The 112,321-nt window shown below is 44.5% G+C and overlaps 1 protein-coding gene across 3 annotated transcripts; it reads left to right on the forward strand.

Annotated features, from left to right (window-relative positions):
• Positions 1-2,031: 2,031 nt before the first annotated feature.
• LOC140386687 (NADPH--cytochrome P450 reductase-like) lies at positions 2,032-92,681 on the forward strand. 3 transcript variants are annotated; one of them, XM_072469244.1, is made up of 15 exons: positions 2,032-2,233; positions 21,710-21,758; positions 31,961-32,089; positions 38,153-38,302; positions 58,874-58,998; positions 65,859-65,948; positions 66,296-66,394; positions 69,387-69,503; positions 76,643-76,761; positions 77,805-77,986; positions 78,728-78,877; positions 80,124-80,391; positions 85,361-85,506; positions 89,325-89,410; positions 92,107-92,681. In XM_072469244.1, the coding sequence occupies exons 1-15, from the start codon at positions 2,040-2,042 to the stop codon at positions 92,249-92,251; spliced, it is 2,049 nt and encodes a 682-aa protein (XP_072325345.1). In that variant the 5' UTR covers positions 2,032-2,039; the 3' UTR covers positions 92,252-92,681. The 3 variants fall into 3 exon arrangements, with proteins under 3 accessions (XP_072325345.1, XP_072325347.1, XP_072325346.1); XM_072469246.1 differs by lacking the exon at positions 2,032-2,233 and adding an exon at positions 9,008-9,169; XM_072469245.1 differs by lacking the exon at positions 2,032-2,233 and adding an exon at positions 20,515-20,588.
• The last annotated feature ends 19,640 nt before the right edge of the window (positions 92,682-112,321 follow it).

Below are 112,321 nucleotides of genomic sequence, written 5' to 3' on the forward strand. Positions count from 1 at the left end.
GGGAGGGGAGCGGAAAGACAACTGTTCAATATTTCCAGACAGTGTCCCATAACAATTAAATAGAATTGTTGAATTAATCTGCATCTGCAGGGTAATGTTCAGACTTTGTGGGCATGCATCCAAATCTGAGATCTGAATGCTTTGGGCAGCTGAATTTTGTTAGTCAGTAAAACTGCCCATCAGGCAATGACTCAGCGATATATTCTTGAAGAAATGCAGAAGAGGGCAAACAAGTGGAGGTTCAATTCCGCCTTCTGTTACTCTATACCGAGCTACGTCAGCAGCAGTTGCAGCCTTCCCACCCTGAAGGACGATAGCTTATTCTTGTGGAAGTAGGAGGGATTGCTGTAAAGAACAAAGCAGACAAACTACATTGCAGACACAACATTTATGTTTGAAAGCTCCCTGGGTGATCAGTGTAAGAGTTTAGCCTAAACATAACGTGCATGCGTTGTCCACGCTGGCCCTTCTGATTTTACATACCAGCTCCAGATAACTGACATCCTGAGGTATGTTGATAACTATGTAAAGTAATCCCAATATCACAATCTCGTAATGGTTTACTACAGAGCACACTCCAGCTGAGCTGCTGTTTTTGGTTTTTATAGAACTGCCGCTCTTTTTAAGCTTGATACCTCCGCAGGTCAGAGTTTTATTTCACAGCCTGTCAGCTGTGTCTCAGTAGGTTAGCTCACTCTGATCAAACCCCACTCCAGCGATGAAGTACATAATCTAGGTTCGCACTTCAGTGAGGGGGAGAGCTGCACTGTCAGAGGTGCGCCCATTCCCCATTCCGATGAGGCGTTCAAGCGAGGCCCCGTCTGCTTTTTCAGGTAGACGTGAAAGATCCATAAGGGGAATTAAAAAGAAAGAAAAATACTGTGCAGAAACTATTGTCATGTTTCTCATAGTTCATTCAACAAAAATACTCTGTTGGCTGTGAAGCACTTTGGGCTGTACTGAGGTTATGAAAGGTTTGTTATGAATGGAAGACCCTGCCCTGCTTGCCAGGTCTCTGCTTGTGTATCTGTGTTCTGAGTAGGATTTGAGTTAGCAGCAGTGCAGTGCATTACTCCAAATATGCTGCAACCTCTGATATAAAAGTGCAAAGCTGTTTCCAAACCAGTGTCCTTGGCATTCAAGATTTGACAGCATTATATGGGGAATTCAAGTGGTATTGTTTTGTCTTTTCATGCCAAAATGCGGTGTCTAAATTTTGTCCTTGTATTGAAGGCATTAAAAAAAAACCTTGCCACCATCTCGCACATCTTTGGGGTTTTGGGGGTGAGGCCCATGCAGGCACGGGAAGAGTGTGCAAACTTCACACTGTCAGTGACGCGGGGCCAGAATCAAACCCGGGCCCTCAGTGCCGTGGGGCAGCTGTGCTAACCCCTGTGCCACCCTGGAAACAATTATTTATGGTTGAGCTTTTTTGTAATGGCTTTGAGTTTAAGTGAAAGGACAATTCCCTAATGACATTGCCAAGCTGTTTATGAATAAACCTGTTTTTAATTGTGGCATGGGTTCATTGCCCAACTCTGCCAACCTCGCAGCAGGAGTCTGAGATTCATTGATCTCTGGTTTGGTATCAATGTAATCCTTGTAGTTTCACCTCTTCGATTCTCAAAATCAAATATAGTGATGAAAGACAGCATTTCTTTCTGCTCCTTTCTTCCTCATGCTTATCCAGCAGCCCCTTCTGTCCTGTTCGCCTGGGCCTCTACTCGTCTAGCAGGTTCCACAATCTAACCACTGTTTGGGTGAAGAATTTTCTCCTGAATTTCATATTTATCTTGTATTAATAATTCCTAGTTTTTGGTCTCCCTGACAAATGGAAGTATTGTATTCAATCCTTCCCCTGCCCCCATATCTCACTGAATGAGACATCCGGATTTTGTCTCTTCTAATGTTATGTGGCACAAGTCTTTTGCCAATGAAGACCGTTTTGGAAAAGGAAGTTTGTTGGGGAAAATTTAAAAGCAGAAATCGGCTTTTCCCAAAAGTGACCTTTTTTTCCCCTTGTTTTGGCAGCTTCAATCATGGATTCTTCTGAAGTGGAGCCTGGGACATCAACAGCAGACAGTGCTGCCGAGTCTTCTCTGGTGGTGGAAGAATCGTTCTTTAGTACGCTGGACATCTTTCTATTCTCCCTTATTGCTGGGTTTGCAATTTATTGGTTTGTCTTCAGAAAGAAAAAGGTGGAAATCCCAGACTACAAAACACTCCAGCCACAGTAAGTGTTTAAACAAGAATGCCTGGACAGTATTTTGCAGGAACTCATTGACGTCTTTCGGAGAACTCCACAAAAATAATGTAGCTTTGTAGTTTATTTTCTTCCTGTCCATGACAGCTATCTGGAACTCGACCCAGATTTATTTTTTACAACTCAATGCCAAATTTGATCGCGCGGATCCGCTCCATCACCGAGACTGTCGTATTCAAACTCCTTAACATATCCTGACTTTGTCTCTCCCTTTGTTACTTCCAGACTTGATTATTCCAAAGTATTTGTGGCCAAACTCCCATCTTTCAACCTCCATAAATTTGACCTACTCTGAAACACTGCTGAACTGACAGTAAATCTCATTTTGCCCTGTCCTTGCTGACCTACATTAGCTCCCAGTTGAGCCATACTTCAGTCTCAAAATTCTCTTCTTGTTTTCAAATCCTTCCATGGCCTCTTCCCTCGTCCCTCCATATCTCTGCAGTCTCCTCCAGCCCTACAACTCATCTTTGCTCCTCCAATTCTGCCCTCTTGCACATTGTCAAATTTAATTGCTCTACTCTTGGTGACTGTGCCTTCAACTGCTCAGACATCAAGCACTGTGATTCCCTCTCCATTTAAGGTACCACTTAAACCTCTTTGACCAAGCATTTGACCATCGGTCCTATATCTCCTTGTGTTGCTTGATGTCAAATTTTGTGACATAACAATCCTGTGAAGTGCCTTATGGACATTTTACTACATTAAAGACACTATAAACTACACATTTTTGTTGTACTTTCTCTCCTTTCTTTAAGTATTTTATTCAGGCATTTTCATAAAAACAAACTGAAGCAGAATTCTACAACATTATAAATAACCAATACCCACTCTTTTTTTTTCTCCCCCTCTTTTTTGTTTTGCTGACTCCTCCATCCTCCTTAAAGAAGTCAATAAACGGCTTGCACCTCCAAGCGAACCCATCAACCGACCCCCTCAGGACTTGACTTTCTCCAGCCTCGGGAATTCTGCCAAGCCGCTGACCCACACCCCCACTTTCGGAAGCTTAGTCCCTCCATCCAAGTAAGATCCATCTCTGGGCTAACAGACGCAAAGACCAAGACATCCCCCTCTCGCACCCCCTGGACTCCTGGGTCTTCCAGCACTCTGAATATCGCTATCCCTGGACTCGGGGTCACCTTCACCCTCAGCACCTTGGTCCGCGAACCTCTGCCAGAACCCCTTTAGCTTCGGACATGCCCAGAACATGTGGACATGATTCGCGAGCCTCCCTGCGCACCACCCACACCTATCCTCCACCCCCTCAAAAAATCTGCTCATCCGCGTTACTGTCATATGTGCCCTATGAATTACTTTAAACTGAATGACAAGGACGCATTCATCCTCCGTAGGGCCTGAGCCCACGTCCCGGTCTTCACCACCCCTCCCAGCTACTCCTCCCACTTATGCTTTATATCCCCTGCCGGGGCCCCCTCCCAATACATCAGCTCCTTGTAGACATCAGACACCTTCTCCTACCTCCTCCTTCGGCAGCACCAAGGGCGGTGACCCAGGAAAAGACGCCACCTCTCTTCACAAATTGCCACGCCTGCAGGTACCTGAAACCATTCCCCCTGGGCAGCTCATACTCTTCCTTCAGATTCTCCAATTTTGTGGAAACTGCCCACTAGAAACAGGTCGCTGAATCGCTGAATCCCTGCCTGCCTCCACTCCCTGAAACCGAATGTAGCCCCCAGCCCCGGTACAAACCTATGGTTGTCACAAATTGGTGCCCACACAGAGGCACTCTCCAGTCCCAAATGCTGCCTCCACTGCCCATATCCTCGAGGACAACACCACCACTGGGCTCAAGGAGTGCCTGACCTGTGAGAACGGCAGAGGGGCTGTTAACAATGCTCTTAAGCTCGTTTCCCTACTAGAAGCCGCCCCCACCCCCACTTACCCATTTCCTAATCATGGTGATGTTCGCCACTGAGGAGTAGTTCATTATATTCGGCCATGCCAGCCCTCTCACTCTCTCCCCTGCTCCAAAAAAGCCCTCTTGACCTGCAGCGTCTTCCCTGCCCAAACAAACCCAGAGATCAGCACATTAACCTTTTTTTAAAGAACGACCTCGGGACAAAGATTGGGAGGTACAGAAATACGAACAGGAACTTTGGCAGCACCGTCATCTTTACTGTCTGCACCCGTCACGCCAGCAACAATGGTAGCACATCCTCTTGAAGTCCCCCTTCATCTGCTCCACCAGCCGAGTCAAATTCAACTTTGCAACTGCATCAGACCCGGTGTATCTGAATGCCCAGGTATCTAAAACTCGGCCCCATTGGGTTAAACAGCAGCTCTCCTAACCTTCACGCGTGCCCTCTGGCCTCAATCGGGAATACCTCGCTCTTTCCCATGTTTAATTTGTACCCAGAGAGCCAGCCAAAGTTTTCCAAAATCCCCATAATGCCCCCAATGCCACCTAATGGGTCTGAAATACATAACAACAGGTTTTACGCATATAGTGAAACCCTGTGCTTGATGCCAGTGGCTCTATTGCCAAGGCAAAGAGCAACAGGGAGAACAGGCACTCCTGCCGTGCCCCCGATGCAGCCCAAAATATCCCGAACTCACCCGGTTCGTCTGCATACTTGTGACGGCTGTCTTGTACAGTAACCGGACCCAGTCCACAAATCCCTGTCTGAAGCCGGACCGCCCCAGCACCTCCCACAAATATTCCCACCCCACCCACTCAAAAGCTTTCTCCACGTCCATCGCCACTACCATCTTCACACCTGCCTCTCCAGAGGCACCATAACTACATTGAGCAGCCCCCTCGCATTCGTCAACAGCTGTCTCCCTTACATGAACCCCGTTTGGTCCTCACCTATCACCCCCGGAACGCAGCCCTTAATTGTCGAAGCCAACCCCTTCACCAGAAACTAGGCGTCTACATTCAATAGCGATATTGGGTGGTACGACCCACACTGCTTCTGGTCCCTTTCCTTTTTCGATCTCAGAGATGGATGCCTTGTGATCGTGTAGGGGGGAGCTCCCCCTTCGCCCTAGCCTCGTTGTATGCCCTCACCAACAGTGACCCCTGGTCCCCCCCAAACTTAAAACCCCACGGGAACTCATCCTTCCCAGTGTCTTCCTTACCTGCATCGCCTCCATACTCTCCATCACCCGTTTAGCAGGGAGTTGCAGGCACTGAGAACGATGCCACCATTTATGGCTCTTCGCTGTTTTTTTTTTGGCCTCAGCGAGGAATGCCCCGCCGAGGCTGCACTTAGTTCATTTTCCTGCATGAGTAAAAATGGCGCCCCTATCTTTCCATCCCTGCCACAGCCTCCGGACCCAACCCCCCCCCCACCCACTGCACCTCATTTGCCTCAAGGGTGCTTGAGCCGCCCCCCCCCCAGCCTTTCCTCCACCCCTTAAGGGACTGACCCTGGCACAAACAAACCAGCACCTTGGTACTTCCCTTTGTCCATTTTTTATAATTATTATAAAATAAAATAATTTTACAAAGTAGCCAGGTTGATGTATATTTTCCTCCTGTCTTCTGGACGGGACACTTGTTTGAACATCTTCTGGTGTTTCTAAGTTTCATTATTGCTGCACTCCATTGTTATCTTTCAGCTTAATGTTTGTATGCAATAGGATAGCAGCCCGATAGGCAAGTTAATACAGAGCTAAGAGGCTCAGACCCAGGAGGGGTTAAGCTCTTTAGCAATATTTCAAGTTAACTGGGGCCTGGCTGCCTTTGTGATGTATGGGAATGGGTATCTGGCAAGATTTAAATGAATGTTAGGATCTGGCAGCACTGGGACAGTGATATTATCCAGTCCTGGGAAGGAAACGTGGAGCCCTCCACTTGATGAGAGGCAAGAGGATATGGCTCAAAATCATTGGAATCTTAAGATATGTGTCTCCAAAATGGTCGACCCCTTTTCCTGAGACTGGGACCCACAGTTAGAAACTCACCAGCCAGTGGAAAAGTCCTTCCAGCATCTACCTTTGTCCACTCCTCTCTCAATAATCTCACAATAATCAAAGACCCCTCCCACCCGGGTTATCCTCCCTCCCACCGGGAACGAGATACAAAAGTCTGAGAACACAAACTAACGGATTCAAAAACCGCTTCTTCCTGCTGTTACCAGCCTCCTGAATGACCCTGTTATGGACTGAATTGATCTCTTCTCACATCTTCTCTGCTGAGCAGTACTGCAGCGTATCCTCACCTGATGCCTGTGTCAATGTATTTACATTGTGTATTTATGTATGTCCTTTGTTTTTTCATGTATGGAATGATCTGTCTGGACTGTACGCAGAACAATACTTTTCACTGTACCTCGGTACATGTGACAAATGAAATCCAATGTCTCAATGAGATCACTTCTCATTTTTTTCAACTCCTTAGGAGTTTAGGCCCATCCCACTGTCCTCGGGACAGTCCCCTCATCCTTGAAATCAATCTTGAGAACCTTTGTTTCATCCCCTCTGAGGCAACGTAGAAATTTGGAGCAGAATTAGATGACTCGGCCCCTCAAGCATCCTCTGCCATTCAATAAGATCATGCGTGATCTGATTTGTAACCTCAAATCCACATTCCCACCCCTTGCTTATCAAGAATTTGTCTAAATCTGCCTTAGAAATATTCAAAAACTGTTTCCGCCACCTTTTGAGGAAGGGAGTTCCAAAGACTCCTGAACCTCTGGGAGAAAATTTTTCTTTCTCTTGTTTATTAAATAAAGTTGTTTATTCCTAGTTGGTGCTTTTTAAAAAAGATTTAAGAGTACCCAATGAATTTTTTCCAATTAAGGGGCAATTTAGTGTGGCCAATCCACCTCACCTGCACATCTTTGGGTTCTGGGGGTTAACTATTTGGCGCTTCTAAAGGAAATTAGAGATAGTATCAGATTCAAAGAGGAGGCATACAAATTAGTTAGAAAAAGCAATAGACCTGATAATTGGGAACAGTTTAAAATTCAGCGAAGGTAGACCAAGGGGTTGATTAAGAAAGGGAATACAATGTGAAAGTAAGCTAGCAGGGAACATAAAAACTGACTGTAAAAGTTTCTGTAGGTATGTAAAAAGAAGATTGATTGAAAACTAATGTAGGCCTCCTACAGTCAGAAACAGCGGAATTCATAACGGGGAACAAGGAAATGGCTGAGGACCATTTCAGTGAAAATAAAGTCAGGAAACACTGGAATACTCTTATTGAAGGGTATTGACCTGAAATGACCTCTTTCTCTCTCCTCAGATATTGCCAGAGCTGCTGAGTATTTGCAGCATTTTCTGCCTTTGTTTCAGATTTCCAGCAGCCACAGCATTTTGCTGAAGAGGAGGCCCATCTCCTCCCTACCCCCCCCCCCCCCCCCCCCCACAAACACTGGTAGTGGAAATCTGGAATTATTTCCTGCTAAAGGCTGTGGATTCTGGAAACTTTTAGGACTGGATGATAGATTTTTGTTGGGTGGTGATACCAAGGGATATGGAGCTATGTTGGGTAAATGGTGTTGAGGTAAAGATCTGACACGGTTTCAATTGAATTATTGAGCAGAGGTTTGAGTTTTGAATGGCTACTGCTGCTCCTATTTTCCTGGAGCCAGACTGATGATATTAATCCATATCCCCTCCATGCTGGTCGAGACTATCCAAATATATTTTCACACTGGATCTCCAAAGACTAGCCGGCTTACATTGCAACTGACTGGTTTGGATCTTGATGATGAAAGACGTGTGTCGAATCCATTGAGCTGTTCATTCCACCAGACGATGTTGCTCATTGACACAAACGCCTCACGGCATTGCTGTGCCAGGATCCCTCTTCCCGAGCACGTCCTGGACGAGGGAATTACCTTGTGGCGGAGGCAACTTGAACCTTTTGGTAAATGTAGAAGTTTAAGCTAAAGGCTCCGATGCGGTTTCTTGTTCAAATTCCTCCATTGCAGTGCTGCCCCGCCCACTCGGGATGAAAACAAGTCGCTTGCAATTTGCCTCCAGATTATCATGGATCTTTGTTAGCGCAGTCTGGTTTAAGTTCAGTCCCCGAACAGGCGCCGGAATGTGGCGACTAGGGGCTTTTCACAGTAACTTCATTGAAGCCTACTTGTGACAATAAGCGATTATTATATAAAGTGATCATGGTAGGAGGAGGGGAAAGCTGCTGTTCACATGCGATTGAGATGACCAGAACGTATGTACGTCCTTTGAAAACACGTATCATTGTACAATTAGCTCAGCAAGGACCATTTGTAAAATAAGTCCCAGAGAAACAACCCCCTTTTAAAATTTTTGCACATAGGTTAGCCAGGGCAGTGGAGTACTTAGATTCAAGTGTGATTGTCGCCTGACATTTTTGTTTTCTGTGATCGTCTGATGTGATGCATCATTCGTTGGGGCAGTGAAAAGAATGGGAGAGATGTCATGAGTGGGAATCTTTTATGATGGATTAGAGGTAACCATAGCAGCAGGCCTCCACTGTTCAATTCTGAAACAGCTGCCTTTCAGCTCAGTTATTTTCCTCGGGAAGTCATTGGATGTGATGTGGCTGTTGCTATGGGAGACACAAGTGCAGAAGCAGGGCATATTGCAAAAAGATTTCTACATCGATGGACAGGGCTGCCAGCGACTAGAATTTAATTATTTGTTAATGCAGCCACTCGAGTGTCAGTGGATCTTGGCAGGCGTGCAGTATCCCTGCAAATATGGATCACGAATCAGTTCGGCTGACATGAGGGATTCCATTGGGGAGTTGGAGGTTCTCACTGTTGTATTCAAGGATCTTGATTCCGCTAGGATGAGTGGTCTGTAACATCGGAATAGCGGAAAAGCTTGGCATATATACTGGGGTGTTCTGCCCAGACCGTAACTTGCGTGATAGGCTGAGAAACCTGTAACTGGAACTATGGGCTGCATATTCTCTGTTCGGCAGCAGGAAGCAGATCCAAGCAGGTTGGTGTTTTCTAATTCATGCTAAAGATAGCACCGCTGTAATAATTTGCTGCTTTGTGTTGACTGTGCGCTAGTGTAGTGAATGTTCAAATTGAGTTTTGTTTCATTCGTTCATGGAATGTGAGCATTGGAGCCCATCCCTAATTCCATCTCTAAGTGAGTGTGAGTCGTCTTCTTGAGCTACTGCAGTCCTTGATGTGTAGGTACATCCACGGTGCTGCTAGGGAAGTGACTCCAGGCCTTTGGACTCAGCGACAGTGAAGGAATGGTTGATAGTTCCAAGTCAGGATGGTGTGTGGCTTGGAGGGGAACTTGGTGATATTCCCATGTTCCCGCTGTCCTTTCCCTTCGAGATGGTAGAGGTAATGGGTTTGGAAGGTGTTGTCAAAGGAGGCTTAATGAGTTATTATAGCGCACCTTGTATATGGTACGCACTGCTGCAACTCTGCGTCAGTGATGGAGGGAGTGCATGTTTTAAGATGGTGGATGGGGTGCCAATCAAGGGGACTGCTTTGTTCTGGATAGTGCCGAGCTTCTTGATTGTTGTTTGAGCTGCACACATCTCGGTGAATAGGGAGTATTCCATCACTACCAGCTTGTGCCTTGTAGATGGTGAACAGGGTTTGGAGAGTCGAGAGGTAGGTTACTGCCCAACGTCTGACCTGCCCTTGTAGTCGCAGTATTTATGTAAGTGGTCCAGTTAAGGTTCTGGTCAGTAGTAACCCCCTCAGGGTGGTGATGGTGGAGAATTCAGCGATGGTAATATTATTGAATGTCAAGGGGAGATTATTTAGATTCTGTCTTGTGGCAGTCAAGAACCATCTCCAACATGTGGGGCACGAATGTTGTGTGCCACTTAGCCCAAGCCCAAATGTTGTCCAGCTCTTGCTGTTTGTGGGCACTGACTGTTTCAATATCTGAGATGTACTTGCTTGGTGCACCTAATAAGGTAGTTTTGCTCTCTGTCTCCAGACAGTGTGATGTTTGCCAACTTCCAACCAGAAGCTGCCCTTTGGGTTTGACCATGAAAGGTTTAGCACTCTGCTAGCAGTGGGATTTTCACATTGCAGTTGACCCTATAAGATTCCTATAAGATTTCAAAGTGCAAAGTTTCAGGCGCAAGATCTTGAACAGTGGCGCATGTGCAAAATACAACTGATCATTGCAGAGAAAGCTGTGACATAGAATCGCATTCCTGAAGTGGGTTGATTATTCTGACGTGCATATGAGGGACAAGCCAGTATGAAGTTGATCACAGTCAAAACTGCAGAATCTGCATTTATTATCTCTCTCTCTCTCTCTCTCTCTCTCTCTCTCTCTCTCTCTCTCTCAGACATGTGTGTGTGTGTGTCTCTATCTGTCTCTCTCTGGATGTTGCCCCTGCGACAAGGAAGGAACAGCAATATATTTCCAAGTCAGGGTGGTGAGTGACTTGGGGGGAACCTCCAGGTGGTGGGGTTCCCAGGTATCTGCTGCTCTTGTCCTTCTAGATGTAGTGGTCGTGGGTTTGGAAGGTGCTATCTAAGGAACCTTATGCAGTGAATCTTGTGGATGGTACACAAGGCTGCCACTGTTCATTGGTGGTGGAGGGTTTGAATGTTTGTGGAAGGGGGAGCAATCAAGCGGGCTGCTTTGTCCTGGATGGTGTCGAGCTTCTTGAATGTTGTTGGAGTTGCACTCATCCAGGCAAGTGGAGAGTATTCCATTACACTCCTGACTTGTGCCTTGTAGATGGTGGACAGGCTTTGGGGGCGTTAGGAGGTGAGTTACTCACCGTAGAATTCCGAGCCTTTGACCTACCCTGGTAGCCACAGTATTAATATGGCTAGTCCTGTTCAGTTTCTGATCAATGGTAACCCACAAAATGTTGATTGTGGGGGATTCCGTGATGGTAATGCCATTGGATGTCAAGGGGCGGTGGCTACTTCCTCTTTTGTAGGAGGTGGTCATTGCCTGGCACTTGTGTGGCGCCAATGTAACTTGCCACTTGTCAGCGCAAGCCTGGATATTTTGCTCCAGGTTTTGCTGTATTATCTGAGAAGTCGCGAGTGGTGCTGAACATTGTGCAGTCATCTGCAAACATCCCCACTTCTGACCTTATGATGGAAGGGAGGTCATTGATGAAGCAGCTGAAGATGGTTGGTCCCAGGACACCCTGAGGAATTCCTGCAGTGATGTCCTAGAGCTGAGATGATTGACCTCCAACCACCGCAACCACCTTCCTTTGTGCCAACTATGACTCCAGCCAATGGAGAGTTTCCCCCCTGATTCCCATTGACTCCAGTTTAGCTAGGGCTCCTTAATGCCATACGTGATCAAATGCTGCTGTGATGTCAAGGACACTCTCTCCTCCCCTCTGGAATTCAGCTCTTCTGTCCATGTTTGAACCAAGGCTGTTACGAGGGCAGGAGATGAGTGACCCTGATGGAACAATATATATATTATACATGATGTGAGCGTCGCAGGCTAGACTGACTCCTTAACTGCCTCTAATGCGCAACAGTGGCAGCACCTCCTGTAAATATGTTTGATTTTATATTTCCTACATTTTTATTCTGAAGCAAAGAATTATGTTCTTAAGTCTTGAATTACAATTTTATTGGAATACAATGATTCAATCTCCAGGGTGCTCTGAGAGGAACTTGTATGGTTGAATGCTTTCTCTTGAGCTTTTCCATCACTTCCCTTTTCTCGCCACACACCCAAATGGTGCAGATTTGGACATCTTTATATTGCGTTGTTTTTTTTCCCAAAGAAAACTGTGGTGTTCTTCATCATGTGGAGACAAACTTATTTAACTCTTAATCAGTGCTTTTTACGTTGATTTCAGCACTTCACTGCAGCTGCATGAGCCATGAGTTCAAGGTTGGACGTAGTGGGGAATGAGTCATCGTGATTAGTACACACGGGTACATTATTCTCACACTCCGTGACGAGAGAAACATCTAGTCTCTCCCCTGAGATACTAACCGCATGATGTTCTGATCTTGGGATTTATCCATCAACTATGTGGCAGTGCTTTCCAAACCTTGCAGATATCCACAAGTCAAACAGGCCAAACCAGCAGCAATATACACGTGTTGTCAGGACTTGGTTGCCCAGATTGTAAAACTAGAAAGCCAGAAAAGGCTGTAATTTTAATAGGCTTTTAAGGCTAAACAAGCAGCTATAAATCATAACTGACTTGAATTAAGAGCTGCTGATCATTGCAGAGAAAGCTGTGACATAGAATCGCATTCCTGAAGTGGGTTGATTATTCTGACGTGCATATGATGGACAAGCCTGTATGAAGTTGATCACAGTCAAAACTGCAGAATCTGCATTTATTATCTCTCTCTCTCTCTCTCTCTCTTTATCAGACGTGTGTGTGTCTCTATCTGTCTCTGGATGTTGCCCCAGCGACACACAGGATTTTCCTGTTTATATAATGAGTCAATGGATGCGATCAAATTACCTCACCACGCCTGACTCAGTTACACGACAAGGCCATTGAATCTCGCAAGAGCTAACCACTGTGCTACCGTGCTGCCATCTAAAACATCTATGGTTGTCAAGATGAGCAGTAAAACAATAAAGAGCTTAACGAAGTGCAAAGAACAATGTTGATCCAGGGAACTGGGAGAGATGTAAAGAGAAAACAGAAAATATAGTAACAGCTGAAAAATGTAATCTGAAAAGAAACTTAAGGGAACTTAACACTGGTGTATATTAGAAAAGAGGTGATTGTGGGTAATGTGGGCCCTTTAAAGACAGATGCAGATAATGTTGTAAATTAAAATGAGAAAATGGCCGACTGAAGTAGTGGGTCTTGATGCATGCACAGAGTCAGTCAGTCTTTGTTGTCATGTCACCTGACACCCAGTATATCTACTGCATATAAACACTACTTCATTCAGAAGCACAAAAATGTTGAAATGCACTTGCCTTACGCAGCAAGCTGCCATTGCCTTTGATTCTGTGATCCCATCTCTCTCCACGGTCAGAGCTGAGGTGCTGAGTCACTTAATGGGTGCCAACCTGCTCCCACTTTGCTAGTTCTGTTGTCCTAATTTGAGTACCACAGCGCATGAAATGTGGCCTAATGCAGCTCTCTGGTTGTGCCAGTTGGCTCGGCTTGTTTAGGGAAGGAGTTAACAGTGTGGGGATGCAATAGTTACAGGGGATTCAAAGGTAAAGGGAATAGATGGGCATTTCTGTGGCCGCAAACCCGACTCCAGGATGGTATGGTGAGTCCTTGGTGCGAGGGCCAAGGAAGTCTCAGAGCGGCTTTATGACATCCTGGAGGAGGAGGGTGATGGTACACATTAGTAGAAATGACTTTAAAACAAGGGATGAGGTCCTAAAAACAGAATGTAGGGAGTTAAGCAAGTTTAAAAAGTAGGACCACAAAGATAGTGATCTCAGGATTTTGTTTTTTATTTCAAAAATATACTTTATTCATAAAACCTCTTTAAAAAAATTACAAAATATTTCAAATTGTCATAGCAGTAAAGCGCGATAATACTGACATTTTCTCCAGAGGTCCAGATTTACTTGAGTTTCTTCAATTCAATAATGATGACATTACACACATTTCGATGTTTACATTACAATTCTTTTCAAAATATTGATCTCAGGATTACTAAAGTGCCACGTGCCAGTCAGAGCAGAAATAGCAGGATATATCAGATGCATATGTGGCTGAAGAGACGGTGCGAGGTGGAGGGTTTCTGATTACTGCGATATTGGGACCGGTTCTACGGGAGGTGGGGCCAGTACAGCTCAGCAGGACCAGGAATGATATCCATGGGGAAGTATTTGCTAGAGTGGTTGGGGAGGGTCTAAACAAAAATAACAAGGAGATTGGAAGCTAAGCAAGGAGTCCGAGGAGGGGGGAAACAAAGACAAGAACAAAAGACATTTAATGGATGAATTAATCACGCAAATAGATGTAAACTGGTCTGATATAATCGGGAAAATGGAGACATGGCTGCAGGGTGACTAAGGGTATTCCATATTTAGGAAAGACTGGCAGAAAGGAAAAGGGTTGCATTGCTGATTAAAGAGAAATTTAACACAAAAGTGAGAAAGGATTGGCTCTGATGATGTGGAATCTCTGGGTAACGCTGAGACCCAAGGTGCAAAAAACATTAGTGAGGATAGGATAAAAAAGTAGTGGTGGTGTTGGAAATGGCATTAAACAGGAAATTAGAAATGCATGCAATAAAAGAACATCTGTAATTATGGGTGACTTTGATCTGCATATAGATTAGGCAAATCAAATTAGTAACAATACCATAGAGGACGAAGTCCTGGAGTGTGTACAAGATGGTTGAGGAACCAACTAGAGAACAGGCCATCCTATACTGGGTATTGTATAATGAGAAAGGAATCATTGGCAATCTAGCTGTGCAAGGCCCCTTGGGGATTGAGTGGCCATAATATGATAGAATTCTTTATCACAATGGAGAATGACGTGGTTGATTCTGAGACTAGGGTCTAATCTGAATAAAGGAAACTATGATGGTATGATGCGTGAGATGGCTATGATGGATTGTGGAACGTTAAAAGTGATGACGGAGGATCGGCAATGGCAAACCTTTAGAGCGCATAGGTGAACTGCAACAATTGTTCATTCTTGTCTGGTGCAAAAATTAAACTGAACAGGTGGTAAAACCATGGCTTACAAGGGAAATTAGGGATAGTATTAGATCCAAGGAAGAGGCATACAAATTGGTGAAAGAAAACAGCAGGCCTGAGGATTGGGAGCAGTTTAGAATTCAGCAAAGGAGGACAAAGGGATTAATTAAGAAGAGGAAAATAGAGTAAGCTTGCATTAAACATAAAAACTGACTGTAAAAGCTTCTATAGATGCATGAAGAGAAAAAGATTGGTGAAGACAAATGTAAGTCCCTTACAGTCAAAACAGGGGAATTTATACTGGGGAGCAAAGAAATGACTGACTGACTAATACATTTGGTTCTGTCTTCACAAAGGAGGACACAAATATTGTACCAGAAATGTTGGGGAACACCGGCTATAGTGAGAGGGAGGAACTGGTGGTAATCAGTATTAGTAGGGAAATTATGTTGGGGAAATTGATGGGATTGAAGGCTGATAAATACGCAGGGCCTGATAATCTACATCCCAGAGTACTTCTGGAAGTGGTCCGAGGAATAGTGGATGCATTGCCGGTCATCTTCCATGAATCTACAGACTCGGGAACACTTTTTGACAAATCTATTGGCATTCTTTGATGATGTAACTAGGAGAATTGACAGGGGGGAGCCAGTCGACGTGTTATATATTTGGTATTTCAGAAAGTGTTTGACAAAGTCCCGCATAAGAGATTATAATGCAAGATTAAAGTGCATGGGATTGGGGGATGTGTATTGAGATGAATAGAAAACTAGTTGGCAGAAAGGAAACAGTAGGGATTAATGGGTCCTTTTCAAATTGTCAGGCAGTAACTAGTGGGGTGCCACAGGGATCGGTGCTGGGACCCCAGCTATTCACAATATATATTAATGATTTGGATGAAGGAACAAAATGCAACATCTCAAAAGTTTACAAATGATACCAAGTTGGGTGGGAAGATGAACTGTGACGAGGATGCAGGGATCCTTCAGCATGATCTGGACAGGTTGGGTGAGTGGGCAAATCAATGGCAGATGGAGTAAAATTTGGATAAATGTGAGGCTATTCACTTTGGAATCAAAAACAAGAAGGTGCATTACTACCTGAATGGCTGTAAATTGGGAGTGGGGAGTGTGCAGCGGGGCCTGGGTGTCCTTATGCACTAGTCGCTGAAGGTAAGCATGCAGGTGCAACAGGCGGTAAAGAAGGCAAATGGTATGTTGGCCTTCATTGCGAGAGGTTTTGAGTACAGGAGCAGGGATGTGTTGTTGCAATTATACAGGGCCTTGGTGAGGCCACACCTAGAATATTGTGTGCAGTCTTGGTCTCCTTTTCTGAGGAAGGATGTTCTTGCTCTTGAGAGTGCAGCGAAGGTTTACGCGACTAATTCCTGAGGAGATTGACTAATTTAGGATTGTTCTCGCTGGAATTCAGAAGAATGAGGGGGTATCTCATAGAGACTTATAAAATTCTAACAGGACTAGATGGTGGGTGTGTCCAGAACCAGGGTTCATATTCTGAGGATTCGGGGTGGACCATTTATGACCGAGCTGAGGAGACAGTTCTTCACCCAAAGAGTGGTGAGCCTGTGGAATTCATTACCACAGGAAGTAGTTGAGGATAAGATATTGAATACATTCAAGAGGCAGCTAGATATGGCACTTGAAGTGAATGGGATCAAGGTTTACGGGGAGAAAGCAGGATTAGGCTATTGAGTTGGACAATCAGCCATGATAGTAATGAATGGCAGAGCAGGCCCGAAGAATCGAATGGGCTCCTCTTGCTCCTATTTTCTATGTTTCTATATTTCTATAAACCCCACTATTTTAAAATGGGAGGTAAAGAATGTGATATTTCCCGTTTATCAGTTATGTAAATAAACGTTGCAATTGTTATTTACCTGTAACTACAATGCAGAGGCTTGCAGCCTCGAAGACAGCTTCCAGAGTCAAACTGATACAGAAACTTGCGCTAGTTGGGGTTATCTCCCACCCTGGTCCCCTTGGCAGATCACCCCACAAAGGGGACAAACACCACAGAGGCTAAACAGAATTATATGCTCCTGGAAGATAGGAGCAGGAGAAGGCCATTTGGCCTGATGTTGGTAGTGGGGAAAATGCTGGAGTCCATTATAAAAGATTTAATAGCAAAGCACTGGCAAAACGGTGACAGGATCGGACAGTCAGCATGGATTTATGAAAGGGAAATCATGCTTGACAAATTTCCAAGGATGTAACTAGAGTTGATGAGGGGAGCCAGTGGATGTGGTTTATTTGGACTTTCAAAAGACTTTGGACAAAGTCCCCCAGAAGAGACTAGCGTGAAAAATTAAAGTGCATGGGGTTGGGGGTAGTGTATTCAGATGGCTAGAAAATTGGCAGACAGGAAACAGAGAGTTGGAATAAACTACTCTTTTTCCAAATGGCAGTCAGTGACTAATGGGGTATTGTGAGGATCAGTGCTAGGATCTCAGCAATTCACAATATATATTAATGACTTATCTGAAGGAACTAAATGTAAATCTCCAAATTTGCCGATGACACAAAGCTGAGTGGGAGGATGAACTGTGAGGAAGATGCTCATTGTGATTTGAACAAGTTGAGTGAGTGGGCAAATGCATAGCAGATGCAGTATAATCTGGATAAATGTGAGGTTATTCATTTTGGTAAAAAAATACAAAGGCAAGTTATTATCTGAATGGCTATTGGGCTGGGTTCTCCAGGCCCGCCTGCTCACTGCAAGAACGCCACAGGCGAGCCGCGTACAATGTAGACCTCCATTGACCTCGGGCGGGATTATCTGGTCACCAAGCGGACGGGGACGAAGAATCCCGCCCATAGATTGAAAGAGGGGAATGTGCAACGAGACCTGGGTGTCCTTGTACACCAGTCGCTGAAAGTAAGCATGCAAGTACAGCAGACGGAAAAGAAGGGAAATGGTATGTTGGCCTTCATAGTGATGAGGATCCAATTACAGGAGCTGCTATTGTGCACAGCCTTGCTGAGACCACACCTGGAATATTGTTTGCAGTTTTGGCCTCCTTATCTGAGGAAGGATGTTCTTGCAGCAAGGGATTGCAGCGATGGTTTACCAGACTGATTCCTGGGGTGGCAGTACTGACTTGTGAAGAATCGGTTAGGATTATATTTACTGGAGTTTAGAAGAAATGAGGAGGAAATTTCATAAAAACCTAGAAATTCTAACCAAGCAAATGCAGGAAGGATGTTCCCAATGGCGAACGGACTCCAGAACCAGGAGTCACAGTCTACGGATACGGGATAAACCATTTAGGACTGAGTTGAGGAGGAATTTCTTCACCAAGAAAGGGGTGAGTCTGTGGAATTAGTTACCACCGAAAAAAGTTGAGGCAAAAAAATTGTATACATTTGCAGTTCAATATAGCTCTTTGGGCTAACGGGATGAAAGGATATGGGTAGGTTACTGAGTTGGGTGATTTGCATGATCATAACGAATGGCGGAGCAGGCTCAGGGCTGAATGACCTACTCCTACTCCCATTTTGGATGTTTCAGTGATCTGTCTTTATCAGCAGCAACAGTTTCGGCAGGGGAGGAATTGAATGCCAGTTTCTGTTGTCTGTAGATATATTGTCTTAGGAATGTTCCGTTACCATTGACACTTTGATGAAATTCTTGCATGTTGCACACACCTGTTGAACATTGTCTGTTGTTTAATCTGGCTACATTTGCCTAATTTCTCACACTTCTAATTGGCCTAATCATGCTCTGTAACTCCCTCTAAGCTTGGTTCCTATAACCTCTTCGCCCCAAATCAGCTAGACGCACTCCTACCCCCCACTCCTAATTGACTGCCTGAATTACATAGATAGTTTCCAATCTGCATTTCTGCTTTCTACAAGCATCTTCTTCACCTCTGCTCAAATTTAAGTCATCAGCTGCTCTACCCACTTGGTATCTAAATGTTCTCCTCTTCTCCCTCTGACCTTCCTGACTGGTTGACTGCTCCATTGAGCCATATGCCTGGCTCCAACATCAGGTTTCTGAACCCTTTTTTTTCATTTTGAACAAACTTAAATCCTCACTGTTCAATGGCTTTGGTGAAGGGGAAAGAGTAGGTAAGTGGATGGTGGAGTGTGACATCGCTCTTTCACATTCCTGTGGTATAAGGGGAAGTTAGTTCAAGGTATTCACTAATGGGACTTTCCCCATCTGAACAAGATCATATACTGTGCCGCGATCAATTGGGAATAAACAGGGTTTTGTGTTATTATGCAGTCAGTTGATTACTGTTTTTTGTAAATATAGTTTTTTGTAAATATAGTTTTTTCGCTCCAAAGTGACAGCTATTTTAAAAATCAACACATAATTAATACTCTAATGATTAAGTGATGAAATCATTAAGCTATATCAACACTTGTTTTTAAAAAAACCTGTTTGTAGGATTTCAATAAGGCGGGATGTGATTTCTGCATTATCCTCTGCTAAATATTTTCTACAGTTTTTCCCACTTTTTTCAATTCTGTTTTTGGAAACAACACTGTCTGTGTCTTTTTGTGGTCATTGTAGTCAAGAATGTTTCCCTTTTCTGGGGCCCCTTGTGACACTTGCAGGTGGTGACTGAAAAGTAAAATACTTTTGTTACTGGCTGTAAATGAGGCCATGCCATCAGCTATCAAAGGCATATTTTAGTATTAATGTCAAATTGAACTTCATTTGCCAAATGTTCTGATTTTGGGCTCAACTCGGTACAGTGGGTAGCATGGTGGTTAGCACAATTACTTCACAGCTCCAGGGTCCCAGGTTTGACTCCCAGCTTGGGTCACTGTCTGTGCGGAGTCTGCACGTTCTCCCCATGTGTGCGTGGGTCTGCTCCGGTTTCCTCCCACGGTCCAAAGATGTGCAGGTTAGGTGGATTGGCCATGCGAAATTGCCCTTGGTGTCCAAAGTTGCCCTTAGTGTTGAGTGGGTTATGGGGATAGGGTGGAGGTGTAAGCTTGGGTAGGGTGCTCTTTCCAAGAGCCGGAGCAGACCCGATGGGCTGAATGGCCTCCTCCTGCACTGTAAGTTCTATGATTCTATGAGTGTTGCCTCATCCATATAAACCGGGCATGGGTGTTTGGGAATCGTTTGCTCAAGTAGGCTTCTTGGAGAGGCATGGTTGTTTTAATTGGCCATTTTCTGTGGCCTTGCGTAGTTACATTTTACTCCCATATGTTGGTTGGATTTGCTGTGTTGCCTGCCGTTTTCCTAGGTTTTTCTTTCCTATCTGTCCTCTGCTAACCTCATGAGAAACCTCCGAAAAGCAAAGGATTATGCTCATTTAAAAAAACTGGGTCATGACTGCCAAACCCATTTCACAATTCCATTACAACCAGCAGTCTTTCAACCCATTGCCCTGTATTGGTTTCAACTCCAGGCCATTGAGAAAATACTTTGAGCAGTACACTTGATGAAGCACTGGTAGTTAGTGGGTGCTAACTTTGAAATGAGGCAGTAGGATGAGTTTTGCATACATAGGCCAAATGGCTTACTTCTGAGGTAATAACCTTTGTGCTATGAATTTAACATATTACTGAAGAAGCATATTGGCACAAGGCAAGTTTTCTGGTGCATGTGACTCTTCCTATAGTGTATTTGTACGAGTGCACTAGATAACCATAATGGTTGCTCACAAAGTCATTGAGTGGAAAATCATGACTTTTCGTTGCTTTTCGGAGGTTTCTCACAAATTTGATTGTGTTTTTGTGAAGGGGTAACCAAGAAGGTAGATGAGAGCAGTACAGTCGACGTTGTCTACATGGACTCTAGCAAGGCCTTTGACAAGGTACCGTATGGTAGATTGTTGCATAAGGTTAAATCTCACGGGATCCAGGGTGAAGTAGCCAATTGGATACAAAATTGGCTTGACAACAGAAGACAAAGGGTGGTTATAGAGGGTCGTTTTTCAAACTGAAGACCTGTGACCAGCAGTGTGCCTCAGGGATCTGTGCTGGGTCCACTGTTTTGTTATTATATTAATGATTTGGATGAGAATTTAGGAGGCATGGTTAGTAAGTTTGCAGGTGACACCAAGATTGGTGGCATAGTGGATAGTGAAGAAGGTTATATAAGATTGCAACAGGAACTTCACCAATTGGGCCAGTGGGCCAATGAATGGCAGATGCAGTTTTATTTAGATAAATGTGAGGTGATGCATTTTGGTAGATCGAATTGAGGCAGGACCTACTCAGTTAATGATAGGGTGTTAGGGAGAGTTACAGAACAGAGATTTAGGAGTACAGGTTCATAGCTCCTTGAAAGTGGAGTCACAGGTGGTGAAGAAGTCATTCGGCATGCTTGATTTCATTGGTCAGAACATTGAATACAGGAGTTGGGATGTTTTGTTAAAGTTGTCCAAGACATTAGTAAGGCCACACTTGGAATACTGTGTACAGTTCTGCTCACCCTATTATAGAAAGGATACGATTAAACTAGAAAGAGTGCAGAAAAGATTTACTAGGAGGCTACCTGAACTTGATGGTTTGAATTATAAGGAGAGGCTGGATAGACTGGGACGTTAGGAGGCTTAGGGATGATCTATTAGAGTTCGATAAAATAATGAGGGGCATAGATAAAATAGATAGTCAACATATTTTCCCAAAGGTAGGGAGTCTAAAACTAGAGGGCATAGGTTTAAGGTGAGAGGGGTGAGATACAAAAGTGTCCAGATGGGCAATTCTTTTCACACGGTGGGTGGTGAGTGTCTGGAACGAGCTGCCAAAGGCAGTAGTAGAGGCAGGTTCAATTTAAGGGCCTGTTTCCATGCTGTAAACCTCTATGACCTCTAATCACTGAGCTGTTTTAAGATGTGCAGCAGCATGACATTTATGGACCATATGGTGCAGAACAGCGCTGAAGAAATCTCCATTATCTTGTCTGAGTTATCGGTTTATTTTGTGTTTACAGGGTACAAACAATACGAGAAACCAGTTTCATTGAAAAAATGAAGAAAACAGTAAGTACATTGTACTTGTGATATTCTGGCATGGGCATAACCACTTAGTGATGAGAGAATCAATTTCCTCCATTTTTTAAATCTTCCCCAGTTTCTCTCTCTCTCTCTCTCTCTCTCTCTCTCTTCCCCCCCCCCCCCCCCCCCCATAATTCCTGTGATACTTTGGATTGTGTTTCACTGCATCCCTTCTCGGGTTTACAAATGTGGAATCATGGAAACTTGCAGAACAGAAGGGGACCATTCAGTTTACAGTGCCTAAATTGGTTCTTTGAAAGTCTATCATGCACATTCCCACCTCCCCACTTTTTATCTGTAATCCCATAGTTTCTCATCCTCCAGCATCTGTCAAATTTCCTTTTTTTTTTTAAACAAAAGGTAATATCTGCTTCAAACTCCTTTTTTCCAGTCGAACATTTCAGATCCTGACCACTTTGAATAGGGGAAAGAAAACAATTCTCTCTTTTCCTCAAGATCTTTTGACTGATTTTGACCTCCAGCTATTAGTTCGTTCGTAAGAGGAAGTATTTTTTCTCTATCTACTCTTAAGAAATCATCTCGTCTTGAAAACCTCTATCGTGTCATCAATTAATCTTCTCTCTGCCAAGAACGGTCCTAACTTTTGCAATCTTTCCTCCAAACTGACTTCTCTCATCACTGGTGATATACTGGTCAACCTCTTCCGTATACTTTCTCTGTCCGTTTACACCTTTCCTGAAGTGTGATTGTCTGCAATACTCCAGTTTAAGTAAAAGCAGTGATTTACAAAGTTCTAGCAAGATCACATAGCTTTCCATATCAGTACTTCTAAAATGTGTCATTTCAAATTCACTATCTACATTGAATTCCGTCTTCTATGCTTCTACCCATTTTTGACATCCAGAAGCTTATAACTTTCCTTATCAAGTTTGATAAACGTTTGGACTTGTTTTTTTCTAAAAAGTGAAAAGAGTACTGGACCCAAAGCTGACTCTGGGAGAACACTGCTGCAAACTACCTTCCAGTCTGAAAACCATTCATCACCAGCACCTTTTGCTTCCTGTCTCTTTCCCCTTCATTCCCTTCGATACTCCTTTTCTTCTTTCTGTTCAATGTTCCTTAAGCCACTAAGACTTGGGAGTTAAGATTCCATTTGCATCCTCTGTTGAATCCCAAATTTCTTTATCCGTCAGTCTGGCCTCAATAAAAGTCGAGATGGATTTGCAAGTATAACATTAGTTATTTTATTCAGCTGGCAAGCTAAACTTAGTCCACAGTGATACAGATAACATGTTGCTCTCTGCAGCTCCGGGACTAAGTGAATGTCCCAGACAAAGAGATCAGTACTAATACATTCAAATGGCATCAAGTTTCACATACTCGACACCCATAGGTCATCCTATGTCCCTCCTGACTTGTTTGATCTATTCTGATTGGCTCACTTCCAATCCCTTTCTCCGGCCCCTATCAATTCAGCATCACTCTCATAGACACACCTCTTCCTGCTTTTTTCCATGCGGTCTAAGATCCTTTGTCTCTACTTGCCAGAATCAAAGTGGCTTATTTCTACATTACATTAACTAATATCTCTAAAGTAACAATTTTATATCACATTCGTCATTCCCTCCTTTTATCATTCCATGATAACCGGACTATCCAATCCATAGCTACGGTTCCCCATCTAAAAAGATCCGTCGCTGCATTTCCAATTCCTGTCTTAGCCCCCCTTCATCTGCTTCACCCTCATGGATTTTAACAGTTAAATTTTTGGGGGCGGTGATCTGATCCAGTGCACCCCGCATTCTACCCATCACACATTTAAGGATGGCCAGGCCCACAAAGATGCAGCCAATAGCTACCACTAGATACATGGCCATATTTATCAACCAGTCCTTCCAACCTCCAAATCCCCAGTTACCCCAAGAGCCAGGATCCTGCATCCCGTCCAAGTGATCCCGTATGCGATCCATAAATTTAGTGATGTTAGCGGTCAAGTCTTGAACTCCCATGATACACTTGCCCTGCACTATGGCGCATACCCCACCCTCACGGGCCAGAAGATAGTCAAGAGCATACCGCTTCTGCATTGCAAACAACCGTAGCTGAGACAACTCCTTGGTTATTGCCCCGAGGGCTCCCAAGGTTTACTACCCGGGTTTTCCTCAGTTTGGCCTTTAATTAACTTAAGTGTATCACCCGGTAACCTACGTTCTAGCTGTACTTCCCTTCTCATACGCCCCATCCTCTCTCTAGTCCCTTTCACTTTCTCATAGCCTCTTCCTACGCTCTTCTGACAGCCTGATTTTACCTTTATTGCACCACTCTTAACACATCCAAAATCGAATTTACATGTATTCCAAAAACAAGGCAATGTCCATATAATGTTCCCTTCCCATCGCCGGGACCGGTGCAACTGCTTCATGATTCCTGCATTCTCCTTAACTTTGATGACCTTCCATGAGTCGATACCATGTCCTCGTATATGGGGGCAGTGAAGAACATCACCTTTGCAGAGGTGATGTATCCTTGTAGATTGGTTGGGGCTACACAGATACATAATATTCCCCTTTTCCATGTCCATCGCCAATAACACGCCAAGCGGAGTGAGGCCAAATATCATACAGACGATGCGGAGCCACTCCATCATGCTCCACACCTGTAAAATAGCACTGGAGAAGGGAGGCAGGTTAGTATCCGACCTTTTGGAAATCTTTGGATCCAAGCTGTCTTCAGGGGATGTCCCGGAGGACTGGAGAATAGCCAATGTTGTTCCTCTGTTTAAGAAGGGTAGCAAGGATAATCCCGGGAACTACAGGCCGGTGAGCCTTACTTCAGTGGTAGGGAAATTACTGGAGAGAATTCTTCGAGACAGGATCTACTCCCATTTGGAAGCAAATGGACGTATTAGTGAGAGGCAGCACGGTTTTGTGAAGGGGAGGTCGTGTCTCACTAACTTGATAGAGTTTTTCGAGGAGGTCACTAAGATGATTGATGCAGGTAGGGCAGTAGATGTTGTCTATATGGACTTCAGTAAGGCCTTTGACAAGGTCCCTCATGGTAGACTAGTACAAAAGGTGAAGTCACACGGGATCAGGGGTGAACTGGCAAGGTGGATACAGAACTGGCTAGGCCATAGAAGGCAGAGGGTAGCAATGGAGGGATGCTTTTCTAATTGGAGGGCTGTGACCAGTGGTGTTCCACAGGGATCAGTGCTGGGACCTTTGCTCTTTGTAGTATATATAAATGATTTGGAGGAAAATGTAACTGGTCTGATTAGTAAGTTTGCAGACGACACAAAGGTTGGTGGAATTGCGGATAGCGATGAGGACTGTCTGAGGATACAGCAGGATTTAGATTGTCTGGAGACTTGGGCGGAGAGATGGCAGATGGAGTTTAATCCGGACAAATGTGAGGTAATGCATTTTGGAAGGGCTAATGCAGGTAGGGAATATACAGTTAATGGTAGAACCCTCAAGAGTATTGAAAGTCAAAGAGATCTAGGAGTACAGGTCCACAGGTCATTGAAAGGAGCAACACAGGTGGAGAAGGTAGTCAAGAAGGCATACGGCATGCTTGCCTTCATTGGCCGGGGCATTGAGTATAAGAATTGGCAAGTCATGTTGCAGCTGTATAGAACCTTAGTTAGGCCACACTTGGAGTATAGTGTTCAATTCTGGTCGCCACACTACCAGAAGGATGTGGAGGCTTTAGAGAGGGTGCAGAAGAGATTTACCAGAATGTTGCCTGGTATGGAGGGCATAAGCTATGAGGAGCGATTGAATAAACTCGGTTTGTTCTCACTGGAACGAAGGAGGTTGAGGGGCGACCTGATAGAGGTATACAAAATTATGAGGGGCATAGACAGAGTGGATAGTCAGAGGCTTTTCCCCAGGGTAGAGGGGTCAATTACTAGGGGGCATAGGTTTAAGGTGAGAGGGGCAAGGTTTAGAGTAGATGTGCGAGGCAAGTTTTTTACGCAGAGGGTAGTGGGTGCCTGGAACTCACTACCGGAGGAGGTAGTGGAAGCAGGGACGATAGGGACATTTAAGGGGCATCTTGACAAATATATGAATAGGATGGGAATAGAAGGATACGGACCCAGGAAGTGTAGAAGATTGTAGTTTAGTCGGGCAGTATGGTCGGCACGGGCTTGGAGGGCCGAAGGGCCTGTTCCTGTGCTGTACATTTCTTTGTTCTTTGTTCTTTGTTCTTTTACAGTAGTGGAGATGGACTCAATTTACAGTGATGTAGGTGGACCCAAGCACTTCGCCCCTCCACTTTAACTGCTGTGGGGGTGGTAAGGAGAACTTGGAAGGGCCCGTCCCATCGCGGCTCCGACCCCTTCCTAGTCCAATTTTTTGACCATGACATAACTACCGGGCTGGACTGAAAGTGAGCTAGGTACTGGGGGCGATGACTGGTGAGCCGCGCGGACCTGGCCATGGAGTTCCTTGAGCACTTGCGTGAGGGCTAGAACATAGGTGGTCATCTCTTCAGTCATCTGATGAAACTGAACCAGTCTGGGAACCTGCAGGCTCCAGGGAGTTCTAAGAGGCCTGCCATAAAGAATCTCGGCGGGAGAGAGCCGGGCCGGTCCCGCAGGTGTAACCCGCAGCTGGAAGAGGGCAACGGGGAGCAACTTAAGCCATGTCAGTCCCGTGTCTGCTCTTAATTTAGCCAATTTAGTTTTGAGGGTCTGATTGTGTCTCTCAACCAACCCGGCCGCCTGCGGTCTGTAAGCACAGTGTAACTGCTGGCGTATGCCCAACTGGAAGCAAAACTCCTTGTTAATTTGTCCAATAAAATGAGGCCCATTATCAGAACTTAACTGAGCTGGTATACCGTACCGGGGAATGATTTCCCTCATCAAGACTTTAACCACAGTAGCAGCTTTATTAATGTAATCCATTTGGAGCGTCTCAAAGGGACCACTGGGCGACGGGGTTTGCCCCATCCCACAAGGGATACCTTTTCCGGTGTTATATTGCTGACAAATCAAACACCGATTACTGATACTTTGGGCCAACCCCTGCATTTTAGGGTGCCACCAAGTGTCCAGCAACAAATCACTAGTCCCTCGAGCCCCACAATGAGTTGCAAAGTGTACACATTCAATGACCCATAAAGCCAGCATATCAGACATACAAGTCTGATGTGTAGGCGTGGTCCATAAAGAGGAAACAGAATCATATGTACAACCTAACCGTTTCCACATTTGTTTATCACTCTCAGGAGCGTCCTCCTGTAACCTTATGACGTCTTGGATGGTTGGCATTGACTTGTCAGAAGCAGACATATTTATAGTAGATCGTTTAGTCTGACTTAACATCTTAGGCACCATCACTTGCTGAATTTGCGCGGCTGTTCGAGCTGCACAATCTGCTCGTTCATTACCAACGTCAACTGGGGTTGTACCATTCGTGTGGGCAGCACATTTAATAACGGAAATCTGCGCGGGCATAAGGAGGGCCTGCAGTAGGTCATTAACTAAACCCCGGTGGAATATTTGACCACACATAATCATGTCAGGTTGTTCTGACGAAATGTCACTCAAATCGCCCCTTATTGTGGTAGTTTCCTGAATCAAGGCTAAACAGTCGTGGCCAGGTGCGTCTTCATGGACAGGGGGACCACTAAGAAAACAGGCTGGATTGATAGTGGTACAGTGGTTAAATGTCAGACGTGAATTGTTCAAAAGGTATATCTCATACCTATTCTGACGAGCTGCGGTATGATGCTGAGTCTGCAGTTGCCTCAGTAGTGCGATGACCGAGTGGGAGCTATACGCCGTAATATCCTGTTGGAGGGTGAGAGCATGTAACGGCTATGCGATGGCATTGATTGAACGTAAATCCTGTACTAATCGGTACTGGTCTGGTTTGGCTGGTTTAGGCACAGCAAGTATGGGGGTGTTACATTCTGATTGGCAAGGGACCAAAATACCCTGTTTCAACAGCTCTTGAATTAATTTATCTATTGATGGAGCAGCTTGAGATTTCAGGGGGTATTGTCAAATGGAAGGTAGCTTTACATGATCCTTAATCATCACCTTAATAGGTGTAACATTTGTCTTTCCCACTTGTGATGGGTATTCCGCCCAGACCTGTGGATTGACATATTCCAACACATCATGTCCCCTGTGATGCTGCAGTCGAGTGTTAATTGTTTCAGGGACCTCAACATTTTTTTTGGTAGTGCCGTCCGGCATGACTTGAAGTGCGTACTCTGTTGGATCCAAATGATCCACTGCCCTCCTGACCATTCACCCCATATCCCTGGCATGGTACTGGTCATGGACCTGACGTGTAATATGAGGGCTTACCGAAGCTGACTGTGGCCATAAATGTGGTGATATTGTAACAAAATCGGCTGTACCTTCTTTTCCCGTGACTGTGGCTGTAACCTTGACTGGCCATTCGGTCTCAAGTAATGGCCGGCATTTGTCCTCCAACTCCCTGTTTCGTCCAGTTCTGTCATAGGCCAGGGTAACGTGATGCAGTGACTGTTCAACGTCTAACGTCCACCACTGGGGGGTGATAGAAATATAGCACTGTTGTCTCATCCTCCATGATGTAACCGTTACCCCCTCATCTCCACATTCTAGCTGTAGCTGGAAGATACACAGTAAATCTCGGGCCAACAAGTTACAGTCCAATCCAGTAGTCACTACAAACTGATGCTCTGCAGACTTATTCTCGTAAGTGACTGTCACAGGTTCAGAAATAGGATACTCACACACCTGCCCTTGGAACCCTGACAATTGCTGCGTGTGGTCGGATAATGGTAATTTAAGTGCTGATTGCACAGAAGACATGGCTGCCCCGGTGTCGATTACAAATGAGTGATGTTGATCTCCTATCTGCAGAGAGATAATAGGTTCCCTGTCCGATTGGAGAGTCCTTATGGCTAAATTAGCTAGTCAATCCTGTGTTGGGAAAGGGTTTTCCTGGGAGAAGTCAGTGTATCTCGTCTGTCCTCCCCTTGGTGGGTACCCTCTCCTTTGGGTCAGATAATCTTCTTCTACTGCCTGTCTTTTAAAGGGGCATTCCTGTTGCCAGTGATCTACACGGCCGCAATTAAAACATGCATTGCTCCCTCTATTTCTGCCCCGTCCTCTTCTTCCAGTAGACCAATGGCCCCTCAGAGGGGGCTGCGGTTGTAGAGCTGTTGATTCGTTCGGTGTGCCATAAAAAGGGGGTGAGGGTCCCTTTGGGTGGGTTTGGTATCATCCTCCTCGCTACTCCACCCACCCAAAGTCACAATATTGGGGCTCCTGCTGATAAACTACCATTTCTGCCGCTTTTGGGATCGCCAATCATCCTTTTTCATTACATACTCAGTCTTAACCTTTGTAACTGAGCCTCCTTCTTGGCCTACACCCTCCTTCCAATAAAATCTGCCTGCCCTTGCCATCTGGGAAGGGTCGTTCTCTGTCCAATTCATGTTATTACATTTCACAGCAGTAACCACAGAAGGTGGTAGGCAATGCATTAACATAGCACAATATTGAGGGGAATTCTGACCATTTTGATACAGCAAATCGCCTGACTGCCCCCGGTAGATTTCATTAAAACGCTCCAGAAATTCCTCTGGCTCTTCAGTCTTCTTAGGTTTTAGGTCTAAGATAACAGAAAGATTTATGGGCCTTTGAAATGTGCTATTCAACGCATTCAAGATCTGTGTCCTTCTATCGTCGTCTAACGCATAGGCCTGCTGAAGTGCGGCATGACTTGCATAATTCAAGTGGTTAAGATAATTGCGGTACTCTGCTGGGGTTAAAATCTGCTGGACTAGGGCCCAGAGGTCCCTTAAATCAGCTTGATAAATTGAGATGGTAGTCCTCAAGGAATCCATGAAGGCAGCAGGAGATTTTTTTCTATCTGGGATTGTAGCCATAATAGCCATCATCTCACTGGGTGTCCATGGGAAGTAAACGTCTATCGTGGGGTTCGCTCCCGCAGTCACTGCGTCGGGGTTTCGCATCTTCCTAATCGGTAACTGTCTCCGAATGTCACCAGGGGGCACTCTAGCTATTTCCCCTGGTTGTTCCAAGACTTCAACGTCTCTCCCTGTCACTAGGGGGAGTTCTTTCTCTTCAAAAGAAGTTGTTTCAGCTTCCTTTGTTCCCGAATCTTGTGGTTTCTCCTTAGTTTGGAGAGACTTAGGTGATATGCTTAATTGTTTCTGGTGAGGGTCAAGCCCCTCTCTCGCTGTCCGAGATCTTGTCCTAGAGCTAACTGGGCTTGTGGGACAGAGTTCCGTTTGCTCTTCTGGTCGTGAAGTTGGTAACTCAGGACCCACACTATCATCCAAAAGGGCTTGAGTTTCTGGCATATTTGGAATCTGGGGAGCAATGACTGGGTATATATTATTGTGCTCTGGTGATTCTGGAATGAGCGCAGACCATGCTATGGGTGCAGACGGAACTTTTACTGACTTTTCCAAATTATTGAATTTTTCTTTTTCTGTCAATTCAAGGCCAGCCATTGAACTACGTAGCTCATCTCTTGTTTGATCCGTGTCTTTCCTGTCTGTACTTGCGCTTTTTTTTTAAACTTAAAAATGTTTGAAAATTCAAATTGAATTACTGCAACTTGCAAGCTTAGCTCTGATCTCAACTCAGAACCAAATTTACAATTTGCTTAACACAAACTTGTATAACATTTGCAACTTAATTATTTCTTTATCTTAACAATTTTTCTTTTAACAAGTTTTTTTTTTTTTCCTTTTACATTCACATAAGTGTTGCCAAAATCAACTATCATCTCCAGATTTACACTTTTTTTTTTAAATGCTGTCCGTGACCTCCTTTAAGTTTCTATTAATCTGATAAAATGAGATAAACATTATTTCAAGTAAGTAAAACTTAAGATTCTGGCAATTTCAATCAATTGCTTTCGAAAATAATAACTTTTATCAAAGAGGTGGAGAAACCCACTGGTTTCCTTTAATTAATTCAAAACGTAACTTTGCTGGTGTTCACTGACTCAAAGGAAAGGTATCCGATTACACTACAGGCTGCTGCTGTTATCTCAAAGCCTGAGTGAGAAGCACTGTCTGTCTTTTGATTTTGCCTGCTGCTATTAACCCTTTGAGAGACTTCTGCTTCAACCAATATGCAGCATTCCCCACAATCTCAACTAGTCCTCGGAACTGCGTTTTTCGCCAATACAGTCCAAGGAGACAATTTTAGCTTAATCAACTATATATTTAAAACACACATAGAGTTGAACCATCTTCAGATTTAAAAACAGTTATACTGGACTGAACCTTCACTACTGAAGTCCCATCAGCCCCTGAACCCATATAATAGACTGAACCTTCACTACTGAAGTCCCATCAGCCTCTGAACCCTTATACTTGGAATTGAATCATCATTTGAGATGTCACATCAACCCAAAACCCTAACCCAAGCCGAATCAACAATATGAAATCCCATCAATTAAATTGCTAATCCCCAGACTGACCTGTGATTTCGTCGAGGCGGTCTTTCTGTGCCAACCGCGAGTGACCAGACTAATCAAACGATAAGAAGAGGGGAACAATCAATGCGCGGTCATTTTCCAGTTCTACATTGAGGGCCCCTTGTTCCCCATCCTCCTGTTCATAATCAGTCTAATTCTGATTTTGCAGTTGGACCAGGATCGCCCTGAGAAATCCCGGTTTTCGGCACCAAATGTTGAATCCCAAATTTCTTTATCCGTCAGTCTGGCCTCAATAAAAGTCGAGATGGATTTGCAAGTATAACATTAGTTATTTTATTCAGCTTGCAAGCTAAACTTAGTCCACAGTGATACAGATAACATGTTGCTCTCTGCAGCTCCGGGACTAAGTGAATGTCCCAGACAAAGAGATCAGTACTGATACATTCAAATGGCATCAAGTTTCACATACTCGACACCCATAGGTCATCCTATGTCCCTCCTGACTTGTTTGATCTATTCTGATTGGCTCACTTCCAATCCCTTTCTCCGGCCCCTATCAATTCAGCATCACTCTCATAGACACACCTCTTCCTGCTTTTTTCCATGCGGTCTAAGATCCTTTGTCTCTACTTGCCAGAATCAAAGTGGCTTATTTCTACATTACATTAACTAATATCTCTAAAGTAACTATTTTATATCACATTCGTCACCTCCAGCCCCTTGTTGAAATGACTAACTGTTCCCACATGAGTATCTTTATTCTGAAGTGTTGTTTTGTGCTTTTTATACTGCTCCTTCCAGGGAAAAAACATAGTTGTGTTTTACGGCTCTCAAACAGGAACAGCGGAAGAGTTTGCCAACCGGCTGTCGAAAGATGCTCAGCGGTATGGAATGCGAGGCATGGCTACCGATCCAGAGGAATATGATATGGTTGGTACCACATTTCGATGACCATAAAGAATTCTTAGGAGAGCTGAACCAAAATTGCTCATGGATATGTATGCCTAAATCATAAATGGGGATTTCTCATGGCATTGCTTAAATTTAATAAGTTCTGTTTCTCTTCCAACAATGACTCTCGTTATCTCCTGTTCTCTCTGCACCCTTTGCTCCATATTATTCTTGCGTCTCAGTCCAGCACAGTGTTTTTCAAACTATTTTTCCCGGGACCCACATTTGCCAACTGGCCGACCTTCGGGACCCACGCCGGCCGACCTTCGGGATCCACGCCACATTCGCTTTCCCAGTCTATCTTGAGTCAAGGCAGTGTTTAGGACATTAAGGTTTCCTTGCCATACATAGGAAAGGAAAACTGTCTAGTTTTTCTGTTCATAATCACAATGCAGTAGCTCCTGGTGCATTGAATTTATGTCAGCTTTGAATTTATGTCAGCATTGAGTGAGGACAGGATCAGTCATGCACCCTGGTGATTGATGTTTTCCAGTCCATGAAAATTCACTGTCCAGGGCCACACATGAGATACTGGAGGTATTTCGCTTTAATGAGTGATTAAACCTTGGGGGAAGGACGTTTTGTATATGTTCAATGAATGGTCTATTTTCACTGGGTTTTCTTTGTCTTGGCCACCAAGTATTTAGATCATCTTTTGTAGGTAACAGCTGATGATTCCCATGAAGCAGAGAAACAGCCGCAGCTTCTTGCTGCGTATTTTCTCCATTGAGAACTTGACTGCCTTGCCTGACACCTGCGACTCCACCGCAACAACCTTGGCTGCTCCCATCAACCCCCGCGCCCATCAGGACCCCGTTACTGTGAACGCGCATCATTTTATTCCAATGGTTGCAAGTGAAGCATGTTTTTAAAAAATAAAATAAAAATTGCTGATGAAATCAAGTGGGTCCCCCGACTGGCCTTTGAATTTGTTATTCGGTCTCAGTTTCAAGGACAAGGAAATTGAATGAAAGATCTTTCTACCTGTACAGCAAAAATGCAACACCTAAGGATTGTTGCTGTACTAACTGGTGGGGGGAGGTTGCTGTTGGGATGAAAACAGATTTTAAACGCACCATTCATGTGGCAGCTATAGCTGGAGCTGGGCGGTCGCTGAGAGACATCTTTGTAGCTTGTTGGGGTAGCTTGATGCAAGGGCACATGTACGGGAGTGTTGGCGTGCGTGGGAGTGCTGAAAGCCGCGACACATCTTTACCCTTCTGTGGTGTTACCCCTGAGCTTCAGATTGAGTTAAATTGTTAAATTCTTGCTCTTACAGGGCAGCGGCTTCTCCCTTTAAATAAAGAATTGTTACCGGCCATGGGTGTCACACCCGCCCACGACCCACCTGCGGTTCACGACCCACACTTTGAAAGCCCCTGCTCTAGCCCTTTCTCTGTCTTCCACTTCACTCAGGAGAGCCAATATACAGGTCTACCCAAAAAAGGTTAATTATTCAGTAGATTTAATTAGTGTTGTTGAATACTGTCACTTATTAAATGGCATAAGTTAGCATTAAAAGCACTTAGCAATCAGCTTCATTAACTATAAAGAAGAAAAAGATGTTGATGAAGTAGCATTTATAACTGCAACACTTGAACAATATTTAACACATGCCATAAATGACCTATTTCAAAATAAAATTCATTTGACAAACCCTGAGGTCTTGACAAGCCGGCAGGGCACCAGGCCATTCCAGTAGCTTAGGTATATCCGAAATGTTTTAAATTAATTAATTGTTCCCACTCTATAATATAGCTTCTTTTTCTCGCAATGTTGCGTTTAAAGAGTCAAGCGACTGCTTCCTTCCTGGGCTCCTATCAGCTGTTTCTGGTAGGTGACTAATTTATTTAATAAACCCCCATCCTCTGCAGTCCGCTCAGCGCTCACTTGTGAACTCCGAACCGTGAAACCTGAAGCAATTAATCTGTTCTCCAATCCGTGCATTTACAGCTGCCACTTGCTGCGGCCCATTCTTCAATTAATGTAGACTGATTCTCACTCTGTTTGATCAGAGAAATTCACCTAAAAGTCTTGAATCCAGGTGGTTTCCTCCAGGTGACTTTCCTCCCCTTGCACGAAGGACATTTTGAGTTGGATTCTGCAGCTAACAATCAACTGCCTGGTGCTTTCTCCGGGTAGTCATAATGCATCGAGCCAAAATCATGCCGGCGGGTTGTTCAGCCATGGGGACTTCACCTCTGAATTTGAACATATCCAGCTGTGATCACTGCTACCAATCCAAGACATGTAAAATGTTCCACTACCACTGCATTAGCTGATATCCTCTCACTCAATACAGAATAGGAATGGAACACTGCAACCTTTTTGGTCTGTGTTGCAGGGCATCTCCAGTGAACACATTTATTGATGTATAGAATTGCTATTTTGTTTGGTTCCTGTTTAAGGGCACAAAAAATAGAAACGCAGGTAACCCATTAAACCTCTTGGGTTTCCCTATATTTAATATCATGGTTGATCCTCTACCTCACCACCACCATACTGGCATCCCTATACCACTCGATAAAATTTGCAATTGTTTTGTCAGTACTCCAAATCTAAATTGACAGGAGTGGGAAGTTGTAAACATCTCAACCACCTGGATTAAATTCCGAATTTGCTCGATTGTGATATTTGGTCCAGGAACAACAAACCTCTATCCCTGCCAGGACTTCCAAAGAGGCGGACTCATTCTTGAGGTGAGCATCTACCTAAAACTGATGATGAGAAGAAATTTAATAGATTAGTCGGATATATTTCCCATAATTTAGAATGAGAGCTGACGTCACTGAAACAAACTTTGACAGGGGGGATAATGTGAAGATATTTCCCTGGCTGGAGAGTCTATTTCTGGTTGTCACAATCTCTGAATAAAGGAATTTAGGGCTGAGATAAGTTTATTCAAAGAGTTGAATCTTTGGCATTTTATCCCAGCGAACTCTAGATGCTCAGCCATTTAGGATATTCAAGATAGAGATAGCTTTTCAGCTAGGAAAGGGGATTAGAGAATTTAAGGACGTGGTGGATGGTGGCTCGAGGTGGAAAATCGACAAGATCTTATGTTCAGCAAGGTTGTTAATTTTTTTAAAAATTAGAGTACCCAATTCATTTTTTCCAATTAAGGGGCAATTTAGCATAGCCAATCCACCTACCTTGCACATCTTTGGTTTGTGGGGGCGAAACCCGCGCAAACACAGGGAGAATATGCAAACTCCACATGGACTGTGATCCAGGGCCGGGATTGAACCTGGGACCCTGGCACCGTGAGGCAGCGGTGCTAACCACTGCACCACTGTGCTGCCCTACCAAGGTTGTTATAATTTTATAAGACTTCTTTACTCTCCACATATTTCATCTGACCTGCTTTTGTCCACTGATTTAACCTGCTTATATCCCCTCACAACCTTTTTGTACCCTCATCGCAGCTTACTTTCCCACCTAACCTTGTATTGTCAGCACAATTGGATACTTGGCCCCCTCATTGTTATTGATATAGATTGTAAAGAGCTGAAGCTGAAGCATTGATCATTCTGAAACAGTACAACCAGCCAAATGACCTATGCTCGAGATATTACGTTAATGTATGAATGTGATGAGACTGACCAGTGGTGCATGAAAACTTTGTCGAGTACACATGTTGTAGCTCATGAAATAAAAGGGACAGTAGAAATGCAAAAACAAAATTCGCTGAATAATAGGAAGCAGAGTGACATTCCTATTTTTTTTGTTGGGGGGGTGGTATTGGTACCCTTGCTTTTCCTGATATGATCTAAGTCTTGGTGTACAGGGAACAATATCAAAGTTTAGGATGATACAAAACATGGAAGTATTGTAAACTGTGAAGAGGACAGTGTGGAACTTCAAAAGGAAATAGACAAGTTGGTGGAATGGGCAGATGCATGGCACATGAGTTTCAAGGCAGAGAAGTGCGAGGTGATGCATTTTGGTAGGAAAGGCATGGGAGAGGCAAAATAAAATAAGGGCCAAAATTCTAAACTGGGTGCAGGAGCAGAGGTACCTGGATGTATATGCACATAGATCAATGAAGGTAGCAGAACAGGGGGGAGAGGGCAGTTAATAAAGCATACGTTATCCTGAGCTTTATTAATACTGGCATAGAGTTAGAAAAGCAAGGAGGTTATGCTAAACTTGTACAAGACACTAGTTAGTCTTCAGCTGGAATATTGTGTATAGTTCTGGGCACCACTGAGTGTAGAAAAGGTTTACAAGAATGGTTCCAGGGATGAGAAACTTCAGTTCTGAGGATAGATTGGAGAGGTTGGGACTGTTCTCCTTGGAGAGAAGAAGGCCAAGAGGAGATTTGATAGAGATGTTCAAAATCATGAGGGGGCTGGACAGAGTAGATAGGGAGAAACTGTTCCCGCTTGTATAAAAGGATCAAGAACAGGAAGGCATAGATTTTAAAGTGATTTACAATAGAAGCAAATGTGATGTGAAAAAAATGTTTTCACACAACAAGTGGACTGGTCTGGAATGCATCGCCTGAAGTATGGTGAAGGCAGGTTCAAGGCATTCAAGAGGGTATTAGATTATTGTTTGTAATTAAGTAATGTGCAGGGTTATGGGGAAAAGGCAGGGGAATGGCACTAGGTCATGATGCTCGTTTGGAGAGCTGGTGAAGACACAGTGGGCCAAATAGCAACCTCCTGAACCATAACAATTCTGTATAAACCTACTTTGCACTGTGCAAAAGTCTTGTCATGGCTATCACAATATTACAGTCTCAAATGTGTATTGCACAGGTTGCACTCTTCGGTATACGATCCAAATAGAAAGCAGTGAGTGATGTCCTGTAACATTAGGTGGGGAAATATACAAAGAACAAATGTCCACAATCGTTGCACCTGCATGTGGTGAAGCTGGGGTTTTGTTGAAACGAGATAGTCACTAGTAAGACATATACTGTCCACTGTGTCCCCAAAAAAGGAGTTCCTTGTACGTTTTGACCTTTCATGGTCAGTGACCGTCAGAAGCTGTATGACCCTGTTAGCACTGCTGCCTCATGGCGCTGAGGACCCAGGTTCGATCCCAGCCCCGGGCCACTCTTGTGTAGAGTTTGCACATTCTCCCTGTGTCTGCATGGGTCTTGCCCTCACAACCCAAAATGATATGCAGGAAATGCGGATTGGCCAGGCTAAATTGACCTTTAATTGGGGGGGGGGGGAAAAGAATTGGGTACTCTAAATTGAGTTTTGTGAAAGTTGCATGACCCTGGCAGCAGATAGTAGGATTGAAACAAGTACATGACAGTTCCCAGTTGTGTGACAGGCAGAAATCTGTTATTGGACTGTTGGCAGCATCATGTTAGTCGTAGCTACTACATAATAGCAGTGTGAAATGGCTTGCTTAACCTGTTGTTCAAATGTTTGAGATACTTGCCTTTCCAGGATAATTTGGGGTAGACTGCACTCTTCTGTTCTGAACGTTGTGGTCACGCATGTGGCATTTTCCACTGGCTGGATGCTGCCGTCAGTCCAAAGAGATATTCTGCCGACCTCACATTGGAATTTATACATAACGCTGCTCAATTTCAGTGCCGCTGTGAAAATCAGCCGAGCTCGTAATGTGGCTCATTTAACCTTGCCAGAAGTGACATACATTCATATGCAGCAAGCAACCTGTCCTCTGCAAATAAAATATATATGTTCAAGCCTTGCACGTTTTTGAATGGAAGCCTATAGTTCCCTGTTGCTTTCTCCATGGCAATGCACTAGACTTGCCAACCAATCAGCGTTCTCTTCTCATGAAATATTAATTGTTGCGGTGATTTGAAATTCTTGTGATTGTTATGATGAGTACAAGACAAAAAGCTTTGGCAACATGTGTCTTTTCAGCAATATCCCAAAACTGATATCTGATTGTGTTTTATTTATGTAACTTGGCTGCAATGCTTAACTATCTCACAAAAGTAATCCATTTCTTGTTGAGCACTTCACAATGGCCTGAGGATGTGATGAGGTACAATTCCAATTATTGTATTTTACGCTTGACTGAGCTCGGTGTAATTTTCTATTCTTTCAGTCTGAACTAAACCGACTTACAGAAATAGAAAACACACTGGCAATTTTCTGCATGGCTACATATGGAGAAGGTGATCCCACTGACAACGCACAGGACTTCTATGACTGGATGCAAGAGACTGATCTAGATCTGACAGGTGTGAAATATGCAGTAAGTATTAAAGAAAATAAACAGGATTTCTGAGTTTATATTGTCAGGTGGATGTACCTTTTAAGAAATGGGAGTTCATCAAATATATGCATGATGTCAGTGTGTGGGTGGAGCTGGGCTCTGCTCTGCTATTTACTTTTGTTTTGTGCTGAAAGCTGGTTTTGGCTCTTTTTTGTTTTGCTTTGAATTGGAGTGCTGCATGTGAACCAAGCAGATGTGTGTTTTGATCGTTCTCTCTACAAGCTCAAGAATGTCTTCAGCTCAATGATGATTTCAAAGTAATATCTGTTTCTGTAGCGAATCTACTCCTGTTGTCTTTGTTTAAAAAGGGTTTAACTTATTGATGTTGTTAGGGAAGTTACTAAGGGTTACCTATAGAGTACTGTATCTTTTTTGGGGGTTATCAGGGCTGGTAGTTGATAAACTGTTTACTGTGTGTTTATAAAACGTTAACTGGATTCATAGAATAAACATTGTTTTTGTTTTAAAATACTTTTAGTTCTCTGTTGCATCACACCTGTAAAGTGGGCCCTTGTGCTCCCATAACCAAAATCTATTAAAAGTTGTGGGTCAGGTGAACTCCATGATATACTTTGGGGTTCTCTAAACCCTGGCCCATAACAAATTGGGGGCTCGTGGGATAAAAGTCTATCTTTCGTGATTGGGTTGGCTTCGTGAACTTAAAGACAGTGAGGGGTGAGCATATTTGTGTTTGCTTTTCAGGTGTGGTATTGTAGTTTAAGTAGGGAGTGTGTTGTGGACAATGGCTCTTTCAGAGGCTCGGAGCTTTTTGGGGGTGGAGAAGGTCACACGCAGTACTTTACGACCAGAGACTAAAAAAAGGCTTTTAGATTTGGCAAAAACATTGCAGTTAGCGTTACCTGACAGCACACGAAACAAAGAGGTACTTTTACGTCGCTAGCTGAGCATTTAAAATTGCCTGATATACAGTCTGACTCATTAGAAATGGCAAAAATTCAGTTACAGATTAAACAACTGGAACATGAAAAAGAATTAAAGCAGCTTAAATACGAAATGAGGGGAAAAGAAAGAATAGCAGAACAACAAGAAAAAGAGAGAGGAAAGGGAATTTGAGAGAGAGAGAAAAGAGAATTTGAGAGAGAGGAAAGGGAAAAAGAGAGAGAGGAAAGGGAAAAAGAGAGAGAGGAAAGGGAAAAAGAGAGAGAGGAAAGGGAAAAAGAGAGAGAGGAAAGGGGAAAGAGAGTGAGGAAAGGGGAAAAGAGAATTTGAGAGAGAGGAAAGGGAAAAAGAGAGAGAGTTTAAATTTCAGAAAATGGCCATGAAACATGACAGTCAGTTAAAATTGGCAGAGGTCAAGGGAAACGTACAGTGATAAGGATAAAGAGAAAGAGCGCATAGTTGAAGGCTTGTTGGGGATCTATTTAAATATGGCCAAGGTTTGATGAGAAGGAGGTAGAAAGAAGCCTTTTTCATTTCTTTTGAGAAGGTGGCTAAACAAATGAAATGGCCACAGGGTATTCGGGCAGCACGGTAGCACAAGTGATTAGCACTGTGGCTTCACAGCGCCAGGGTCCCAGGTTCGATTCCCTGCTGGGTCACTGTCTGTGCGGAGTTTGCACGTTCTCCCCGTGTCCGCGTGGGTTTCCTCCGGGTGCTCCGGTTTCCTCCCACAGTCCAAAGACGTGCAGGTTAGGTGGATTGGCCATGCTAAATTACCCGTAGTGTCCATAAGGGTTGGGAGGGGTTATTGGGTTGCGGGGATAAGGTGGAAGTGAGGGATTAATGTGGGTCGGTGCAGACTCGATGGGCCGAATGGCCTCCTTCTGCACTGTATGTTCTATGTAATCTATGTATTACTGATTCAAACAAAGCTGGTAGGTAGGGCTAATGAACTGTTTGCATCACTATCAGAGGAGGTATCTGGAACGTATGAGGAGGGGAAAAAATCCATCTTAGGTGCATATGAACTAGTGCAAAGGTTTAGAAATTTAAGGAACGAACCTAGTCAAACATATATGGAGTTTGAAAGGATCAAATAGAGTAATTTTGATAGGTGGATAAGGGCTTTGAAAATAGACCAAACGTATGAAGCTGTGAGGCAGGAGTGCTAACCACTGCCACCATGCCGCCCTTCCCTGGGAAACCCTAGAGTGCCATTCCGTCTAGTCCCGTTGTGGAGACCAGTACTGAACGGTGCTTGCCCAAGATCTCCAAGGCGAGGGGTTTAGATCCCATTGCCTTGGGTAGATCATAGGAATGCATATTAGAATAAGACTAGCTGTCTCACTCTAATATGCAGATTTGCCAAAAAATGATCCACCTACAATAGGTGTGATTCACATCACGACGTCTAGCGAGATCTTGTTAGATCTCGCGAGTCGTTGGGGTAGCATGGTGGTGCAGTGGTTAGCACTGCTGCCTCACAGCGTGGAGGACCAGGGTTCGATCCCAGCCCTGGGTCACTGTCCATGTGGAGTTTGCACATTCTCCCCACGTCTGCGTGGGTCTCACCCCCACAGGCCAAAAAGATGTGTAGGGTAGGTGACATTACCCTTTAATTGGAAAAAGAATTGGGTACTCCAAATTTATATTAAAAACAAGATCTCGCAACGCGTGGTGAGCCGGGTAGATCCCAGAAGAGGGATCACCCAGCATCTTGTGGTCACTTTGTGCTGCACTGCCTTTCGGGCGTAACACGGTCCTGCAGGTCACGTCCCTAATCTTTCAAATGTTCATTGCGAGTATAGAAAATAACTTGAAAAATAATGCATTATAAACCAACTTAATGTACATAGTAATGATTTGGTTTCCTGGGGTTTCTATAGTTCTAAAAAATAGACTTCATAAAAGCAGCTTGGAACACGATGGGATTTTCGGCCATGACATGTGGTGGGTGTTGCATGTTCAGGGTTGGGGACGAGGAACAGAGTCTGTTGTAAAGATTCATTGCTTTGAATAACTATCATCAAGAATTGCTGATTACCAGTTGCCAGAGTAATGGAAGGTGAACCAGGTGGACTTTGGTCTTTCTACTTGTAGTAATTCCTTTGTTCCAATCGTACTTTCCAAGACCAGGACTGGTCCCAGTAGAGTCTCAGGCGCCAGTATTTATGGAGAGGCGAGGCAGGTGCAGAGGAATGCGGACAAAATCCAGATACATAAGAGCATACATAACAAACAGGTGAATTAGGAGCAGGAATAGGCTGCTCGGCCCGTTGATCCTGCTCAGCCATTCGATAAGATCATGGTTGCTCTGTCTGCAACCTCCCACTGTCCCTGATACCCTTTCACCATCTTGTTTATCAAGAATCCATCTACCAGGAGATCGAAGAGGGGACGTGGGCAGATGCCCTAGGGAGGGTGAACTCTTCCTCTTCATGCGCGAGGCTCAGCCTCATACAGTTTAAGGTGCTGCACAGGGCACACATGACCGGGACAAGGATGAGCAGGTTCTTTGGGGGTGAGGACAGGTGTGTTAGGTGCTCAGGGAGCCCAGCAAACCACACCCATATGTTCTGGGCATGCGCAGCGCTGGAGGAATTTTGGAAGGGCGTAGCGAGGACGGTGTTGAGGGTGGTAGGATCCAGGGTCAAACCGGGCTGGGGGCTCGCAATATTTGGGGTGGCAGAGGAGCCGGGAGTGCAGGAGGCGAAAGAGGCCGGAATTCTGGCCTTTGCGTCCCTGGTAGCCTGGCGAAGGATTCTCCTTCAGTGGAAAGATACGAGGCCCCCAAGCGTGGAATCCCGGATCAGCGATATGGCAGGGTTCATTAAATTGGAGAGGGTGAAATTCGCTTTGAGAGGGTCGGTACAAGGGTTCTTTAGGCGGTGGCAACCGTTCTTAGACTTTCTGGCAGAACAATAGACATTGGTCAATGGCAGCAGCAGCTCGGTGGGTGGGGGTTTACTTTATTTTTGTTTATGTTATTTACACTGGAAGGGTCTGAGGGGGTGTATACACCTGTTGTCTTAAGTCGGGGTGTTAATGTTAATTTATTATTTAGGTACGGGGGGAGGGGTTTGGGGGGTTGCTTTTTTAGATTGTGTTTTGTACTTAACCCTGTTGGGTTCTTTTTTCTTTCTCATTTTGTTATTGATATTTTATGAAAACCTTTAATAAAAATTATTTTTTTTAAAAAGAATCCATCTACCTCTGCCTTGAAAACATCCAAAGGCTCTGCTTCAACTTCCTTTCAAGGAAGAGCGTTTCAAAGATGCTATCCTTTGAGAATAAAATTCTCCTCATCTGTCTTGAATGGGAGACCCCTTATTTTTGAACAGTGACCCCCTCGTTCTAGAGTCTCTCACAAGAGGAAACCTCCTCTCCACATCTACCATGTCAACGAAAGAGAAAATGCTGGAAAATCTCAGCAGGTCTGGCAGCATCTGTAGGGAGAGAAAAGAGCTAACGTTTCGAGTCCGATGACTCTTTGCCAAAGCTAACAGATAGAGAAAGTGGGGAATATTTACACTAGAGTGAGAATGAAAGGTGAGTCATAGCCACAGAAACCCAGGGAAACCGGGAGCTAATGGCCACAGAAACCAAGGGGAAAGAGTGCTAATGGCATTCCCCAGAGAGAACAAAAGATGTGAAGGGTCAAACAGCAGAGAAACTAACATCAGAGGATGAACTGTAGATGTGGGGGTCGGGGAAGGGGGAAGCAAAGAGGAGAAGGAAAGATGGATAAGATTGGGGGGGAGGGGTAATTAAATATATATTAAGAAAGAAAGAAATGGTAAAAGATAGTTAAAATGAAATGAAAACAAATGGCTCGAGGTTGGGTAGAGCTGATCATCTGAAGTTGTTGAATTTGATGTTCAGGGCGGAAGGCTGTAGCGTGCCTAACCAGAAGATGAGATGTTGTTTCTCCAGTTTGCGTTGAGCTTCTCTGGAACATTGCAGCAGGCCAAGAACAGACATGTGGGCATGGGAGCAGGGTCTTTTGTTAAAATGGCAAGCAATAGGAAGGTCAGGGACCTGAATGCGCACAGACCGAAGATGCTCAGCAAACGATCACCCAGTCTGCGTTTGGTCTCTCCGATATAGAGGAGACCACATTGGGAGCAGCGAATGCAGTGGACCAAATTGGAAGAGATGCAAGTAAAACGCTGCTTAACCTGGAATGAGTGTTTTGGGCCTGGGATGTTAAGCATGGAAGATGTAAAGGGGCAGGTGTTACACCTTCTGCGATTGCATGGGAAGGTGCCATGAGTGATGGGCGAGGTACTGGGTATGGTGGAGGAGTGGACTAGATTGTCTCGGAGGGAACAGTCTCTGAGGAATGCTGACAGAGGGAGTGAAGGGAAGATGTGTTTGGTGGTGGCATCACGCTGGAGTTGGCAAAAATGGCGGAGGATTATGCTTTGCATATGGAGGCTGGTGGGATGAAATGTGAGAATGAGGGGGACTCTATCCTTGTTCTGGGAGGGAGTGGAGGGGGCGAGGGTAGTGGCGCGGGAGATGGACAGCACACTGTTGAGGGCCCTGTCCACAACTGTAGGTGGGAAATCACGGTTGAGGAAGAAGGAACACATTTTCGAAGCACCATTTTGGAAAATGGCATCATCGGAACAAATGCGACGGAGGCGAAGGAGTTGAGAGAAAGGAATGGAGTCCTTACGTGGTGTAGGATGCGAAGAGCTGTAGTCCAGATAGCTGTGGGAGTCAGTGGACTTGTAGTGGATGTTAGTGGATAGTCTATTGCCGGAAATGGAGACAGAAAGATCAAGGAAGGGAAGGGAAGTGTCTGAAATGGACCAGGTGAAAGTGATGGAGGGGTGGAAACCGGAAGTGAAGTTGATGAATTTTTCCAAGTCCGGGCGAGAGAATGACGCGGCACCAAAATAGTCATCAATGTATCGGTAAAGGAGTTGTGGGAGGGGGCCCGGATAGGCCTGGAACAAGGAATGTCCCACATACCCCATAAAAACGCAAGCGTACGAGGACCCATGCGGGTACCCATTGCTACACCTTTGATTTGGGGAAAGTGAGATGAGTTAAAGGAGAAGTTGTTGAGAGATAGAACAAGTTCAGCCAGGCGGAGGAGAGTGGTGGTGGATTGGTATTGTCCGGGCCTCTTTTCGAGAAAGAAGCAATCCTGGTGTGGGATGGAGGTGTAGAGGGATTGCACATCCATGGTGAATAAAATGCGGTTAGGGCCCGTGAACAGGAAGCTGTCAATATGACGCAGGGCATCAGAGGAATCCCGGATGTAGATGGGGAGGGAATGGACCAGAGGAGCGAGGATGGAGTCAAGACAAGAGGAAATAAGTTCAGTGGGGCAAGAGCATGCTGACACAATGGGCCTGCCGAGACAGTCGTTTTTGTGGATTTTGGGAAGTAGGTAAAAGTGGGCTGTCCGGGGTTGGAGACTGAGGTTGGAAGCCGTAGGGGGGGAAGGCATCCGGAGGAAATGAGATCGCTAGCGGTGTTGGAGATAATGGCTTGATGTTCAGTGGTCTGGTCATGGTCCAGGGGGCGGTAAGAGGAAATATCTGAGAGTTGGCGCTCAGCCTCGGCGAGGTAGAGGTCAGTGCGCCAGACGACAACAGCACCCCCTTTGTCGGCAGGTTTGATGGCAAAGTCGGGGCTAGACCTGACGGAGTGAAGAGCAGAAAGTTCAGAAGGAGAGCGGTTGGAATGGGTGAGGGGGGCAGAAAAATTAAGACGGCCAATGTCCCGTCGACACTTCTCAATGAGAAGATCAAGGGCAGGTAATTATCCCGGCGGGGGGACATTTACCATGTCAATACTCCTCAGGATATTTCAATCAAGTTGCTGCTTGTTCTTCTAAACTCCAGAGGATGCAAGCCTAGCCTGTTGGTCTTTCCTCCTACAACAATCTGTCCATTCCTGGTATTGGTCGCGTGAACCTTCTCTAAACTCCTCGTGCATTTGCATCCGTCGTTCAATAAAGAGACCAATGCTCTACCCAGCACTCTAGATGTGGTCTCACCAGTGTCCTGCTCAATTGAAGCATAACTTCCCTACTTTTATATACTGTCATGTGAGAGTACCTTTAAGAAATGGGTGTGTATATAAATATCTATAGTGAGAGTACCTTTAAGAAATGGGTGTTTGCTACTGCAGTGATGGCAGAGAGTGGGTGGAGCTGGGCCATCTGTCAGCTTTTTACTTTCATTTTAGCCTGTTTGCTGCAGGGTGTGTTTTAGTTTCATTTTCAGTGTTGGAGTTGAAGCCAGACAGAGCAGGTGTACTATTGATCTCTCTGCCATGAAAAGACTATCTCTTGATCATTTGGTGAATTCAGAATTATAAATGTTCTCGGTAGTGAATGTAAACCTAATGTGCTTCTGTTAAAAGGGGTTTCTTAAGTCTTCAGCATGTTAAAAGGACAGCTAATGGATTACTTAGTGTTGTACTCTCTGGGGCTTGCATTTGAATTGATGGTTGCTAAGATGTTCACTGTATGTTTTAAAAAGGTGAACTTGAGTTCATAGAATAAACGAGTTCATAGAATAAACAATGTTTTGCTTTAAAAATACTTTTCCATTTCTGCTGTACCACACCTGTAGAGTGGGCCGTGTGCTCCCCATACCACAATCTATTAAAAGTTGTGGGTCAGGTTGTTGAATCCCAAATTTCTTTATCCGTCAGTCTGGCCTCAATAAAAGTCGAGATGGATTTGCAGGTATAACATTAGTTATTTTATTCAGCTTGCAAGCTACCTAGTCCACAGTGATACAGATAACATGTTGCTCTCTGCAGCCCCGGGAACTAAGTGAATGTCCTAGACAAATAGATCAGTACTGATACATTCAAATGGCATCAAGTTTCACATACTCGACACCCATAGGTCATCCTATGTCCCTCCTGACTTGTTTGATCTATTCTGATTGGCTCACTTCCAATCCCTTTCTCTGGCCCCTATCAATTCAGCATCACTCTCATAGACACACCTCTTCCTGCTTTTTTCCATGCGGTCTAAAATCCTTTGTCTCTACTTGCCAGAATCAAAGTGGCTTATTTCTACATTACATTAACTAATATCTCTAAAGTAACTATTTTATATCACATTCGTCATTCCCTCCTTTTATCATTCCATGATAACCGAACTATCCAATCCATAGCTACGGTTCCTCATCTAAAAAGATCCGTCGCTGCATTTCCAATTCCTGTCTTAGCCCCCCTTCATCTGCTTCACCCTCATGGATTTTAACAGATACATTTTTGGGGGCGGTGATCTGATCCTGTGCACCCCGCATTCTACCCATCACACATTTAAGGATGGCCAGGCCCACAAAGATGCAGCCGATAGCTAGCACTAGATACATGGCCATATTTATCAACCAGTCCTTCCAACCTCCAAATCCCCAGTTACCCCAAGAGCCAGGATCCTGCATCCCGTCCAAGTGATCCCGTATACGATCCATAAATTTAGTGATGTTAGCGGTCAAGTCTTGAACTCCCATGATACACTTGCCCTGCACTATGGCACATACCCCACCCTCACGGGCCAGAAGATAGTCAAGAGCATACCGGTTCTGCATTGCAAACAACCGTAGCTGAGACAACTCCTTGGTTATTGCCCCGAGGGCTCCCAAGGTTTCATTTCCCAAGATGGTAAGGCCGCAAATAAAATAATTCCGATCACTGACAGCCAAGGAACCCCCCACACCTCCCAGTGTCAATACGCTCAGAATGCCCCACCCGGCTGAGTGGCCCCGGTTGGGTGCAAGAACCTGAGGTTTTTTCCAGTTCTCGCAAAATTCAGCAGAGACTGCCCGGCGTGCTAACTGATCATGCAGGTTCCACGCCGAAGGGCAGGGGACTGTGGTAGGGACTAGAGTCCCGATAGCAATTCGGCGGGGAAATGGGGGTGACAAAACGTTGTTGCTGTACCATTAAATAAAAAGTAGTATCCTTGCTCCGTGTGCAGGCGAGCATCACAATCAGCATATCGGTTGCGTAAGGACCCCCCAGTAGCCCAGTTTATCCAACTTTGAAATGCCCATTCGGGCCGCCCAGCAATGCGGAAAGCCCTAGTCCCAACAGTGATATGAGAGACATTCGCCCAGCCACAAAGGAGCTGGAGGCCGGCGTTCAATGGAACGCAAGTGGTGTTGTAACAAACGCATTGGCCAGACGCCTGGGTGATATGGCACCTCCTGTCCGTACAGGTGGGAAACAGACATGTTATATTTGTGTCCACCTCTACCAGCAAACAGCCGTATCCTTCACTGCTGAAGCAATTCTCACACGACCGGGAATCCCTATTGGGAGTGAAGTGGCTAGGTATGTACGTCCTCCACCGTCGCAGCCTATCGTACTGTGAATGGGAATTATCCCGAGGAAGGGGAAGGCAAATAGCCGGTGGTGCTGAACCCGGATCGTAAGGAAGAGTGACCTGATCGGGCAGTGGCTCGGAATGCTGACAATGAACCACCGTTTGGGGAGTGCCCCAAAGCGGTGAAACAGAAAATAACCTAGACACCGCTGCGGGGTTTGGGTAGCAGACAACCCGTCCCTGGCCATACAAGCGGTGGTAAATCTGGTAGAAGAGATTCATACTACCCGGGTTTTCCTCAGTTTGGCCTTTAATTAACTTAAGTGTATCTCCCGGTAACCTACGTTCTAGCTGTACTTCCCTTCTCATACGCCCCATCCTCTCTCTAGTCTCTTTCACTTTCTCATAGCCTCTTCCTACGCTCTTCTGACGGCCTGATTTTACCTTTATTGCACCACTCTTAACACATCCAAAATCAAATTTACATGTATTCCAAAAACAAGGCAATGTCCATATAATGTTCCCTTCCCATTGCCGGGACCGGTGCAACTGCTTCATGACTCCTGCATTCTCCTTAACTTTGATGACCTTCCATGAGTCAATACCATGTCCTCGTATATGGGGGCAGCGAAGAACATCACCTTTGCATAGGTGATGTATCCTTGTAGATTGGTTGGGGCTACACAGATACATAATATTCCCCTTTTCCATGTCCATCGCCAATAACACGCCAAGCGAAGTGAGGCCAAATATCATACAGACGATGCGTAGCCACTCCATCATGCTCCACACCTGTAAAATAGCACTGGAGAAGGGAGGCAGGTTAGTATCCGACCTTTTACAGTAGTGGAGATGGACTCAATTTACAGTGATGTAGGTGGACCCAAGCACTTCGCCCCTCCACTTTAACTGCTGTGGGGGTGGTAAGGAGAACTTGGAAGGGCCCGTCCCATCGCGGTTCCGACCCCTTCCTAGTCCAATTTTTGACCATGACATAACTACCGGGCTGGACTGAAAGTGAGCTAGGTACTGGGGGCGATGGCTGGTGAGCCGCGCGGACCTGGCCATGGAGTTCCTTGAGCACTTGCGTGAGGGCTAGAACATAGGTGGTCATCTCTTCAGTCATCTGATGAAACTGAACCAGTCTGGGAACCTGCAAGCTCCAGGGAGTTCTAAGAGGCCTGCCACAAAGAATCTCGGCAGGAGAGAGCCGGGCCGGTCCCGCAGGTGTAACCCGCAGCTGGAAGAGGGCAACGGGGAGCAACTTAAGCCATGTCAGTCCCGTGTCTGCTCTTAATTTAGCCAATTTAGTTTTGAGGGTCTGATTGTGTCTCAACCAACCCGGCCGCCTGCGGTCTTTAAGCACAGTGTAACTGCTGACGTATGCCCAACTGGGAGCAAAGCTCCTTGTTAATTTGTCCAATAAAATGAGGCCCATTATCAGAACTTAACTGAGCTGGTATACCGTACCGGGGAATGATTTCCCTCATCAAGACTTTAACCACAGTAGCAGCTTTATTATCGATAGTCGGATACGCCTCGACCCATCTGCTGAACACATCCACAATGACCAAAACATATTTATAACATTGACACCTTTCCAACTCAATGTAATCCATTTGGAGCGTCTCAAAGGGACCACTGGGCAACGGGGTTTGCCCCATCCCACAAGGGATACCTTTTCCGGTGTTATATTGCTGACAAATCAAACACCGATTACTGATACTTTGGGCTAACCCCTGCATTTTAGGGTGCCACCAAGTGTCCAGCAACAAATCACTAGTCCCTCGAGCCCCACAATGAGTTGCAAAGTGTACACATTCAATGACCCATAAAGCCAGCATATCAGACATACAAGTCTGATGTGTAGGCGTGGTCCATAAAGAGGAAACAGAATCATATGTGCAACCTAACCGTTTCCACATTTGTTTATCACTCTCAGGAGTGTCCTCCTGTAAACCTATGACGTCTTGGATGGTTGGCATTGACTTGTCAGAAGCAGACATATTTATAGTAGATCGTTTAGTCTGACTTAACATCTTAGGCACCATCACTTGCTGAATTTGCGCGGCTGTTCGCGCTGCACAATCTGCTCGTTCATTACCAACGTCAACTGGGGTTGTACCATTCGTGTGGGCAGCGCATTTAATAACGGAAATCTGCGCGGGCATAAGGAGGGCCTGCAGTAGGTCATTAACTAAACCCCGGTTGGATATTTCTGTCCCTGCCGAGGTAAGGAATCACCTATTCTTCCAGAGTTGTCCGAAGTTATGAACTACCCCGAAAGCATATCGGGAGTCAGTGTAGATATTTACCCGGCGATCTCCCCCATGTATACATGCACGGGTGAGGGCAAAAGGTTTGGCTTGTTGTGCTGAGTAAGGGGTCTGGAAAGCTGCCGCTTCTAGAATCAGACCATCCTGATCTATGATTGCATAACCGGACAGTCTCCGGCCAGTGGGGCTTACTAATGCACTGCCATCAACATACATAATCATGTCAGGTTGTTCTAACGGAATATCACTCAGATCGTCCCTTATTGTTGTAGTTTCCTGAATCAAGGCTAAACAGTCGTGACCAGGCACGTCCTCATTGACAGGGGGACCGCTAAGAAAACAGGCTGGATTGATAGTGGTGCAGTATTTAAATGTCAGACGTGGATTGTTCAAAAGGTATATCTCATACCTATTCTGACGAGCTGCGGTAAGATGCTGAGTCTGCAGTTGCCCCAATAGTGCGATTACCGAGTGGGAGCTATACACCATAATATCCTGTTGGAGAGTGATGTTGGCAGCAGCCGGCAAACTATTGTATATCGCTGCCAAGATCTGGGTGCAAACAGGGTGGCCCAACGCCACTGGGTCGAGTTTGGAAGAGTAATATGCTCCGGGCCAGTGCTTGTCCCCATGTTGCTGGGTGAGTACCGCTGTTGAACATCCTTCCAGAACAGTACAGTATATCTGGAATGGTCGGTCGTATAGGGGCCTACCGAGGGCCGGTGCTTGTAGCAAGGCCTGCTTCAGGCAACGGAAGGCCTCGAGTGCCTCGGTGGTGAGAATAAAGTTTCCCTCTTTACTAGTGTAAGGCGTCAGCAGCTTTGTATAGACAGCGATGTTTGGTATCCACTGCCGACAATAATTCATCATACCCAGCCAATGACTAACCTCCTTGGCTATTGTAGGGGCGGGGAATTGGCATATTGGTTCAATCCTACTGGGTTCGAGACTTCTTTCTGTGGCTGTAAGTAAAACTCCTAAGAACTTAACTTTTCTCTGAGCCACCAAGACCTTTGCTTGTGAAACAACATAACCCAACGAGGATAGGTGGTTCAATAATTGGATCACATCATCCCTATTACTGGGCTCGTCAGGACTTGCCACCAATATGTCATCTACATACTGCACCAGAGTGGAACCATGCTCCAATGTCAAGGCCTGGAGTTGGGTCTGCAGACATCTGGAGAAGAGCGTAGGTGAATTGACGAACCCCTGTGGCAGTCGGGTCCAGGTATACTGCTGTCCATTGTAAGTGAAGGCAAACAAATATTGACTTTCAGTCGCAAGTGGGAGGGCAAAGAAGGCGTGCTGAAGGTCAATTGCGGCGAAGACCCGGGCTTGAGCTGGAATTTGAGGCAGTATGTGGGCAGGGTTAGGGACGAGAGCATGTAACGGCTGTGCGATGGCATTAATTGAACGTAAATCCTGTACTAATCGGTACTGGTCTGGTTTGGCTGGTTTAGGCACAGCAAGTATGGGGGTGTTACATTCTGATTGGCAAGGGACCAAAATACCCTGTTTCAACAGCTCTTGAATTAATTTATCCATTTATGGAGCAGCTTGAGATTTCAGGGGGTATTGTCGAATGGAAGGTAGCTTTACATGATCCTTAATCATCACCTTAATAGGTGTAACATTTGTCTTTCCCACTTGTGATGGGTATTCCGCCCAGACCTGTGGATTGACATATTCCAACACATCATGTCCCCTGTGATGCTCTACAGACTGATGCTCTACAGACTTATTCTCGTAAGTGACTGTCACAGGTTCAGAAATAGGATACTCACACACCTGTCCTTGGAACCCTGACAATTGCTGCGTGTGGTCGGATAATGGTAATTTAAGTGCTGATTGCACAGAAGACATGGCTGCCCCGGTGTCGATTACAAATGAGTGATGTTGATCTCCTATCTGCAGAGAGATAATAGGTTCCCTGTCCGATTGGAGAGTCCTTATGGCTAAATTAGCTAGTCAATCCTGTGTTGGGAAAGGGTTTTCCTGGGAGAAGTCAGTGTATCTCGTCTGTCCTCCCCTTGGTGGGTACCCTCTCCTTTGGGTCGGATAATCTCCTTCTACTGCCTGTCTTTTAAAGGGGCATTCCTGTTGCCAGTGATCTATACGGCCGCAATTAAAACATGCATTGCTCCCTCTATTTCTGCCCCGTCCTCTTCTTCCAGTAGACCAATGGCCCCTCAGAGGGGGCTGCGGTTGTAGAGCTGTTGATTCGTTCGGTGGGCCATAAAAAGGGGGTGAGGGTCCCTTTGGGTGGGTTTGGTATCCTCCTCTTCGCTGATCCACCCACCCAAAGTCACAATATTGGGGCTCCTGCTGGTAAACTACCATTTCTGCCGCTTGTTGGGATCGCCAATCATCCTTTTTCATTACATACTCAGTCTTAACCTTTGTAACTGAGCCTCCTTCTTGGCCTACACCCTCCTTCCAATAAATTCTGACTGCCCTTGCCATCTGGGAAGGGTCGTTCTCTGTCCAATTCATGTTATTACATTTCACAGCAGTAACCACAGAAGGTGGTAGGCAATGCATTAACATAGCACAATATTGAGGGGAATTCTGACCATTTTGATACAGCAAATCGCCTGACTGCCCCGGTAGATTTCATTAAAACGCTCCAGAAATTCCTTTGGCTCTTCAGTCTTCTTAGGTTTTAGGTCTAAGATAACAGAAAGATTTATGGGCCTTTGAAATGTGCTATTCAACGCATTCAAGATCTGTGTCCTTCTATCGTCGTCTAACGCATAGGCCTGCTGAAGTGCGGCATGACTAGCATAATTCAGGTGGTTAAGATAATTGCGGTACTCTGCTGGGGTTAAAATCTGCTGGACTAGGGCCCAAAGGTCCCTTGAATCAGCTTGATAAATTGAGATGGTAGTTCTCAAGGAATCCACGAAGGCAGCAGGAGATTTTTTTCTATCTGGGATTGTAGCCATAATAGCCATCATCTCACTGGGTGTCCATGGAAAGTAAACGTCTATCGTGGGGTTCGCTCCCGCAGTCACTGCGTCGGGGTTTCGCATCTTCCTAATCGGTAACTGTCTCCGAATGTCACCAGGGGGCACTCTAGCTATTTCCCCTGGTTGTTCCAAGACTTCAACGTCTCTCCCTGTCACTAGGGGGAGTTCTTTCTCTTCAAAAGAAGTTGTTTCAGCTTCCTTTGTTCCCGAATCTTGTGGTTTCTCCTTAGTTTGGAGAGACTTAGGTGATATGCTTAATTGTTTCTGGTGAGGATCAAGCCCCTCTCTCGCTGTCCGAGATCTTGTCCTAGAGCTAACTGGGCTTGTGGGACAGAGTTCCTTTTGCTCTTCTGGTCATGAAGTTGGTAAATCAGGACCCACACTATCACCCACACTATCATCCAAAAGGGCTTGAGTTTCTGGCATATTTGGAATCTGGGGAGCAATGACTGGGTATATATTATTGTACTCTGGTGGTTCTGGAATGAGCGCAGACCATGCTATGGGTGCAGACGGAACTTTTACTGACTTTTCCAAATTATTGAATTTTTCTTTTTCTGTCAATTCAAGGCCAGCCATTGAACTACGCAGCTCATCTCTTGTTTGACCCGCGTCTTTCCTGTCTCTACTTGCTTTTTTTTAAATGCACATTCCTTTTTCAAGATCTGTAATGTTTTTAGGTTACCCTGTTCACTAATTGGAATCCCCATTTTAAGGGCATTGTCCTGCCAGCTAGACAACATAATCTTATCTCTTTCCTCTTGACAATATTGCCTCCATAATCCAATTAATTCTTTAGCTTTCATACTTTGATTTTTTCTCCAAATCTCCAAATTTGTCCCTGGATTTTCTTAACCATTTCTAGGTCTTTGGTGCCCCCTAGTGGCCATTCATCTCCCATTTTAGTTCTTAACTGTGCTGACAATTTTCTAAAATCCTTCGCTTTGTCCGGATACTTATCACATAATATTTGCAGTGGCACGCCTGGATCATTTGTGCCATCCAAGGAATTCCCCATAATCTCAACTAGTCCTCGGAACTGCGTCTTTCGCCACTACAGTCCAAGGAGACAATTTTAGCTTAATCAACTATATTTTTAACACATACACACATGGAGGTGAACCATTTTCAATTTCAAATGTCGCATCGACGTCCCATAACCTAACCCAACCGAATTAACTCACAAATGAAGTTGAACCATTTATAGTTTTAAATGTCCCATCAACAATATTGCCTACCCCAGCCAAATTAACTCACAAATGAAGTTGAACCATTTATAGTTTTAAATGCCCCATCAACAATATAGCCTACCCCAGCCGAATTAACTCTCAAATGAAGTTCCATCAATTAAAATGCTAATCCCCAGACTGACCTGTGATTTCGTCGAGGCGGTCTTTCTGTGCCAACCGCGAGTGACCAGACTAATCAAACGTTAAGAAGAGGGGAACAATCAATGCGCGGTCATTTTCCAGTTCTACATTGAGGGCCCCTTGTTCCTCATCCTCCTGTTCATAATCAGTCTAATTCTGATTTCGCAGTTGGACCAGGATCGCCCTGAGAAATCCCGGGTTTCGGCACCAAATGTTGAATCCCAAATTTCTTTATCCGTCAGTCTGGCCTCCATAAAAGTCGAGATGGATTTGCAGGTATAACATTAGTTATTTTATTCAGCTTGCAAGCTACCTAGTCCACAGTGATACAGATAACATGTTGCTCTCTGCAGCCCCGGGAACTAAGTGAATGTCCTAGACAAATAGATCAGTACTGATACATTCAAATGGCATCAAGTTTCACATACTCGACACCCATAGGTCATCCTATGTCCCTCCTGACTTGTTTGATCTATTCTGATTGGCTCACTTCCAATCCCTTTCTCCGGCCCCTATCAATTCAGCATCACTCTCATAGACACACCTCTTCCTGCTTTTTTCCATGCGGTCTAAAATCCTTTGTCTCTACTTGCCAGAATCAAAGTGGCTTATTTCTACATTACATTAACTAATATCTCTAAAGTAACTATTTTATATCACATTCGTCAAGGTGATCTCCATGATACACTTTGGGGTTCTCTAAACCCTGGCCCATAACAAATTGGGGGCTCGTCCGGGATAAAAGTCTATCTATTGGATTGTCTTTGTGAACTTAAAGACAGCGAGGGGTGAGCATATTGTGGTTGCTTTTCAGGTGTGGTATTGTAGTTTAAGTAGGGAGTGTGTTGTGGACAATGGCTCTTTCAGAGGCTCAGACATTTTTGGTGGTGGAGACGGTCACATGCAGTAACTTACAGACCGAGACTAAAAGCAGATTGTTAGATTTGGCAAAAACAGAGCAGCACGGTGGCGCAGTGGTAGCACTGCAGTCTCACGGCGCCAAGGTCCCAGGTTCGATCCCGGCTCTGGGTCACTGTCCGTGTGGAGTTTGCACATTCGCCCCGTGTTTGCGTGGGTTTCGCCCCACAACCCAAAGATGTGCAAGGTAAGTGGATTGAGCACGCAAAATTGCCCCTTAATTTCGAAAAAATGAATTGTGTACTCTAAATTTAAAGACAAAAAAGATTTGGCAAAAACATTGCAGTTAACATTACCTGACAAAATGCAAAAAGGTGAGGTCATTATGGCGGTGGCTAAGCATTTAAAGTTTACTGAGATACAGTTTGACTCATTGGAAATGGCAAAAATTCAGTTACAAATTCAATAAATGGAACATGAGAAAGAATTAAAGCAGCTTGAATACGAGAAAGAGGAAAAAGAAAGAGAGAGAGAAAGAGAGAGAGAGGAAAAAGAAAGAGAGAGAGGAAAAAGAAAAGGAGAGAGAACAAAGGAGAATAGAAAGAATAGCCCTAGCAGAACAAAAAAAAGATAAAGGGAGATACAGATCAGGGAAAAAGATAAAGAGAGAGAGTTTGAACTTCAGAAAATGGCCATGAAACATGACAGTCAGTTAAAATTTGCAGACGTAAAGGGAAATGTACAGTTGGATGATAGTGATGAGGATAGTGAGAAAGAGCGTCATAGTCGAAGGCTTGGTGGGGATCTATTTAAATATGTCCAAGCATTGCCAAGATTTGGTGAGAAGGAGGTAAAAGCCTATTTCATTTCATTTGTAAAGGTAGCTAAACAAATGAAATGGCGTCAGGACATGTGGGTATTACTGATTCAAACAAAGCTGATAGGTAGGACTAGTGAAGTGTTTGCATCACTACCGGAGGAGGTATCTGAGACGTATGAGGAGGTGAAAAAAATCCATCTTGGGTGCATATGAACTAGTGCCTGATGCCTACAGACAAAGGTTTAGAAATTTAAGGAAAGAATTTGGTCAAACATACATGGAGTTTCAAAGGATCAAACAGAGTAATTTTGATAGGTGGATAAGGGCTTGAAAATAGACCAAATGTATGAAGCTCTCAGAGAAATTATGCTTTTGGAGGAGTTTAAAAATTCAATTCCTGATGTAGTGAGACCTCATGTGGAAGAGCAGAGGGTTAAAGCTGCGAGATTAGCAGCAGAAATAGCAGATGATTATGAATTAGTTCATAAATCGAAGCTTGGTTTCCGACATCAGTTTCAGCCTGTGAGGGATAGAAACTGGGGACATGAGAAATACTCAAGTGGTAAAAGTAAAGGCGATCTGATGGGAGATAATAAGGAGAGTGTACCTCAGATTAAAAAAGAAATCCAGGAAGGTGGAAGAGACATGAAAAGTTTCAAATGTTTTCACTGTAATAAACTGGGCCATGTAAAGTCACAATGTTGGTGGTGGAAGAAAAGCACTGGGAAGGCTGATGTGGTAAAACAGGATAAGACAGTGGGGTTTGTTAAAGTGGTAAAGGAAAGCCCAAGTGAAGCGAAGGAGGTGCAAAAGATTGTACAGCCTGATCAAGAGGTGATTGATAAGAAGGTGCCAGATCTCTTTGAAGAATTTACTTGTGTGGGTAAGGTTTACTCGTGTATCAGGAGGAGCAGGTAAAGAAGTCGCAATTTTAAGAGATATGGGAGCTAGTCAATCTTTAATGGTAAGAGATGAGGAGTTATGTAGTTTGGGAAGAATGTTGCCAGAAAAGGTGGTAATATGTGGAATTCAGGGTGAGAAGAGTAGTGTTCCATTATATAAGGTAAGGTTGGAAAGTCCGGTGAAGAGTGGTGAAGTGGTAGTAGGAGAAAAAAATAAACTATCTAGTCCAGGAATACAGTTTATCTTGGGTAATGATATAGCTGGATCGCAGGTGGGAGTGATGCCGACTGTGGTTGATAAGCCAGTGGAAAATCAGACAACTGAAGTGTTGAAGGACGAATATCCTGGGACTTTCCCTGATTGTGTAGTAACAAGGCCGCAAAGTCACAGGTTAAGACGAGGAGAAATCAGAGAGTGAAGTTGAAGTGCAATTATCAGAAACGATTTTTGATTAGATGGTTGAAAGAACAAGAACAGGTGGAGGATGAGGTGGATATTTTTAGTTCCGGAAAATTGGCGGAGTAACAACAGAAATATGTAGGAATAAAACAGATATATCAGAAAGCATATACGGAAGAGGAATCTGAGAGTATACCAGAGTGTTATTACCATAAAAGTGATGTCTTGATGAGAAAATGGAGACCTTTACATATGCAGGCGGATGAAAAGTGGGCAGAAGTTCATCAAGTAGTATTGTCGGTAGGGTATAGAAAGGAGGAGTTGCGAGTTGCACATGAGGTACTAGTGAGAGGTCATTTGGGAATAAGGAAAACTCAAGCTAAAATCCAGAAACATTTTTATTGGCCTGGACTACATAAAGATGTAGTTAAATTTTGTCAATCATGTCACACATGTCAAGTGATACGGAAACCTCAAGCAGTGATAAAACCAACACCCTTAATACCCATTGCAACATTTGAGGAACCTCTTCCAAGGGTCCTATTAATTGCATAGGACCGCTTCCTAAAACAAAGTGGGAATCAATATCTTTTGATGATGATGGATGTGTCTACTAGGTTTCCAGAGGCCATTCCAGTACGTAATATTACAGCTAAAAAGATTGTGGAGGAGTTACTTAAATTCTTTACTAGATATGGACTACCCACAGAAATGCAATCGGATCAAGGATTAAATTTTACCTCTAGGTTATTCAAAGAAGTTCTGGATAGCTTAGGAATAAAACAATTTAAATCAACTGCGTACCATCCAGAATCGCAGGGACTTTTAGAAAGGGGCATCAGACATTAAAGACAATGTTGAGGGCTTATTGTCAAGATTTTCCAGGGGATTGGGATAAAGGAATTCCATTCGTACTGTTTGCAATTAAGGATGCACCTAATGAGTCAACCAAATTCAGTCCTTTTGAACTAATTTTTGGTCATGAGGTAAGAGGACCACTTAAATTGATTAAGGAAAAATTGGTGAGTGAGAAATCAGAACTTACATTATTGGATTACGTGATAAATTTTAAGGAACGATTAAATAGAGCAGGTGAATTGGCTAGACAACATTTAAAAGTTTCACAAAATGTGATGAAACCGGTAGCGGACAAGAAATCCGAAGTTTATAGTTTTGCCAGTGGAGATCAAGTTTTAGTAATGTTACCAGTGGTAGGTGAACCTTTAAAAGCTATGTTTTGTGGACCTTATCAGATTGAATGGAAATTAAGTGAGGTGATGAGAGGGTGGCCACGAATGAAATGATTTAATCTGAAACAAGGAGAGGGCTACAAAAATTAACCTTTTACAGAGTGACGGAGAGTTTAAGGGGCATCTTGACAAATACATGAATAGGATGGGAATAGAGGGATACGGACCCAGGAAGTGTAGAAGATTTTAGTTTAGACGGGCAGCATGGTCGGCACAGGCTTGGAGGGCCGAAGGGCCTGTTCCTGTGCTGTGCTTTTCTTTGTTCTTTTGTTGTTCTTTGAAACTAACCAGCTGCCGTGATCTGAATTTTCAACTGTATACTACCCTTGATAACTAGTCACCCAGGGTGACAGAAACCCATTGAATACTTATTGTAGGGGTCAAACGTCCTCTGCATTGGTTCAAAATGTGTAAACTCTGCACCTGACTCATCCCAAAACAAAAAAAGGTTGTGCAAAATCTGATAAAATAATTTAGAATTTTATTTCTTCTAGGTCTTTGGGCTTGGAAATAAAACTTATGAACATTTTAATGCAATGGGAAAGTATGTAAACAAAAGACTGGAGCAGCTGGGAGCAGAAAGGATCTTTGAACTTGGACTGGGAGATGATGATGGCAAGTAAGTGCTTTTATAGGTCAAGTTTCTATAAACATGGTACTGGTAGAAAATGCTCTAGCCTTCAAGGTTTCCTAGCTGTGATGCAAAGATTAAAGGTTGTTTTAAATTACAGCTACTAAAAATTAGGCCAGATTGAGTGCTTTTTCAATGTTACGAATGTTAAAAAATAATCTTTGTCTTGCCTTGCAGTTTAAAATATAAAGCGTGCAGTGAGTTGACATCAGAGCTTCCATTTCTGAGTAAGGTGCTGGTGCTTTCTCAGTTAATGCTTTGGTTCATTACTTTCAGTGAACCAGTGGCAAAATACTGAGAGCAGAGGCTAATTGCTGAAAACTGAAGTGCCAAGCTTAACTGCCGTACCTTGGAGATTGGCAACAAGAGCATTTATGAGAGAGGGCAGCCAAACATTCTTTTGAACACACAAGTTACACCTCTAAATGTTGATACTAAGCAGAAGTTGCACATATACTTGAGGGGACAACCCAGCATTTTCTGTTATTACAGAGGGGCAACTGCAACTTCATTAGGCGGCACGGTAGCACAGTGGTTAGCATTGTTGCTTCATAGCACCAAGATCCCAGGTTCGATTCCTGGGTTGGGTCACTGTCTGTGCGGAGTCTCCCCGTGTCTGCGTGGGTTTCCTCCGGGCACTCCAATCTCCAAGTCCCGAAAGATGTGCTGTTGAGTGAATTGGATATTCTAAATTCTCCCTCTGTGTACCCGAATAGGTGCTGGAATGTGGCTACTAGGGGCTTTTCACGTAACTTCATTGCAGTGTTAATGTAAGCCTACTTGTGACAATAAAGATTATTATTAACTTTCTCTTTCCAATGGTTTATCCAAAAATAATGGAAGTTGGTCATATCTCAAATAAAAAAAGGCTAAGTCCTTGATGATACAGTAATAAAACTTCCCTTTCTCCTGCCAAGTAAGCCTGTATTTAACTTTGACCAGTCACTGGAAAAAGCTCCGGAGCTGCCTTTGAACATACGGTAATCCTCAAGTCCTTTTCAAGACAAAGGGCAGGATATGATTGCCATAGGATTACGCGTTTAACACCCTGTGTTCCTTTGTTTAATCTGCTTCTCAAAATGGTATTGGCAGTTTTAGAATTATAGAATTCCTACAGTGCAGAAGGAGGCCATTCAGCCCATCCAGTCTGCACCGATCCTCCGAAAGGGCATCCCACCAAGGCCCACTTCCACCACGCTATCCCAGTAATCCCTCCTAGCCTTTGAACACTAAGGGGCAATTTAGCATGGTCAATCCACCTAACTTGCACAGCTTTGGACTATGGGAGGAAAGAGGAGCACCCAGAGGAAACCCACGCAGACACTGGGTGGGGGGGTCGAGAGTGCAAACTCCGCACTGACAGTCACCCAAGGCCAGAATCAAACCTGGGTCCCTGGTGCTGTGAGGCAGCAGTACTATCCACTGTGCTACCAAGTTCTACCACAAACTATGAGATACGTTGGGCTTAGTGAGATATTAGCCATCTATTGTATCGCTTGGACCTTTTCCGATTTCATGAGATTATGTTTCATACCTCCAACCTTGCAAGCTACTGACTTCCCTTTCCTCTTCAAAATCCTTGATTGTGTTGTTACTTCCTAAATCTCTGCCCGTCTTTCTGGAGCTCCATGCTTGAGTACCTTCAATGAAATTTCCGCCTGTGCAACAATACCGAAACAGCCCTCCTCAAATGCGCAATTGATGTCCAAGTGACTGTGGCAAAGGCAACCATATTCTCTTCCTTCTCTAGGCTGACACCCTGGTGCAGTATCAAGGGAGTGCTGTTTCTTGGACGAAATGTTAAGCAGATGCCCCATCTGCCCCCACAGGTAGATGTCAAAGGTCTCATGACACTATTACAAAGAAGAACAGAGTTATCCCCAGTGTTCTGGCCAATATTTATCCCTCCAATCAACACCACCAAAACAGACCTGATGTTTATCGCATCGTTGTTTGTGGGAGCTTTCAATGTGCAAATTGACTATAGAGTTTCCTACATTACAACAGTGAATACACTTCAGAAGTCCTCAATTGGCTGTGCACAATAATCTTTACTAGTGTCACAGTAGGCTTATATTAACACTGCAGTCACATTACTGTGAAAATCCCCTAGTCGCCACACTCTGGCGCCTGTTCGGGTACACTGAGGGAGAATTCAGAATGTCCAATTCCCCTAACTAGAACGTCTTTCAGGACTTGTGGGAGCACCCGGAGGAAACCCACACAAACACGGGGAGAACGTGCAGACGTTGCACAGACAATACCCCAAGCCGGGAATCAAACCCGGATCCCTGGCGCTGTGAAGCAACAGAAAGCCACCTTGACGTGTCCTGAGGTCACGCAACGCACTATATAAATACAAGTCTTGTTTTCACAGAATCCCTACAGTGCCGAAAGAGGCAATTCGGCCCATCGAATCTGGACTGACCATTCACAAGACCTCCCTACACAGGCCCACTCCTGTAACCCCTACCTAACCTTTGAACACTTAGGGACAAGTTACCATAGCCAATCCACCTAATCTGCACATCTTTGAACTGTGGGAGGAAACCAGAGCACCTGGCGAAAACTCACGCAGACTCCGAGAACGTGCAAGTGCAAACTCCACATAACTGTGACCCGAGGTCAGAATTGAACCCGGGTCCCTGGCACTGTGGGGCAGCGGTGCTAGCCACTGTGCCACCCACTTTCTCTACCTCTCTGCTGACTTTGATGTAGTTGATCTCTCCATCCTCTTCCAATGCCTTTCAAACGTCATTGAGCTGGATGGAACTCCATTCACCTGGTTTAATTTTTCCATTTTTATCTTATCAACTCAGTGACTCCCACGTTGGTGCCCGCACCCCCCCCAAGGATCTCTCCTTTGTCTCCACTTATTACTCATCTATGTGCTACTTCTCAGTGACATCATCGGAAGCACATCAGTTTCCTTGCATACTGATGATTTCACGCTCTACCTCTTCATCAACTCGCTCAACCCTTCATTGTCTCTATGGTCACCTGACCTGTTCAACATCCCATGCTGGACCAGCAGAAATTTCCTCCAACTGTATATTGGGAAGACTGAAACAATTGTCTTCAGTCCCCACCACAGACTTTGCTCCCTGGCCAGCAGAGATGTCCGTCTGTCTGAATCTGAACCAGACTGCTTGTAAACCCGATGTCATATTTGACCCCAAGATGAATTACTGAGCACGGGTTCATGCCACCACTAAGACCGCCTATTTTCACCATAACTCTGACCTGTCTCAGCTCCTTGCTGCTGTAACCCTCATCCATGCCTTTGTTACCTTCAGACAATTCCACCGCACTCTAGGCTAACCACATTCTACCATCTGTAAATTTGGTCATCCAAAACCCTGCTCCTTGCGAGCTAACTGATACCAAATACTATTCGCCCATCACCCATGTGTGCTGGTTGATCTACGTAGCTCCTGGTTAGCACCTCCATTTTAAGCACACGGTATCACAGTGGTTAGCACTGTTGCTTCTCGGCGTCAGGGTCCCAGGTTCGATTCCTGGGTTGGGTCACTGTGCGGAGTCTGCAGGTTCTCCCCGTGACAGCGTGGGTTTCCTCCGGGTGCTCCGGTTTCCTCCCACAAGTCCCCAAAGACGTGCTGTTAGGTAATTTGGACATTTTGAATTCTCCCTCTGTACCCGAACAGGCAGCGGAATGTGGTGACTAGGGGCTGTTCACAGTAACTTCATTGCAGTGTTAATGTAAGTTTACTTGTGACAATAAAGATTATTAATTAAAATTCATCTTCAAATCCTCCATGACATCTCTTTCTATCTCTGCAATTTCCTTCAGTCCCATAACTCTGATTCACAATATCTGTGCTCCTCTAATTCCAGTCCTCTTGAGCAACCTCAATTTTATTCTTTCACCATTGAGAACTGTGCTCAGTTGCATAGGATTCAAGTTGGAGATGACTCCTAAATCTCTCTAACTCTACCTCACTTAACCTCTTTTGAGGTATTCCTTAAAATCTGCCTCTTTGGTTGGGTTTTGGTCAACTGCCCTATGAGCGCCTTACGTGATTCTATCATATTTGTTTCATGAAGTTCCCGTGTAGTGTTTTGAAGTGTTCTTATTGCATTAAAGATGTTATAAATCCAAGCTGTTGGTAGTTTGGGGGATGTTTCTGTTGATATCAAATATAAGTTATTGCATTTTTTAAGATTACCTTGTGAAGTTTGGCTGGAAAACTGAATTAGGATGGTAAACTTACAAGATAATGAATGGCTTAGATAGGGTGGACGTAGGGAAGTTGTTTCCATTAGCAGGGGAGACTAGGACCCGGGGGCACAGCCTTAGAATAAAAGGGAGTCACTTTAGAACAGAGATGAGGAGAAATTTCTTCAGCCAGAGAGTGGTGGGTCTGTGGAATTCATTGCCACAGAGGGCGGTGGAGGCCGGGACGTTGAGTGTCTTTAAGACAGAAGTTGATAAATTCTTGATTTCTCGAGGAATTAAGGGCTATGGAGAGAGAGCGGGTAAATGGAGTTGAAATCAGCCATAATTGAATGGTGGAGTGGACTCGATGGGCCGAATGGCCTTACTTCCGCTCCTATGTCTTATGGTCTAAATAGATAAGAATAGGGATTGGCTGTAGTTTAACAGTTCATTTCTGAATTCTGAGATTGATTTTTCAATGAATGGGTGTGAGCATTGCTGGCAAGTGGTGAGCTACCTTATTTAACTGCCACAGCCCATGTGGTGTAGGTACGCCCCTACAGTGCTATTAGGTAGTGTTCCAGGATTATGAACCAGTGACAATGAAGGAACGGCCAAGTCACGACCATGTGCAGTTTGGAGGAGAGGTTGGAGATGGTGGTGTTCCATTGTTTCTGTTGCCCTTGTCTTTCGAGGCGGTAGACGTTTCAGATTTGGAAGGTGCTGCCGGAGGAGCCTTGGCAAGTTGCTACAGTGCATTTGTAGATGTTACACACTGCTGCCGATGTGCGTCGATGGTAGAAGGAGTGAATGTTATACCACCACCCCCCCGGATGTTGATGGCGGGGATTCAGCAATGGTAATGCCATTGAATGTCATGGGGCACTAATTCTCTCTTGTTGGAAATGATCATTGCCTGGCATTAGTGTGACGTGAATGTTACTTACCAGCTGATATCTGAATGTTGTGCAAATCTTGCTGCAACTGAGCATGAACCACTTCAGTACCTGAGGTGTCATTGACCACTGCAATCATCAACGAGCATCCTTGCTCCTGACGTTAAGGGAATGTTATTGACGATGTGACTGAAGATGGTTGGGCCTACAGAACTACTCTGACGTCCTGGGGCTGAGATGATTGACCTCCAACAACCATCTTCCTTTGTGCTAGATATGACTCCATCTAGCGGAGAGCTTTCCCCGATTACCACTGATTTCAATGTTTCTTGATGTCACTCTCAATCAAGTGGCGTCTTGATATCGAGAGCAAGCTGATCTCACTTCATCTCTCGGTCTATATATCGAGGGGGAGTTGCTCTCCCATCATCTCGCGGACAAAATACCTGAATTACAATTTTCATTAAGTCTAATGAAGTCTGGAACCAGGTTGCCCTGACCGAACACAAACTGAGCATTGTTCAGAAGGTTACTGGTGAGTAAATGCCACTTGATAACACTGCCAATGACACCTTTCATTACTTGCTGACGATTGAGAGTAGACCGATGGGGCTGAATTTTCCAGATTGGATTTGCCTTGCTTTTTGTCGCTAAGACAGACCTGCTTTTTGTGGATAAGACATACCTGGAAAACCTTTCACATTGTCTGGTGGATGCCAGTGTTGTAGCTGCACTGAAACGGTTTGACTGGGGGCCTGGCTAATTCTGGAACACAAGTTACAGCAGTCAGGACACAAAGCCTTGGGTGTAGTCACTGTTGTAATGTAGTTATTTAGGTGTTGCTTTGATTCCATACAACTAAATGTATGCTGAAGTGAGAAAGAAATGGTATTGCCAATACTGTGTAATTGTGAAGGACTTATCCTCTGGTGCTTTGAGGTTATAAAGATTTGATTATTTCAAGAGATTTTTAATTTTATGCCAATTAATTATGAGCAAATATTTTGGTTGCATTAGCCTTTGTAAGCTGGGCTCTGATATTGTTATTTCACCTCTTCAAAGAAACTGCCACCATGGTGCGAGTCTGTATTTAATCCAACACACAGGTCACTTGAATTGGAGAATTGATCATTTTTGTGGCTTATGAATGTCTGCAAATGAGTAAAAAGGTGCCTACTTCTGGATTATAGGATCTAAGGTTTGCTTTGAGGAGGCTAAAGTCATTCACTTTATTATTTTTTTTTAAAAAAACTTTTTTAACCAAGGGAATGCTTCTCACACCCGCCTTCCCACCACCTCCCTTTTTAAGGGATGCATCTTCTGCCCACGAGCCAGTACAAGCTAGGTATTATCCTGACAATAGAAAGAATGTAATTCCAGAGCGGCAGCCAGTTCTGTTTCTGTGACCTGGTGCTCAGGCTGTGGTTAGATTTGAACAGTGTCCCTTCACTGTTATAGATAGCTGACACGATATGGAGTGTGGCATTTGTTCAGAATACAACCGGCCAGAATGTTCTGCCTGTTCAGATTCTCTGCACCTGCCGGCAGCACATCCCTGCCTGCATGTTTCCCGATGGCGTGGAGTGGCTTCAATGGGAAATTCCATTGACCAAGTGGCGGAAGTAGAGAATCCTGCCATCGAGCCATGAGGCTGGGGGACTGGAGAATGCCGCCCACCATGTCATCTGATTTAATGCAAGCCTGAAATCATAATCCATGGTCACTGATGGGAGTTTGCAGTTCAATTAAATCTGAGATGTTTTTATACCCATTAGCCTGGAGGAGGATTTCATCATGTGGCGGGAGCAGTTCTGGCCAGCAGTATGTGAGCACTTTGGTGTGGAAGCCACTGGCGATGATTCCAGGTGAGTGCCGCTTTTATGAATGGTGTTGGTAATGTTACATTAACCCGGGTAATTTCTTTAATTGGTCAATCACTTTGAAACTGCAGAACAGTAGCGAATAATATCAAACTGATCTCAATCAGCACAGGGAAAGAATTTTGCATCCAAATCAATTCATGTGAACCAATTTATATATTTTTTAAAAGTCCCAGGGCATCAGCTGCGTTCCTGGTCAGATTGTTTGTCACTATCGTTTCCACTGTGGAAGCTTGCAGCGGCTCCCTTAATGACTTGATAGCCAAGATTAGTTTATCTTGCACCAAGCGTACAGGCTGTTTGCAAGTAACATTGTGCTTACTGCTTTGCAGCATCCGTCAATATGAGCTTGTGATGCATAACGACATGAACATGAATAAAGTCTATACTGGAGAGATGGGACGTCTGAAAGCTTACGAAATTCAAAAACCGTAAGTGAATTTTTGCAATGTTCTCTCAATTGTCACTGGTTTGCATTGCAAAACAGCTGACCATATAATTTAACAAAGAATAATTGAAATTCCAATGCACACTGTCTGTACTCTGATTACTCCATTTATTGATGCTGATTAATTTATTTGGCCAAGAACCTCAGTTGTCTTGTCAGACAGTTGTTGAGTTTGCAACGCAACCAGTGCCGCAATCAGTTTGCGAAGATAAGGATCCTTAAGCCTGTATTCATCTTTCTGAAAAGAATGTTGTCATCTTTTTTGTGAAATCACGAGTTTTTAAAACATTTTAATTTACATTTTTTCAAATCCCATTCTTAAAGTTACAAAGCCAATGCTTGCTCCAAAAAACAATTCAAATTGAAGCCAATTCATGGTCTCCACAAGAGAGACATACAAGATTAAAGCTAACAAGAAAAGGCCTTGCACCCCATCGTTTGGGCGTGATCTGCCGCTTGATCTTGGCCAAACGCCTGCGAAGCGATATGAAAATCCCTGAGTTAATGCATTTGTTGAAAGGTGCCAAATAACAACATGCAGGTTGAGCCGGACTCTGACTTTGTGTAACACATCTTACTCCTTCAGCGTTCTCAATTCAACATAAAACTGTACTTCTCGGAAGGTAATTCCAATCTAAAGTACTTCAACTTTCCAAATACTTCAATAAAGTTGCTCACCGTTTCCCTTGAATAAATCTCTGAACCATCAACAACACAATGAGGCAGGCTGTTACAGATTCCTCCTGTAATGGATAATTTGATATTTTATAATTTCTGAACTGGCAGGACTCCAGATTCTCAAAACTAGGGAAAGAATAGCTCAAGAGTATTAGAATTCCCAGCAGGAATTGGAAGACTGTTTTGCTGTATGTGTAAAACATGTCTTATCGAGTATTAGTTTGGGATCAATACCCAAACTTGGGTTTGGCGTAGAGAACTTGGTTGTGTTCCAGTTAAAACAGTTAGACTAAAACTATTACAAAATAAGCCAGTTGAGAAACAAAGCCAGCTGATTCTGCCCATCTTCAGCTTCAGTACGGAAGTACTTAGATTTTCACAAAACATCCACTCTGAGCTGCTTTTCCAAAAAGCAGTTCAGTTGGAAATATCTTTACATACTGAACTCTCAAAACACCAAATATAACAAAGCCCAACTCAGCAGGAGAGAGTCTCCCCATATCCTTTGTTACTTTTTAATTGGAGGTGAATTATTTGATCAAAGGGAGAAGACAGTTTTGGTGTAATGGCCTTTTGTGTTCTTAAAAAATGCATACCGATACTACTGCAGATAACAAACATGTGACCTCTTGAGCACAGTGCTCCATATACATTTTAATTGGATGCAAGGAGTTTGCAGCTATTACCTATAGTTTGCTGCATGTGGAGGGATCCAACCACTGCCGTTTTGCTTTATGGATACCAGCAGCTGGCTATTTCCCGAGAGGAAAGTTATGAGACGATAGATAGACTTTGGGCATACCATTCTCACCAGGCGCATTAGCTGTGAAGATACAATTGCTATTCAGAACTCCACTACATACATCCTAGCTTGCCCCATTACGCTTGCCGAACTGTATTTGGCTCCTGGTACAGCAGCACCGACTGGGAGGAGGCACATGTGGAGTATGGACCAGTTGAGGTGAATGACCTGTTTCTGTACTGTATGTTCTATGTATTTGTACTTGCGTCTTATGGCTGCATTTGATTTCCTGTTTCCATTGCAACAGTGCACTGTTCTACGTTCATAGAACATCTATTTACATATCGTAGCCTGAATAGGGGTACTATGGAAACAGCTGAACTGATCTCTGCTCACCATATTAAATAGCTGCAACGGCATTCCTGAGTGGAAAGGATAGGGTCTGTTCACTACTGTCTGTCTCAGTCTGGCCTGCTCCATACTCTATATTTTAAATATGAGCAGGCATTGAAATGTCCTTGCATCAAATGGTTAGTCTGATAGATCAGTCTTGTTTAAATAGTTTGCTAACCAATTTCAGAACCATCAACAACAATTCCCTTCCAAGCTGTTTGTGCTGCTGCGCCACCGTAAGGTCACCAGATGTCTCAGGAAATTCCCTTCCTGGATTAATCATCTGTAAATATTCACGAGCATGTAATTGGACATTCTGAATTTTCCCTTCTTATACCCGGACAGGCGCCGTAGCGTGGCGACTAGTGTATTTTCACAGTAACTTCATTGCATTGTTAATGTAAGCCTACTTGTTATTAGATGTTGGACCGAGACCAAGTTGGTTATTAAACTGAAGAAGATGCTATGATTGTGAGCGACCCCATGGGTGGTTACTGATGGGATGTGGGGGTCCAGGTGAGGCTGAGCTGGGACAGGGAGGTGGGAGAGTAGATGGGGGGGGGGGCATCTCGCGCAAGAGGCAGAGAAGGCAATGAAACTATCAAGAGAAATATTTCCTCTTAAGGTACACGAATGTATGCCCATGCATCAATCAGATATATACCATGCATTGGGATAAATGGGCCACGCAACATCATGAAAGCAAAGTGTAAATAGCCCATGGACACGATAGACGTAATTCACCCAGTACAATTAAAAAGTAGTGGAAAGTTGCTGGAGAGTGGGACAAATTGGTTAAATATTTATAGACCTGGTACCAGCACGATGGCCTGAATGGTCTCCTCCTGGTTTTATGATTCTAAGACCCACAGTATCAAGGTTGGAGTAGCAGAGAAGATGAGGTAAGTTGAGAAATCATGGGCTGTAATGTGTGAAGTTAAATTTTAAGTGCTAAAATGTAAGAAAGAAATGAGTGGTGGGCTTAATAATCCTACCACTAAATTTAAATGATTGCTTGGATGATGCATTCTGAAAACTACTCATCCTCCCTGGCTTTCTATTTTTCTTATCTTCTGATGCAGATATTGAGTAGTGTTAACTTTTGTTTGATGTGAGCATCGCTCTAAGGTTTGTTTAAAAAATGCTGTTGTTTCCAATTCAGGCCTTTTGATGCAAAGAACCCATTTTTGGCATCTGTAACAGCGAACCGGAAATTGAATAGAGGAGGAGAAAGGCACCTCATGCACCTGGAGCTGGACATCAGCGGTTCAAAGATTAGGTAAGGGAGGACTGACTTAACTACTTGGACACTCCTAATAATGGGTCTTTTGTTGAGTGTGAATTAATTTCATGAATATAGCCGGGAGAAACATAGAGTCGTAAATGTTTACAGCATGGAAACAGGCCCTTCAGCCCAGCTTGTCCATGCCGCTCAGTTTCTTATCACTAAGCTAGTCCCACTTGCCCGAATTTTGGCCCATATCCCTCTATTCCCACCCTGCCATTGTAACTGTCTAACTACTTTTTAAAAGACAAAATCGTACCCGCATCTACCACTACCTCTGGCAGCCCGTTCCAGATGCTCACCACTCTGTGAAGAAATTTCCTCTCTGGTTGTAATGATATCTATATTGACTGGGATGTAAAGAGTTAACACATTAATGACATTGCTTCTTACCACTAGAGAGAACTACAGAGCTCACCACCCTCTGTGTGAAGAACGTTCCCCTCTGGTTGTAATGATATGTATATTGACTGCGATGTAAAGAGTTAACAAGTTAATGATAATGCTTCTTACCACTAGAGGGAACCACAGAACAGTCATATAAATATTATGTAACTAGGGGATTCTGGGATTAGGTTAGTAGATGATTAGGCGTTAGGAGAGAGCTAGAAGAGTGTCAGGCATAGAGAGCAGTTGTATTCTTGAGAGTTCGGTAAGTTAGAGATAGCATTTATACAATAACCTAACATGTTCAGTACTTCAACGAAAAGGTGATGAGAACCATTTAAAAAAAAAAAAAAATTTAAAAAAATCTCTGGGCTTGGGTGGCGCAGTAGTTAGCATTGCTGCCTCACGGCGCTGAAGACCCAGGTTCGATCCAGGCCCCGGGTCACTGTCCTTGTGGTGTTTGCACATTCTCCCCGTGTCTGCGTGGGTCTCACCTTTATAACACAAAGATGCGCAGAGTAGGTGGATTGGCCATGCTAAATTGCCCCTTAATTGGAAAAAAAAATAATTGGGTACTCCAATTTTTTTTTTTTTAAACTCTGGGCTTGAAACCAAGGATGAGCACAAGATGATTAATATTCAGAATTGTTATTTCCTCCATGCTGCTAAAAGGAAAGTCATGAGTAAAATGCCACCAAGCTAAAATAATCTTTATCTTAAAAACATTTAATGAAGGAGCCTCTACTGCTCCACTGGGCAAGGAATTCCATAGATTCACAACCCTTTGGGTGAAGAAGTTCCTCCTAAACTCAGTCCTAAATCTACTTCCCCTTATTTTGAGGCTATGCCCCCTCGTTCTGCTTTCACCCGCCAGTGGAAACAACCTGCCCGCATCTATCCTATCTATTCCCTTCATAATTTCATATGTTTCTATAAGATCCCCCCTCATCCTTCTAAATTCCAACGAGTACAGTCCCAGTCTACTCAACTTCTCCTCGTAATCCAACCCCTTCAGCTTTGGGATTAACCTAGTGAATCTCCTCTGCACACCCTCCAGCGCCAGTACGTCCTTTCTCAAGTAAAGAGACCAAAACTGAACACAATACTCCAGGTGTGGCCTCACTAACGCCTTATACAATTGCAGCATAACCTCCCCAGTCTTAAACTCCATCCCTCTAGCAATGAAGGACAAAACTCCATTTGCCTTCTTAATCACCTGTAAACCAACTTTTTGCGACTCATGCACTAGCACACCTAGGTCTCTCTGCACAGCAGCATGTTTTGATATTTTATCATTTAAATAATAATCCCTTTTGCTGTTACTCCTACCAAAATGGATAACCTCGCATTTGTCAACATTGTATTCTATCTGCCAGGCCCTAGCCCATTTACTTAACCTATCCAAATCCCGCTGCAGACTTCCGGTATCCTCTGCACTTTTTGCTTTACCATTCATCTTAGTGTCGTCTGCAAACTTGGACACATTGCACTTGGTCCCCAACTCCAAATCATGTAAATTGTGAACAATTGTGGGCCCAACACTGATCCCTGAGGGACACCACTAGCTACCGATTTGCCAACCAGAGAAACACCCATTAATCCCCACTCTTTGCTTTCTATTAATTAACCAATCCTCTATCCATGCTACTAATTTCCCCATAATGCTATGCATCTTTATCTTATGCAGCAACCTTTTGTGTGGCACCTTGTCAAAAGTTTTCTGGAAATCCAGATATACCACATCCATTGGCTCCCCGTTATCTACCGCACTGGTAATATCCTCAAAAAATTCCACTAAATTAGTTAGGCACGACCTACCCTTTATGAACCCATGCTGCGTCTGCCCAATGGGAGAATTTCCATCCAGATACCTCACTATTTCTTCCTTGATGATAGATTCCAGCATCTTCCCTACTACCGAAAGTTAAGCCCACTGGCCTATAATTACCCGCTTTCTGCCTACCTCCTTTTATAAACAGTGGTGTCGCGTTTGCTAATTTCCAATCCGCTGGGACCACCCCGGAGTCCAGTGAAGTTTGGTAAATTCTCACTAGTGCATTTGCAATTTCCCTAGGCATCTCTTTTAGCACTCTGGGATGCATTCCATCAGGGCCAGAGGACTTGTCTACCTTTAGTCCCATTAGCTTGCCTATCACTACCTCCTTAGTGATAACAATCATCTCAAGGTCCTCACCTGTCATAGCCTCATTTCCATCAGTCACTGGCATGTTATTTGTGTCTTCCACTGTGAAGACCGACCCAAAAAACCTGTTCAGCTCCTCAACCATTTCCTCATCTCCCATATTAAATCTCCCTTCTCATCCTCTAAAGGACCAATATTTACCGTACTCATTTGTTTTATATATTTACTCTTTTTGTTTTATATATTTGTATAAACTTTTACTATCGGTTTTAATATTCTGAGCACGTTTACTCTCATAAACTATCTTACTCTTTATAGCTTTTTTAGTAGCTTTCTGTTGCCCCGTAAAGATTTCCCAGTCCTCTAGTCTTCCACTAATCTTTGCCACTTTGGATGCTTTTTCCTTCAATTTGATGCTCTCCCTTATTTCCTCAGATATCCACGGCCTATTTTCCCTCTTTCTACCGCCCTTCCTTTTTGTTGGTATAAACCTTTGCTGAGCACTGTGAAAAATCGCTTGGAAGGTTCTCCACTGTTCCTCAACTGTTTCACTATAAAGTCTTTGGTCCCAGTCTACCTTAGCTAGCTCTTCTCTCATCCCATTGTAATCTCCTATGTTCAAGCACAAAACATGGTGTTTGACTTTACCTTCTCACCCTCCATCTGTATTTTAAATTCCACCATATTGTGATCGCTCCTTCCGAGAGGATCCCTAACAATGAGATAATTAATCAATCCTGTCTCATTACACAGGACCTCTAGGACCGCTTGTTCCCTCGTAGGTTCCATTACATACTGTTCTAGGAAACTATCGCAGATATATTCTATAAATTTTCCTCAAGGCTGCCTTGACCGACCATAGTTTTCTTCATGAATTCTGTGTCGTCCGGTTTGGAGCATACACGTTTACAAGGACCAAGGATCTGGGGCTGTTTAGCACAGGGCTAAATCGCTGGCTTTGAAAGCAGACCGTGGCAGGCCAGCAGCACGGTTTGATTCCCGTAACAGCCTCCCCGAACAGGCGCCGGAATGTGGCGACTAGGAGCTTTTCACAGTAACTTCATTTGAAGCCTACTTGTGACAATAAGCGATTTTCATTTTTTCATTCATTCATTCACCACTGGTGCCTCTTCCAGAATGCCACTAACCATGACCCCCTTGTTCCATAACCGTCCTCGTCGCTGTAAATGTCCTCTTATTGAGCAGTATAACCACCCCCTAGCCCTCGTTCCTTAGCACGATTGGTACGTCTGTCCCACCCAGCCCTTTCTTACCTGCCATCGGTCCTTCTGCCTCAGGTGAGTCTCCTGAAGGAAGGCTATGTCGGATCTCAAACTTTTCAAACCCCACCCCCTCCCCCTTCCTGCAGGGTCAACTATATTTGCCTTGTGCATGCCCCCCTGCACTCTGGGATTTCACTTTGTTTGGGAGCCATCCAAGATTGCCGGTGTCGCCACATCCACCATCTGGCTGCGCCCCTGCACTACGGGGTTTCCTTTTGTCCAGGAGCCAACCAAGATGGCCACCATTGTTGTAAATGCCATATGGATATGCCTCTGCACACTGGGGTCTCCCTTTGTTTGGGGCCGCCAAGATGGCTGTTTGCAGCACCATTGTTGCTGTGTGGGACCTGTCGTAGTCAGCATTCTACCCCCCCGCCCCCACTTCTGTCAGGCACTGTCTCCTCATTGGGAATTGTGCCGTGCCCCCTCAGGAGCGATCTTTACCTTCCCCTACCTGTTGCGTTTCCCCCTCGACATTCCTTTCTGTACCTTTTCCGCTCTCACCGCCTCCTTCCTGAGATTCATAGTCAGACTGAAGACTAGGCTGATCTATCCCATGAAAATAGTCTCTTTTTAAACAGAGGATACAAGAGTTAGAATTTACTGCTGGTGCAGCTGCCTTTCCAGCCGTGTCTGCGCCTCAATTTGTCCGCTTCTGCCTGTGTGATAAAGTAGAATCCCCTTACCCTGGAAAGTCACCCAGAGATTGGTGGGGTACAGCATCCCAAACCGCATCGGACTTTTATATTGGGCCGCCTTGGCTGCGTTGAATTCAGCCCGGCGCTTGGCCAGGTCTACTCCAATGTCCTGGTACACATGGATCATGTGTCCCTCCCACCATGTGCCTTGCCCAATTCAAAATCTTTTCCCGGTCTTGGTACCGGTGCAGTGGCTACTCCCCAGCTTTGGGCCTTGGGTGGAGTGACCTATGGGGGCTTCAGGAAGCTTTTCCCTCCAACCAGCTTGCTCCGCATCTGGGACACGTACTCTGTAGGGTTCCTGTCCTCTGTGTCCTCCGGTAGACCCACAATACAGAGGTTTTGACGGCTCGACTGGTTCTACTGGTCCTTGACCTTCCCCATCAGCGTCCCTTGTGTCGCCACCAACCTTGCCATCTCCGTCTCCAGTGAGGCGCTTTGGTCACTCTGAAGAGGCTGGTTTAGCACAGTGGGCTAAACCGCTGGCTTGTAAAGCAGAACGAGGCCCGTTCAATTCCTGTACCAGCCTCCCCGATCAGGCGCCGGAATGTGGCAACCAGGGGCTTTTCACAGTAACTTCACTTGAAGCCTACTTGTGACAATAAGCGATTTTCATTTTCATTTCATTTAAAGAGTTGCGGCCTTCTGCAGCTCCCTGATTGTCACCTCCTGTGTCTCCAGTTGCCGCTCTGCCTTTTCTAGAGCCACTTGAAAGGTGACCAGTGCCCCCGCTACCCTCACATGCAATCATTTCTAATTTGATGGTGTTTCTGTGCAATTTAGCCTCCTGTGTGAGGAGGTCCATCCATTAATTTATTGGGAGATAGCCCCGTGTGTTCGATGTTGCCTCATTCTTCCTTCCCAGGCTTTTAATTCTGCCGTCCTTTAGGCTCCTCAAATTGTTGCCTGGCATTTCTTGTTGGTGTGGTGATGTTGGAGGAGGATTTGGGGGCCTTTTTTTCTCCGGGTCTAGTAGCCTATCTTTGGGCTAAAAGTGCCTAATTTCAAGTTTCCAGGAGGAGAGCCACCTTTCCCACGTCCGCTCAGTGCGTTCCCGTCACCGGAAACAAGTTAGAACTTAAATATCCCAGTTGACTTGGCCTAGAAATTCATAGATGCAAATGGTTCCAAATTCATGCAAAATTGTTCCTGAATGCACATTTTACAGACCAAGCCCAAATTCTGGTTGGCAATGCACAATGCAGGGATGTGACTTGGGGGCATTGTTACACAGCTCAGTGCAGTATTTCCATAGAATCCCTACAGCACAGAAGGAGGCCATTCAGCCCATCAAGTCTGCTCCGACCCTCCAAAAGAGTGCCCCATCCCCGTAACACCACCTAACCTGCACATCTTTGGACTGTGGGAGGAAACCGGAGCACCTGGAGGAAACCCACGCAGACACTGGGGAACATGCAAACTCCAACAGCATTAAAACGGAAACTTTGCATCATAAGAGCCTTTCATGATCTGGGACTGTCCCAAAGCACTTTACCTTGAATTATATGCTTTTTAAAAATATTGTAATGTAGGAAACACGTGGCAAGGTCCCACAAACAGCTTTGACATAAATGACCAGATTATCTGTTTTGGAAAAAAGCAAATTACTGTGGACGCTGGAATCCGAAACAAAAACATGATACTGGACAATCTCAGCCGGTCTGACAGCGTCTGTGGAGAGAAAAAAGTGCTAATGTTTCGAGTCTGGGTGACTCTTTGTCAAAGCTGCTGAGAATGTCTAGTATTTTCTGTTATCTGTTTTGGATACTGGTTGACGAATAACTGTGGGCCAGGATACTGGGAAAAATTGCCAGCTGCGCATTGTGCTTTGGAATCTTTTGCATGCATCTGAGGGGGAAGGCGGAACTTCACTTTGTAATTCCTCATCCATAGGATGGCACCCCCGATAGTTGTAATACACCCTCAGAGATGCTGTACTTCCTCGGTATTGCATTAATAATAATAGTCTTTATTATTGTCACAAGTAGGTTTACATTAACGCTGCAATGAAGTTATTGTGAAAATCTCCTAATTGCAACACTCCGGCTCCTGTTCGGGAGAATTCAGAATGTCCAATTCACCTAATAGCACATCTTTCGGGACTTGGGTGTCAGACTGGATTATGTGATTGAACTCTTAAAAACGGACAAACAAAATCTTAGGGTGTATATAACGGGATTGAATCTGTCCCAGAAGTAACTGTTCTCTGGATGGGCTGAACTCCATCTGGGTAGTTCAGTCACTGTACTACAAAGGAGTGGGGGAGTCGCCTAGAAAACTACTAAAGTGATGGAAAGGGATTTGGTACTCTAATTTTAAAGAAATTGATGATATTATTGCTGGAGGAAAGTATGCATTATAGAGGAGTTCACAATATTAAAAAGTTGAAACCATTCAATGTAACCGAGAACTCAAACTGAGGCGAAGAAAGGTGAACAGAACAGACTTGCTTCATAGTGTATAAGAGACGTTTACCCCGTGGAGACAGTGTCATGAGATTAATGTGGCATTGATATTGTCTCAGCAACCAAAGCGATCATGGGGGGTATGGGATTGTATGATTTTTGACACCAAGGAATAGCGGTGTTGTAAATATATTGTTTGGTGTTTCATCTTTTGCAGGTACGAGAGTGGAGATCATGTGGCTGTGTTCCCCATCAATGATTCAACAATCGTCTGTGAGATTGGCAAAATACTAAACTCGGACTTGGATGTAATATTTTCATTAAAAAATCTTGATGGTGAGTGACGAGCAGGCGTCCTCATTCAATAAACATTGCAAATAGGAAAAATAGATGAAGTAATGTCTAATGCTAACTTGATCAAGTAGAATAATAAACACTTGGCTCCCATTTAAAGTGAAACCTCTGGCATTTGTGATATGGGAAAGGGATTAGTAACAACCAAGGTCTGATATGTGACATGGTTAAAACTGATATGCTCCTGACTGCCAGTTAGTGAAGGAAGAATCCAAAGCCAGTCTTTACATGGGATAAATTTATTCGCTACAAAACAGGTATATATCTCCTGACTCCATTTTGCTCCTGTCCTAATGTCTCTGTATGTACTCGAGTAGCCATCCAACCAATGCCCTCCACCTATATATATTTGATTTCAAATCGTACAATTGACAACTTCCAGCACTACATGTTGTGAAGATCATTCAACGCCATTAAATTGTCATTTTATTATTAATCACATCACTGGGGGAACATGTAATATGGAAAGAATAATTATAATACCCCTGAAGTTTAGTCCATTGCATATTTAATTTCAGTATTTCTATTCAACAGTGATGGCACTGAGCTTCCAGCCTTTTATTTATTATCTGATAAAAGATCCATTCTCAATTCAGATTATATACAAACCAATTGAAGTAAACAACTGGAGTTCAGAAGAGAAGTGACCTCTCCTGAATCTGGTCAGAAGCACTGAAATCAGCATATCCAGTTGTGATAAGAGATGCTAGACCATCATTTGGGAGTTGATGTTTAGACACAACTTAGATAAATAAAGATCCTGCAGGCTGTCTCTGGGCTCATGCTAATTAGGGTAGGTTAATGAGCTTTGATTAAAGTAAGAGGATACACCGAGCTTGGCCTCCATTTGGAGAAATCTAATAATTTACTCGAGTGGATCTCGTTTTGCTTTGTTTGAGATCAGTTATCCTTCAAGTGCATCAAATGCATATCTTTACCATTTCCATGACAATAGAAGTACTGAAAAAGTGTGCACTCTCGTGTGTTGTTAATTCATCCTTTGTTGTGTTTATGTGTTTCTCTAGAGGAGTCCAATAAGAAACACCCATTCCCCTGCCCGACCACATACCGAACAGCTTTGTCACATTATCTAGATATCACCAATCCTCCTCGCACTAATGTTCTCTATGAACTTGCACAGTATGCATCAGATGCCAAAGAGCAGGAATTCCTCCGGAAAATGGCTTCATCCTCTCCTGAAGGAAAGGTAAGTACACCAGTGTTTACTGAGAGCCTAGTAAAATAAATCTTGTTCAGACACTAATTCAACATCCACTTGCATGATTCAGTTGTGCTCTCTCTCTCTCTCTCTCTCTTTTTCTCTCTCACTTTCTTTCTCTCTCTCACTTTCTTTCTCTCTCGTGTTGTTGCCCACTCTCGCTGTCTCCCATTTTGTTCATCCTTAACTACACATTTAAGAACAAAATTTGCCTTCAACAGTCTGTCTTCATCCATCTCACATTTAAGCTCCCCGAATTCTGGAATTCTCTCACTAAACCTCTGCCTCACCTTCCTTCTCTACTTTAAGGAACTCCTTAAAGCCTATATCTGACCATGCATTTGGTAATCTGTCACAATACGTGGCTGTGTTAAATTGTCTGATGCCACTCCAGTCAAGCGCCTTGAGATGTTTTATGCGTTGTCAGGATATTTGTCTATGTGCGTAGCTTGTTCTCCTATCTAGATGAAGTTTAATTCTAGTAATTAACAATGGTTATTGGTGTGATTTGGTACTTGCGTTCAATAAAATGTACCTAATTTTATTGCTTATGTGCTCATTGTCCAGTGCAACACAGAAGGAGGCCATTAAGTTTGTACTGGCTCCTTCGAATTTGTTGAGTAGTATATTCTGCTGTCCCAGAATGAAGAAATTAATGCTCTTAAATGCTACAATTTGAGGTTATATCTTCAATTTTTGTAATAAGAATGTCTGTATATTGTGTTTCAGTCGCAATACCTGAAATGGGTGGTGGAAGACAGGAGAAATATTCTGGCTATTTTGCAAGACCTGCAGTCTCTCCGCCCACCAATCGATCATCTGTGTGAGTTGTTGCCACGGCTACAGGCTCGCTATTATTCCATAGCTTCATCTTCAAAGGTGAGACTTGCTGAGAAGCACTGCCAAATGACCATTGTAGAAATGGAACGCCTGTATAAACCACTAGCAATAAGGTATTGATTGCAGTGTTAACAAACCCACTGGGAATTTAAAAATTTTGGATCAAAAAACTGACATTTATTCAGTTGATCGTTCTTGATTTTTGGTGAATTCATATAGCATGGTGGTCACTGGTTTCAAAGTGAAACCTTTTAATTCAACTTGGGATGTGAGCTTCGCTGGCTAAACCAGCATTTATTACCTGTCCCTAATTGTCCTTTAGAGGATGGTGGTTAGATGCCCTCTTGAACCGCTGGAGTCCACACTGTATAGGTACACCCTCCGTGCTGTTGGGGAGGGGGTTCCAGGATTTTGACCAACGGCAGTGAAGGAACGTTGTCAAGGGGCTTGGAGGAGTACTTCCCGGAGCTGGTCTTCCCATGCCCTTCTAGATGATAGAGTTTGAGAGTTTGGAAGGTGCTGTCTAAGGTGTCTTGGTGAGTTCCTGCAGTGTATCTTGTAGATGGTAAACACAGCTGTGTCGGTGGAGGAGTTTGTGGTTGGGGTAGCAATCAAGTGGGCCCTTTTGTCCTGACCATGTTTTATTGCAGACTGGGATAACGCAATATGCCTCCAGCAAAAAGTAGGAGTTTGAGAGTCCCAGCCAGAGGTGGTGTCGGTATCAGCTGCACCTCTTTATTGCAGCAGGATCTTTAACAAAACCGAAGCAAGTTGGAAGTCAAAACCATTTGATGAGCCTGGCTCTGTGGAAACATAAAGAAAGAGTGCTTGCTGAGCACTTATTGATTGCACAAAACAATCAGTCTTTGAATTTTATTGGCTGAAGGGGTGGGGATTTGCCTTGTCCCAGGGGCCACGTGAGGAATTGAGGAAGGAAAACCTTCTTTGGGCTTCCAACTCTAACCATGCCATTTTGAATCAGACAGGGAACAGAATCTATGCCCATAAGCAGTTTGCATGAATTAGCAATTAGCTCTTATGTAGCATTCCATCAGCATTGTTGGCTTGAGGTCAATTTTAACTACAGCCTGTATCCCCATATTATTGCAAGGATCTGGCTGCAGATTGTATAGAAACAAATCACTTGGGACATTAATGCTTCTGTACCAACTTGTATTTTCATATTTAGCGATGATATCTTGCATAGCACTAGGGAAAGTTAATTTACCTAGCAGCGATTTAGTGTTGCATGATTTGACAATAGCTTTGTAATCTGTTTCTTTAGGTTCACTCTGACTCAATTCATATCTGTGCGGTTGTGGTGGAGTACACATCCAAAGCAGGCCGCATCAACAGGGGCGTGGCAACAACCTGGTTACGCAACAAAGTGCCAACTGGTAATGATCACAAGTCCGTTGTCCCAATGTATGTGCGGAAGTCTCAGTTCCGGCTGCCCTACAAACCCAGTACTCCTGTTCTCATGGTCGGACCTGGCACCGGTATCGCTCCCTTCGTTGGCTTTATTCAGGAGCGGGCTTGGCTGAAGCAACAAGGTACAGGAGCAAAACTATATCCTCCTAACGTTTACAGCGACCTGACCATTCCTCCTTTGGGTGGTTCTGTCTGTTATCAATGTGTATTTATCAGGACTTTTTCCTTCTCCATTTTAGCTCTCTTGAAATGTTGCTTTCCATTCTTTCCCTTTCTCTCCATCGTTGTTCCACGTCTATATTAAATCCTGATTCCATCACAATTAATGTAAATCGGGATCCTCGAGATTCGCCTGTGGAGCACGTTCTTGGTGATTCTGGTTAAATGAACTGCAATGCTTTGAAACCAGCCTTCAATAACATGCACATTTTTGAATATGTTAATTTCTAGGTTTTTTAAAAGAACGATTGTTTGTGACAGCTTGGCCGAGTTGGTAGCTTTTGTTCCTGAATCAAGGGCTTTGCATACAAGCCACAACCCCCATTATTTAAATTGGAGCAGTTGATCTAGACTGAGACTCTACTGCAAGATTGAGAGACTACTGCATTGTCGAAGTGACCTTCCTTGGTTTAAACATGGACAAAAGGGCAGAATTCCATTGACCGAAGTGTGACGTCAAGAAACCATAGCAGAGTTGAAGCAACCCACCTGACAACTTTCTACTGGCTGAAGTCATACCCAGCCCAAGACAAGATAGTTGTGGTTCTTGAAGGTCAATCATCTCTGCCCCAGAACATTGTTGCAGAAGTTCCTCATGAAACTGCATGAGGCCTAACCATCTTCAGCTGTTTCAGCACCAATCTTGCTTCCAACATATGGTTGGAAGCGGGGATGTTCAGAATTTAGGAAAATTTGAACAAAATTCAGATTTGAGCTGTTAGCAAGTTAACTTTGCATGCCATGTCAGTGTCAGGCAATAACCATCTCTGATGAGAAAGTCCAATCATCTCCCTTGCCACTGTCGAAGTGCCCACCTCCAATATTGACCAGAAACTTAACTGGACCAGCTACATAAATACTGTGGCAACAAGAGCTGGGAATTGTGCAAAGAGTAACTCACTTCCTGACGGCCCAAAAGCCTTTCTGCCATCTTCCAGGCGCAAGTCAGGAGTAAGATGAATACTCCCCACGTGCCTGAATGAATGCATCTCCAGTGATAGTCAATACTCGCCGCTAACCAGTTTAAACCAGCCCACCTGCTGGCAATCTGTTCAAGAGTAGGAAGGTTATGCTTCATTTATACAGGGCCATTGGTATGATCACATCTGGAGTTCTGTGTACAGTATTTGTCTCCTTTAAGGAAGAATATAAATGCAATGGTGACACTTCACAGAAGGTTTACAAGACTAATACCAGGAATGGATGGGTTGCCTTAAGGCTTGTATCCACTGGCGTTTAGAGGAAGAGACTCTTGATTGAAACCTGTAAGATCCTGAGGGGTCTTAGTAGGGTGCATGTGGAAAGAGAGAATCTAGAACTATGGTTCGCTGCTTAAAAATAAGGGATTGTCCATTTAAGAGAGAAATAAGGAAAACAAACGTTCTGAGGGTTAAGAGGAATTGGAATTCCCTTCTCCAAAAGGTGATGGAGGCAGAGGGCATGATTTACCAACTTCATCGCGCCCGACTTGGTGGCACCATAAGGCTGTTTAGTCTTGCGAGAGGCCTCTCGTGAGATTCGCGCTAGACGTCTCGTGAGATTCGTCCGAACCTCTCGAAAGACGTTGCGATCTAGATCTTGCCCTCGCTGCGCAAGATCCAGATCAGTGAAATTAGCTCATTGCAAAATGCATGCGCTGGATTCTCCCGCCACCTGGGAATTAATGGCCTCCCCAGCAAGACCTTGTCAGGGCACTGTTTAGTACTGGTCCACACAAACATGGACCAGGCGTAACGGCAACTGGGAGGTTCCCAGACCATTTGAGATGCCTGGATGATCTGGGACAGGGAAGGGTAGCACCAGGGGTCAGGCCAGGGATGCCTTGCCCATAAGAGGTGGGGTGAGGGCAGCTCTAGGACCCTAGAAAACCTAAGTTGGGTGAAGTGGGGGGGGGGAGGCTGGAGACCGCCACGGGGTCGCTCAAAGGAATTGAAAGATTGGGGCTGAGCCCTGAGCCTTTGACTAATTTTAAGGAAAAGGTAAATAGATTCTTGATAAGCAAGGGGGTGTAAGGTTACTGGGGGAAGACAGGAATGTGGAGTTGAGGTTAAAATCGGGTCAGTCATGATCTTATTGAATGATGGTGCAGGCTCGAAGGGCCAAATGGCCTAATCTTGCTCCTAATCTGTATGTTTGTATGAACTATATTGCTGTTCCTTCATTGTCAGTGGGCTATGTCAAATCTTGGAACTCCCTAACACCACTGTGGGTGTGCCTATACTACATGGTCTGCTCCAGTTGCAGAAGGCAGCTCACCACCTTCTCAAGGGCATTTAGGGATGGGCAATAGATATTAACTTTGCTGTTCTTTTGCCATATGTTCATTGTGCTTCAGTATTTGAACAGCCAAAGATTCAGATTTGCTTTAACATCCTGAGCTTAAAGAACAGGTAACTCCTCTAAATCCACCAATCATAAGACAGCCGAGCATAGACCAGAACCCCAAGGTGGAGAGGGGGGTGGGTACATTCTGATTCCTCATATCAGAATCGATCCTGTTTCATCTGCTTAAACTGGCATTGTCTCACAGCAGGTGGGCTTTGCAAAGTCCATGGTGCCACAAAAGACAAATGCCTGAATGACGTTATGAATAGTCGAAGCTACAAACAGTTGGTTTCCCTCAATCCAAACTCCATTTTTTGGAGCTTCACACCAACCAAAGAAGACCTGCAATTCTGGTTTGCACTAGGGTTCAGGATTTAAAGATTGCCAGGAAAACTAAAATCAATTTCTCACAAGTTGCCCAGCTGAACTAAGTGACTCTTGTTTAGTGTTAACCAAGCAGCTGTGCAAAGCCACTTCGCGGCCTTAGAATCAAGACTAGTCACTTTTCTAGTGCAGTGTTTTTCAAAGTGGGGGTCGTTTGATGATGTGAAATGGGTTGGCAGAAGGTCTGCAAAAATGATCCACGAGGATCGCCTGACCTTGTGTCCCATTTTATCCCTGGGTGAATTCTGGCTGCAGTACAGTGTGTGGCCACATGAGGCTGATATATAGGCCAGTGCCGTGGACTTTCTGCGTTCCTGGGTCACTGTTATAGTCACCGCCACCGATACAGCCTCCAGCAGCCACTCCTGTTTCTGCAGCAGCTGATCATCCAGGTTAGTCAGCACCTGAACATACAAGCGAAGAGTTTAAAAGAAAAAAATCAATTATCTTTACATTTATTTCCTGCAGATATTCCTCCTACACAGAGTTACTTTCCAGCAGTACGTCATGCTCTTTTTTTCCCAGGTCAGCATCTCCCACTCAACCAAGTGACTGCTGACTGGAATATGTTTCCACAAGTACCCCAGTCAGTAACTTGTAACTGGAGCACTGCCATATACAGGATTTCACAGAGAATTTTTGTGTAGCCAGTGGGGATCTCCCCACTTTTCAATTGGTCCATTGTCACAACGTTGATTTATGTTTTCCCCATTCTCGGCTCTGGGGCTACAGGTGTGGGTTTGGGAACTCCAAACATCCCAGTGAGGGGGGAAGTGCATCTGTTCAGGTACAGCTCACACAAAGGGACGGACTTCAGGGTTAACATTCTGAATTGGATGTATGTTTAATGTCTGCCACTGTTACCATTGTCAATTAATCTTGAATTTCTGTTACCATTAACATTGTCAGTGCTAGTTTAATTTCTGCGACAGTTAATCTTTTTGATGTTTGTTGAGTTTCGTAACCTTGTCAATCAGATCTATGTTTAAAGTTGTGTTATGTGTGCACAAGGGGTTTGATGTATATTTTAACTGGGGGCTGCTTTCCGCTCACTTTCTGAGATCAGTCGCTCTCTCAGTGAGACTGACTTCGCGATCAATGGTGAGTCTCCACCCTTCCCCATCAGCTCAAAATCCAGGCGTGTTTCCAAGAAATTCCTAATTTCCCTTTCAAACACCTCAGGACTCTGCGATCAATAGACTCGCACACTGATCTGTGCAGAGATTTTTATTACAAGTTATTTAACCCTCCAAATAACAACAAAAAATAGAAAATATATTTGTATTTACATTTTTTTACATTCAACAATACAGACCAATGAGTGTGATGTTTGAAGAAGTAACTATGGAGATTCTATGGTGAATGTGGTGTAGGTCGCAAGAGGCGGCCATTTTGTAAAAATAGGTCACCGGAAAAAAAGTTTGAAAAACACTGTTCTAGTGCACAGGATGCCACAACACAGACAGTGGCGCTGTTACATTTCCCTGTGTGCTCAATTCTGCCCACACTGATGGGGTGAATATCTCCAGGAGAAATGGGAGTCCCAGAATATTGCACCACACAGACAGTGAGTGGCGCTGTTACATTTCCCTGTGGGCTCAATTCTGCCCACACTGATGGGGTGAATATCTCCAGGAGAGCTGGGAGTCCCAGAGTATTGCACCACAGAAAAGGCCCATTCTGCCCATTAAGACTGTGTCTTTAACCAGAGGCCTCTTAGTCAAATTGCATGTTCCTGCTGTATACTTGCCCCTTTTAATATTCCTCTTTTTCAATCTAATTTCCTGACCGCAATGCTTTGTCCATATCCAAACTCTCCAGGCAATTAAACTCCTTGACTTCCTCTAATGAGCAGGCTTTTAATGGTAAGTTTGATGTGACCTAATTAGTATTACTTTATTTTCTCATTTATCTTGCTCTTCAACCTCTGGGCGCCATTAATTTAGAGCCTTGTTTCTTCACCTGGGTTTCTAGTTGTGATTTACTGGCTGTTGTAACCGTAGAATATTGTTTGATGAAAAAGCCTCTTCCACAGTTTGGACTCCCCAAGATTGTGTTTTTCCTGCCACCTCCTTCCACCCTGAAAAATTCCAAACTAACCTTTGAGATGTACATGCAGAGCTGGATGTGCGCAGAGAAAGACCATTGCGCTTTGTTTTACAGGGAAGGAGGTTGGAGAGACTGTGCTGTATTACGGCTGTCGTCATAAGAATGAGGACTATCTGTATCAAGAAGAGCTGGCGCAGTTTGAGAAGGACGGTGTCCTTACTCAACTTAATGTAGCGTACTCCAGAGACCAAGCTGAAAAGGTGAGTATTGTGTTCAGTTTTGGTCGCCTTGCTGTAGGAAAGATGTTATTAAACTGGAGAGAGTGCAGAAGAGATTTACAAGGATGTTGCCAGGACTCAAAGGACTGAGTTACAGGGAGATATTGGACAGACGCGGACTTTATTCTTTGGAGCATAGGAGACTGAGGGTGATCTAATAGAGGTTTATCAGATAATGAGAGGCATGGATAGGGTGAATGCACTCAGTCTTTTTCCCAGGGTTGGGGAATCGCGAAGTAGAGGGCATAGGTTAGGTTAAGAAGGGAAAGAATTAATGGGAACCCGAGGAGCAACTTTTTTTACACAAGAGGATGGTACGTATATGGAATGAGCTACCGGGGAAAGTGGTTGAGGGAGGGACATTAACAACATTTAAAAGGCATTTGGACAGACACGTGGATAGGAAACATTTAAAGGGATATTGGCCAAATGTAGGCAAATGGGATTAGCTTAAATGGGCTTTTGGCTGGCATGGCCCAGTTTGGGCCGAAGAGCCTGTCTCCATACGGTAGATTCTATGAGAGGCTAGCTGAGTGAGGGTCACGAGATACGGCCTACACAACTTCCGATCTCTTGCATTAAGAAAAACACTGAAATTGCATAATTATAACTTAATGAGCTCCACGCAGTGCCAAGCTTGAAAACTGACTTTTTAGGGGTTTGAATTTATACTGATAAGATAAATGAGGAACATAGACATATTTTAAAATTCTTGATGAAGTCCTTCATCTTTAACTGAAACACTTAACTAACAGTGATGATCAAAGTTAAATCTCTGAGGTTGGTTCTACTCATTATCTCTCAGGGATTGGTGCTGGAGCTCAACAGTATCTAATGCGAGCCACATTCAGAAGCCCAATGCAAATTGGTCCAATCTTATGACCAATGAGGCCGCATTCTCTTAAATACTATCCGCTGATGTCTCCCTTGTTGGGATACCCAATGATGTAGTGTATCTAGACTTCAATAAATTCCACGTGAAAACCCTGAGGCAATGGGTATCTGAGATGAAAACTAGCTGATGGATAAAGAATTAATTTTTGAGCAAGAGATCGTTGGATACTATTTAAAGGAATGATGTTTGACTGATCCCATCTCAGATTTGACTAATTTGCATTGGGCTTCTGAATGTAGAAACCATCGGGCCCCACTACCAGATCCCTGGGGGCATTGAGTAGTAGAAGTGTAGCTCCTATTTCCAACATGTGTTTGCAAACTTTCCAACATATATTCGCAAACTACATTCAGAAGGGATGAGTGTGAGTCTAATAAAACAGCCAAGGAACTCCAAAAGAACCTAAATACAGTTTACAACTTGAAGGCAATGACAGTTAAAACTCAGTGCAAATTAATTCAAGATGTTGCCCATTGGAAGAACAACAAAATGGGAGACATATTTGGTGCAAAGTGTTTATCTAGCTTGAGGAGCAGTGTAGAGATCTGGGAGTGAAACACAATGGATATGATTTTATAGATGGTATTGTTTTCTATTTCCCTGAATTGTGAGGAAGTAGGGTAGCACAGTGGTTAGCACTGTTGCCTCACGTTGCCGAGGTCCCAGATTCGATCCCGGCCCTGAGTCACTGTCCGTGTGGAGTTTGCACATTCTCCCTGTGTTTGCGTGGGTTTCACTCCCACAATGCAAAAATGTGCAGGGTAGGTGGATTGGCCAAGCTAAATTGCCCCTTAATTGGAAAAAGTGATTTGGGTACTCTAAATTTATTGTTTTTAATTGTGAGGAAGTCCCACCTTGGAGCTGCCAGCCAAATTAGCTTTGTCCCAGCAGCACCATTCGCAGCAGAGGGCACTGCTGGGAACACAGGCATTCCCCAGATTCTAAGTGCTGGGAGAGTGGCTAAACTGTGGGGCTTCCTCCACCCTCTCCCGCCCCTGACTACCACTACATATTTCGATCAGGAGGGCAGCGGGGCCCTTACATAGCCATGAATTGACCATCCAAGTGGCTTAACTGGCGTGAGGGTGTGTGAGCAGTCCTAGACCTTTCCCACCTCCCACACAAAATCTCAGGCATATCTGGGACTGGTGGACAAGGGGACCATGCGGTGTTACGAATCCCTGGGCTAGTGCATGGCCAATTACAGCCCCACGTGCCCCAGAGTCACAACACATGTGAATTAGCCAATAATTCTTACAAAAATATCCAAAGTTTTTGGCCCTTTGTTCCATAATCACAGTCACCAGGTTTGCAAATGTAACCACGATTACTGTTTATTTATAACCACCATCATGAAATATGCAGTAAATGCAAATGGTTAATTATCATTTATCTAGGGCAGCACGGTGGCATAGTGGTTAGCACTGGGACTACTGTGCATTCATTTGGGTATCTGTGGTTTCAAGAATGCAGTACTCGCAGCTTTCTGAAGAGAGTTATATTTCTCTCAGCCTTTCCTGAAGAGGTACCTTATTCACGTCACACTTTGCTTTCAGTTTGTGGTTTGCCTTCAGGCCTCTGTAGTTCCAGGGAAGAGCACACAGAGACTTTCTGGAGTGTGAGTCAACCTTTACAGTGGCCTTCTGGAGAAAGTTAGTTGGATCTCTTCACATGGCTGCCTGAATCAAAAACTGGAACCTGGGGACTCTAAAAAGCATTCCAGTGAAAAAATATCCAATCACCACCTGTTAACAGGCAGGCACAGCCTTATGGGCCCATTCTTAAGCCAGCAGCCAATCAATCAAACTGACTACCCAACGCATCTCACTGATGCCGGCCAGTCTGCAGCTTCTGTTTAAGCCAGCACAGCCTTCCAGATTCTTCCTGCTTGAATTAAAGAAACTGGCTTCTTGCCTTAAAGACGTGTCCAATAATCATCCATGGATCAAAAATGTAACGGCAAAAATAAAAGAAAGGGGAAATCAGGGAATAAACAGGAAGGACCCTTACTGTGGGGAATTTTACAAACTACCCACTCCCCCAATTGCCCAGCAGGGGCTAGTACAATTGTGTCTGGTGTTGTCCCTGTCACCACAGTAATTTAAAAATGCTTGTTGTACTGCCAAAGCAATAGAGCACATCTTGAGGCCATCATGCTGAAGCAATCTAGTTCTCTGGGTAGGACACATTTTGAGCTCAATTCTGGTAACTGAGGCACAAAGAGAAAATATCAACTTCTGGAAGTGGTGTGGAGCTAGGCTTTGAGGAGAGTCCCTAGTGTGAGAGGATCGAGCCATGGCACAGAGATTAGAAAGCCATTGACTCTTCAGCTGCAAAGGTGAGGGGACGTTTATGGAGGGATGTAAGGTAACAAGTGGAACAGAATCTGAACATCATCCCTCATTAAACCTTGGCTGTAGGATAGTGGGTGGTGGGGAGTTTAACGGAAGTTAATTAAAAGAGCAAGTTCAGGATAATGGGAAGAGCTTCACTGTGTTATTAATAGCTGTAAACCTCTCCACCTCTCATCCGTTTTAAGGCCCTCCTTAAAACTTTCACCAAGTTTCTATCCCTAGTCCTAATATCACCTGTTTTGGTTCAGTGTTTAATTTTAATTTTTAATAATGCTCTAGTTAAGTGACTTGGGATGTTTTGCTACTTGGATGTCAGTTGTTGGAAAGGCCTTGCAGATAAAAAAGTGGAAGAAAAAGTTGCATCATTAAATACATGAATTGGATGGGAATAGAGGGAGTTTCAACGGCTGAAGGGCCTGTTCCTCCTGTGCTGTACTTTTCTTTGTATTCAATGTGTAGAGGAGAGTTAATGGGTCGGTGGCCTTGTCAATTGTTTTAGGATTTCAGGTGATTAATGTCTCTGCTTTTTGCTGTCTCGTATCAACCCTCAGGTATATGTCCAGCATTTGCTAAAGAAAAATAAAGAGCACTTGTGGAATCTGATCCAGAAGGAGGGTGCACATATCTACATCTGTGGGTAAGTGAAGATCACGTAGGAAATGCAACTCTTCATTTGTGTTGCACAGAGCTGCACTGCTCCTTGATCGGTTTCAGTTGGAGAAATAGTGAATGTGATCACTGCTAGAACATCTGACTGCTCTTTAAACAAAGCTCCGGAAAAGCTAGAAATGCAAATGTCAGTCAGCTATGGGGAGGGCAAAAAACAGGACACTGACCAGCCGAACGTCTGCACACTTCCACTTTCACCCCCAACAATTTCCAAGCCTCCCCTGTTGATTTCTTGAGTACTGCTCTTGTCAGAGAAAGGTGCAACTATCCCCAGGAAACATTTACTTTTGACTTAAGTTGTAATGTGAAGATTTGGATATAGTCAGAAAGCTGTCCTCTAGATTGGAAGTTTAGCATTAGTGTTCATTGGTGACTCGGTGATTCTCTCACAGTGGGTAAAGAAATTCCTGTGCTCCTTCATGCTCATAACTTTTAACTGAAGTCCTTAAATGGCCTTCACATTTCATACTTGTCAATTCTTCCTTTCTTGTTATGTTCTTCACCTTGTGAAATTCAAACCCAACCAGCAAAGGTTTGCACCTCCCCTCAATAGGGAAAATCAGCCCAAATTGTAATACTCTACTGGAAACTTACATTTAATACCCCTTTCTCCTGATGTTATTGACCACAGCTGTCAGGTATACTCTGGTTCTTCACTGAAACACCATTCATCATTGGCAGGCCCAGACAGTAACTATCAGTGGGCTTTTTAACCATTGAAGGGCATCACATTGAAACCTGCATCTGTCTTCAGCTGATCTCTACAGGGAAGCACAATAATAATGAGCAAGAGGAAATCTCATCGCCTCATTTCTTTACCCTCAACCCATGCTACTGAGGTTATTTGCAGCTCCCCACTTGCCACCTTGTTTGAGACTAGCAAACTCTAAACTTTTGAGTTCACAGCACCTCCCATTAGTGGTTCCCCTCCTTCCTTTGACTGCTCTTTACCAGTTGCATGGAGATAAAGACAAATCATTGGGCTGAGTGCCTCTTGCACACCCTCTTTGATTGCTGGTCATCACGTCTTAACAGCCTGCCTGAGATAAGACTTCACAAACTGGGAAAAATTACTTTCCATCTTGGCAGTAACACTTATCGTGAAACCTTTATCTAAGTTGGACTGGTGGAAAGAAACTCCAGCTGCATGACAATGTTGTGCACAGGAGGATAGGCTCAACAAGCCAATATAAAGGTTTTTGGAAGTAGCAATCAGACTTCCAAGGACTGCTGGAACCACAAACAACACTCTGCCCGAGTTTCCCTGACTCCACGAATGAAAAAAGTCCAATCATCTGTATGAATTTTATGTATTGACCTGAATTTGGGAGTTGGTGCTGAATGAGTGGCACTTGCCATTCAGTACACTGATGCCCACAGGTTTTTCATAGGCTTTTGAATGGCGACTTCTAGTTCTCGGGTGCCTTAAACTGTGAGCCCTTGACAAGGAATCTAGAACCTGTGTGTAAGCGGCAGCAGTTATGTGTCTCTTAAAACCATATGTGTCTCTTTTTTAAAAAATTTAGAATACCCAATTCATTTTTTCCAATTAAGGGGCAATTTAGCGTGGCCAATCCACCTAGCCTGCACATTTTTGGGTTGTGGGGGCGAAACCCACGCAAACAAGGGGAGAATGTGCAAACTGCACACGGACAGTGACCCAGAGCTGGGATCGAACCTGGGAACTCAGCGCCGTGAGGCCGCAGTGCGAACCCACTGTGCCACCGTGCTGTCCTACCATATGTGTCTCAAAAAAAACAGTCAGATTGAATAATACTTCTGTGACATGAAGAGCCCCATTTTATCTCTGCAACTGGGTGTGTTTTGAATGAGTTAAAATTTCGACCTCAGGCTACATCAGGAAGTGTTTTCAATATTTAATTCAATATAAAATCATTTCCAAAAAGATGAGATAGCGAGAAGTAAGAGACAAAGTTTAACCTTTGACAATTGTGGAGTCTCATTTCTTATTGTTGAAGTAAATTTTTAGTGCCAGAGAGGTTGATAGTAATGAAGATTTATCACGCTGTGATAAATTTAATTTGAGCATTTGAATGGATAAGCCGTAACTTTTTCTGTTATGTTTAGTAGGCAAAAATTGCAGATTTGTGATCCTGCATGTATTTTAATGCCAAGTCTATTAGCGAGATGCCGAAGCACCACATTTTGTGAAGGAACAGGGCAAATTGGATAACTTCCTGATTTTGTGTTTAATTGCACTTGTGTGGTTACCAGAAGTGGTGTCCAATTTAGAGTGACTGGTAATGACCCAGAACTCACCGCCTACGAGAGTGGTGGAAGTGGAGGCGGTCAGTAATTTCAAACAGAAATTGGATGGGCACTTGAAGTAAATAAAGTTGTAGGGCTATGAAGATAGATGGTTCTATGAGTCTAAAGCGACTATTGGTGCTGACTATTTTAATGCAAAATCCAAGCCATTCAGAGCAGGGAATTTCGCCCTGATGTCCTGGACAATTGTTATTGTCCTGTATCATTAAGACAGATTGCTGACTGTGGAATCTTGCTATGTGCAAATCAGCTGCTACGTTTCCTACGTCACAACAGTAACTACACTTCCCAAACAAAAGTATTTAATTGGCTTTGCGAATTCCTGAGGCAACGAAAGGAGCCATATAAATGCAAATCTTTGTGCCTTTCTTTCAGTGACGCAAAGAATATGGCAAGAGACGTCCAGAACACATTCTACGAAATTGTTGCTGAACTCGGAGAAATGACACACACGGAGGCTATTGATTATGTCAAGAAACTGATGACAAAAGGCCGTTACTCTTCTGACGTCTGGAGTTAAAATGGGAATGGGAGCAGTAAGCTTCCAGAATTGAAGAGTGAAAGAATTGTCAGTGGATCCTAGCTGATGAACTCCACCAGTCAAACCAAGAGATCTATAAAGTTAAGAGCAATGAGGCAATGATTCTTTTTATATATAAAACAAAAAATTCTAAAATGTCCTAGACACTTCATGGAGAAATAACGGTTTGCTTTACTAAATATTGTACTCCATCAGAATTGATACTTTACTAGAGATTTTCCATAGCTGTCTTTTTAAACGTTACTCTGTTATAAATCCCCATGATCAGAAGAATTCTTTACATATAATATTTGTTTAATATGGTGCTGCAGCACACCATAGTAAAACTTCCAAACCTATGGAATGGGACCTTTCCCATTATTTGTCTTGGTAACTTTTGAAAAATAAAACATTAACCGTATTACAGGAAGACATTGGGTTGTAACTTTGAAATCAATACCAGGTTTTACATGGAATAATCTCATGATTTGATAGTTTTTTTAAATTTATGCAATTTATAATTACCATCTTTATATCTTTTGATACACAATGTTTAATCTTGTGAGGAAAGAGTGCTGGGCAAACCTGTGTGCCTGAAGGTATCGGAATGCATTAAACCCGGCGTCTGCTCTAATCCTTTTGAGTTCAAGATTCATACTGGTTTCGTAGATAGTCGACAAAGATTTTATTTGACTTTTTTTTAAAATAAGCAAAACTCCTACAGCTGTAAGATGTTAAGTCACGCTGTACTTGCACCTCGCAACTTTAATCTAGCTCCTAGTTTCCAGACAGGAATGTGAAAATGTTGCCTCTAACGAACTCTTCCCTGTTGAATCTCCTCTGTGCTGGATTAAGGTTTCGGAAAGGTTGTTTTAAGGACTTCAAGACTGGCTTGAGTCTTTAATACAAGAGTTTGTAAATCAAACAGTAGCAAAGTCTGTGACAAATGCAATATACGATCCAAACGTTAAAATAGAGCCCCTGTATCAGGGAATGTAAATTCCGCCACCTGTTGGGACAGGTGAGCAGAAGCAAAGATTGGTTGTTCTGAATCTCTCAACATCAGTCCACACTGTTAGGTTAAAATGTTACAGGGTAACTTAATGGGCTGTTGGCAGGTAGCGACATTTTAATCATGGAATTTTCTGCTCAGCAGTACGGTACTGAAACAGATCTCTGCGGCATTGTTTTCAGAGAACATCTTAGTACCAAGTCTGCACCTTTGGATTAAAAGGAAATTAATTGAAAACCAAACAGGTTGGAAACATACAGCAACATCTGAAACTTTTGTGTAAACACCATTTTACTAAAGTCCTGAAGCCTGTTCTTTCTCACCACAGATGCTGACAGTCCTGCTGCATGTTTTCAGAATTTTCTGGGTTTTATTTTAAATTTCCTTTTTATGTTCTGTGTTCATTACAGCTCAGTGCATTCACAGAGATAATAAGCTAAAATTTTACAATTAGTTTTCATTACACCAGAGCCTTTCCAAAGACTTGGGCGCGATTCAACGGAAACATTTTCAAGTGTCATTTTGAACAAATTTGGCGGGGTGTTCCTCGACGGCCGCATTGCCGAGATCGCGGCTCGTATTCAATGGCTCGTAGTGCCGAAAATGAGACTCCACATGAGTCTTGCCATTACTGGCTGTCTCGCAGTCTGATTTGCGAGAGTGGTGCCTCAGCGTCTCATCGCTAACTAGATGGGGAGCTGCTTTTAAACGCTCCCTCAGCACTCACGCCCAATCAACAGATACATGGCAGCACGCTGATCTGCTCCTCACTTTGGCGATAGCAAACTGGTGAGTATTCTCAAAGCTGTGGATGTGAGACTGGACATGCTGTAACACCACGGAGGGTCAAAGGTCCAGCAACAGGGTCAGCAATAGCACCTGGAAGGCAGTGGCAGTGGCTATCAGTGTGGGCAGCATGATCAGGGCGTCCATCTTCCAATGTCGGAAGAAGACCAATGACCTACATCGAGCTGGAATGGTAAATTACCACCTCCTCCACCTGCAACCCTTCAAATTCGGAAGAGAGCTCCAAGGAGAACACCAGCAAACCATCATAACTATCACCCCATATTCCACCAGCACAGAGATGCGCACCTCAGTGGGTGATATTAGTGGACCAGCTTCTGGGGCACAATCAGTGGTGAGCACCACACAGTTGCTGATACACCAAGTGGAGGCAAGAACATCCAAGGGAGACAGTAGTCAGAGGTCTGCTAGATCCCAGGACTCAGTTGGGTCCCAGTCAAATGCCGAGCCTCTGGACAAAGTTCTGCCAGATCTGATCCAGGTGATAGGACACAGCCGTGACACTCCGGATGTCTGGTACATTCCAGCGACTGCATAGCTGATTGGAAGAGTCACAAAGGCTTTGGTCATAGGAGATGTTGCCAACCATGTTAGGTACAGAGGTCAACATTGATAGGATGGCGACCACAGTGGAAAACCTGGAGCACGATGTCCAGGTCTTGAGTGGTCAGCATGACTCAGTCTGTGAGTACCATGGCCGAGGGCCTTGTCATCATATCCCAGTCACTGATGTACGTAGTCCACATGCAGGTGGACATTGCTGAGGCACTCCATAGCGTTGCCCAGTCTCAGAGGAGCATCACTGAGGGCGTCAACACCATGATGTAGACAATGGGGAGCCAATAGACCTAGCAAAACCAGATGACTGAGGCCGCTGTAGCTCATTCCAACTGCCCCCTTCCCCCTCCCCCTCTACCTCCCGGGAACACCGGTGCATCTGGAGGGCAGTGGGCAGACCAGGATGACACGTCTAGTAAGTTGGCTGGGGGACCCTCCGGCTCCAGACTCTCCAGAGGACATCTGCCAGGGGCATCAAAGGCCATAGGGCGCAGAAAGCAGCAGGCTACCTCTACCTCTGATGTGCACCTTGGGGACACACCTAGACATAGCAGTGGATAGGGGGGGGAGATCCACTAGCTGGAGTTAATGGAAACTGTTCACTGTTAAAATATGTTACACATCATACATGTGATGTCTCTGTCACGTTAATCTTCACAGTAAGCCTGCCTGCAGCCCCCCCCCCCCTCCCAAGTCACAGTGGTCCAAGATAAAACACCCCGATGCCGACCCTGTACAGAGGATGGGTGTGAGCGCCCTGTCAGCAGAAAGACAGGAGTCAGACTTTGGCATAAACTCAGGAGCACCAGAGCTTACCTCGCAGCGCGTGATCATCATTCTCCTGCCTTGTATAGTGATCCGCAGACAGTGCCAACACAGGCCCAATTTCACACTGGAGTGATGTAACACAATATTTGGTGGGTAGAATACAGTGGTTGAGGGTGGGATGGTGTAACGGGGGGGGGAGGGGATTGTGTGGCAGGGAGCAAAGAGGGGGGAGGGGGGAGAAAGGGTTGAGTTGACAGACATGGCCTTATCCTATGTGAATCTTGTGTGGATGAGGGCTTTCTCGGTTCTCCAGGCATGCTGGGCCCTTGCCGCTGCCTGTCTTCCATCCTGCGGCTCCTCCCGGGGGGATCCTCCAGGCTCTTGGCCTGGTGGATCCTCAGACGAGGGGGCACAGCAGATTACCAAACAGCAGGAGACCCTCTGCATTTTCAGCAGTCCGATGCACTACGCATGCATGATGCAGAAGCTGTGGTCATATGCAATCTGAACATTCAGGGAGAGGAGCCCCTTCCTATTAATGAAGCAAACGTCATGATGTCTGGGTGCACACAAGGTGACATGCATGCCATCTATTGCCCCTTGGACCTGGGGCATCCTGGCGATAGCAGAGAATCCTACCTGGGTATCTTGGTGGGTTTGGCACAGGTTGAAGGTGATGCAGTTGGATGCCTGGACATGCAGGGCATCCGTGACCTCCCAGATGCACCTGTGGGCTGTAGCTTAGAAAATGCCACACAGGTCCCTGCTTAACTCCAGAATGATCCCATTGCATAGACATTCAGGGTTGCGGTGACCTTCATGGCCACAGGGTGTGGGTGTCCTCTACGGGGTGCCAAGACCACAAGGATGGGACACAGATGCATCACTGTCTTTTTTTTGAGACGGGGTCTCCTGCAGCACATGCTGTCCATCATCTCATTGAAAGACCAACAACGCCTGTACACCTTGGGCTGTCTCTGGTCTTCCCCTCTGGGTACCTCCTCCGTCTGCTGGGCAGCCAGGTCTTCAAGGTGTGCCTGCAGTCTGCATCATCCATGCTGCCGCCTTCTCTGGCTCCGCCGGATCCACACCAGCAAACATTTTTATAATCTGGAAGGAATTGGAGAAGGAGAGGGATCAACCATCAGGACCCTCAAAATCCCACAAGCCCCCCGCCCCCCGGCCACATCAAGCATCCCTAGACCCCTGACATCTGCCAGGAACATTAGGGAGGCTATGTTCTGGTGCCCTCCCCTGTTGCACAGGCATAGCTTTTGGTCAGAAGAGGATTCGCAGTGCTGATTGTTGGCAGCTGCCTCTATAGTGCTGACACTTAGTTCAGGCATGGTGTTCAGGCTTCAAAGTTTCCTTGAGATGCTATGCACTGTTCATCCTTCTGGAGCACATGGCACAAGCACACTGGAATAGCCACAAGTTGAGATTTTCTTTTTTATTAAACGGTCAACAGTAACAAAGATTTGAAAATCAACTGCATAATATTCCACATATCACACTAACCATTAAACAACAAGGAAACATTGCCATTCCATATTGGTACCAACACAAAGCTGTATCACCTCTCATGCGTTCCTCAACAGAAATTGGATTTGATTTGATTTATTGTCACATGTACCAAGTTACAGCGAAAAATATTGTTCTGCGTACAGTCCAGACAGATCATAGAATCTACAGTGTAGAAGGAGGCCATTCAGGCCTTCGAGTCTGCACCGGCTCTTGGAAAGAGCTCCCCACCTAAGCCCACACCTCCACCCTATCCCCTTAACCTTGTAACCCCACCTAACCTTTTTGAACACTTAAGGGCAATTTAGCAAGGCCAATCCATCTAACCTTCACATCTGTGGGAGGAAGCTGGAGCACCCGGAGGAAACACATGCAGACACGGGGAGAACGTGCCGACTCTGCACAGACAGTGACCCAAGCCGGGACTTGGACGTGGAACTCCCTGGAGCTGTGAAGCAAGGTGCTACCCACTGTGCTGCCTTGCAGCCTAATCGTTCCATACATGAAAAAATGTAGGATGTACATAAGTACACAATGTAAATACATAGGCACAGGTATCGGGTGAAGTATAGGGAGTGCAGTACTAAGTAGAGAGGATGTGTGATTCTCAGACTTTTGTATCCTGCCTGACGGAAGAGGTTGAAAGAATAACCCGGGTGGGAGGAGTCTTTGATTAAGCTGCCCACTTTCCCAAGGCAGTGGGAAGTGCAGACAGAGTCAATGAATGGGAGGCAAGTTCGTGTGATGGACTGAGCTGTGTTCACGACTATCATTTCTTACTGCCTTGGGCCGAGCAGTTGCCATACCCGGCTGTGATGCAGGCTTTCTAAGGTGCATCTGTAAGAGTCAATGTGGACATGTCGGATTTCCTTAGTTTCCTGAGGAAGTATAGGTGCTGTTGTGCTTTCTTGGTTGTGGTGTTAATGTGGGTGGCCCAGGACAGATTGTTGGTGATGTGCACACCTAGGAATTTGAAGCTGTCAACCATCTCCACCTCTGCACCATTGATGCAGGAGGATAAGTCTGAGAATGTGTTAGCATGTCCAGAACTTTGTCATATAAATTATTATCTGTCCATCAATGTGTGACTTGTTCCACGTATCAATGCCATTCTCCATCCAGGAGTTGCAGTTGTGCAGGCCCTCCCACATGGCCCAATTTCACTGGAACCAAATCCTGTCATCCACATATTCCACTGGCGCTCGGGGTGCAGTTGAACATCTTGACTTCCAGTGTGTTTAACCTGCGGTGATGTGCCAGTTACATGCAGCACTCACAACACCAGCAACAAAAGTGTCAGCAATTGGAGTCATCAGGTAGCCCATTTGGCTCAATGCCAAACACAGGTACCACAGCGTATTCTTGCTTCAAACCAGGTTGCCGGTGTCCCGGGACGAGTTGTCTTAGAAAGAATTGTCCGTTCCAGCTTTAGAAAAGGAAGGACACAGCAACAACAGCTTCCAAGCATTTGTACCAGCAACCACAACCTGCAACTGTGAAGTGCTGACATAACTAACAAGGCTAACTCGTCATTTGCAGTAGCCTTCAGCTGTGCAACTAGAGGTTGCTCACAGTCACGGAGTGAAATTGGCTTTCAGCATTGAAGGCACAGCAAGTCTCTGCCCTGGAAGTATTTGGTAGGGCAAACAGGCTGCAGCTAGCTCCTGGTAATGGTCTCCACAACATTTAAAGATGTCTTGAAGGCCTCAAAGACGCAAAGCCCCCACCCAAAGCCCAGGAACAACCCTTGACCTGGAATGGTTCAGCCCCCCACCCAAGCTCAACCCCCCCCAGAGCCCATGAAAGTTTTCCATTTTAAAATCCCTTTTCTCATGTTCTGAAGCTGAGGGACGAGGTCGTCGTTCAGCCCTCAGGTCTCTGTTTTCTGTGAACCAGTCATTGGAATATCTGAGACAGTGACTGACAACTTGCTGTATTTTATCTTGTGTTTTTATCTTTGCTCTCTCTCTGGGTGGTGCCGCTCTGTTTAACCCTTCACTGTTTCTGAAATTTGAGCACTAATACACTGCACCACAACATCTTGTCCTCTTTGCTCAGGCTCTCTTTGGAGAGCCTGAGCAAAAAGCAAGAGCTTTTAAGAAAATTAATTTTGAACTTGCATCCTTTATGCCCATTAAAACCTCGTTACCCTTAAGGGAAGACGTCTATTCAGACTCCTTCAAAAACTAAGAATGGCGTTGATTAAGATTAATACTTATTGGTATTTCTTCAGACAACTGACAGAATCATTGGGAAATATGAAAGGATACTGCGAATTCTGAATGTAACCAGTGGCTAAGCCAGTGAGCTTCACAATCTATCTTAATCTTCACAGAACACAGCATTTTCTCATATTTTGGGATTGGTGGAGTTTTTTTAGATCTTGGCAGTGCTCTCCATAGGTGGGTACTTTAACCAATATTCCCTCTATGTTTGCAGTGTTTGGTGGTGCTGCATTATGCAGTTTCTTTAAGATTGACACACGGTTACACATACACCCACCCTCTAAAGGGACTGTTGCTTGTGTGTAGCCTGTTCCCTGTGGAGCATGTTCCTGATTGCTTGGTTCAGAAGGAACATTGATTTGAGCTGTGGTGTGGACTGACTTTAACCTTCTAAACTTCCCTAATCTTTGTTCTAGCTGACCACTTTAACATTCTCTGTACTGCTAGCCTGTTTCAAAAATGGCAAATCACATGCAAAGCTGTTAAGTCAAGTGCCTCAGAAGTTGCACAATCCTGTTGTAGTTTTGGGCCATACAGCAAGGTATTGATGTTCATGTTTGTATCTCGCAGTAACATCTGTTATAGCTTAGATTTTATCATGCAATCGGTGTTAACAAACTGAAAAACAAAAGTCAGCTGTTTAAATGGCCTTTCAGTGCTGGGAGTGGCAGAATATTAACCCAGTGCACCATAGTAATTCCATTAAATATCTGGAAATTCTCAGCATGTCAAGCAGTGTGTGGGGCGAGCGAAACAGTTACTGTTTTGGGCCAATGGCCTTATCTAAGATGGCCATTTCCTTGTAAAGCGAAATGACTAAACAAAGTGCAATTTTACAATCTGTGACTTCTGCCTACTTCCAGGCAACAACTGCTAAAATTGTCATGTTTAATTTAGTGAAGGAAGTGGTCGCATTTTCCAAAACCAAATAACTTGATGCAGTCTCTGACTGGTATAAATGTGAACATAGTAGCTGAATTCTGTGGCATTCATAGTTAAATGGACCATTTTTGTTTCATCGTTGTCTGAACAAGTTGGATGTAGTCAACTAAACGCCGAGTGAGATCAAACGTGTACACATCAATTGCTGTATAGAGAACAGACTCCGATGAAGCTGTACTGGTGCTTCTTGGTGGCCGATACACACAAACCTTTCTCAATACAAGTTAAAAAGAATGTAGGAAAAAAAGCATACGGGACTGGAAATTAGTAAGACTCCTGGGGTGATAATTGGTGCCAACTCTTTCTCCTTGAAAGCTACTTTGGAAAGTCACAGCAAGTAAGAAGGGGGAAAAGAACTCAACGAGAACATAGAACATACAGTGCAGAAGGAGGCCATTTGGCCCATCGAGTCTGCACCGACCCACTTAAAACCAAGTTACAGAAACTGGCGAGGGGTATGAATGTATGGGGAGGGGGTAACCCCACCTGATACGGCACATTAGGAGGGGACATTTCCAGATGCAGGGAGGGGAATGATGCCTCCTGCCAGTGAAAAGGTTGATCCTGGACACAGGACGGGAAGACAATCATACTTATGTCAGCTGTTTGTTAGAAAGACCAGCGAAGGACTTTTCACCTCAACTGTAAAATGAGAGTTGGGTGCATTGGGCGACATTGTGACCCTAACCAGGCGCTTGATTGCTCCCTTTGACCTCGCAGGTTAGAGATAACCGGCTCCTCTTAATTCATATATATTTTTTAAACGTTTGTATTTGAGTTGTTTGGATAAGTTTCTCTGCCTTAATTGAAAAATGTGAATTGAGTCAATCCAGTGAATATCCACTAGTAGAGTCTGTGTTGGAGCTATCCGTTTACAGTGAATATCCACTAGTAGAGTCTGTGTTGGAGCTATCCGTTTACAATTAGGGCTGTCCCAACTGGACCATCTGGAGATGTTCAAACTGGGCTATATGCACCTTGGCAGTTGAGCCCCGGCAGCTTTGTTCCTGTGTGTGTGTGTGTGTACTTTGTGTTAGTTTTTCCATTGTAGCTTTGTGAACCCAGTGGTTTGGAAAGGACTGCTCTTAGAATTCTTGCTTTCTTGGTGGATATTTGGAAATGAATGGGAACCAGAATGTATACATCAGGAGATGAGCCAGTGTATGCTGAACTTCATACGGTGCCTTGCTTTTATGTAAATGCTGTGTCTGCAGCTGACCCTGACTCCCCTTTCCCTCTGAAAAGGCCCGTGTTTATTTGTTACAGTGCAATACGTCCATTAAATTTAAAGCCGGCAAGTTGACTTGACTGGGTGTGGGTTGCTAATGGCACATTGACGTTGCATTCTGGTTCCCTTTGTTACCAAATGAGAAGAGCTGTATTTGCCAACTGAAAGCTCTGGGGAATCTGTACAAGTCTACAAGCTGGGCTACTCTTGATTTCCGATTTCATCCAGTTATTGTTCAGTTATGGATGCAATTTGACTGCAAACCGTATGCTGCCAGTTGGGAACATGTATACATATTGTCAAATACAGTCTTGTCTCAGTGGCCTCTATGTAATGTGGAATTCGATGTTTATTTGATCTCGAGCTCATTTGTGTTTTCTCTCTCTCTTTTACTTGCCCTTCTCTAGCTCCTTAATAGTCCTACAATGTTTTGTTTAGTGTCTGCAGATTGATCATGTAATTTGTCTCGGAAAGCATTAAAAGAATTATAAAATCCCGATTTTAATCTTGCTTGTCCATCCATCCATGTATTGGGCGCTACAATCTACCTCGCTGGCTGTTTTTGGAATTGCGCATCTGAAGGGTGTCCGGTGAGGGCGGGATCAGCTTGTAATGTGCACCAAACTATGCAACTCTGGCCAGTCAGTGAGGAACCACTGATTGGCTTTTACCAGTGGGCTTCGGAAACCGAGGCAACCACATTAGCACAAGTCGCTGTGTTCTGAAAAGAAAACCTGGGGATTTTACACATTGTGGACGAGCTGACTCCCAAGAGTCAATCATTTTAAGAGCATGATTACATTGTTAAATCAATTGTGAGCAGCAATTAAATTCAACTAAGAACTACTTAGGAAGGAATTATGGCTTTAAGAGCTTAATGCAAAATGAAGTATTGTAACACTGGGTGCTGGAAATATAGGCACTGGTGAAAACAGCCTTCCATTAAAAAAAACTCGACTGTGCTCCAGCTAAAATTGATTTGCAGCTAGTCTTTAGACAATAGACTAGCAAAAGACTGTCTCTTGGAGGGAAAACATTCTGCTTGTCAGGCTGTTATCAGAAAACAGTTCTTTATGCAAGTAGTTTAAATCTAAAACTCTTTCTTCCCCCAAACAAACCTGCTGAGGTGAAGTTAATTAATAATTTCAGACTTAAATTGATGAGGACCATACCCCCAACAACACGCTTCCCACAGTTGCAGGCCTCAAACAGTCCTTCCCAGTGAAATAACGATTTACATACAGCTTTATACTGTATTCTCTACTCCCATCTCACTTGCATGTGAAAATCTAGAGTGAAGCTCCAGTGCAATGAGGTGCCATCATTCGGGTGTGATGCTAAACTGAAGCCCTGTTGCACGCTCAGGCAGATGGAAAGAATCCCATAGTATTCTTTTTCAAAGTTGAGCAGGTGAGTTCTTTCTGGGATTCCGACAATGCTTATTCCTCAATCAACATCGCTAACATAGATTTGAGCCTTTCTACATTGCTATTTAGGAGAGCACTAAATAGGAGAGCTTGCAATGTTCACGTTGACTGCCACGTTTACCTATTTATAAAACAGTGCTTCAAAAGTACTTCATTGGCTGTAATGTGCCTTGCTATGTTGTGGAAGGAGGCTGTATGAAAGCTAGTCTCTTCACAACCCTGACTCCTCCACTTTGGAGTTACCAAAAGCAGGTTAGTTGGTTTGCTTTGCTGAATACCTCCGTTCATGACCCTAAGCTTGCGGCTTACTTGTTGTCACCACACCCTGAACTAGTGCACGGTCAATTCCAGCCCCATTTGACCTGGAACCCTAACACAGGTGAAATCAGATTTTATTTAAAATATCCGAGATCCTTGGTTGAGCCCAATAAATTACAGTCACCGGGTTTGTAACTTTAAAACACAAGCAATCTTTTATTATGTACATTATTATAATTAAACTGACAGAAAATGTAACCGCTACCCCTTTCCCAACCTCCCCTTCCTAACTTACTCGATTTCCCTCTCTCTATCTATATCTGTATATCTACATGTATATATCTACATATATATATAATATACACACACAGACAAATACAATGGTGGTGAAAAGGGAAAGAAAATAAAAATGATAAACTTTCAGTCAATGTCTTTCTAAAGTTCAGGCTTTAATTTTGGTATGACTTCCCACTAGGCTTGACGTGGTTGTCTCTGGCAAGGTTGTCTATTTTCTCTGCAGGTTCATTTCTGGTTTACAGCAAAGGATGTGTCAGGCACTCTTGTTTCAGAACAATAGAGAAGTTATTTCACTTAGCAAGCAGGAGAGGGGAGAGTTCCTTTCACTTCCAAAGGTCTAAGCACTTGTGCTAAGTTCTCTCCGAAACATAATTTCTTTCTCTCCCCTTAGATGCTGCTTGACCGGCTGCATATTTGCAAAGTTTTTTTAACTTTAATTTTGTTCTTTCCTCCCCTCTTCACTCTTACCCCAGTTCAGATGAAAGGTCACAAGCCGGAAGTTCAAACAGTTACTTTTCCCATAAATATATGGATTGACCTGCTGACTGCTTCCAGAATTTCCTGGCATTTCAGATTTCCAGCATCCGAATTGTTTTGCTTTGGGTTGAGAGAGTTTTGTTACGGTGGGGTGTCGAGGATTACAGAGTTACAGCACATAGGCGGCTTTAAGATTGAGGATGTGAGGAAACCATGCTTTGTCTCAAATCTTTTAAATTTATTGACTGGAACCCCCTGACTCGAGATGAAAGCCACATTCCAGCGGGAGCACAAGATAGTTGCATACTTCCGGCATTATACCTCCTATATTTCAAATCACTGAAATGGAGACAACTGTCTGGAAAGCTACACCTGGAATAATTGCAATGAGGTGGAGACAGACCATTAGGCATAACCACTTGGACAATGGGAGAGGAACTCCCAGCCATGATTTAATCAGGGTAATGGGAATACATTAGCCACACCCATATTTGGGTCACCAGGCAGTTGGCGTGAGAAGGTCAAGTGACAAGACGACACTATGCTCTTAAGCATCTGCTCTCTCTGAAGAATCGGCCAAACAACTGAGACATTGAAGGAAGAAGACCCTGAGTGAGTTCTTTCCCTCTCCATCCAACTTAACACTCTGAACCCTTTGTGTTAATTTTCGCTGCCCAAATGTCAAGAGCTTTTTGAAAAATATAATTCAACCCAATGCTACTGGGTCTAGAAGAACAGATAAATCAAGTTGTCTCCACCTTTAATCTGTCTTGGGGCCAAGAGGAGCAGGACATAGTGCAACCAGAAGCCAGCCAAGTCACCAACTTTCAAGAGCCAAGTAGCCCTTTAATTTTACTGGACTCTAAATTACTTAATCCATCCTCCCCACTCTAGTGTGTGTGTGCGCAAGTAAGCTTGCTTCCTTAATCATTTTTACTTAAACCCAACCTAAGTACAATAAAAGCTATCCTCTTCTTAAAAACTAAACCTGTCTGATCTTGAATCATATGCTCACAGCACAACCTATGAAGTGCTCACTGAATTGAATTTTTAAAACGTGTTGCAGTCAAATGAGTGCAGCCTCCCCGAACAGGCGCTGGAATGTGGCGACTAGGGGCTTTTCACAGTAGCTTCATTTGAAGCCTATTTGTGACAATAAGCGATTTTCATTTTTCATTCATTTTCAAAACGGGAGCAATTTGACCCCCCTCGCTTGATCACAATACGGGGCTGCACTGTTCTGTTCTTGGAGAGCAGGTTTTGAAAATTCAGCCACATGAAAAGAAAACATGAGCTGGATCATCAGTGAGCCAAGCCATCATTTGTGTCAGACAAGCTTCAGTGGCCAAACATTAATTTGGAATCGTTGGGAGGCTTAAGTGTGACAACATAAAAGAAAAGCTCAGGCACCTAATTGGATTCTCCCTCCCAGGATTGTTCAGTTCTAGTATGAAGGAAAGAATCTGTACTTGTATAGTATCAGAGGACATGCCAATCTGTTTTGCAACCAACACATTAGGACCGTAGTCAACATTATTTTGAGAGGCAAGCTGCAACTAATTAGCAAGGCCCCAAACACAGCAAGCAAGGTTAATAGCCAGTCAAATCTGTTGACGATGGGAAATGTCAGCCAAGGCAGAGAATATCCAAAGTCTTCTTTGAATTATGTTAATATTTCCTTGGCTCATTATTACCACTCTTGCTTCTGAGCCATGATTCAAGGCCATTTTCAGAGCTATCATTCAAGGATAAAGGTAAAAGAAAGAAAAAAAATTGCAACTAAGATATCAACACCGTGAGAAACGTTCGGACTTTCTGGAGCATAAATCTGGTATAGACAAGTTGAGCTGAAGGATTTAATTAGTGCTATAAATACCTAGTGCCTGGAATTTCTCTTGAAAGTCTCCTGATCAGTCATTGCAACTTGGATAGAAGACTGGGATAACAGCCACAGCAAGTCCAGGCACTATCAGCCTAATGTTCTATGCTTCCAAGACAGTTCCATGGTCATCCATTGAAGATTTCCAAAGCTGAGACATAGCAGGAGACGGCATGTTACTTCTTGGAGATCTATTTTAAAAAGGGGATCATAAATGTTGACTATGGGTGAGGTAGAGACAGTGGAGGTCAGGCAACACATGCTCATGGGACATGTCTTCTGCAGGTGCATGTTTAAAGATTGAAGTGAAATCCTGCTGTCCATCAACAATTGAGACATTCATTATGGTGGCTTCACAATATCAACCATTTCATATTCCCCCTGCTCCCTCTCCAAGGCCAGAGCTCCCGGATGACCCTACCTCTCCCCTCACTGAACGGTTTCCTCTCAATGTAAAATAAAACAGACACGCATACTATTTAACACAGGGCTACAAATGTTACCATTAAGGAGAAGGGACAGGCTGCTGCAGCACATGGAGAATGCAGAATGATAAAACTTTAAAGGGGGGGGGGTGGGAAGTCTCAAGTCTCAAGTGTATTTTACTACACTGCCGTTGATCAAAAGCTGCTTCTGCTGATGATGGAGCTCGTTGGCCAGATGTGTGTAATCACTGAAGCGGAGCGGGCTCAGGAAAAATAGTTTGGAAATCACACAGGAACTGAATGAAATGGGGACGATAGAGGGTAGGAACTCACCTTATTTAAAAAAACAGAAGCTGTACCGAATAGTACACTGCTTTATTCGCTAGGTCTAATAGTCAATTACATAAGAACTAGATGAGGGAATCAATGATTCCTCAGCAAAAAATGTTTCAACGGTGTAGCACAGTGGCTTCACAGCACCCGTGTCCCAGGTTTGATTCCTGACTTGGGTCACTGTCTGTGTGGAGTCTGCACGTTCTCCCCGTGTCTGCGTGGGTTTCCTCCGGGTGCTCCGGTTTCCTCCCACAGTCCAAAGATGTGCAGGTTAGGTGGATTGGCCATGATAAATTGCCCTTAGTGTCCAAAAAGGATAGATGGGGTTACTGGGCTACATGAGGTGTGGGGCGCTCTTACCAAGGGCTGGTGCCGACTCGATGGGCCCAATGGCCTCCATCTGCACTGTGAATTCTATGATCATTTGACACATTTTCTGTTGACTCCATTGTTAATGAGAGGCACAGAATGACTGAAGGCTCTGATGACAGTGACCTAAATAAAATCAGGACTTATCTGAGACCAATCTCAGACATGCTTCAAGCTAAGGAAGATTTGACCCTTGAAAAAGCCATTCAAATTATCAGGCAATCCAAAATTCATTTACAGCACATACCCATCTTTTTTTTAAAATCTTTTTTTATTCTCCTTTTTCACTTACTCCCAAATTTACACCCAACAATAATCAGCAATAAATGTAATGTCGATCCCCAAATCAATAACAACGATCCCATCCTCCCACCAACGCCCCAAACATTAGTCCGCATGTTAACATAAACAAATGACAAAGAGGAATCAGGAATCACCCATAGTCACCATTAACACACACAGTCTCCCTCCCCCCAACCCCCCTAATGTTCGATGTGATCCAATTCTTGAAAGTGCACAATGAATAACGCCCATGAATTGTAGAATCCCTCCATCCTTCCCCCCAGTTCAAATTTGACCTTTTCAAGCGTCAAGAATTCCAGCAGGTCCCCCCCCCCCCCCCCACGCCAGGGCACAGGGTGGAGGTTGATCTCCACCCAAACAGGATCCACCTTCGAGTGATCAACGAGGCGAAGGCTACAATCCACCTCCGCGCCCATTTCCAAGCCCGGCTGGTCCGACACCCCGAATATGGCCTCCCGAGGGTTCGGGTCCAGTTTCACGTGCACAACTTTAGAGATTACCCTAAACACCTCCTTTCAGTGATCCTCCAGGTTTGGACAGGAACAAAACATATGAACGTGGTTTGTGGTTTGTGGCCCCCCCACCCACCCCCCACACCCACCCCCCCCACACCCACCCCCCCCACACCCACCCCCCCCACACCCACCCCCCCCACCCACCCCCCCCACCCCCCCACCCCCCACCCCCCACCCCCACCCCCCACCCCCCCCCAGGGGGGACAGAGGACATCCCTGCCTAGTCCCACGGTGGAGAGAAAAGTATCTCGAGCTGATGTTGTTTGTGCGGACACTCGACCTCACCTCCTTATATAGTAGCTTTATCCAGTCCACAAATCTTGGTCCCATCCCAAATTGCTGCAGTTAAGTACCCCCATTCTACCCGATCAAACGCCTTCTCAGCATCCAATGCCACAACCACTTCTGTTTCCTTCCCCTCCACCGGTGCCATAACCACATTCAATACCAGTCTAACGTTTGAAAAGAGCTGCCTCCCTCTCACGAACCCCATCTGATCTTCACCTATCACCTTCGGGAGGCACTCCTCCAGCCTACCCGCCAGAACCTTCGCCAATATTTTTGCCTCAACATTTAAAAGTGATATGGGCCTAAACAACCCACACTCGGTCGGGTCCTCATCTTTAAGCAACAGGGAAATCGATGCCTGCCCCAAAGTTTGTGGCAACACCCCTTCCCTATCGCCTCCTCAAATATCCCCACCATCAGCGGTACTAGCTTATTTTTGAATTCTTTATAATATTCCAGCGGAAACCCATCCAGCCCTGCCACCTTCCCCGAATGTATCCTTTATCTCCTGCTCCACTATCGCCCCCTCTAATGTAGCCCTGTCTCCCTCCAACATAGGGCGCACCTTCTCTCCATGCTCGTAAACTGCCCCCCTTGCTCGCCTCAATTGGCATACCGCCTTCCTGGTAGATAGTCGGACAAAGCTCGCCTGGAGTTCCTTCCTCTTTTCCAACTGCGCTGGGTCCCTATCTTCTGCATACCTCCTGTCTACTTCCAGCATCTCATCTATTACCCGCTGACGTTCCAACCTCTCCTCTTTGTCTAGCCTAGCCTTAAACGAGATCACCTCACCACCACCTTTAGAGCCTCCCAGACAACCGCCTTTGACACCTCACCCGTGCAGTTAAAACCTACATATTCCTTGATTACTTTTTCAATTTTGTCACAGAACCCTCGGTCCCCCAACAGTCCCACATCTAACTTCCACCCTGGTCTCTGTACCATCCCCTTCTCCAGTACCATATCCACCCAATGCGGAGCATGATCTGATATTGTAATTGCCGAATACTCCCACCCTTTAAGCCCAGCCAGCAGCGTCTTCCCCACCATGAAAAAGTCAATCTGCAAGTACACCTTATGGACTGCTGAGAAAAACGAGTACTCCCACTCCCTCGGGTGCAGAAACCTCCAAGGGTCCACCTCTCCCATTTCCACCATTAGCCCAGCCAGCGCCTTCGCCCCCCCCCCCCCGATGGGACTAGCGAGCGCGGCCGTGACCTGTTCAATTTTGGCTCCTGCACCAAGTTCCAGTCCCCGTCCCCCCCCACTATCAGTTTGTGTGTGTCCAAGTCTGGGATGGCCCCACACACCTTCGCAAATCCCACATCGTCCCAATTGGAACCATATACACTTACCAGCACCACTAACCTCCCCTCCAGCGCCCCTGTCACAATCACATATATACCCCCTTGATCTGCAACCACCTTCTCTATCTGGAACCGTACCCTTCTGCTGACCATTACCACTACCCCTCGAGACACATACCCATCTTAAGAGGCAAAAGCAAGCCATGGTTCAGAGCAACCCTCCACTGTCCAACTGGTAAAACAGCAGCGGAGGAGGGACATTTCAAGCCAAGAGAAGCAATACCCTAAAGATCACTAGCGGATGGGTGACCATGGCAGTGTTGTGGAGCCAAGTGACTTGACAGGCATGGTCAATGTCCGGCAGTCTCAGCATAATGTTATAATTGCAACTGCATAAAACACTCCGGAAAACAATGCCAGGCTTACACAACCACATGTACAGGTGATCCCAAGTTAATCCACTACGTTGAGCTACCACAAGAGAAAACACAAGTATGATTGTTAGGTGAGGTCAAAGAGCAGGGAATTTCATTCTGGAATGTGGACATCTTGGTTAATGGTCTTAAACTGTAAACTGGACATGGGACCAGGTGTTACTGGCTCTCAGACAAGGAACCATGACTGAGGAACCATTGCCTATGGACAACAGACAAATCACTTTATGGGCCTGGAAGAATCAGGCTTCTGGTTGTGAGCAAGATTCTAGAACCATTAAGGTTTGGCATCAAGCAGATCTTTGAAGTCATGGACATCATCTGTCTTTTTCAACCAGGTCTTTTTCTCTTCCGAGCAGAGATGCCTGTGTTACTCTAAGCTTTCACTGTTTTCAATTACACAAAACTGCGAATTCCTGAGAGCGTCAACAGAAAAGATACTCTTGATTGGGATTTCAGCTCAGGGTTGTCTTCATGCTGCAGAGCTGGTTTGTCTTTGCAGATGTAACAAGGTCAGACCAGCCAACCACATGGATGGCTCCCACGACATTACAAGTGGAAGACAGTCAAGAGATGAACCAGCAGCAAGAAGAGCTCAATCTCTGACTCTGACATCTGTCGGTAAGAAACCTCAAGACACAGATGGTGCAAACTTGGACCAGTACAACTGTTAACCAGAGATGCTGGAACAAAGAAGCAGCCATCAACCGAGCACAAGCACACCTCATTGAGGCAAGGAAGCAAACCCACAAGGACATTGTTGAACAGAAAGATGAACTATAAGGTAAGCTGGTTGATAATACACACCCATACAATAGGAAGAAACAAAAACAGAAAATAGTGGACAATCTCAGCAGGTGTGGATGACTTTGTCAAAGTCCCAATGTGCATCATAGCAAACAGTGCATAGGAAGAAAAGCAGAATGAGCACTATAGATGAGCTGAGAGTTAGTTCTCCCTGTAAGGAATGGGATGAACTGCTGATTATTGATAGGGAGTTGTGAAGGAGCAGTTCAACTACAAAGAATGAAGAAATTAAGATCACAATTGGTTCAATGCAGAAAGAGGCCATTTGGCCCACCGTATCAGCACTGGCTCTCCAAATGAGCATCATGATGCAGTGCTTTTCCCCATACCCCTGTACACTGTTTCTGGTCAAGTAATAACCTAATGTCCTCTTGAATGTCTCGATTGAATCTGCCTCCACCACACTTCCAGGCAACGTATTCCAGACCCCAATCACTTGTCGCATGAAAAGGTTATATCTCAACCAAACGGCAGACTGACCACAGACAAAACAACCTCCTATTTATCAAGGTTTAGCCAGTACAACAAAGTCTACCAAAGGCATCTGGAGGAATTCTAAAGCCTCCGGACCACCTGAACCTGTAAACACAATGACTTGGGTGGAATGGGGGGGGGGGGGGGGCTAGTAGAAGTAATGTAAATATGTTGGGCAAACAGGAATGCATTGTAAATATATTGCATAAAGTCTTGGAGGGAGGTGTAGTATAAGGGTCTGATATAGAAAGGGTTAATGTAGGGTGGTGTACAGTACAGCCCCCATTGCGATGTAAAGTAACACATGATCCAAGCTTAGAGTGCAGCTTTGCACTGGACAGAGACATGTGCAGAGGCAAGTGTTGAGTCAGCTCCTAGCTTAGACCTTATACTGTATACATGTATACAGTTACAAATAGTTAATAAATATTTTCTATTAAACTATGCAAGATTCAGAACCTCTTCATGAGACCTACCTAACTGCACTGGTCAGCAGGTCAAGCAGCATCTGTGATGAGAGAAACATCTTCAAATGCCAGTGGGGCCAGGAACGGGTGGGGACGTGAAAATCATGCTCCCAGTGGGCAGTGCAGGATCCCACTGCCTCTAGAGCACAGTGTGATTTTCAAAGGGAGGGAGGGAGAAGGAAAACCAGAAACATGCACAGATCTGATGAATTGTTGCATTGAGTCCATTGATGAGCTCATTAAATTTTCAATTGGGAGGCACAGGGAACCTGCAGTGTCTTTCACAAGTGAGGGTGGCACGTGGCACAGTGGTTAGCACTGCTGGCTCACAGCACCAGGGACCCGGTTTCAATTCCGGCCTTGGGTGGAATTTGCACATCCTCCCTGTGTCTGTGTGGGTTTCCTCCCACAGTCCAAAGAAGTGCAGGTTAGGTGGATTGACCATGCTAAATTGCCTCTTAGGTGTCCAAAAGCTTAGATTGGGTTATGAGGCTAGTGTGGGAGCTCTTTCAGAGGCTCGATGCAGACTTGATTGGTTAAATGGCCTCCTTCTGCACTGTAGGAATTCTAAAAATTCTAAGGGTGCGACTGCTGTGCATCTCCACAGTAGAGTTGCCCAGGTTCCAAGGAAGAAATAAAAGGGAGATGTCTTCCTCACCAGTAGTGGTAAGGAGATTTAAGTGGAAGGTATTGACAGCCTTCTCCTTCTCCTGCCCACAGCCAGTCTCTCCTTCCTCCAGGTGCCACTGGTGTGCACACAGTGGATACACTGAGCAACCCATTTACAAGGGAGAATAAATGCACAACTGGGGGGCACAGGGTTGTCATAAATACAAGCCTCTCAGCAGTAGCTGTTAGTGAGAGATGGGAGCCCTGAGATAGGATGCCAAGGTGCTGGCATCATTTGGGCAACAGAGGATAGAACAGTACAGCACAGAACAGGCCTTTC

This window comes from Scyliorhinus torazame, chromosome 12 (genome assembly GCF_047496885.1).
Source record: "Scyliorhinus torazame isolate Kashiwa2021f chromosome 12, sScyTor2.1, whole genome shotgun sequence".
Classification (NCBI taxonomy): Eukaryota; Metazoa; Chordata; class Chondrichthyes; order Carcharhiniformes; family Scyliorhinidae; genus Scyliorhinus; species Scyliorhinus torazame.

Bases quoted from the DNA above. Each gene is read 5' to 3' on its own strand.
- LOC140386687 (XM_072469244.1), top strand. From the start codon at position 2,040: ATGGATTCTTCTGAAGTGGAGCCTGGGACATCAACAGCAGACAGTGCT. The intron at 66,395-69,386 runs GTAAGTGAATTT...TTTCCAATTCAG, and splicing joins GCTTACGAAATTCAAAAACC to GCCTTTTGATGCAAAGAACC. The intron at 76,762-77,804 runs GTGAGTGACGAG...GTGTTTCTCTAG, and splicing joins TTCATTAAAAAATCTTGATG to AGGAGTCCAATAAGAAACAC.